The sequence below is a fragment of the Ornithodoros turicata genome, chromosome 4 (assembly GCF_037126465.1).
Source record: "Ornithodoros turicata isolate Travis chromosome 4, ASM3712646v1, whole genome shotgun sequence".
Taxonomy (NCBI): Eukaryota; Metazoa; Arthropoda; class Arachnida; order Ixodida; family Argasidae; genus Ornithodoros; species Ornithodoros turicata.
Window position 1 is genome coordinate 29238182 of NC_088204.1, and position 144179 is coordinate 29382360.

At 46.4% G+C, this 144179-nt stretch overlaps 2 protein-coding genes and 1 long non-coding RNA gene across 4 annotated transcripts in view; 1 reads left to right on the forward strand and 2 right to left on the reverse strand.

Moving 5' to 3' along the window:
- Positions 1-230: 230 nt before the first annotated feature.
- LOC135392896 (uncharacterized) lies at positions 231-84803 on the reverse strand. 2 transcript variants are annotated; one of them, XM_064623560.1, is made up of 10 exons: positions 84767-84803; positions 84435-84464; positions 78946-79029; positions 54536-54740; positions 34862-35009; positions 24663-24775; positions 23437-23545; positions 16539-16694; positions 3094-3207; positions 231-411 (listed from the first exon to the last, which is right to left on the reverse strand). In XM_064623560.1, the coding sequence occupies exons 4-8, from the start codon at positions 54622-54624 to the stop codon at positions 16635-16637; spliced, it is 519 nt and encodes a 172-aa protein (XP_064479630.1). In that variant the 5' UTR covers positions 54625-54740; positions 78946-79029; positions 84435-84464; positions 84767-84803; the 3' UTR covers positions 231-411; positions 3094-3207; positions 16539-16634. The 2 variants fall into 2 exon arrangements, with proteins under 2 accessions (XP_064479630.1, XP_064479631.1); XM_064623561.1 differs by lacking the exons at positions 78946-79029; positions 84435-84464; positions 84767-84803 and having other exon boundaries at positions 54536-54844.
- A 5365-nt stretch (positions 84804-90168) lies between these two features.
- LOC135392248 (uncharacterized) overlaps positions 90169-144179 on the reverse strand; it is a 76423-nt gene continuing 22412 nt past the window's right edge. Inside the window, exons 3-12 of the mRNA XM_064622967.1 lie at positions 131091-131124; positions 130517-130546; positions 118407-118442; positions 117056-117085; positions 116943-116979; positions 116660-116703; positions 113517-113555; positions 111153-111191; positions 102463-102480; positions 90169-90215 (exon numbers count right to left, since the gene is read on the reverse strand). Coding sequence (XP_064479037.1) covers positions 90169-90215; positions 102463-102480; positions 111153-111191; positions 113517-113555; positions 116660-116703; positions 116943-116979; positions 117056-117085; positions 118407-118442; positions 130517-130546; positions 131091-131124 — 354 coding nt within the window. The remainder of the gene's footprint in view (positions 90216-102462; positions 102481-111152; positions 111192-113516; positions 113556-116659; positions 116704-116942; positions 116980-117055; positions 117086-118406; positions 118443-130516; positions 130547-131090; positions 131125-144179) is intronic.
- On the forward strand, positions 94105-96514 carry LOC135392897 (uncharacterized). The gene is made up of 4 exons (XR_010422289.1): positions 94105-94235; positions 94317-94446; positions 94703-94787; positions 96422-96514. It is a non-coding gene; the product is annotated as an uncharacterized LOC135392897 (long non-coding RNA).

Here is a 144179-nt window from a genome sequence, read left to right on the forward strand (position 1 = left end):
ACGGGTTCGAACCCGGCAGTGTACGCCAGTAACTTGACAGGGTACAAACTGCTTAGGCACGCAGTCTTCCGCGAGGGACGTTAAATACGGGAGCCGAGTGATGAGCTTTCATCGCTCAGGTGGGCAAAAGTAATCCACCGACCGACTGCTGTGACGTCGCTGATGGTTCACAGCTCATGGTTGCGACGTAAACCCCCAATTATTGTAGTGAGACAGTAAGAGACACCGGAGCACAGCAAACACGTTTCTTTTCTGTTATTCACGTTTTCACTTTGTGACATTGTGACATTTCATCTGCCGGATGGCATGAACGAAGTCCATTCCCTTTGTTTTGCAGCGGAATTCTTCAGATTTCTCGGCGTATACTACAGCCAGGCCTCCCGTGTACCCTTTAGCCTTCAACAGGCAGATCTAGAAAAAGATAACGGTAATGCATTAAGTAAAGTGGAGTGGAGTGGAGTAGATTTATTTATTTATTTATTTATTTATTTATGATACCCTCAGGGCTTTTAGCATTAGAGAGGGGAGGGGCGTATGTAACAATAAGTTCAAATGGATGCGTACAGAAGACACAAAACAAAAAAAGAAAAAAATAATCACTATGTGGCGTTCAGATGATCACAAAGAGCATTCTTAAATAATGAAGGGGCAGTAATGGATGAAATAGAGCCGGGAAGGTGGTTCCACTCGAGAGAGGTTTTGGGCAGAAATGACTGAAAGTATACGTTAGTAGTGCAAAAGGGAATGCTAACCTTCTGTGCATGGTCCAGCCGTGAAGAGGTATGTGACAAGAAATTAAAGAGTGCCGGAGGATATCGTTATGATAAAAAATTTTGTGAAATAGACAAAGACGAGTAACACTGCGTCGAGTGAGAGATGAGATAGGTTAAAGGAGCATTAAAGTGGTATCTAACATGGCCCAAAACTGCTGTCATCTTGTAAAGCAGTATGTGAAAAGCATTCCCACAAAATATTTCTGTCCAAGCTTGTATCACCACGGTGGAATTAATTTGGAAAATCGCTGCCGCGGTGACAGGCCGGAGCGCTCCAACTGCAGACCACACCCACTCTAGTGTGACGTTCGTGGTAGAGGGCCCCTCATTTGTTCGTAGGAAAAACCGTCTGCTACGAACATTGCGAGCTGCTTCTTGTTGACTTCTATTATTTATATGATTTATATCACGTTTCCTTTAAAAAAAAAAGAAGCATATACGCAGCCTGAGAAAATAACATTACGATCAGAAGAGTAATATATCCGTGGCTTCTGTGCAATCTCAGAATTCACAGCAGCAGAAAGCTAGCGATGGCGGCGGTATTGTGGCGCCACGTGTTAGCCACTGAACCAACTGCGCGGTGAAAACTGTCGGACAGGCTGCACACTGTCGAGAAGCACTGCGTTTGTGCTGTGCAAACGCAGTTAATTTCGGGCTGCACCACTCGTTCTTCCCGTGGTGCCTGCGGTCCCAAAAAATCGTGGTTGCGTCGTGGACAGCCTTAAAACCCTCCGTTTCGGACATCACGAAGCCGGAGAACGCATGGCGTCTCCGAAGCGGTAGCAGACGCTGCGGCCTGGGCGATGTTGCTCACCTCGATCATGAGATCCCAAGTCTAATGAGGAGCGTCCTCACCACTTGCGTCACATAGTGACGTGTGTGGTGGCGCTCATCACATGCCTATCGTGAAGGCGAAGGAGGGTGTTTCGCGCGCGGGAGGTTCGGGGAGCTATTGCAGGCGTCCCAGCTACGGTTGCACTAATTGTGGGAAAACTGTTTTCGGCCGCCTAACATTCCATACTGACCAAAAACAGAAACAAAGTTGTGGGCCTCTAGACTGCTCCTTTAACACTAGCTTTCATGGAGGTAACACTGGCTGTCCTGGCATAATTACCAAGAATGAACCGTGCTGCGCGGTTTTGTACACTTTCCACTTGAGCAATGAGTGTCGCCTGTCCCGGGTCCCACACAGAAGCAGCATATTCCAGCTTCGGAAGCACGAGCGTTCGGTATAACATGAGTTTTAGATTTAGTGGACCAAGGCTGTAATTACGGCGGATGTACCCTAGAGTGCGTGTGGCGTTTTTGGTTATATACTCGATGTGTGGTTTCCAGGATATATTAGAAGATATGAAAATGCGAAGATATTTATATGTAGAAACACGTTCCAATGCAGTGTTATTGGGATGATGGAATAATCTTATCTGGTCTCGTGACGAAGAAAACAAGTACATCAAAACACGATCAGAACATAGGGAATGAGGGGGGCGACATTTGATGATCTCTGTAGAAAGTGATCCGACCGGGATTTGGAAGTAATTGATTAGCGCACTTGTCCGGCAATGAAAAGTAGCGGGGTTTGGGAAGCACTGCCTTAGGCGCTTTGGTGCCTGCTCTTCAGTTTGCCCCAGCCAGGACAGGGTTACTTTCACGCAACACAAGCCTCAGTTGAAAAGCCAAGCATCGTCCACTTGTCTTGTATTAATGTAGGCATCAAAGGAATCTTCGAGTGAATGCGTGTCCAGTTCCGCGTGGCGATCTACCGGTAATCGAGAGAAGCGTGATTCAAATCCCGCCGCTGTATGGATTTTTCGACGAAACCCGTATTGCAACTGTTCATCCCTATTATCTTTACCGTCGAGCAAAACCAATTTCATCATGTTATGTCGTTGTGCGACACGGAAAGATACGACTAAGGCTACCACACACCAAGTTTATTGGGGATTGATCGGAGAATTGCATAAGCAAACAGGAAGTTTCACTCTGGTTGAATGTGTGGTGGTGTAATTAGTGGGTTTGCTATTAAGAAATTTTCTGCGTCAGAAAATATGTAAGGGTAAATTAAAATAACCTATGTTATGATTATAAATGCTAACATTACTACTAGAATATCTTTAAATGTGAAGTATTGGTAGAATGGGATTTTATCAATATTGTTTGAAATGCCTAAGGGATTTGATGATGCTGTTTCATGGATGAGAGAAATGTGTACAATGATTATTGCTAGTAAAATAAATGGAAATAGAAAATGAAGTGTAAAGAATCGGGTTACTGTTGGGTTATATACTCGACTGCAAGAAAATTAGCTCGTGCGGCTCACCTTTTTCGCAAGGGTACGAAGGTTATCCGCAGAAAATATGGATGCGCTGGCCCATCTTCGGCTGAAGGCATCTTTGTCGACGTAGACTTTGTCATGCTTCTTGAAATGACACCACTGAAATCAACAGACCGATAAGTATGCAGGATAACATGACACGAGAACATGAGATGTCGGGTTATACATTCCGGGTTATACTTGGTGCCTGACAACCAGTGGCGTAGCCACGGGGGGGCTAGGGGGGGCCTGCCTACCTGCCACGGACCGACCCACACAAATCGTGCAAATCCGAGAACATAATATATGGGGGGGGGGGGACCACACTGTAAACTTTTTCACACCTTTAAAGGTGTGCGCTATGCACATTCAATCTGGTTGCGTATCATTGCATCTCCAGAATGATATTTTACAAAATTCGGAAAGCATTATTAAAGATCAATTGTCAGTGCAAATCTTTCTTTCATTATGTCTTGGATGTCGTAGGTGCGAGCTAATGCATATATGCATCGCTATCGATAATCGAGCACGCGCAAGTGTCTACAATACTGTTGAACAATGTTCAGATGTTGCAATTTTTGGAGGACAGACAACACTCGAGTAAAGAAAATTTGCGCGAAACCGTGCTCCATTATAATGTTACCAAAATTACACCTAAAAAGGCGTGCGCCATGCACGCTATTACACCTTTAAAGATGTGAAAAGATTTAGAGTGCAGTGTGACTATCGCGAAAGTTCTTGCAGTTCATGGCGTCTATCTAAGAAGCGCTCTTGAATGGTTTTCAAAGTATGAGCTTTTCAAAATACTTCCAATAGCGTGACACCACTTCATTGGTCATGACAGCCATCCATGTAATCGTACTGTGAACGTCTAAATCAACTATTCTCGTTCCCTTTTTTAATCCTCAGTTTGCAGTGTGCACAAGTATGTGTGTGTTGTCGACACAGGATCAGCGGGAGGGGGGGGGGGGCGAGTTTTCGTATCGAGCCCCCCCTACCTTTGAGGTCTGGCTACGCCACTGCTGACAACGTTGGCTCTTTAAGATGTTAGAACACAGTCTTGGCCTTTGCTGTGGCGATCACGCCACTACCTCAGTGTAAGACCCAGTGCCGGATTTAAGGGGGTGGCAGACAGGGCGTATGCCCCGGAGCCCTCACCAAAAGGGGGCCCTCGCCACTGCAAGTGTTACTGTGTATCCTGTAAACGGTACGGTTTTAGGAAGAACCTCCGTGCACTTGGAGAATACTACACCAGTTGAAGGATTTGTACGGGTCATGCCTGACCAGACGCACATGGCATAGAAATGAGTGTAATACGTGGTCTTCAAGCGCTAGTACCGGCACAGAAATGCTCTGGCCCAGGCTCACGAGCTACACGAGTTCTTTGCAGCATCCAGGCATGCGCACAAGTCGCTGAACGATGTCACCACAACAGTTTCCGGCTAGAGCACTGCACGGGCCTAATTTTCAGGCCAGTGCCCGGCCCTGTCCCGACTGCTACGGCCCACCACCGGGGCCGGCCCGACGTCTTCTATAGATTTCCAGCCCGGGCCCGGCCCGTACGCGACTGTTTCCATGCTCACGGCCGGTCCCAGCCCTCCTCTGCTCTATGTGTTCTCGAGGCCGGAGGCGTATTTAGATAGTGGTGGTGGTGAAAGGGCACGCCGTTGTCGGCCTCACAGAAGTGGGCAACGTCACGACTGACACCCTGGGGGAATGTGCGTTCTGGGCCGACTTCTAAGGGAACTGTGCTGACATATGTCTGAAAACGTCTGAGGAAAACCCAGGAAAAACCTCAGACAGCACAGCCGGCACCGGGATTCGAACCCGGGTACCTCCCAGTCCCGACGTGACATGGCCAGCACGCGTATTTAGAGAGCAGCAGCGAGGAAAAAAACGCGGCTAACTGATGGAGAGTGAGGAGGTACACTCGAACGGAGCGGCTGTGTTTCTCTGCCGGCAAGCCGCTCTGTGCTTGGTGCTCACTTGCTTGGGAAGGCAGCGCGCAGCGGTGCGTGGGCGTATGCATGTACCTTGCGGTTCAAGAAAGACTTATCTCCGCTCGATTGCGCATGCACCGGTGTTAGTTCCCCTTTCTCGAACTCTCACGCGAACGAGGTATACCAGAACACCTAACCTAACTGACCCTCGTGCCGGACTCTCGGCGAGCCCGCCACACCAATCGTCCCCAAATGTGTGTGAGTGCACGCGTGAAATCCAGACCCGTTACACGAAATAAGCTGATCACATAAAAAAAAGTGATAGTTCTCAGATGAGAATACCATGATATCCCATGCCAAGTGGGAAAAAAAGTGACATGAAAATTCAGCTGTCCAGTCTAGTGAAATATGTTCGTGTAAATGCCCGACCATGGCCGCCGTTGTCAAGCCCGTACCCGACCCGGCGGTGAAAGCCAAGCCCGGGCCCGTGCAGTGCTCCGTTTCCGGCGACTGCTCAGAAAAGCAGCCCGTTGCAGTAGCTAAAAAAGGTGATATGGACGATATGGTCATGCAGAGCGGATGCCGTGATATCCTTAGTCGGGGGCTACGGGTGCAAACTGTGTAGGAAACGCAATGGTCAAAATGCTCGCATCTGAATAATAATTCATTAAAAAATTATTTTCAACTACTTTCAGCGCCAATATGCCTCCTAGGCACAAGGCTTTAATATATGTTTGAAAGAAAAATTGAAGAGGTCGACGGGACCACCCTGCCTGATCCGGCGTTAAATCACCCTGCTAACGATAGAGATGAAATGGCTGCGGTCTCATTGACACAATGTCTAGGCTTAAACGGAAATGTATGCCGCGTTTTGAGAGGACAGACAGAGTCGACAAGACCAGCAAAACGTCGACAGAAAACGTCGAGCAAAAGATCGACAAGAAATCAAAAGCAGAAGAGCAAGTTTCCTGACTGAGATTGCTGTAAGACTTTATTGCCGCAAGGCGCAAAGCATTCTATGACTACCGCATGGTTCAAGAAGATACCGAAACGAGGGAATTTACTGCAGCATGAAAGCGGAATTGACGATCCAGTGTACGGTTGACGCCGCTAGGCTAGTGGCGTCAGCCGTACACTGGATCGTCGATTCCGCTGCCACAAATGCGTTGACCGCATGATTTTATTAGAATTCAATGACACGTTTTCTTGAACATCCTGTATATACGACAGCAGAGGTACATTAGGGAAAGCTCCCTTCACTCCCTTCTCTATAGGGACCGCACGGCAACCTGATGGTGGCACGATGCGGCCTCCGGAGAAAGTACCTTTTTTTACACTGGAATTGTTGCATCGCTAACTGTGCAAGCACCTAAAAGAACTCTTCACATCGTCTTGCAAAAATGCCTTGGCAAAGTGACCACCAGACCACCTCTGTAGATTTCTTCCCTCTCCCGATGTGTTTGGTTCTGAAGGTGCTGATTTCTCGAAAGAGGCCAAACGACGGTTCTTCATGCGAGGCCAACTGTTGATCAAGAGAAGCTAGAAACTGATATATTTCACTACTGATCTACTAAAGTGCGCTTCAGGAGAAGCCTAGCCGTCGGTAATTTTTCGTAAGCAGCGTCAAAGGAACAGATCCATCCAACCGTTCCTGAATGCGTTTATTCGAAAACTGAGAATCGTGGAACTTGTATAGTCTGTAGGAGCGGTAAGCTCTCGCACCACTCGTGACATTTCTGCTTTATGTCGTTCGGTAGAGCATCATCCCAGTTTAGCTTTAGCTCCCACGTCCGTTGAAACCAAATCTTCGCCTTCACAAGGAAAGGTGAAGATTTGGTTTCCTGGCTAGGCTTTTCCTGAAGCGCAGTTTAGTAGATCAGTAGTGAAATAGATCAGTTTCTAGCTTCTCTTGATCAACAGTTGGCCTCGCAGGAAGAACCGTTATTTGGCCTCTTTCGAGAAATCAGCATCTTCAGAACCAAACACATCGGGAGAGGGAAGAAATCTACAGAGGTGGCCCGGTTTGATATTTTCCTGATACTTGAGTGACTTTGCCAAGACGATGTGAAGAGTTCTTTTAGGTGCTTGCACAGTTAGCGATGCATCAGTTCCAGTGTGGAAAAAAAAAGACTTAACCTTTACTACTTTTTAGACTTTTACTACACTTTACCTGCAAACAAAGCTGGCTACCCTAGAGCTATCACGCAAGGTACTTTCTCCGGAGGCCGCATTATGCCACCATCAGGTTGCCGCGCGGTCCCTATAGAGAAGTGAGTGAAGGGAGCTTTTCCTAATGTACCTCTGCTGTCGTATACAGGATGTTCAAGAAAACGTGTCATTGAATTCTAAATAAAAAACTAGGCCACCTAGAATCATGCGGTCAACGGCATTTGTTCTTCCCCTTCCTATGTTTTTGCCACCTCCTGAAGTTTAATTATGTTAATTATGCGAAGTGAACTATGAAATTTTCCAAGTAAATGTCACTTTTTTACCCCACCAACATGAAGAGCGTGCCGAATTTACTCAAATTCATGATAATTGACAGTGATATTCAGGATCTATGCTATCGGGAAAACTAGCCGAATATCATGCTTGAGTATAACGCGAGAGGACTTTATGAGCGCAATCGCTGTCAGTCCGACAAAAGGAGGTTGGAAACTCAGCCCACAAAGTGATAGCAGAAAATATGACAGTTCCTGGAAATGGGAGAGGGAAGGTATGGTCCCAGCGGAAGCCGGACACGATAAGCTATGTCTGTGTTATCTCTTTCTAGCATGCCGGCGTGGGGCTGGCTTTCCAACCTCCTTTCGTCGGAATAATTCCATTTACAACATCCATTTACTCGAACAGAAAGCTCAGCAGTTAAGGGAGGAGCTGCACTCTGTTGTCCAGAACAGCGTCGAGGACGATGCATTTGAAGACGATTTCACCACCGCTGCTTGCTATCGGGACGAGATATGCACCGCCTTGTGGAGAGCTCGTCGTACCACGCGGAGTTCAGCTGTTAGTCAACCTGCTCCGCAATGAACCTCGGCCACGTCGGAAAGCGGTCAGCCCCCATCCAGTATTCGAAAGGTAGATCTTCAAGGAGGCAAATTAGAGGATTGGCAGAGATTCTGGGACCCTTTTAGGACAACGATTCATGACTGCGCAAGTTTGCCCATGATACCTATCTTGTCCAGCCAAGCGCGCTATACAGTGGATCAGAATCTCAGAGGCATCTCTGACATCGCAATCACAACGTTACGGAACCGGTTCGGCCGACAGAGAGTTCGTGGACGCTCATATCGACAAGCTTCTAATCTTGCATCCGGTTACAACTGCCAGAGATGTTGAGAAGCTGCGGGAACTCGGGACTGGAGCTTGACGCGGCCGATGCATTGCCTACCGACATTTACTGGTCGATGGTGTCCGGTAGAGTCACTAAATAAGCTACGCTTCAGAGTAGCGACACTGAGCCGCCATGTTGTTTCGGATGACCTCCAGCGCCATCCATTTAGCGCTCTTCGAAGTGTCGTCTTCTTCCACTGCTAAACTTCACAATCATCTATTTCTACTGCCAAAATAGAGGTGGGGCTGGAGGTCATCCGAAACAACATGGCGGCTTAGTGTCGCTACTCTGAAGCGTAGCTTATTTAGTGACGTGTCCGGGAGAGTTCGGCGGCTGACGTCAAGGCTCACCGCAGTAGAGACAAGCTTCGGGTGGGTGATCCAGGGTTCATACGCCCACTCCTCTCCAGCGTGCTCGTCAGTGGTCGCAGCATTTTCAGTAGCATGTGCACCAGTCGGATCTCATGTCAATCCTCCGGACATGTGGAAACAACGTAGACACCATAGCCCAGGTCCGTCGGCTTCGCTGTCATCCAGACCTCATGAAGCAGTACAACGAAACAATCCCCGAATACTTCCTCGAGGGTCACGCAGAACGGGCAGCTGCTGATTCGCACGAAGAAAACGTTTACTACCTTCCGCATCACACAGTGATACGTAGGGAAGCAATGACGACTAAGGTCCGTGTAGTTTTCCATGCGTCAGCCCACGTGCACGGCGAATTATCACTGAACCAAGTACTCCACAAAGGTCCTAACCTGAATGCTGACCTTCTCCACCAACTGATATCATTTCGGTGCTACTCAGTGGCCCCGGGTGCTGACATTCGCAAGGCATACTTGCAGATCGCGATCCGTCCAGAAGACCGCGACGCCCTGAGCACAGGGGGGCCACTGCGAGAGTTTCGCGGCAGCGCCAAGTGTGTCGCCACGGTAGTATCGATTGGGGCGCCATCACTTCGCAAGACTTCATCATGAAAACAAAACCCGACTTAAATAGGTGTACTTCTACAACAACTGGACAAAGTGCGAGCCTAAGTTTCTTTGAGTAAACTCGTTCTCTTCGATTTAGAATGTGTGTGTCACGTGGTCACATTCCTTCAACCGCCAGCAAGCAATCCGAAACTTTGAGCGCGAGCTTTGAACCGTTGATCGTTGGAGTGGCGGCAACGGAAGGTGGAAACTGGTGCGTTAGTGTGCGCTTTGTATCAACCTGTATTTTTCAAAGTAAGTAACCGTAGAAATATTATGAGTTGTGGTGAATGTGCCTGGGTGGGTGCCTGAACTGTTGTGCGATTTTGTATTAAACAGATGTGATAGACACCAGTTCCGGATACACGGATATACGCCAAGCAAAAGCGCACTGGTAAGAATAAGAATACTCGTATCTCTGTGAAGGCAGTTAGTACGTGCAGAAATTGCAGGAATTGCATTTGATCGATTATTTCAGGTCCTTCGAGGTGCAGAACACCGAAACTGCTTTCCCACATTGACATATCAAAGAACCTGGCAAACGTATAAAGACCGCCTGAAAGCGAAGCTTCATGATACTGGAAAGCAAGTCACAAAGCATGCCTCCTCCAGAAGAGGCTTGTACCAGGCCAGGGTTTCTTCGTAACTATGTAATTATACGTTTTTGCAACGCCTGCGCAGCGATTTCTTGAAAACTAGTGACATCATATTTGCATATTTATGAATAAGCTTGATGAATGCAGTGTTTCCGTTCCAATATCTGTGTTTGTCACTTTCTGACGACCGCCTCGTAAACCAGTAGAATACTTAATGAAAGGCACAGAACCGCAGCACCGGAGAGGCCGCAGAGCTCTCCGCCATGTTGGATAAGCATGAAAAACAGTGTCCTCGGGCGAATGCGGTACCCGCCGCCTTATCCAAAATCATAGCGAACGCGCATGCGCAGAATTGGTCTTGCAACCGCTTGGGTCGTATTTGGCGCTGCTGCTGCCCGAAAAACGTCCCCATTGCGATCAATGGGAGTGTCCCATCCCTGCCCTGAGTTTTATTTGGGTCACCGCACTCCCTTCACAAGAGCAACACGTGCCAGAAATACAGGAATGGCGCTTCTTCCAGTCCGCTTTTGCTCGCCGCAACACTACGTTTCGCCAGCATCACTGATACCCAGCAGTAGCAGAAAGAAGTGCGTTTTACGTTGACGACCTAGTAGTCGGCGCCACATCAGAAGTTGAAGCATTCCAGATCTATAAAGATGCAGTATCCATTCTAAGAGAAGCAGGCATGGAACTGCGCAAATGGTCGCAAAACTCTTCGAACCTGATCAAACAATTTACCTAAGACAGGATCGCATACGATTGCGTATCAGCTGAGCCAACAGTAAAGGTTCTGGCACCGGCCCACAGACAACATCGCCTTCAATGTAGACTCGTCATCGAGATCCACACTTCTCGATCACATACCTCTCGATACACATGTCACGAACTGTCCTTCGAGCGCTACCTCGCACGTTCGATCCACTGGGGTACTTGACGTCCTTCACAGTACGTGCTCGCTCTCTGTGGCGTTTAGGGCAGAGCAAGGGGATGTCTTGTTTGAACCTCAGGAGGAAGCTGACTAGGCAGCATGGTGTTCTGAGTTGCCTGTTCTTAACAGTATACGGCAGCCTCGTCATATGGCATCACCGTTCGACATCACGAGTGCCGTCTGCTGAGCTTTACGCCTTTGCTGACGAAAGGCCGCGAGTCTATGGAGCCTCGCTATACGTCCGCACCCTAGGGCAGTACGGCAGTAGGGCAGTGGACCTCCGGTTTACTCGTTAACAAGGGTCGGGTTGCTTTGCTTAAAGTCATCTCCTTCCCACGCCTCGAACTTATCACAGGCTTGGTCGCTCACTTGTTGCTCACATGAAGCACATCCCCTTGTTCACGAGCTTGCCCACCGATTGGTGGACAGACTCCACTATCGCGCTGCAGTGGGTTACAGGTACACTTTCACAAAGACCTACATTTGTCCAGAACCGCGTAGTCGAGATTCGACGTCTAACCGCCGACCAAACATGGCATCATTGCCGTGGACAGGACAACCCAGATGATCTGGTCACTCCCGGCACCGCCGCTCATCGTCTGGAGAACGGCAATGAGAAGCCACATTGGCTTGTCATGCCTGCCGAAGAGTGGCCAACCTATGTCCCACCAATTGTCTTTTTCGAAAATACAGTGCGCAGCGAACCTTCAGGCACATCACTTCTGTTTTCGATGTGGACCGCTACGCGACGCTCAGTCGCGTCCTACGGGTCTCCGCATGGGTATACCGATTCGTAGCAAATTCTCGGCATCCGAGGTCGCTCACTGAAGGACCCCTGAGTGCGTATGAACTCAACAAGGCCGAGTCATATTGGATTCGTCAATCGCAAGCCGAAGCCTTCGTCGCGGAGCTCGCCGCGCTCCAGCGCAATGAGGAGCTCCCACGATGTTCCACGATCAAGCTCATACAGGCAGCGTTCGACGCCGAACGCATCATGAGGGTCGGAGGGCGTCTCAGGGAACTTCTTGACACTCATGATATCAAGTACCCGATCCTCCTTCCCAGCCGTCACCGCATTACCGAGCTTATTATAATGCACTCCCATGCCAGGCTTTGTCACGTGGCTATGGTAGCTAGAAAGGGTGGTACTTCAACCGCGCCGCTTCTCCCGTACATCGGAGCACGCCGCCGCTGGAAGACGGCGCCAGCGGGCTCTGGGAGTCTGAGGTATGCTATGTTCGCCGCGTTCGCGCTTACGTTTGCCTTTTTAGCGTTTCGTGTCTCTCAGCAAGTGACCACTTGGTTCTCTCAGCGCACAGGGATGACACCTGTATGCCTGGACAACGTACGCAGCGTGTCAAACACTGCTTTGTGCCCGGCTGCAACAGTGGATACCGTTCCGCAACTGGAAAGTTCGCGCTCTTCGCCGTACCGCAGGACCCACAAAAGGTTTCAAGAATGGAATTAGCATACACCAAGTGCAGACATGCCTCTCCAAACGCATTCGGCCGTTTGTGAAATACACTTCGACGATTGCGCTTTTACACCAACGGTCCTGTTGTGAACGTCAAGATCGAGCCGATGAAGCGTGACCGGCCTACCCTGAAAGATGATGTGGTACGCACAATACTACCGGACTCAAAAATTCCCGGACAAATTCCAAGAAACTGCCCGCTCAGCGCAACAGGAGGAACCGCAACGTGGAGTTGCCAGTGCCTTGCAAAAGAAGGAATACATCTGATCCTGACATGGGTGATGAAGCTGTAGATGCCGGGAATACGTCGGCACAGAAGGACCCTTCCCTTCTTCCCTGCTTCCTTTGAAGCAGCTTTCACTAGGTTTTGCAGCATGTACAAATTACATACTGACAGCCTCCATGAGTTGACCACCAGTGCTCGAGCCTGAACATGACGCACGTACCCTGGAAATCGCTGAAGAGGCGTGTTAGCTTAGCTCAATTGGTAGAGCCCTGGACCGGTAATGCTGAAGATGTGGGTTTGAGTGCTACAGCTGGCTAACCTTTTCAGTGACTTTCAACACCAAGTTGGTTGTGATCCCCACAGAAGGTGCTGTGTGCGAGTTTTATTTGATCACAAGGCTTTATTTTTACGTAAAGGGCGCAAACCTGGATAGACAGCAGAGACGAGTACGAAGGAATATGTCCAAACAGTCTAAACTAATATAGCAGGCAGGAAGACCAGGCCAAGCGCTTTATTTATTTATTATTTATTTAAAAAACCTTTGTTTATTATTTATTTAATATTATTTATTTAATATTATTTATTTCCGTTGCGGTAGCTGCTATGCTATAGTGGCCAAGACTTCTGGGCAGGGCTGTAAGATTGTTCTAGTCATAAATAGTCATGAATGTACCCTGTTTGTGTAGTAAAGTGTGTAGTAACTAAAAGTAGTAACTATAATATGTAATTGGAGCAGCCGCGGCAGCCTTTTGCGCTCGCTAGAATCTGCCGGCTGTTATCGTACGAATTGAGTTTTGTTATTGTTTTTCATGTGAATGCTTCCAAACGCGATTATTGGCGAAATGCGAACCGCCGACTAGGGAAAGAACGCATACCTCCGTCTCGGAGCGCCCTCTGCACCTTTCTTCCGGCGGGAGCGTGCGTTTCTCTCGCCGGTCGGGGTACCACCCTTTCTCGCTACCATAACGCGGCCATCCAAACCACCCTGCTCGACCTCCGCGAACGCTATTGGGTCGTTAAGGGACTGAACACTTAGGCGGGTCATTCGCAAACGCCTACAGTGCTGCCGCGGGAAACTCCGACACCAGCAACTTCCAGTTGGCCCCTTCCACGCGAACAAATAACCGAAGCCAGCCGTTCGATGTCATCTGCGTTGACTTCTATGACCCGCTGTCTCTGCGCGGTAGCTCAACAGCATCGTCCAAAGGCTACGTCACCCTCTTCGCCTGCACAGTGACCTGGGCCATTCATCTCGAGCTTCTCACCGATATGACCACCACCGCCTTCCTTCTTGCCTTCCGTTGGTTCGTCGCCAGGCGCAGAGTTCCATCCACAGTGTACTCCGATAGCGCACGTACCTTGCACCGATGTGCCCATCTCCTCTCACTCATGCCAACCAAACTCGTGCAAGACTTCGCAAGCAGTCTCCCCATCAGTTGGACGTTCAACGCTCCCTACGCGCCGTGATGGGGAGGATGATGGGAGGGAATGAAGAGCCGTCGGACATTCTAGTTGATCGCCATATCCTTCATGAAGTTCAAGCCGCGGTAAATAGCACACCCCTCACCAACATAGCGACTGACCCCCAGGAGGCGCAGTGACGTACGCCTTAGGAAGTATGACCATTAGGAGGAGTCTAAAAAAGAGGCTCGACCTGTCAATCAAACTTAGGCGCATTTCATGGGTTACTGTTTTCCATGAGAGCTGCCATGACACCAAATTTTCTCCAAGATGGAGGATGCTGCTTCAAACGGCGAAGCGGAGGTTTCGTGAGAAAAAAGTTTCAGACTACTTCTCAGACTTCACAGACTTCTCATAGTGTGAGTATATATCCTCATGTACGCACCTGAAAACTCAGCTTCAACTTTCGCTCCTCCACCATTATTTACGTGAAAATGGGATGTTTCGTCGCTAACGTTCGGCCTAGTTAAGACCGTGATACTAAAAAAATAGCAAGAAGGACGGCCCCTATACGTACCCCTATACGTAGGATTTTGCATTATATAATTTTATTTATACAATCATCTTTACTCATTTTTCATTCGATCTACTTACATTACGTGATTTGAAACATCATAGCGGCACTCGTCTGCTACGAAGAAGCGGTTGTACCGCCATCCTGGCCAATCACTTCTGCAAGCAACCATTTCTGCAATTCTGAGCCTTCCAAACATGCCTCTCTCCATGCAGATGGCATTGATAAAAGTAATAATAGACATCTGTATTTCGACCTGTGATTGGCTAGATACCTTAAAAAGTGTGTGGAGCCTCAGGTATAGGCAGGTCCCATTGATGGCCAGACTCCCTTTGGCATACACGGACCTGAGGAGGCGTTACCGCTCACGCCGCCGGAAGATGGAAAACCGTTTAGTCAGGCTGCCATCCGCACAACCTCCCCAACAAGGAGCTGAGATCTTGGCATTGCGCGACCGAAGCGAAAGACGACAGCAAGCTTTGGAGCAAGCTTTGTGAGGCGCTGGAAGCGAGAGTACCTGCTACAGTTCCGCTCGGCACACGAAGCTTCTCGCGGATCTCCTCCGCAAATGAAACCAGGTGATGTCGTCATCGTGGAGGAGGAGGGCGTCCCACCATTGTTATGGAAGACTGCGATCGTGACCCTCAGCAACCCTGGACGTGATGGTATTGCAAGGACTTTCACACTCCGGCTTCCTAACCGGAGAGAGATTGTACGTCCCGCGCAGCGACAATACTTCGTATACAAAGGTATCGCAAGCCCGCCCGGGAGCTTTATAGCGGAATTACGTATCTGCTTTTTCTTCACTTTGCAAAGTACTGTGTAACGTTTATAAAAGGTATACGACTCAAAAGTTACCGTGTTTTCGTTCTGGCCGCACATTCAACCTAAAGTTTCGGATCAGTATGCGTTCCGTTATTGTGTCTCCGATTCTGTATGTGTTGCAGAAAAAAAGGTAGAATTTCGTACTCAAGCTTGTAGAACGACAGCATTTCTACCATTTCGGGCGAATCCACGCGCGCTTTCTCCACTGGGGGTATAAGCGACAGCGTCCCTTTCCCTTCCTCCTACCCACGCTGGTAGGACGAGGGTTTCAACTCTAATTTCTTTCTACTCTGCAGTTACACCCAAAAGGTAAAACGCTGTGCAAGTGCGTCTCTACGCATGAGAGGAGGCAGTGAGAGGGAAGAGGAGGGTGCCACCGTAGCCAATGGAGCTTTCCGAGTGGAGTAACCGGAGAGGAGAATGCGCAGAACGCTCGCAACTCTAACGGGATGAGTAGAAAATTCTACCTTTTTTCTTAGAGTGTGGGGCAGATGGGGATGGCTCCGCGGGGCCTGCGGGACCCAAGGTCGAAGAAATACTTGGACTGTGTTATCGAGGCGTGAGGATGGGGTCCGGTCATCTCTCATCCCCGGCGAATTCGTTTCGCCGGACCTGGCTACGTCGCTTCTTTGACGCCTTGTGTTTTGATACTTCATGTACCACTGATCTACCATTGTCGCGTCGCTGACGTGTCATTCTCAGATATCGGAAATGATTTTGGAACGTATTCAGTGTGCTCTGAGGGATCTGCAACAACGTGAAGACTGGTGAAGGCCGTAAATAGTCCCTCGTTGAAAATGATGCTCATGCTTCTGTCTCTACTGGAGCGTCATCTAAATAATCAATATTTTCAAGTTGCATTTTTTTTTTCATTTGTTGTGCATGTCAAATTTTGCAGTAGTTTTTCACCCCTACATGTCTCTAGATAAATTACGTACGCTGATTTTCAGCATGTTTTTCTGTAGCGTCTATGAGGAGGCCATGCCTGGCCAAATTACCCCATACGTCTGTGTGGTGGGCAGGAGACAATAACCTCTATGTTTAGGTATACCTTTACTAAAGGTTACCAGATTAGCAGTGTACAGACCGTAGAGCGATACACGCGGATCGCATCAGTACGGACTTCAGAGTTGACTAACAGTCGCGTTTGCTCTGGCTATCTGGTGTATGCTGCCACGGTACTTACGTTGGTGTAGGGTTTCATAAGCATGCCCTTTACATGTTGACCCGATGGCGTCATTTCTTTTCCACAAGGTGTAATGCGCCACAGCTGGAGATAGGGTCAAAAACCGTCTTCGGTTAAGTCAGGTGGAGTGAGACGCAGTAACTCCAGGGCAGACTCCTGCAATATAAAACATGATGCATTAGGAACTCTGATGAGGCACGATGGTAGGGCATTTCCTGCGTCCTTCGCGTCTATTTATGACGTCGACCTTCTACCCATGTGAATTTTCAGGAGGCTGAAATGCTACAGAGCGGCAAACGCACAGCTGCCTGTGCTCGGCGAAGGGCGGCCACGGACGGCTGTGCTATACACGTATTTCGATCGGCAGTTCCTTTGAACAGCCCAACGCGCCACTCTGCAGCATCACGGAGGAAACGAGTGTGTATTCTGCAGCTAGTTTTCAGTTGGGGAACGTATACTGGAGCAAGTCATTCTCACTTATGATATCGATATCAGAGGTGTCAGCATAGTTTAGCTACACAACCTCCAATACCAGCGCCAATACGTTGGACATGGCCATCCTTGGGCACTGGACTGTGCTGTCTTACTGCTGCATGCTCGCCTGCGCACATTCACGAGTACTAACCGAAGGGCATATCAATGCAGTGCAAGCAGTGCACACAGACGGCGCAGACAGCATTATGATGGCTGCAGTGTCTGTAGACGAACCTTCAGGGAGAGGTCGTTTGCATTCACAGTACCAACAGGTTGATTGAGTGCGGTAGATGCGGTCACGTTACCAGTGGTTTAACAACCTTCTAATTGGGGATGTTGGTACACTGGGGCAGCATAATCGGTAACCAGCCAAGAATAGCGGCCACGTGGGTAAGACGTGCTCGCTACTGCATTAGCGTTTATTACAGTCAGCAGTTGCGTCCGCCGTCGCTTGCATGACTGAAAGGTACTGGCACATGGACACGGCCAGCCGGATATGCAGGGTTGTTTCATGCAAGTCAGAAACTGCTGACTTTACCAAGAAACTTTCCGGTTGGCGTCCACAAAATGGCCACATACTTACCCCTATGCATACGCTGACGTAATCACGCGTGCGTTTTACATTGCAAAATAAAAGTATCCCGCAGAGACAGTGCGCATTATGCAAGTTTTTTTAGTTTTTTTTCCCTATAGAAGAGCGATTCCTGAAAGTTGTTGTGCTTTACTTCTATTCTCGAGCCTCCTCCTAGAAGCTTGACGAAGGCGCGAAAAGTGACTGACACCGCGAGCGCGAGTACCCGAGACAGACGACGGGCATGCCGAGGAAGAAGCAAGGGCCAGTTCGAGGTGCCAGTGATTTCCGGAGGCTAGAACGGACATGAGAGCGGAGAGAAGAACGAAGCCTACTTCACGCGATCGACAGAAACTGTTTCCGCGAGACCGTCGACGGCGAGGACCAGTGTCTTCTCAGTGCGAGAGAGGACTCCATAGGGTCCCGAGTACGGGGCGTCCAGGCAACTGCGAGGGGAAGGAATCGAGAGGAAGACATGGGATGCTATCGACAAAGTGTCTCGGTGTAAGGAAACATAGTCGGAGCGGTCCGATGGGTTGTTGGTGGAGGTGACGAGGTCAGTCGGGAAGCGAAGTGGGGTTCCAAAGACGAGTTCAGCAGAAGAGCAGCCCAGATCGGACCTGGCTTCGGACAAGGCCGTAAGTGGAGCAAGATGAGGGGAGGGCATGAGGGAGGATTGCAGAGTGCGCGAAAACTGCTCTTCAGGCTCCGGTGAAAGCACTGGACAAGGCCATTAGCGCAAGGGCGGTATACGCAGTGGTTCGGGTGCGTCTGGATCCGAGAAGACGGCAGAGCTCATGCAGAGCGATACCGCTACACTCTGTGCCTCATTTCGTGTGTATGTGTGTGTATGTTTTATGCGCGTCGCGAATTGGACTTTGCTGATGACGGCACGTTCCCTTTTGCACGTCAGGTTTGAAGCTTGAAATGGCACGGGCGAGTAAGACCTCCCAAGGTTTGACGTTTGTCTGATCTCGCTTGTCCGCGCGTCGTATCGCATGTGTACCTTATGCACGAAACGGTGCGTAGAGTGTACAATGAGATTTTGCTTTTGGTGTGCTTTATGCAGCACCGTCTAGACTGAGCAATACCTCAAGTAAATTGAAATGCAATTAAAAAGGCGCTGATCAAATTGTAAGGTAACATTTACAAGGATCCTGAAGAGTCAATAGGATGAGTTCCCAAACTCAATCGCTAAAAGTAAATTAGGAAGCCACTGGCCAAAGCACCACTATTGCAGGCCCATTGACCTTAAAATGCACTTGTTGAGTCAATTCACTGTCAATTGCAAGCAAATATATATTTGTGTAAGGTGTACCTTCAACTTCCTCCTGTTTTGTCCCTATTTTTCGCTGTTTTTCGCCATAAATACTGTGCCGGGATAGGTTTGCCTACACTGGACACCGAGGTGGTGTAATTTAGCACTATGCAATAATTTATGCACTATTTACGGCCAGTATTTCCTCTCCCTGGTGCGCGTTCTACATCGACGCGCGCCACTCGACAACGGTACACTGGTCCGGCGCACACAGGCGGACATCGGTACACTGCTCCAAGCAAGAAACATGTAACAATAATTACTAAAAATAATCGCAAGTCTATTGTAAAGTCGTAAAGGATATTTTTCGGTGAAGGTCTTGGGAGGCCTCGCGGTATATGCAAAGGGCAGTGCTGTACCCGCTACCAAAACGAAGTAACTGAATACCCGCTGCTCCACAAAAAGTAGCGTAATACTAACCTCGCCACGAATAATTGTATATATATATATATATACATGTATATATATATAAAGAGAGGAAAAAAGCCATTAAAATATAAGAAAAATGAATGAAAAAAAAAAGAAAAATGTCCTCTGGTGCTGTCGCATCGTTCCATGAGTATATATACCGGGTGTTTCAGTTAAATCCCCGGGCTAAATAATTCGCGAACCGGTGCACCAATCGAATAACTTTCTTTTTTACAAGTATCTGTCCAATACCGCCTACAAGATGCGCACCGCGTGAATGAGCGGGAGGCGCTCATTATTTAAATAAAAATTCAAATGAGTTTCGTGAAAAAAGCTAACTTCTAAAGCAGGGCGCCGTCGGCATTAAAATGGGTACTACCCCTTTTGGGACCTTCAGTGGACACCTTTTAGAGAAAAATCTGCCACCGAAGCGGGTCATTTGTTGCAGTAATTAATTGGTTTTGGTGTACGTATTTTGTCGCGGCTGGTCGCGGCATTATTTATTTAAATAATGAGCGCCTCCCGCTCATTCACGCGGTGCGCATCTTGTAGGCGGTATTGGACAGATACTTGTAAAAAAGAAAGTTATTCGATTGGTGCACCGGTTCGCGAATTATTTAGCCCGGGGATTTAACTGAAACACCCGGTATATATATATAGATACTCATGGAACGATGCGGCAGCACCAGAGGACACGTGTTTCGCCGTGTTTGCGGCTCGTCGGCCCTGGGTAGCTGCGCATCGTTCCGAATTGGCAAACCAGGTGTCACTCAGCGAGCGATATAACACCTGGAGGGTGACTGAGCACTCCTCAATGCCACAGTGCAAGCCAGTGAATTGTAATGCAGGAAAAAAAGCCATTAAAGAAACAAATAAATGATACTAGACGTGTTTGAAATTCAAACTTACAGTTTAACATGGCTTCTATGGCTGCACGCATACATATATATATATATATACATATACATGTTTACAATTCAAGCATGCTACAATTCCAGCTGTGGACGGGCGTTTCGAGCTTCTTAGCTCTCATCGGCAAAGCCGTAGGGATGTGACACGCTCTTGGGTCGGCACAAACACTGTCTCTGCAAGACATCAATGTTCCATGTTGAATTGAATTGTAAACATATTGCCTCTCGGCAGCCATGGAGCATTTGTCCATTGCAGAATACACGTAAATGACACTAGACGCACTTGAAATTAAAAAGTTGAATTAAGATGGCTTCTATGGCTGCACGCATACATAATATATATATATCATATACATGTTTACAATTCAAGCAGCTACAATTCCAGCTGTGGACGGGCGTTTCGAGCTTCTTAGCACTCATCGGCACAGCGTAGGGATGTGACTACGCTCTTGGGTCGGCACAAACACTGTCTCTGCAAGACATCAATGTTCCATGTTGAATTGAATTGTAAACATATGCCTCACGTGCAGCCATGGAGCATTGCATTTGCAGAAACAAGTAAATGACTCTAGACGCACTTGAAATTAAAAGTTGAATTAAGATGGCTTCTATGGCTCAACGCAGAGAAACAGATACTCATGGAACGGTGCGACAGCACCAGTTCCATGAGTTCGCATTGTTCAATGAGTATGTTTCTCTGCGTGCAGCCATAGAAGTCATCTTAATGCCACTCTCACTCCTCCCCCCCTCATGGGAACGGCCTCCGGTAGTAGCAGTATGGTGTTATATATATATATATATATAAATATATATATATATGGTTTGCCAATCCCGAACGATGCGCAGCTACCCAGGGCCGACGAGCCGCAAACACGGCGAAACACGTGTCCTCTGGTGCTGTCGCATCGTTCAATGAGTATCTGTTTCTCTACGTGCAGCCATAGAAGCCATTTTACTCTATAAGTTTGAATTTCAAACACATCTAGCATCATTTACTTATTTTTTTAATGGCTTTTTCCCCCTCTTTATATATATACATACATACATACATATAGGGCGTATAGGGAAGTACAAAAGTCAAACGGCCACGAAGTTTTACAGTTGTGGGAAAAAAAAGACGCGGACAACAGATTTTAGGGAAGTTAGAAACACTAGTTGACTATTTAATGGGCAGAAATTAAAAGTTGAATGAGAAACGGGGTCGACGTTTCGACAGTGGCACTGTCTTCGTCAGGACAAAAAGGGTTTTTTTGTCCTGACGAAGACAGTGCCATACAGGGTGTCCCAGCTAAGTGTATACACATTTTTTAAAAACACTTTTTCCAAGATGAAATCAATTGCAATATAGGGGGGATATAGGGGGGGGGCACGACGTTCGACATGCCGCCTCCATGGGCGACGCGAATATGGAAATGGCCCATTACATATTTTGGATCTCCCTCTCAAACTTTTTGTGTCGTCTTTCCATTACCTTGCTTGCTCAGTGGAAATTTCCTGAGCCCCTGGGACTTGATCCGGACATTGAGTCTCCATTGAGATCTTGCCCCGTGTGTACTAATCCTTGGCGAGTGAGGGTTCTATTATGTGTGCCCTAACGCGGTGACACCGAATTCTGACCTCGCCGAGCAGGGACCTGCTAGAAGTTTGCTTTGTTCTGGGTCACATATACAGTGGAGCTATGTGGTATCTTTTTGGGACTTGTGTTTAGATGACGCACACAGCGGCGGCTTGCATGGTGCGCGGGTTAGGTGATTCATGTCACATAGCGGCGACTTGCCGAATTGAACCGTGACCGGTGACTTTTCGCGTTCTAGGATAAATAGTATCTTACTTTAGTACTTTAATAGTACTTTAATTTTCATGATTTTACACACATTCTAATTTAATTACACACATTTAATTACATTCTAACATCGGTATTTATTACATACATCTTAAATACATCTTTGAGTATCTTGTACATGTCTGGGTACACTAAAATACTTCACTTACTGTGTCGGTGACCTTCTGTATTCCTAGCTACTGCTAGCTAGATTATCTGGTGATGATATAAACGCGATATCGATGGCATCTAATTATGCAACTGTATATCCATATCCGTATAGCTGTGAGTCTTGGGCCCATGCCTCTTTACTTGCTGCAGCCTGCGAAGTACCGTTTGGCCAAATCGTTTTTAAGCAATCGAAGAACACACAGGATATTAGACCAGACAACTCGCTGTGTTGTTGTTTCGTGTATGTTGCTTGGTCGCTTGAAAATTTACACCAACTAGCCCGAGCCATATTTCAGACGTTCACTGGACATTCAGATCAATCACTGGAAGTGGCACTCACTAGCGCCAAATTTTCAATTTCCTCTATTTTAGCTCGTAATAGCTCGCAGCTTGATATTGACGATATCCTCATGCAATTACGTAACCTGTATATCGCCCGCGGACCGTAGCTGTTTCCCTTGCTGCACCCTTAGAACTGGCATTTAGCCTATTTGTCATCCAGAAGGTAATCAGAGGCGCCACTGCCAATTTCATCCGGCCATCTCCTGATATCTGGAAAGTCCCATGTTTTTTTTCCACAGTTATGCATCAAGTCTTATTCCTTCATCCACGAGCAAGCTCCCGTGCGTGTTATCGGTGTTGTTACCAAGTCGTGCGCGCGTCGCTTCACTCCGCTAGTCCGCTCCATACCCAAATATTTTCCTCGTCACGTGATTCCCGTACCACCCTGTAAACTTCCTTCTGTAGTTCTCTACCCAAGCGGCACAATGTACTGAAAGTGCAATAGGTGTGGATGAGTAGGTGGAAGGCCCTGAACAGACGCGTGAAACCGCACACTAATATTGCACTCACTTTCAGTACGTGTGCTGCTTGGGCTGATACAGGTCCCGACAAAAGTTTATGGAACACCGGAGTGGTGTATATAGTGATGTGATCGATACTGTTGCTGCAAACAGGAGCAGCAAACAGCGTAAACAGGGTTTGTACCCTCCCGTTCGCTGCTAGGGTGTCGCTCTGATCAAGAACTACGTCGCTCTGGTGTTCCGTAAACTTTTGCCGAGATCTGTAAAAGGCCAAACCAGTTCTTGCAAAATGCACAGAACGGAAATACAGTTTCCTGATTTGTTCACAACCCAGGCGGAGGCGGAACGGCTTGAGCATGAGTTTAGTGATCGGTTGAGTGTACTGGAGGTATGGATCGTACAATGAGAGCAGACACTTACAAAGGAAGGAGCCGACCCTGCCCATGGAGACGGACTCCGGATAACACAGGCCCTGTTGTCGGATAGAATTGATGAACTGCGGTAGATCACGTAACTGGGTTGTATCTCCCTGTAGACAGAGTACGAAGGCTTAGCACCAGAAACTGCACAATTCTGACTAGAATTCCATCAGCCACAATCTCTCGGCGCGCGATGTACTTGACAGCACAAGCATAGGCTGAATGGTGAAGGCGAACTGACCCGAACCGAACGTCATCAGGCCCGACATTTCGACGTTGAGCGTTTTCTCACTTCAATGCCTACTTCCTACTGCCTACAATGCCTACTGCCGCGCCCCCGGTCACTGCAACCCCAGGTGTTCCACAACCGTCACTGCCACACGGCCCTGCGTCAGCACCTCATCACGCCCCTTCTCCGACGGACCCTCCTTTGGCTATTCCTCACGTCCCTGCCGTCAAGCGGAAGCACAGTTTGCCCTGGCATGTGGTCGCGGCGCTAGATGAGGTCACGGAGGTCAGGAACCTGGCCGCCATCCCGCCGATGCCATAAGACTCCCTTCAGGCAAAAGGCAATAGGGATGTGGAGATCGCACGCCGTCAGTTATTCCGTCGTTTTGTACCAGCAGCACGGTGATCGACCTGATGCTTCAGAAGCTGCCAACAAATGTTTTCATACTGTCGCTGGTAATATGAACCTCGCTAATCTCCCCTACCGAATTTTGGAAATGGGATCCTCTTAGCATAGCCCCTACGTCCCTTCCTGCCCTCACCATACCGCTCGTGACATTTCTCGACTCAATTAGATAGAGACTGCTGGAGAGAGACAAAGCTGGAAGTTATGGCACGCAGTCCTTCCGTTTCTCCGCAGTGGCGAAAGTTCTTAAGGTTCTTAATGACCGACTAGGTTGAGTGGCGAACGTGAACACAGGCTGGGCAGTGCTGTCAAACGTCGCGCGCTGGAGGATTCTGGCTGACAATGACTCATCACACCTGTACAGCTCGAATCAGAGTTAACTTGAACGTCATTGCGGTCTGCGGAAATAGCCAAGTCGGGTGTTATGTTAGTCATCTACAGCTACCAGGCGCGACTAGGCGCTGCCAGGGTGCCTCTCTTTTCGCTTCGCAGCCTGGAGCAGTGTTCAACTTTGACGCTGGCTGTACTTCGTATCATAGGTATATGGTATCGCTGCACCAGAGCGACGCCTTTGCCCTGGAATAATCACTCACCTTAAAAGACGAACCAGATTCGCAAGAACTCTTCTGTCCTTAATGTCTGATCCTTCCGTTGTGATTATGCCAACAGCTGGCCCGTATGTTGATTGAATCAGGCTCTGCGTGGTCTGAAATAGTTACCCTGGTTAGTCCTAATCATGTGTATGATCCTATGATGCCGTAGAGACAGGATACTGACCCCAGACTCATAGCCATCGCGTCTGTGCTGCATTTAGTGGGTTGCTTAATGGGTGCGAAAGCGCATTCGCACTGCGTGAAAACGCATTGCGGGTATACCAGCATTTTACGCGCTGCAATCGCGCTGTAATCGCTGGTAATAACGCACGGGAACAGTGCGGAATACACGAGCGGTGTATTTTCTCCTTTGCGTGACACCCTGCGGCAGGCGGAAGCAGACTCATTCTGTCGTTCAGAGGGGGGAGAGGAGTGCGCCGCAAGGGATCCTAACCACTTCGTTAGCACATTCAAGTGGAGTAAACATGCACAAGCAGTTGACGCATTCACGCATTCACACGCAGTATCGGATGTATCGGATAACGTTAATACATTTCTGATACATGTCGTATGTGTTTTACGGCGACATCACGAATGTGAATTTTTCTCCTCCCTCTTTGAACAGGTTCTTATTCTATAGCCATTTCGAACTTCCCATTTACTTTCTCTCAAAATATTTCAGGAATCGATAGACACCAAATTTATATGTGTACCACTTTTCGTTTTTAAAAAAAGCATGAAATGTGAGTACGCATAAACACCGACTGAAAGCCCAGTAGAGCACGTCATTCTGTGATGCCATCTGGGGATGAGACAGGAAAACCGCGCGGACCGTATCCTTCCGCCGAGCAAGCGGTGCGGATGCGCACCGTACTGCTGGCTCCTCTCTACTTTCATGGACCGCTGACTTAGGGCATGGCGACCATGGCCTTGGAGACCAGAACAAAAGCTTACTTTGCTGCTCATAAAGGGATGTCTGACCCAGCATTATCGCGGTCCGTAAAATGTAAAGAAAAAGCACAGAGCGCCCAACAACCCTCTTTTTTCGTGTGCGCATATAGAGAGGTGAGACGAGTTATCAGCTTCACATGAACTTCAATTTGCCCGATTTTTCCATTTCAGGTTTTGCGCTTACTCAGTCAACTGTCTGATAAGGTTAACGAGAATCTCATATTTACGGTTAGTGGAAGGCGAACTTACAAACATTCCAGTAACGTTCAACAGGACTGCCCTGTAATGTTCGTCATGTTGAAACAGCGAGCAAGCGGATTACACATAGATAAATGTGTGTAATCCCCCCAGGATAACGGCATCCAGAACTGCAGCTCTTCCTTGTTTTCCTCTTTCTTACTTTATTGATCGATTTATTTTTATTTTGCTCTTTATTGTTTTCTTTTATATTCAACACTCCACGTGAACCAATAAGGAAAAATCGATGAAGCGACCGCGCACGCAGAGTGAGCAACCGGAACCCAAATTCACGTTCGCGAAAGAAGGAAACCAACGACAATGCTCGATTGCTTCGTTCGATGATATGCAGTGTTTAAAAATCCTATTTACCACACAAATTTCGATGTCTGTCCAAGGTTATTTTAGCAAACTAAATCCACATTTTTGTAGGCTTAGGCTTAGCGGAGCGGACGCGACGGAACAGCACGTTAGTTAGTTGTTTATTATGTTAGTAAAATAACGATGCTTTTTCATGTTCATGTTTATTTTTCAACCGGTACTTCAATCACATTTGAGATTACCGCACCAATCTTTCGATACCGATACCGGTTCCCTGGATTTTCCATCTTTCGACACTCTTTGCTGGTTGCGCGTTGAATGACCCAAAACCTGTACCCGTCTGTCTTTGCACCGCGAACAAAGGGAGGCCTTCTGAGAAAGATGAGGAAAACTCCTGGTCACTGGGGAGTCACTTAGAGAGTCACTTAGTCACAGAGAGTTAGGGAGTCAGTTGGAGTCAGATTCCCCCCTGAACTAGTGTCTCTACGCTGAACGAAAGGTCTGGTGTAATGTGAAGTACCTGTGAAAACCAAGTAAAAATATGGTACTGAAGTTCCAGGCAATAATTAGCGCATATGAGACGGAATTTATGCTCCGGTTATTTGATTTTTAATACAATAGCCACAAACTTTTTCAAAACCTACACTATCCATTGAGTGGTCAATTCACTGGGGTGTTCACCCTTCAGCCTTCTGACAGTTCGGCGTTATGACTTTCCGCCCCGTCTTTTGGCTTTCGGACTTTTGACAGATCGCCGTTATAATTTTTCGCCCTTTTGGCTTTCTGCCTTCGGATATTTCGGCGTTACGATTTTCGGTCTTTGATAGGCTTAATACTGACACTCAATCAGCCCTAAATAAATGCATTGCATTTAGCCAAACAGCTATTCAACAAAAAGAAAGAAATAGAGAAGGAAGGAACTCCTTGAATTCCCGTCTTTATATATATTGAACAAGATTAAAATGAAAGGAACTTGACCGCGAGAAGGTATCGGAGCACAAATTCCGTCTCATAATGCGCTGATTATTACCCGGAAGCTTCAGGTACTTAATTTTTATAGACACTCCTTTGGTTTTCACAGTGTACTTCACATTACACCAAACCTTCGTTGAGCCACGGTCACTCAATACTCAATACGAGCCAGGTAAACAGGGGCGCCATTATGTGGTCGGGTGTGAATGTGCCAGGTCGGGCACTCAACCTGGCACATTCTCATAAATGATCTAAAGCACCCGCCATTAGAGAGGTTGTAATGTGAAACCTAGTGCGGACCACACGAAAACGCATCCCCAAGGACATCATGTTAACCATGTTGCCATGGGCGCAGGTAGCTTTAGATTACGCCACTGGTGCACACTCTTGCATTCTTTGTGCTTGCGTTTTAAGTGCGTAAGCACATGTCTTTTTTAATATCTTGGAAGTTTATTGCAATCTTTGCACTCTTTCGTATGTAAGAATGATCTACACCATATAAAGGAGACTTCGTCTGATTCCAGCCTGCAGCATTTCGTGATGGCCATATGTTCTTTATGGAAGGGGAGCCTAACTTTACGAAGACTCAATGAAAGTATTTTTCTTTGTCTAGACGAGAGAGGTGACTTGGTCTAGGGGAATAAACAGAAAACATTCGCTAATAGTCTTAGTGGAGATGTACTGCGATGAGCGTGGTTTGTTGAGCTCCTAGTTGATCACTGTGTGACATATGTAGCATCAAACACTAAAGAACCGTAACATATTCAAAGCTATATCAATCAACATGATATCAGTACAATAACATGTCTTAAGGAGCAACTTGGGGGGAAAGATGTAATGCCAGGTCGGCTCAGTAAACGAAGCCCGCACATACATATTAGTTTTTGCTGCACCGGAAGCAGGCAGAGGGAGGGGTGATGTTTTCTGTTTTGATCTCTTCGTTTTTCTTTGTTTCCTTCTGAAATGCTTCTGCAGTGTGTCAAAAGCTTCTGCGAACCATAAACTACAGACTGTATAGCCCATTCCGGGCCGTGTATAGTGCTAAAAAAATAGTTTCCTTGTCTTCACCTTAATACAAGAGATTTTCTCTCCTTCCCCCTGCTTATCTCTCTCTCTCTTTCTTGTTTTTTTTTTTTGTTACCAGATATTACAGTGTTCTCGTAAATGTAGTTTTTGTGCAATCCCAAAATTTCCTTCTCACCTCACAAATAAAACTCCATTCCACCATTCTAAATAGTATGCTCAGTAAAATGTCCTGGAACTGATCTGATTCATATGCCGAGGCTATCTACAATGCGATGATAGTGTAGCCGTTGAATATGGCCACATTTCAGTAAGAGGAAATTCTATAGTGTTAATTTAATAACCCGGCTTGAATCCTGTCGGAACCGGCAAAGGAACATACCGTTTGCTCCGTAATTACAGAGCATTCGTCCAAATTACATTAAGGAGGCACCAATCATTGTGCCTGCTGGTTTTGTTATAATCTCTCACAACGACTTTTCCCGTCATCTCTTCCCGAAGTGTGTAAAAATTGCTCTCTACGTACGATACGTTAAACCTTGTGCATGGCACTGCATCACATCAAAAAAAAAAAAAAGAGACGTATTCCTATTTCCTTGCCGAAAACGATCGAGCCATACAATTTATAGCATGCGTATCCCCAGGCTATGCGTATCCCTACGTACAACGCTATGTACATCCCAGGCATGTGTACCGCCAGAGATCATTTTAGATTATTCAAATACAGGATTTCTAAAGGTACTACTTCTGAAGTCGTATCTGTCTGCGCTGAAATAGAATCACCTCATCATTTTATCCCTGCTCAAGTTACAACAAACTGCTACGAGGAAAACAAGATAATCACGCGATTGGAAAGTCTCGCCCTCACGCAGTAACTACGGAAAGCGTCAGCTTACAATCTACCACTGGATTTTGCAACAAAATGCAATAATATGTCTCTCAACCATCACTGAGAGCCCCGAGTGAGAGCAAATTTCCGTGTCAAAGGAAGACAACAACGAAAGTTGCAATATACGCGCAAATCTGCAAACTTCACTGGACTGAAATGTGCCGATCAAAACATGAATCGCTTCGAGAATTAATTCTTTCTACTATGAACACGAAATGAGTACCTAAAATTAGCCTATCAAATATTCCCTGATAACACAACACGTCGTCTGCTCCACGAGAGTATCCCCGAACGACGCGACCGCCCAAAGGCGGGAGCAATTGTCCCTAATTGACCTAGTCTATTGTATTCGAGCGGAGTTCCTGACCAGAAAGCGTATTGAAGGACCGTGGTTCAGGCGTTGTGTCACTAAAATTCAGCGGAGTATCCCCAGTAACCTAACCCGAGCTTTTCCTTTAACTTCGTCAGTAGGCCTCCCTTGGTACGCGTTGTAAAGGATTTGGGTCATTCCACGTGCAACCAGCATCCAGCAAGCGGTGTCGAAAGAAGGAAAACCCAGGGAACCGGTATCGAAAATTGGGCGTACCTCAAAATAAGTGATCGAAATGCTGTTGAAAAATAAACTGTTATCTGGCTAAGAAATGCACAGTTGTGCGCGGGAAAAGGGGCTGACAAAGCGCACTTAAGACCATAGGTTGAGAAGTTACCCGTCAAAAAGAAGTTAAGTTACTGTGTGCAAAATGTAACTAAGTAAGTTAATAACGAAGTTCTTCAGTCTGAGTTACTGAGTTACTTAAAAAAAAAGAACGAGTCAGAAGTTACTTCGGACACAAATAGCATTACGAGGTACAGCGCGCGTGAGCAGTGAGTTAGACCTTGAGTTGCCTGCGGAGGAGTGCAACACGCTTAGATCGTTTTCATTTGTGTTCAAGAACAGACCTCTCCCTCTTTGTAAACAAATGACGTCATAGTGTTCGACAGCGCCAAAATTTGGTAGAATACGCCTTATTCATAAGTGCTGCTAGCTCGTGGCGGAGGCTGGCGGCGGCGCCATGTTTGTGTATTCGGGCGGTCGCGCTATGTGCGATTTCCTGTAACGGGACCAGCTGGAAAGTCGGGAAACTTGCGGTTCAAGCTTTCTAGCATGGCAGGCGAGCAGGAAGAATGCACAGTTGAGCTCACGAAGCTAACGTTATACGAACGTTTCTTTCGGACAACTTCGTTAGTGTCTTCTACAACGAGCAAACAGCATCGGATAAGCACGCTCGGCGTAGCTGCAACTTCGAACTTGTACTAACCTAATAATAAACTAACCAACGCGCTGTTCCGTCGTGTCCGCCCTACTAAGCATAAGTCGCTAAAATGTGGCTTTTGTTCGCTAAAATGACTTGGACAGACATCGAAATTTCGTGAGTTCGGAAAGCCGTGAAAGTTTCGCGAAAGTTTTTAAACGCGCATATCATCGTTCGAAGGCAATCGAGCATTGTTGTTGATTTTCCTTGTTTCGAGAACGTTGAATTTGGGTTCCGGAAAAGATGGTTCCTCGTTGCGCCGGCGGAAACAATAATGCAGCGGTCGCTTGATCGTTTTTCCTTACAGAACAAAGAGAAGAATAAAGAAAAACTGCAGTGTAAATGCAGTTATTCTAAGTTCCCCTAACCCTTTTTCAAGTAATAATTGATGTCAAATAATAAACATTTTTCACAATAAAGCAGTCAAATAAATCAATGACATCTTTGGATGATGCTCACTGGGTGGTGCTCTTATATCGTATTTCCTGTATCGTATTTTCCTATTGTAGGTCAGCAGACTTTGCAGTTGTTCTCTCATACTTTGGATGTCGATAAACCGTATCTTAGCAGAAGCGAAGTTGTACGGGCCATGAAACAATGAATAAATAGGTGTACAACTTTCATTGTACATAAACATCGACACAGAAAAGATGCAAGGGGACAACTGTTAAACCAGTGTTCTGGCCAACTGTAAAAAAATGCTAGCATCCAGAGGACGATATCACTAGCGAAGTAGTGTCAGCGAATTATATCAATTTATGTTGTCCATTGAATGTGAATTTCAAATTCAGGAGAGCGAATGGTTAACACTTGGTCGGCTGTGATATGCACCATCGGCTATCTGCAACTACGCCCCTGTAATTTTGGCAGCGCAGGTGCTTGCGGGACCATTTTTTTTTTTTTTTGTCCACACAACCAGGGATCGACCTCTTTCTTTTTCTTTTTTTTTCTTATTACCCCGCGAATTTCGAAATCGTGGATTTCGCAACCGGCAATATCGAGGTCCTGATTGAGGCGTGAACACTTAACGAAAAGAGGTTGATTTTTTTTCTGCATTACGAACATTACAACGCAGACCTGTTGAACGCACTAACCGGAAATACGAGAGATTCTCGTTAGCCTCATGAGACAGTTAACTGAGTCCGCACAAACTCGAACCGGCAAAATCGTGAATTGGCGTTTCACGTGAAGCTAACAAACTCGCCTCACTCTTCTAGACGCGCACCGTGTGCAGAGAGAGGAGAGAGAAAAGAAGAGGGTTGTTGGTCTCCGTGTGCTTTCTCTTTACATTACACGGGTACGACTATGCAAGCTCAGGGGATAATCCCTTTATGAGCAGAAGCAACCTTTTGTACTGCTCTCCAAGACCATGCTCTCAGTCAGCGTGGCATCAAAGTAATAGAGAGAGAGAGAGAGAGAAAGAGGATGCAGGAACCACCACAACCCGCAATAAAATCTGCGCGGTGGTTACCGACAAAAAGCATAAAATACGTTCCATAGGAAATACATTGGGACGGAGAGCTGGTATGCCCTCTTAAGGGGGAATCACTTCTGCGCAGGACAATAGAGAACGTTTGTTCGCACAGCGCTCAGAAACGGCGTAAACACATTTTCTAGAATTCGAGGACTATCGGTTGATTTGTATTGCGCCCGAATTCGCAAATATTTTAGTGTGCGACACTCTATCGAGATGGCAGCATATGTTCGAGACGCACCAAACTTAAAATCACCGGCTCAACCTTGTCCTCCAAAAAATACCTCATTGACTAGAGCAAAGCTAAGAGAACACGCCAGTACCTACCTTATGGTGATAGCTTAGAGCGTTCACGTGTCCTGTGCGAACGAAAATCATCATCATCATTTCTGAAGAAGTGATTCCCCTTTAAGCAATGTATAACCACTTGCGTATCTTTTGTCCTGACGAAGACAGTGCCACTGTCACAACGTCGACCCACTGCTATGCTAATTGTCATCCATGAGTTTTCTTTTTGCGTGGCATCCCTGTAGTCGCTTCTTTTTCTATTGTATAGCCAGGGAAACTTCTCAACTTGGAGAATAAGAGCGTCTAAGACATCCAATGTTTGCGCCATCTTTGCAAGGAGACGCGCGAGACAAAACATATGCGCGGCATCCGAACTTTTCTGCCATCCTATTGGCCAGTGCGCTTACGGTTACGGAGCTTGCGGGAGAAAAGTTGCCTCAACTCCTTGGGTAAACGATCTTGCGTTTCCGCAAGGAGTTGAGGCAACTTTTCTCCCGCAAGCTCCGTAACCGTAAGCGCACTGGCCAATAGGATGGCAGAAAAGTTCGGATGCCGCGCATATGTTTTGTCTCGCGCGTCTCCTTGCAAAGATGGCGCAAACATTGGATGTCTTAGACGCTCTTATTCTCCAAGTTGAGAAGTTTCCCTGGCTATACAATAGCAAAAGAAGCGACTACAGGGATGCCACTAAAAAAGAAAACTCATGGATGACAATTAGCATAGCAGTGGGTCTGTCAGGTGATATCTTCACTCAATGAATTTGTCCGAAGTAGTGAGTTGTACGAGCCTTCTTCGGGACTGTCCCGAAGAAGGCGGAGCTTCCGCCGAAACGTAACTTCCCCAGACCCTTAGTTTAAATGCCAGCTTAACAAATAACTTTCCCCTACTCCCTACTTCAGTCTCTGGTGTCTTTTCTCCCCTATCTGTATTTGACATCCTGGTCGTTCCAACCTCAATTTTGTAGCGTATATATATATATATATGGAGGAACATGTTTCCAGTCTTCAGTCACTCGGAGTCCAGCAACTCAAGACGGGCGCACTTTTATCCAAAGCGGACGCTCTGAATAGTAAATAATACTGCCATGGCCACAGTGAAAAGTACAAGATAAGTAACTAAAAATCATAAGCTGGCATCCTCGTGCTATTGTGGAGTATAGTCATGTGTTGATGTCATGGAGTTATGAGGACTGGGGCGTGGTAAGTGAGGGATGCACCCTCGAGATCCAATTTTCGTTTTCTTCCCATGCTCTCGTGTAGTATTTAGAGCATTACAGGGAATGGAGTCACCAAAATACAAAACCAGAAAATGAAAAGTCACTCAAATGTAATCGCACAGCAGGAATAGCCATTACCCGAATTCAATACCGGATGATAAATTCGTTTCAGTTTCCGGTAATGGACGACCGTGGTATGCGTTTCCGTTTCCGTTACCATCTCCAGTTTTGGTAATATACTCCATAGTATACCGTTTCTGTTTCCGTTAAAATCACAGTTACCCTTCCCTGCTGCCAAGTACGTATAGTTGCTTCCATTTGTGTACAGCACTCCATTTTTTCTTTGGCCCCCGGCCCTTTTTCGGTGTGACACTCTGTATATGATCCCCCGGTTGAATAATTCGAAAACGGTACCACTTTTTTGTTAGCATCTGTGGCACGCCGACCACAAACTGGTGGATCACTTTCCCATTTTCATGTGCTCGTGAATTAAATAAACACTTTTTCGTTTTACTTCGTCGGGCTTTGGTACCGGTGCAACCGGCACTCTGCGACAGTGCCAAACGAGTAAAAAGATAGCTTTACAAATTTCTTGCACATAGTAGTGCAGGAATGCGCTCTTTCGTGTTCACCCGCTCACTGGCAGACTGCATTTTTCTGGATTTGATAAGGTCTGTTCTGTCATCGGCTCCTACTACTAAAACTAAGCGTGATTGAATAGCAAATGGCTTGAAGTCTTCCTGATACACCGCAAACAAATTGTTGTCGCAAACATTGCACCCCTTTTCTCTCTGGCGTGTCCCTAAGGTACTGTCGGTACATAACTATATGCATGACTCCGTAACATCCACTCAGTCGCGGATTCAGGGTTATTCTTCACATTCGTGGGGAAAGTTTAACAGCTAGTGCGCTACGCAAATAATATAGCAAAGTACAGCAGTACTGTACAGTGTTGTAAGTACAGTTACTGTACACTACTGCACAGTTAATTTACCGGGGGCTAACAACAGATTGCCATGAGCGTTTCTCGTGAGCAATTCCACAAACTGAAGCACATTAAATTTAAATTAATACCGAAATTAATATTTCGCGATTGAGAATCCGCGGGCACACCATGTCACTGCATGGCATGGAGAGGTGGCCATTTCTCGGTTTCGTGCATCGACCATAGAAGAAAAATTCGGTAGACGTACTTGATGACTGGTGATCGATGATAAACGCGAACATAAAACGATGATGACTAGTTTTATGCTGTTGACTGCACATTTCGGTTATTCTTGATCACCGCGTGTCTGTCCCACCCAAAACGTCCGCCACGCTTGTCTCCACGTAGCACTAGTACAAAAATTTGCACTCGTACGTTTGCAATTTGCGTGTGTCTGTGTTTCAGGTTCAGAATAATTACTTCCCAACACGGCACTGTTTTCATGGCAGCGTGAGTGAGAAAACCGTGGACACAAGCGCCTGCACTGGCAAGGAATGTAAATAGCTCGTGAGATTTCACGGGGCACAGTGAATGTGGTCACCACAACTCACCTTAAGGATGCTGACTGTTGCGTCGTTTACCATATCCCATGCAGGACCAACCTCTGCGGCTAAGACCCCAGTGACTGAGATTCCCATCCTGGTCAGTGAGTCAGATACACTCTTCTTTTTCAAGTTTTCAACAGACTGGATCAGGCTCCTGCAGGAGGATCACAGCTGTTACACAAAAGGCTTGCTCCCCTCTAGGTGTGTCATTGTCCCCTGATGTCATTTATTCTACGGTTCACTTGCAAACTGGCATGAGCAAACTCGTATTAGAATTACTAGAATAGAATTACTTTCAATAATTGACGTTTTAATTATAAAAGCTACCATGTTGTCCCATGAGAACATCTGGTCCCTTCGGTCACCTAATAAAGGAGCAGTTTTCAAAAATCCGTTTGATAGATCGTCCGCAAAATTCCTGAAGGAACACCATTTCTTTCTTTATTTTGTTCATTGCGCATCTTCGGATGCGCATCTTTCCTTTACCCCCTAAAGTGAGAGGATGAAGGAGCACAGTGCCACCTCATGCGTCGAAGATGAGCGTCCGGAATAAAAACAATGTGGGTGACTATCGGAACTACCCTTATCTTGGGTTGCATTTTCTATTGAATTCTTTCAATCTTTTTCCAGGACGCAAGAGCGAATAGTGTGCTCGTTCATCCTCTCCATTGGGACTGGGAAAGAGTCTCCACGTAGCGTCTCGCCGAGCGAACGAGTCTCCGAAGATGTGCAATGAACACGAATTCTTTGCGGACGACCAATCGAACGGATTTTTGTTCGAAAAACGGCTCTGGTATCAAGTGACCGAAAGGACCCGATGTTCTCATTAGGACTTCGTAGCTTTTATAGTTAACACATTACCCTACGAGTTTCGCATAAGCTATAAGCTATAGAATACGTTATATTGCAATTGATTCCATCTTCCGAAAAGTGATATATATCTGAGGTAGGGGAAGCAAAAGCGGAACTATTAGAGCTACGGGATTACCTTTCTAAATAAATCACCCCTATTGCTTCCCCTACCTTCCTAATAGCCAGAGCTCTTTGGCTGCACGTATAGCATATGTTCAGTTTTGTTATGTTATCTTATATGTATTATGTTATGTTACTCAAACTCAGTTACAAACATATGCTATACGTGCAGCCAAAGAGCTCTGGCTATTTTTTTTCCTTTTATACTTCACTGGCTTTGCACTGGGCTTTCAGTGAGTGTGTTATCTCACCCTGACGGGAGGAATCACGTGACGCCATCCACTCAACGTTGCCTGCCTGCGTACTGTTGATGAGGCCCGACAAGGCCGAAACAGCTGTCCAGTACTGGCATGGCGACGTTTGAGTTACAAACATATATATATATATATATATATATATTATATGCAGGAAAAAAAAGCCATTAAAGAAACAATTAAATGATACTAGACGTGTTTGAAATTCAAACTTACAATTAAAATGGCTTCTATGGCTGCACGCAGAGAAACAGATACTCATTGAACGAATGCGGCAGCACCAGAGGACACTGTTTCGCCGTGTCTGCGGCTCGTCGGCCCTGGGTAGCTGCGCATCGTTCCGAATTGCAAGCCAGGGGTCCTCAGCGAGCGATATACACCTGGGAGGGTGACTGAGCACTCCTCAATGCCACAGTGCAAGCCAGTGAATTGTAATGCAGACAAAAAAGCCATTAAAGAAACAAATAAATGATACTAGACGTGTTTGAAATTCAAACTTACAGATTAAGATGGCTTCTATGGCTGCACGCAGAGAAACAGATACTCATGGAACGATGCGACAGCACCAGAGGACACGTGTTTTCGCCGTGTTTGCGGCTCGTCGGCCCTCGGTAGCTGCGCATCGTTCCGAATTGGCAAACCAGGGGTCCTCAGCGAGCGATATACACCTGGGAGGGTGACTGAGCACTCCTCAATGCCACAGTGCAAGCCAGTGAATTATAATGCAGAAAAAAAGCCATTAAAGAAACAAATAAATGATACTAGACGTGTTGAAATTCAAACTTACAGATTAAGATGGCTTCTATGGCTGCACGCAGAGAAACAGATACTCATGGAACGATGCGGCAGCACCAGAGGACACGTGTTTCGCCGTGTTTTGCGGCTCGTCAGCTCTGGGTAGCTGCGCATCGTTCCGAATTGGCAAACCAAGGGTCGCTCAGCGAGCGATATAACATGGGAGGGTGACTGAGCACTCCTCAATGCCACAGTGCAAGCCAGTGAATTATAATTGAGAAAAATAAAAATATATATATATATAATACAGGAAAAAAGCCATTAAGGACACAAGTACATGACACTAGACGTGTTCGAAATTCAAAATTACAGATTAAGATGCCTGCTATGGCTGCACGCAGAGAAACAGATACTCATGGAACGATTTATAAGTCCCAAACGTCGCCACACCAGCATTGGACAGCTGTTTCGGCCTCATTGGGCCTTCATCAGCAATGCGTAGGTGTTCAACAACATATGTTCAACGTGCAGCCAACGAGCCTCTGCTAATTTTCTTTCTAATATATATATATATAGCTACAAAATTGAGGTTTCGAACGACCAGGATGTTGAATATAGATAGGGGAGAAAGACACAAGAGATGAAGTAGGACTGAAGTTTATTAAGCTGGCATTTAAACTAAGGGTCTGGAAGTCTACGTTTCGGCGGAAGCTCCGCCTTCTTCGGGACTCGAAGAAGGCGGAGCTTCCGCCAGGCTCATATCAGCCTCGTGGCCACATTTAGCTCTTTTGTCCCGAAGATGTCGTGAGCTTCCGCCGTAACGCCCTCCCTAACTTTTATGATTTTTAAGTTTTATAAACCCCTTTTTTGTTACTTCCCCCACTTTCGTCTTCTGTCTCCCATCTATAAATTATATATATATATATATAAAGTAAAATGAGCGTGGACGACATTTACAGCTGTACTGAGGCCATAGATGAAAGAAAAAATAGAGAAAAAAAAGAAGAAAAGCATATCCCATCTAGGCGAATAGATTTCCTTACTGTTGAAAGTACACCGGGATCTTAGTTGATGATTGATTGGAATTTGTAAATGAGGTAAGACTCGTGTTGTTCCCTGCCTCTACCGGAGCTAAAGTGAGAATATAAATTTTTAATATAATTATTAAAGAATAAAAAGGGCGACATCATTTATTCAATGACCAGGCTGTTTGAAATGACGAGCAACAGGAAGATTTGGCTTTTTATTAACGTCCGACCGGTGGTTGTTGAACCTTATCCGAAAACATGTTTTGGTTTGACCTACGTATTGTGCTTGACACGCGTTGCACTGAATGGCATAAATGACGTTGGATGAATTACAATCGAAGTCACCATGAATTCTGACGAAGAAACTAGAATTTGTGCTGTTAAGCACGTGGGCACTTTGCATTATTTTGCATATTTGACATCTGCGGCCATTGCACGGGTGGCAGCCTGCTGTCGGACTTGTTGGTCGGTGACTTTGGAGCTGACTAGATTATCGTTGAGTGTTTGCGTGCGCTGTAGGTCACACGTGGGGGCTCCGGGAAGATTTGTCCCATGCGCTCTGACTGACGAATAATACCGTGGTGGCGATTTACTGTTGATGTTGGAAACATTGTTATTGAATGTTAAAACGAGGTTAACGGAACCACTGTCTGATTTGCGGTTGCGGGTTTGGAACAGAGCTTTGCGATCCGCCCTGCGGGCCTTCCTTATTGCGTCCTCTACTAAACTGTGTGGGAAAATTGTCGACTGATGAATGTTTGCTTAAGTTAGTTCAAATTTTTATCCAGATAACTGTCGCTGGAACAGATGCGTCTATAACGAAGTCGCTGGCTGTAGGGGTTAGCAAGTTTAGTGTGCCGCGGGTGGAAGCTGTTGAAAGCTAGGTACTGCTGGGAGTCCGTAGGTTTACGGAACAGGTCCGTAGTCAGGACTCCGTCCGATAACTTTTCCTGGACATCCAGGAACAGATAGAGATGAGTAAGAATGGGTGAATTTGATAGCCGGATGCGCTTGGTTAAAATCGTCCTCCGAATGTGGCCAAACCATAAAGTTCCAGAAAACGCTTCTACAACGTCGGCTCCTCCAGATCACCCATAAAGGTGTTTGCATAATTTGGTGCCATCTTAGTGCCCATAGCCGTTCCACTGACTTGCAAGTAATGTTTACCATCAAATTCAAAGTTATTTTTCAGAATAAGGTTAAGAAATGTGAATAGAACATGAGGATCGTGTGAGTTGTCCGAATATTTTAAAAACGCCCTTTGAGCTGCAGCAATGCCACCTTCGTGGGGGATGTTGGTATAGAGGGAAGAAACATCTAGCGTGACCAGCAAACTTGAGGGACGAGGTTGGCACTGACATAATATTTCCAGGAAGTGATTTGTTTCTTTAATGTAGGATGGAAGATTGGGGTATACCTTTAAGAAGGTAATATACAAAGCTGGAAATATTTTCGGTAGCTGTACCCGTTACAAGAAACTATGGGCGCACTTTTTTCTCAGGTTTATGGATCTTGGGGAGCATGTAAAATCTGCCTGGCACGGAATCTCTAGGGAGTAAGTACTCGTACAGGGTGGTGTGTATCTTTTTGCTGGTTTTCAGATCTTTTCAAGTACGGATCCATTCGCAGTTGATCTGTTTCCGTAGGTCAGCTTCAAGGACTTTGTAAAATGATATGCAAGATGACTGTCAAATGCCGTCGTTAATATAATCAGTTTTGTTCATTACCACAATTGCACCACCTTTATCAGTTTTTTTTTTTTTTTGTATAACCAGATCATCACGTTTTGAAGGTCGGGAAAGGCTACGGTGTTCAGCTCGCGATAAAATTGGACTTTGATTTACGATTCGATGAATGGCTGTACGTGTTCGTAATATCCCTTTGGACTGCGCGGATATAAATATCGAGGGCTTTGTCACGGTTGCCGTCTGGTGCAAACTGGACGGGACGGCTGTTTGAAAGGGTGGGGACTTTGGAGTCATGGAAGTTAATTCCTTGAGGCGTAAGCGGCGGACGAAGTATCTAAATCTATGTGAAGTTGATATTCATTTAATTATTGTTGCTGGGACATTTTGAGTGGTCATGGCTGAGTAAAGATATTTCGGATCAGTGAGAATATGCGATGACAATTCAACGACACTATGAGACTTGGGGCATTCGAGATTACCGGGGTCAGCGGAGGCGGGGTCTTGATTTTGATTAATAATAATGTGCTGGTCCTGTGATGACGTACTAGTAATTTGGGCAATACTTATCAGGTGACTATCCTGAAATGCTGTTAAGCCCAGTAGGGGCAACCTGGCTAACTCCGTCCCTTGCGAGGGACAGAAAAAAGCTCAATAACATTGGCACCATATTATGCAAACATCTTTACGGGTGATCTGAAGGAGCCGACGTTGTACAAGCGTTTCTGGACGGTATCTTTATGGTTTTGCCATATTCGGAGGACGACCTAAATATATTCATTAGCGATTTGAACCAAGCACATCCGGCTATCAAATTCACCTATTCTTACTCAGATCTAACTGTTAACTTCCTGGATGTCCAGGTAAAGTTAACGGACGGAATCCTGACTACGGACCCGTTCCGTAAACCTGCGGACTCCCAGTTTTCCAGGACCTAGCTTTCTTCCACCCGCGGCACACTAAACCTGCTATCCGCTACAGCCGCCGTTATAGACGCATCTGTTCCAGTGACAGTGATCTGGATAGAAATTTAAGCAAACATTCATCAGTCGCCAATTCCCACCCAGTTTAGTTGAGGACGCAATAAGGAAGGCCCGCAGGGCAGATCTCCAAAGCTCTGTTTTCAAACCGCAAGCCGTGAAATCAGACAATGGTTCCGTTAACCTTGTTGTAACATTCAACAATGATGTTTCCAACTCAGCAGTATACTTAATCGCCAACCCAGTATTCTTCGTCAGTCAGAGCGCATGCGACAAATCTTCCCGGAACCCCACGTGTGACCTACAGGCGGACGCAAAACCTCCACGATATCTAGCCAGCTCAAAGTCAACCGACCAACAGTCCGACGCAGGCTGCCACCCGTGCTTTGGCCGCAGATGTACATATATGCAAACTAATGTCGAAGGTGTCAAGTGCTTAACAGCACCGCACAGTTTCTTCGTCAAAATTCATGGTAACTGACTGTAAATTCACCCAACGTCATTTATGCATTCAGTGCAACGCGTGTCAAGCACAATACGTAGGTCAAAGCAAAACATCTTTTCGGATCAGGTTCAACAACTACCGGTCGGACGTAATAAAAAGCCAAATCTTCCTGTTTCTCATCATTTCAACCAGCCTGGGTCATTCAATAAAATGACGTCGCCCTTTTTATTCTTCAATCAAACTTGAGCTCCGATAGAGGAAGGGAACAACGCGAGTCTTACCTCATTTACAAATTCCAATCAATCATAACGAAGATCCCGGTGTACTTTCACAGTAAGGAATCTGGTCGCCTAGATGAGGATATACTTCCTTTTTCTTTTTTTCCCTGTTTTTTTCTTTTCAGCTATGGCCTCAGTACAGCTCACCCTGAGCTGGCTCCCAAGAAAGATGATATCACCACCCGGACTTGACCTTGCGCAATGTGCCAGAATATGACTCACGGACAACTGCCACGTGGCATACTTGCACCGATTGTGACGTCACTTACCGAACCCATTTAAGCAATATGCAACCCTCCTGACGAAGACAGTCCCACTGTCGAAACGTCGACCGTTCTTTTATATTCAACTTCGTAGCGTCTGATATATTAACCTCTTTGACCTATATATATATACATATATATACCTGTATACATATACTCATGGAACGATGCGACACCACCAGAGGACACGTATATTGCCGTGTTTGCGGCTCGTCAGCTCTGGGTGGCTGCGCATCGTTCGGAATTGGCAAACCAGGGGTCGCTCAGCGAGCGATATACACCTGAGAGGGTGACTGAGCACTCCTCAGTGCCACAGTGCAAGCCAGTGAACTATAATGAGGAAAAAAAGCCCTTAAAGATATTAAAAATGCCATTCACAGGTTAGAGCGCAGGGTCGGGCTCGTGCGCAGTGCAAGAATTATCGAATCTAGTCAGCGTTTGAGATGCCTATTCTTTCGCATTTTATTAGGCTGGTAAGTGGCCGGGATAAGTAGGGAAGCGGACCAAGTGTGCGGATAAACAGTTTTCAACGGTTTAATCTGGGTTCAGATTGTGGCCGCCCGTGTGTGATGACGAAGACGTGCCTCTGCTGCCACGCGCTACGGCTCTGGCACGGCAGTTCTACCGGCACCGTCCTAGCGTGAGGCCACGCACATCTGCCCGCTGGGACATTCCATCATCGTCGGTCAGGACTCATGTAGAGGAACACCACCTCCTCTACATGATAAACCCTCGTCGCTTCGAGCACTGACCAGCTGACAAACGTAGGACCGCGCAGTGCTTTACACACGATTGCCGCATCAAAAACCGCGATCATATGTACTACACCGCAATGTATTTGATACGTAAATTACGTCAAAGCACGCGACATTATCTCCACTTGTTATTCCTTAACGATAAGTCACCCGACGTTTTGTTGCTTTTCTATTCATCCTGTTCTGAAACCTTTAGTTGGTGTACGTACAACTGGAAAGAACTTCGACGATAATGTGCCTGTTGTTCACAGTCACATCATAACTACTGTTTGTTGATCGCTATTTTCAAGAACCGAATTAACTGTGTTTCGGGAACCCACTGACTGTTTAGCCCGTACAGCCTGTATGTATACATATCGAGCTTTTTTCATTGTCAGTTTTAAATTGCAAGCAATGGAAGGCATCGCTAAAGTTGGAAGTAAGGACGACAAGATAAAATCAGCGTCCTTTTCCCCCTAATATTCACTAGCTGAACGCATGAAAGTGCGGGTAGTCAGATAGGAACACTGGTGTTCGAATTTCTGAAGAAATAGACAAATTTATGGAACAGCTTCGTTTGCAGCGGACACAATGCTTTTCCTTAAAGGGACTATGAAATTTCCCGAACCCCCATACTTTTTTTCGGTGGAAACTGTTTCTTCCCGCAGAGAAACTAATATGCCACAAATTTTTCCGGACGAAATCGCTCCACTCTGCGAGGAGCGCGCGCTGGAAATGTCTCTTCCGTGTTCCTCCTCTCCCGCCATATTTCCCTCCGATGGTGTAACTGTACGGACCGATCTTCGGTTCCCCGTTACGTCACCGGTGTTGCACAATGGCAAGTAATGCCGCGAGCTCGCGCTGTGGCTGCCGCCACTGCCGAAATCTGCCGATCGCGCGAAAGCTGCTGTCAAGGAGATTTCCACTCCCGATGAACGCATACGCGGGATCCTACGGCGCATGCTCCTGGCGGGATTCCTCGGCTCGGCAACACTTCACGGTGACGTGTTGCTGAGCCGGCCGTGGTCGCGTCAAGTTACCCGTTGTGTCTCCGCTCGGCAGCTCGTCACGGCGCGGCGCCAGCTGTCCACCCTTCGCCGCTCCGTTTAAATTCGCTCCCGAGAAATCCGCTCGCGCGACCGAAAGTAAAATTTCGGTTCTAGACTCAGAAAAATGTCTTCTTTCGAACGAAACGAAGAAAAAAATCGTTTCATAGTCCCTTTAAGAACGAAGATGAAGAAATAGCAGCGGCGCTCGGCATGCATCATGATATCTGATAACAGCGAGACGGCGTCTTTCTGGAAGTGATAAAGATTAGTGATCTTGAGATTACGGGGGTAACCCTGAATGCTGTATCAAAACAGGATGGTATATACTGTCTGTGTAGCATAAAAGGTGGTGGATACTTCCGAGCGATCTGCCTGCCTGTATGGCGGCACATGCTGCTCGGGCGGAATGAGGAAAGCCCAGCCTCAGACAGCACAGCTTCTGCCGAGATTCGAACGCAGGCCACCTCCCAGACCCAGCATGCCATGCCAGCAAAAAGGGCACCTCACATTCTAACACATAGTGACCCCCAGCACCAGGAGGGCCGCCGCAGGTTTAGCAGCGTTCGCGGAGTGACCCAGACTTGATCCCGGCTATCTCCAAATTTGGACGGCTTTGTTAGGAGGACATCTGCTCCAGAGCACTAAAGTTTGAAAGTTATCTCTCTGTCTCTTATATCCGTCATGATGTACTTTGCGAACTGCTGTGTGGTGGCGTCGATGAAAAAAAGATACAGGTCACTGCTCAGCATGGAGCGAGCACTAAGAGCTGTTGCGCTGAGAGTGCGTGCTCGTTTTGAGAGACGCTCACTTCAGCGAGTAGGAAGAGTCCCCTCTGCTGGAACTGCTTTTGTTTTCCCCTTTGATACGGGTACCAAAGGGGAAACCAAAAATAGGGTATATACACTTTGTCACTGCTCTCCCCCTTTCCCAGCTTTTCGCGATGCAACAGGCTTTCTATTGAAGAATATGAAGACCACTACACAAATGATGCTGAAATTCTATTTCACAGTTGATATATAATCAGAGTGAATTAGCTGGACCAGAAAGCATACCATGCTTTCTAGTCCCTTCACACGACTCACCCTTCACACGACTCACAGGCGAACAGGGCTCTCGAATGTGTGGAAGCTCGCGAGAACACCAATGTACAGTGTCTGTTCCCTGTTTGGAAGTGAATGCAACTTCATTTCCAAAGCATTTCGGCTGAGTGGCCCAATCTCTTGTTGCTGTTTCTTCTTTCTTTTCTTTCGTTTTTTGAACGCCGCGCTGATTTTTCCTCATTGGGAAGCAAAGCGGAGCAACAGAAAGTGAAACGAGCGGCGACCGGTGGCAGATGTTAAAAAAATGGCGGAAACACGCTTTATATTTACTACAAAGCGTATACTGACTTCTGAAAATAAAAAAGTAACACGCGCATCGAGATACACGCTACATCCCAGAGCGCTCCTGTTTCTGTCCGTATCTCCTGGTTATGTCCGCAAAGTGCACGTTCGTAGGAAGTTCGAAGCCCGGCCCAAGTGGATCTCCGAAGTATCTCCGCTGGAGGAATTTCATTATTCTGCGGATATCCGTATCTCGTCAAAGTATATCCGATGGACATCCGTAGGACAGAATTTTCTGACTGGGTACGTGGTGGGTGGGTGGGTGGTGGGTAAGGTTGTGCAAAACAAAAGACACGTGCTGGACACGATAGCCGACTACGAGGAGAGCGCTCACATCGAACAGCGAATTCTCAAGAATTTCTCGTGAATGAAGGCGTAAAGTCATCAGAAATTCAGGCTCAGTATGGCCACGATACACTTAGCCGCAGCGTTTGAGTGGTGCAAACGGTTCCGAGACGGCCGTACATCAGTGCAGGATGATCCCAGCCGCTCAGAGCCCAGTGTTCCTGAGAACATCCAACTTGTGGAGCGCCTGACCCTCAAGGACTGACGGATAACATGTCTTGAACTGGCTCGAAAGACGACGTTTCGACACTGAACGACGGCCGTTCCTGATCGGGTCAACACGTGCGATGAAACGTAGGTGCACCATTTCACTTCTGAGTCTAAACGCGCATCAAAACAGTGGAAGCATCAGAGCTCGCCAGCTCCCAAGAAGTTCCGAAGCACCCTGTCTGCGGGTAAGGTCATGGCCACGGTTTTCCGGGACATGGCTGGCGTTGTTCATGTTGATTTTTCTGCCCAGTGGTACCACCGTCAATAGTGCATATTACTGCCAGGTTGTCAGCGATGTGTACTACGCTGAAGCAAAAGTGGCCGGGCCTCATCACCAAATGAGTCCGCCTCTTACAGGACAATGCACGCCCCGATACGCACCTTACAGTAACTTGGCTGGAGTTGCTGCCACATCCCCCTTACAGTTCAGACCTCCCCCCCCCCCCGGCGATTTCCATCTCTTCGTGCTACTGAATGTGTTCCTTGAGGACCGCCACTTCAGCTGCGACGACGAGGTCAAGAATGCGGTCCGATCATGGCTGCTGCGCGCCGAGATTTCTAGCGCTCGTGAAAACCCTCGTGAAACGCTGGGACAAGTGCATTAGTGCAGCTAGTGATTGCGTTGAGTTAGTTTTGCTTTTGCGAAAAATGAAAAGTCCCGGCTTGACTTGAACACTCCTCGTATATGTGTGCAGCATTGCAAACGTGAAAGCTTATAGCTGTTCTCGCCGATGACAAACAATGCCACCATAGTGGTATTGTGCGAAGAGCTGTTGTGAAATCGCCGTTTGTGGTATTCCGCCGGGTTGACGATCCTGAATCTTTTCCGTTGAGAAAAGATGCGGGTCCCGCTTGACGGCCCGGGGCACGGTTGCGTCCTCCCGTCATAACAGTTATCAGATCAGGAGTGGGGGGGGGGAGAGGTTTGATGCCGTTGTCCACGAGAAATAATATGGCACTAGTTTCTAAATGTAGTGGAGCTGATGTGACTGTCCCCTGCGTTCTGCTCACTGCTACTTTGCTCCGCCTGATTATTTCACTCGGAAGCATTGCTTGAGTAAGCTTTTTCGCCAGGAGCGGCACGCATTGGAATAAAGTTATTGGCCATCATTTCACAAGTCATGGATGTCACTGATCGTTATTCGTGAAAACGCTTCTTTCACAATTAACAGCGTTACACTTACGCAAAAAACGTTGGGCGCATGGGAAGTACTATTTGTTTCGGAGAACCTCCAGGTAGTTACACAATCAAGATGTGTCACAATGTTAATATTAATTTGGACAGCGTCCTACCTTCATGTTCTGTTGTCCTCCTGGTTGTGCAGTTAACTGGAGTTTCTCTGACACAAGTAGTACTACCTACGCGTATATGTCAGTTTTTCGCGTGCTATTAACGCTGTTAAAAGCGCTGCAAGAAGCGTTGTCCTAATGGCGCCAGCTGGCGTCAGTGGCGTCAGCTATATACTAGATTTATTATACGTCTTGTTTTCTGAGACTCGCTACACTGCCGACGAGTGAAGCCCATTTCGACTCCTATGGGACATCATTCTCGGAGTGGCACTGCCGGCGACTCCAGAAATTTCTCCGCAGTTGGACTCTGCTCCGACAACAGCGTCAAGGTTCATCGGCCCGGGACCATTTTATCATGATAATGAAAACTGGGGATTGTGTCAGATCAGTATTCAAGCTTGCCGTCGAAAAAGGAACACTCTGATTGCGCTTTTGAGAGTGGGGAAGATGCTGCACTCGTTAGTCCAACCCAATAAGATCACCGATGTGGCTTTCGGGAAGAAGTTACACTAGCATTTCTCCCCGCCTCAACGAGTTCGAAGGAAATGCACGAGACACCGACGACATTCCTTACAAGGCTTTGGTCAATTATATCATTTTGTGAGGATGAAAAGGAGACTGACCCCTGTTCCTTACTCACTGCATTCGTCGGCAGACAGCGGGATCAGGAAACTGAACTCGATGATTGATGGTTGAAGATGAAGATGAAGATGAAGATGGTTGAAGATGGTTCTCTTACAGCTATATAGGGGCCGAACAGGAATCTCGTCAGGTGGAGGGCAACTCTAATCACGCAGAAGGGGCATGTCGAACACAGAGACGTCAGAGAACAGTTTCTTCCCGCCGTTCTGCGACCACAGTTACGAGTGTCTTGGTTGTTGGACACGAGCAGGAGGACTTGACATGTATCATCGACGGAATGCCGTTTCAGGCACAAGTTGAGACTGGTCCTGTTACACAATCTCGAGCGAAGGTGTTTGGCTCAAGCTGGGAAAGCCCAAATTGGCTCTAGCTCTTCAGAAGCTCAAGGTCCTCGTTTACACAGTATACAACTGAAAGGCCAACGTTCAGTAAAGGTAACCGTTGCTGAAAAACAGCTTCAAGCGTTGTTTGCTTGACAGAGAATGGATTCGAAAACTAGGGCCGGATCTCAATTCAAAACTGATGTTCTGAGGCTGTTTCTCAATGCAGTGTTTGTCGCAAGCGCCCTTCCGAGACTTGTCCGACACTCGTCACGACTACGAGAACTGGGTAGTTTCATTTTAAATCGAACAACGTGTGAAAGTCGTATTTTTTAATTCGACCAGAAAAAATATATGTTAGAGGACAGTTCAAACGACGCAAATCGCGCCACGTGCGACGCTCGTGTGTGAAGTAGTTTCCGCGTAGGAGAGGGGGAAAGTCGGAGGCTGCTTGGGCGCGCTTTCTTCTGGACCGACTTTGACGGGATCTAGCACCGCTGACTTTATGTCTGGAACTGGAGGATTTTTGTGATTATAGGCTGCACCATAGACACTGTCCACAGCCACCCACAGAACTCTGAGAGCCACAGATTTTCTGTTAAAAAATGCCAAACTTGGCGTAAACGTTCAAAAAGGCCAAACTTTGTTACCAATTTTCGTCATGACGGAACGTCTGAGAACATCGAGCTTAGTGCCATTCGATAGGACGTTGAAAGAGCTTTCGTGCTGTATAGAATTCATTTTTCTCAGCCCAGTTGTTTCTGTGTTATTAACTTGAGAATCACACATGGTAGGCTAAAATTGCCAATGTTGCATCTCAATTTTCTCAAAAATGCCATCTTCGATTTCTTGATATTTTTCAAAAGGTGGCGTCATGTCTGTACTTTAGACGTCAAGTGAGACAATCTTTTATTTTTGCTGAGAGACGCGCAGCGATTTTTTTTGTCAGGCAGGGTGCACGAGGCTGCGGCCTTGCGCGCCCCACCCACGAGCACGCGACCTTCAACCTCTTCTTTGCTATATGTGTCTCGTTGACGGAGAAATCAATGACCACACTGCGTGAGCTTGTTGTAGTGTCCCCGGAGCATCACTTTACGTTTACCCAATGGTCTCTCAGTTCCGTCAGGCTCATTCAAACCGTGGGAGAGTACATGAGTTGCCTGTCGCCCTTGACGAGAAGCCCCAGTTCGACGAACATACCGACAAAGCAGTGAGAAGAAACGAAGCACTTCGTAGAGATCTTTATCCACTGGTAACATCTTAGCTTTTGTTTCAGGTTGCCGCCACTCCCTCAGGCAGTGTGAAAGGCACATCCTTTTCATTGGTAAAAGAACGAAAACCGAAAGTTTCGAAAAACGTAAAATGTGCCCATTGCGAGACCCCTGCAGGTGGTGGCTGCCACCATTGGATTAGCATCATCCGACAGCTTTAGACATGACCTTTCACATGATATAAAGTGACTGGGTTCAAGCGCATTCTTTGTCCGCCTAGTATCGCAAAACCACGAGTGGTACGCGAAAATTTTGCATGTTCGATCTTAATTATTTCTAAAAAGCCGGAATATTTTTCACGATTTATTCCACAGGGGCAGAATTATGCCGGTACTTTGCGCTGCTGGTAAAGTACCTTTTCTCTTTTGATTGAGACGTAGGCTACCTTTCCGCGGAGCGATTTTTCCACACAAGGCGCTCTTCGAATGTTTACGAGCGCGTTTTGCTTCGTAGTTGCTTTGTAATTTAATGCCCAGTGTTGCATTATGTACTTATTTTGCACTTATGGTACGTATGTTTATTTTTTCCTTTGGAGACGCAGGGCAATACTTTCGTGGGCGACTTGAACTTGCTATTACGCACTTTCATGGGAGTCACACGCACGTGCGCATATTCACTATTCTCCCGCACATGTGCTTGAGGCAATGCACATACGCACGCTATGAGGCTGTCGTGCGAGTTAATATTAAGAAGGCAGAACTACGGCCACAGGGGACAGAAAGTTACAACACCTGAGAATACAAATTTGTGGTCGCGCGGTTGCAGTCGCCTCTTAACTTGGGCGCAATAAGTGATAGTTCCGAAGGTGTGCATGCTCGCTTTAATTAGTTTTATGCTCCGTAGCGTTATTTCGGAACCACGAAAACACCCGTAAGACCGCTGTGATGACAGTTGCTGCTCTCAAGTATAACACGTTCGCCCTCACCGAGATGTGTCAGTGTCACCGTGGGAATCAAAATTTCCGACAGAACAACGCACAACTAAAATCCCTCGTTTCCGGTAGCCGTAGGTACCTTAAACCCTCGGTGTGGTCTTCAGTAGTCCTTCTGGCATCCATGCGCTTGAACCCATTCACTTATATCATGTGAAAGGACATGTGTAAAGCTATCGGATGATGCTAATCCAATGGTGGCAGCCACCACCTGCAGGATCTCGCAATGGGCACATTTTACGTTGTTCGAAACTTCCGTTCTTCGTTCTTTTACCAATGAAAAGGATGTGACTTTCACACTTCCTGGGGGACTGGTGGCAACCTGAAACAAAAGCTAAGATGTTACCAGTGGATAAAGATCTCTACGAAGCGCTTCGTTTCTTCTCACTGCTTTGTCGGTATGTTCGTCGAACTGGGGCTTCTCGTCAAGGGCGCACAGGCAACTCATGTACTCTCCCACGGTTTGAATGAGCCTGACGGAACTGAGAGCCATTGGGTAAACGTAAAGTGATGCTCGGGGACACTACAACAAGCTCACGCAGTGTGGTCATTGATTTCTCCGTCACGGGACACATATAGCAAAGAAGAGTTGAAGGTCGCGTGCTCGTGGGTGGGGCGCGCAAGGCCGCAGCCTCGTGCACCCTGCCTGACAAAAAAAATCGCTGCGCGTCTCTCAGGCAAAAATAAAAGATTGTCTCACTTGCGTCTAAAGTACAGACGTGACGCCACCTTTCGAAAAATAATCAAGGAAATCGAAGATGGCATTTTTGAGAAAATTGAGATGCAACATTGGCAATTTTCGCCTACCATGTGTGATTCTCAAGTTAATAACACAGAAACAACTGGGCTGAGAAAAATGATTCTATACAGCACGAAAGCTCTTTCAATGTCCTATCGAATGGCACTAAGCTCGATGTTCTCAGACGTTCCGTCATGAAGAAAATTGGTAACAAAGTTTGGCCTTTTTGAACGTTTACGCCAAGTTTGGCATTTTTTAACAGAAAATCTGTGGCTCTCAGAGTTCTGTGGGTAACTGTCGACAGTGTCTATGGTGCAGCCTATAATCAAAAAAACCTCCAGTTCCTAGACATAAAATTAGCGGTGCTAGATCCCGTCAAAGTCGGTCCAGAAGAAAGCGTGCTCAAGCAGCCCAGACTTTCCCCCTCTCCTACGCGGAAACTACTACACGCACGAGCGTCGCACGTGGCGCGATTTGCGTCGTTTGAACTGTCCTCTAACATATTTTTTCTGGGCGAATTAAAAAATACGACTTTCACACGTTGTTCGATTTAAAATGAAACTACCCAACTGCAGTTCTAGGCTGAAGACAGACTCAAATTTTGTAAGGCATGACCGATCCTGTTTGCTCTTCGTGAAGAGAGAGAAAAGTCAATAATGGAGTCTTGACACCAATCGAGGTTTCTCACTGGGCAACACCCATTGCTGTAGTTCCAAAACAAAACACGGCAGTTCGTGTTTGTGGAGACTTCAGATGCACTGTAAACCTTCAGCTGGACCTCGTGCAGTACCCAGACTAGCCCGCAAGGGTTATTTGCGAAGCTGAACTGAGGAAAGCATTTCTCGAAACTGGACCCGTAAGAAGCACATTTGTAGTTGGAACTTGAATTCCATGAAAAAGCCAAGGAAGTACAGATTGTAATTATCCATACGTTCAGTTTCAACAGTATGCCTTTTGGAATTTCAGGAGCTCATATGGAGGCAGTAGTGCAATCACTTCCGCGAATATAGAATCCGACTCAAGAAACAAAAAAAGTAGAACACCTCAGTGAAGTGGTATCAGCAGAGGGCATCAAGCAATTGCCCAAGAAAGTGTCAGCTCTGCTGAAAATATGCCAGAACATCGAATGTCGGAGAGCTTCGAGCCTTCCTTCGAGCCTACCTGGCGCCGGATTCATCTCCAATTGGCGTCGGAGCTGTGATATGAAGTACGCTCAGATTGTGAAGGAGGCTTTGGCAATAGTATAAAACTTCCACCAACATCACTGAGGATGACGGTTTGTGTTATTCACCGACCATAATCTGGTAACAGCCATTTCGGACCAAAGAAAGGAATATCGATCACAGCTTCAAACAGAATGCAGCGTGGGCGAGGACTCTTCTTGGTCACTCCTTCGATTTCTATACATGTCAACGGCTCAATTTAGGAATGCAGACAGTCCTTCGAGACTCCCAGTTGGATCAGATCCAGACCCTGGTGTGGCCATATCGGACGACAACCTTTGTCGGAGGAATTGGGTCTTGGGAGATCCCCTCCGTCCTCTCTACTTCTACAAAGAAACCCCCTCCCAAGGCGTCTGAAATGGCAAGGCCGCTGAGAAATTAACAGAGAAAGAATGCGCCGTATGGGGGATGCAGGTTGTACGTCCCTTCCCAACAGCGCGACAGCAAGTGGCACAAAGTGAAGCTACCATGCCCATGGACTTCAGGTTCAACTCGTCACCGACAACGGTCCCCAGTTTACCTCATCCGTTTTCACGGGATACTTGAATTGCTTTGGCATCAAGCATATCCTAACGCTCACCCGAAAAATATAACGCTCAAGCAGAGAACCTTGTCCGCTCATTATAGTTCCTTCGTCGGTAACGCGAAGGGAGGGGACCAGGCAAAGGATAAGAAGGAGTACAGGGTGGCAGACAAGCCTGCCGGATTTCGTGGTACGTTAAAGGCCCTTGGGCACTACACAACGGACGACGGACACAGCACATATAAATAACGTATAAGAATATGTAACACACTACGTACATACTATATGGGTAACATGGGTTATACAATTATACATTTACAAAGACACAAAAAAGTACCGATTCAGCTACACACAGTTTTTCATTGTCCCCTATGATGAGTGCGGTGACTGCTTTTTTGAATTCCAAAGGATCATGAAGTAATGCGATGCTACGGGGTAAATCATTCCAACATTTCGCTATGTAACAACCAAATGAGTTAAGGAAGTAATCATGGGTGCCAATGTGTTAGTTCAACCTTGTAGTCATGATCCAGTCCGTGCAGAGATAAACACCGCATTCCTTAAAAAGTCTGTGCTTATGGATTGTGTTGTGGAAGACCTTATGTGGAGACAGAGACTGGATACCTTCCTACGTAAATCTAACGTTGGATATCAATAGACGACTTCGTTTGTTGTTATACTACTATATTGAGAAAAATTATTAAAATGAATCGAACTGCGCGGTTCTGCACCGCCTCAACTGCACAAGGAAGGTTGGAGTGGTAAGGAGGGAGGCATACTCAAGTATGGGCCTGATGAAGCTCGTGTAGGGCAGCTTTTTTTTGTTATGGGTGGACAAGAACGAAGTTTACGGCGAAGATACCCAAGGGAGCGGTTAGCTTTCGCTGTGATGTATGTAACATGCTGAGTCCAAGTCATGTCACAAGTGAGGTGGACGCCAAGATATTTGTAGGCCTTTACATGTTGTAGTTCGCAGGGTCCGAGGGTTATAGGGGTGATTTAAGCTTGGACGGCGAGAGAATGACAAAAACCTTACACTTCTCGGAATTAACAGGGAGTTGCCAGGCCGTGCACCATAGAAAAATTTTCTGAAGGTCGGACTGTAGTAATTGGATGTCAGAGAAATTAGTAATTGTGTGGTATATAACGCAGTCGTCTGCAAACAGTCTCACTCTACAGGATAGATCATAAGGCAGGTCATTGATATAAATCAAGAAAAAGGAGTGGACCTATTACCGCGCCCTGCGGAATACCAGAAGCTACATGAGCGAGACTGGAGGCGGTACCATTTGCAGCGACATACTGTTTCCTGTTTGTAAGGAAGTTCCTAATCCACTAAGGACCATTGGATCAATGTTAAGACTTGATAACTTGGTTAGAAGACGAGAATATGGAACCCTATCGAAGGCTTTGGCAAAGTCTAGAACACTGCATCAACTTGTTATGGAGAATGTCGTGTGTTAGACCTGCCAGCTGCGTCTCACAGGGGTATCCCTATGAAAGCCATGTTGATATTTGTAGAGTTTCTAGGTAGGTGACCATATGTTTAACAATGACGTGCTCCAGCAGCTTACATGGGACACTGGTGAGAGATATGGGCCTAAAGTGGCTTGGAGTTTGTTTGTCACCGGACTTATGAACTGGGATGATCTTACCGATCAGCCAATCGTCTGGGACACTACCCGTTGCAAGGGACTGTGGGAATATTAGAGTTAAGTACGCAGACGATATCATCTTTGTGTTTTTAAGGGATTTTGGTATTAATGCCATCAATGCCACAGGAAGAAGATAGTTTGCTAGTTATTTATCAGGCTTCAGCACACCAGAGTAATCTACATCAAAGGATAACATGTGCGGAAAAGAGTGTAATGTGGCCTTCGGAACATACCGGTATCTTCTACGGTAATGTTCCGGATCTACTTTGGATGTTCGGACGGAATGTTCCGGATTACGTTAATGGATATACTAGACTTCAGCACATCACCTGACGATGTGCTTCCTGGGCAATTCCGCCGTTAATGGTGATGTTAATTCCGAAAGATTTGCCTAGACCGAAAGGTACCCTGTCAGTGATCGTCGTCCTCCCCGCGGGGGAGAGCTTGTGGCGTCAGCTGATGACGCGTAGCTATATGCGAGGCGCACGTGACAGGCCCGATTAAGCCCGAACGCCGTCATCGGCAACTGGAGCCCTTTCTGCCAAGACTAAGGGAAATAAACATCAGTAAGCGCCATGACTGGCGTGACATGACGACCAATATATTCCTTTCCAATGCATGTCGTTCCAGGTGTATTCTGCTGATTTTGTCTGCCGCTTTGTGACAGCCGGGTGGGACAGTGTGACGAGACAAAGAAACCTTGCAGGATAAAAACATAGAACTCACCTATATTCAAAGTCAAGGCCGATCTTTTTTCTGGAGGACAGAATGTGATGCATGAGTTTGTCAAACGCACCGGACATTGGTCCCAGCATACGATATGGTACTGGTCGTTGCACGCACGAGGACAAAGACTATGTCGCATTGGTCGTTGTGTGGAATCCAACATCCAGTGCTGTAGACACACTGCATATAAGTTGATCGGTGATAGCTGAAAAAGAGCATGGCGCAAATTAACATTCACTCGTAACGATCCTAAAACCAAAGCTAACATTCAAACAACTCAAGGAAAATAGGTGCTGATGGCAGGAATCGAACCTGGATCTTGATCTGAGAGTGAGTGAGAAGGATGTGAATGGGAAAGCGTGGTTAGTCCGTCCCCGCTGTACTTGAGGCAGTCTAGCTCTAGAGAAAGGGAGTGTTGCTGTGGTATAGCGGTTTAGCATATCTGAAGACCCGTGGTTCGGTTCCTGGCGTCAGAACCTCTTTTTCCTGAGTTGTTTGAGTTCGTTAATCTCGGGCGTGTGAGGCTTAAGTGTCTGTGTCCTCCCTAATTGTGGTCTGCCGATACAACTAGAAGGATATAAGAAATATGCTAAATTAGGGAGAGCAGTCACGCTTCCTATTGAAATGAAGCCAATTTGAGCAGCTTGTCCCGCCACTTTCGCTCTCGTGGAAAAAGTGGACGCAAGTACACAGCAAAAAAAAATGCTGCAGTGGCGAGCGTCTGAAACTTTCCGTTCGTGCAAATTGCATAAAAAGCACTAAAACGAACTTTAGGCGCCTTTCATGGTTGTTCAGCAATATAAGTTTCCCACACTGCACGTTTTGTGGGCGTAGGTTGTCATATGTTTGGACAGTGGACGGGTGACGGCGCCACGAACTCAGCAGCAAACTACTCAGTTCCTTTTTGACGTGACGTGTGGGGTTTGCTAGCCAGGTCATAATTCACGATGCAATGAAATTGTGCCGGACTTCATGACGCGATAACTCAGTAATGAACCGATAGCAGCCAACCGGCTAACAATGTCATCGGTGCATCTGACGCAATCTATGGGTGTAGCGGGCGGGGTACCCTTGTAGGCACTGTCATACAAAACTCGCGAAGCTAGGACGCCGGTCGACGAGACGTTGGAAGTGCTGAGAGGTGCATACCGGCTTCAACAAGAACCAAAATTTGATGAAACTACAAATTCGATATTAAAATTTTGCTGGAATGACTGTATGATTTGTCTGCACGCAACACAATTGGGCTTTATTTGACACAACTTGCTGCTACAAACTGCTAGAATCAAGCACTTCCAGATATCGAAGAAAGAGCAACTAACAGCGAGATACATCGTAAATATCCTTCTCTTAGGACCCCTGGTACGGGATGCCGATGTGGGGAGAGAATAGAAAAGGCGTGACGAGGAAATCGCCACATTGCAAAGCCAGAGGTGCGACGGCGTCCCTATGGGTTTTTCGATCTCGGATGTAAAGATATCCAAAATTTTTACTTTTGTACGGCTGAGACTCATCATAGAACATTAGAGCGCGAAATAATAACAATATATAAATAATAGTAATACTACGCTGTGAACCGTGACTGGAACGTCTTTTCTTTGATTCTTCGGCGAGGTATAACCCTACCTGTCTACTTGCGTGGAATTTTGTCCCTAATGAGTCACTACAGCATGGCGAATACAAACGCAACCAGTGCTGTTCTGACTCATTGATGCACAACCTCTCCCTGCTTGGAGAAATTGGTTTGGCCTGTATTATATGAAAATAATCAAACTGAAAATGGACTAGACTGATTTTGTTTTACTCAAACAGGCATTTGTTTTTGTTGATATTTGGGTCTTGTTGATACATTGCCAGATCGTTTTCTACTGCATCGGTGGTTTTGTTGAGTCGGGCAGGCAATGTGAAGCCTCAGTGGATGAGGGTAGTGACATATATGCGACACTGCGAACAGGTCACTATCCAGGAAGTTTCTAGCTTTCCGACTTCTTGTAACTTTGTGTATAGGTTTGCATATAGAATTAGAGAGCTATAAAAAAGATGAGCAGCATTGATGTAGTTTTTGATTGATGTAGAGCTGAGTTCTAAGACCAGGCGGAACTTCCTCTGGACAGTATATAACACAAAATCACACATTTGATCTAATTAGGGAATTTCAGGCAAAGGCGATAAAACAGACCGGGTATCATCCTCGTTGAAATTCACTCTATGTTTTAAAAATCCAGGAAAAAAACGCGTGCCTGAATCTATCCTGCCTGAAACTATCCTGAATTGTGGTAAGCAAATGAGCACGCAAAAAGGGTGCCTGAGGAGCACATCACCTTCAACGGCTGCTGCTTCTCTGGGGTCGGAAAGCGTTTATTGGCACCTGAGCGGCACCTACTCCAATTATCTCCACCGCTCCAAATCACGTGGCCCTCTGTCGTGAACGAGCGCTGTACTCCCCCGGCGTTCCCGGACGCGTATTCCAAAACATATCGCGCACAGCCAGCGCGGCCTTCCTTCTCGCACATCGCTCCTGTTGCCGCTGTGCGCATGCTCTGGGTAACCATGGAGACGCCGCCGCCAAGTGGTCTCGTCAGCGCATCAAAAACACCGCCGTCCACGCTTGACCCGCGCGCATGCGCAGTGTAAACGGCAGCGCACACAGAAATTCCGCGGCGCTTTTAACGCCCTCGCGTAGACCTTGCGTATCTGATATCGGACTCTCTGCCTCAGATAAACAAGCCGAAGTGCTAGTCCATGGCGCTGGCAATCATTGGCTCTTTCGTGAATTTACTTGTAGACTTCGCCTGCCTCTGCGCACCGAATCTTTGCTTTTTCCGCGTGAAAACACCATCAATCATCGAACAATACTGGTCATGTCATGTAGGAAAGAGACAAATCCTCGATGGACGAGTTGAAGGTGATTCGTGCCGACTTGTGCTTATGTTTTTGTTGGACACGGGTTTTGTATGTGCTGAAGCTAGGAAAAAATGGGGATGTACGGTCTTGTGCCTAAACAATGAACAAACACGTGTGTTCTTTGTTTGTCGCCAACTACAAATCGTTTTATAGTATTTATAATAATGAATTCCTCTGTTGTGGAATATTACGCATGAAAATCCTCAATAGTGCACGCTTCTTCGATAGAGTCAGCTCGCTTACGTTCAGAAAATGTCGTCGCTCATATTGCCATCTTTTTTGCTCAATGTAATAGCACCACTTCTTAATCTGGCACTTACGCACCACTTAGCTCAGTGTGTGTGTTGGTGTTGTCTAGTGCTTTATTTTTTTTCTAGCCACACTTGACAGAGCTTTTCCGTACAAACTAAGCAATGCCTACATTCTGACACCGAAGCCGAACCCTCTTCGCACAGGTCAGATGACCAAACACGAACGTGGCAAAGGACAGCGGACATCAAAGTGTTCACCCGTCAATACTTTGTCATGTGATACTGCAGAAGCCCTTTGTATCTTGTGCTATTGTACCTAACGTTCTGGTTTTTTGCTGTGTAACTCTTCATAAAACACGCTTTTTTTTTCTTTTCCAACTATGCATTTTATGAATTGTTGTCACAACGAGCTGCTGCCCATTTTGAATATGTCTACCGCGTAGTTGCATGCACATTGCAAGTCTTTCATGATTATGCTGCCTACCCTCTGCTTATGGAACCAACAAATTACGAATCCGTTGGATATATAAACAGTTCACTCTCGCGGCAAACACCTTGTATTCCCTGTCCGTTTATGAAGCAGTATCGCGGCAAGAAAAATGTTGCGGGAGGGCTCTGTGGGGACATTGCTCGGAGGGGGGGGGGGGTGATTTCACCCTGTTTGTCACTCGAAATGCGCTACCAAAGTATGATTTGGGGAGGTTCAGACCCCTCCCCCCCCACACCACACACACACACATACTGGCCAGGTCATTCTTATACTGAATCCCAGTTTCCAAACAATGAATAAGGAACAAGTTTAGAATATCCTACCTGGGACTAACAGATCCTTTTTTTTTCTTTTACAAATCAATCATATCCTACCTTTTTCGTACTTTGATTTATAAAGGTGGTAAATGCCATCAGTCACATCACTAACAGTTATATGTCACTTTGGAGGAGCACTTTGAAATAGGGCTTACGCCTTTGCACCTTTGCGCGTAAGGACACCTTTGCCCTAACGCGAAAAGGGCAAAGAGAAAAAGATGCGTCTGTCACGGGTTCGAGTCTGAATGAGTGGAATAAACCTACACCCGTGATCAATGTATAGATTCGGACCCGGCTAGTGCAGGGACTGTGGCCAGTGCGGTAATGAATGAACCCAGACTCATTTTCAACAAACAATGAAACTTGCACTTTTACTGAATACTTCACGACAAACACAGGAATGAAGGTATATCACACGCTAAAACATTCCACCTCTGCGATCCTACAACTTTCCCGACGATACTCTCTGCTCAATTAACCTAAAATCACACTCGTCACCCAGGCATCAACCCAAAATGCACAAAATGTATCCCGGCTTCTTACATTCACAATCAAAACGACTACTCAGACTACTTGACAAAATGCACTACGCCGGTCTCATAGAAATCACTTAGCTGTATAGGGGTGGGGAAGTCCGAAGAAACTTCGAAGAGCCTGAGGACGTCTTGTTGTGGCGGCGTGTCTTCTGCGTTTCCCTCGACGTCACACCGTGGCACACACTCTTGCACACTTCACATCAATCAACCACTTTCTATGCAGCAACCTGCATTCGATACTACAAACCGATCGTCGACACCGTTACTTGAAACAGAACTTAGTGTCGTCGCCACTCTTTCCCAAACTTCCCCGGCGGGAAAACCGCTGCTACCCCGTTCGCGTTGTCTTTCTTCTCCTTCCCAAATCGACTACCGGACTCCCCTAATTTCTTCCAACTATCTCCTTATATAACCTCGTTAAACGGGGCTTCCAAAACTTATTTCACGGGGTATCCCTCTTTTCTTGGGCGGGAAAAGGGGTCACCACGCCCCTGCCACCCAACACGACTGGCCACTTAACATAAAAAACGATAATGTATTTTTCACTTCCCAAAAGGCAGAGTCTGGAGACAATTCCCAGAATTTGGGGGCCAAAAGATTCTGGACGAAAAACATGTGGCATCGGGTTACCGTAAACGGTGCGACCGACCCAAAAATGCCATGCCTGGCCTCGCCGCAGGGGGTTGAGAACAACCCGGAGTACGCACACATAGTTGCGTCGAAGTGTCCGGTTTCTTGGCTAGGACTGTCCCTCCAACGCATCTTACAAAACATCTGAAGGCAGTAAATTCTGGAATCCCCGAGCTGTCATGGCCAGCCGAACAAGTGCCCGTTCGAACTCTTGCCTAAATTAACTCGCAAAAAAAGGAGAACCGAAATATGTTTAAAAGCAAACATGCACAACAACTGGTTGCCCTGTGACAGCGTCTTCCCTAAAAGAAAACAGTTCTGATGATAGCCCTCAATGTGATTCATGAATAGCATGTTAAAGCTGAATCTGTGTGGAATCGTGTCCAGAGTACAGTTAATAGCCCTCGGACAATTTAATTGAGCTTTGGACAGGAACGAAGAGGTAGAGCTGCACTACTAACATGGAGCAAGACTGGCAAGAACGAATCAATTTTAGAACATCATTAGAAACTATTTATATATATATATATATATATACATATGTTTGTAAGTCAAACGTCGCCATGCCAGTACTGGACAGCTGTTTCGGCCTTGTTGGGCCATCATCAGCAGTACGCAGGCAGGCAACGTTTGAGCGGATGGCGTCAGAAGGTCACGTGGCACGTGATGCCTCCCGTCAGGGTGTCCTAAGACACCTCTGAAAGCCCAGTGCAAAGCCAGTAAAGTGTATAAGGGAAAAGAAAATTAGCAAGAGCTCTTTGGCTGCACGTATAGCATATGTTTGTAAGTCAAACGTCGCCATGCCAGTACTGGACAGCTGTTTCGGCCTTGTTGGGCCATCATCAGCAGTACGCAGGCAGGCAACGTTTGAGCGGATGGCGTCAGAAGGTCACGTGGCACGTGATGCCTCCCGTCAGGGTGTCCTAAGACACCTCTGAAAGCCCAGTGCAAAGCCAGTAAAGTGTATAAGGGAAAAGAAAATTAGCAAGAGCTCTTTGGCTGCACGTATAGCATATGTTTGTAAGTCAAACGTCGCCATGCCAGTACTGGACAGCTGTTTCGGCCTTGTTGGGCCATCATCAGCAGTACGCAGGCAGGCAACGTTTGAGCGGATGGCGTCAGAAGGTCACGTGGCACGTGATGCCTCCCGTCAGGGTGTCCTAAGACACCTCTGAAAGCCCAGTGCAAAGCCAGTAAAGTGTATAAGGGAAAAGAAAATTAGCAAGAGCTCTTTGGCTGCACGTATAGCATATGTTTGTAAGTCAAACGTCGCCATGCCAGTACTGGACAGCTGTTTCGGCCTTGTTGGGCCATCATCAGCAGTACGCAGGCAGGCAACGTTTGAGCGGATGGCGTCAGAAGGTCACGTGGCACGTGATGCCTCCCGTCAGGGTGTCCTAAGACACCTCTGAAAGCCCAGTGCAAAGCCAGTAAAGTGTATAAGGGAAAAGAAAATTAGCAAGAGCTCTTTGGCTGCACGTATAGCATATGTTTGTAAGTCAAACGTCGCCATGCCAGTACTGGACAGCTGTTTCGGCCTTGTTGGGCCATCATCAGCAGTACGCAGGCAGGCAACGTTTGAGCGGATGGCGTCAGAAGGTCACGTGGCACGTGATGCCTCCCGTCAGGGTGTCCTAAGACACCTCTGAAAGCCCAGTGCAAAGCCAGTAAAGTGTATAAGGGAAAAGAAAATTAGCAAGAGCTCTTTGGCTGCACGTATAGCATATGTTTGTAAGTCAAACGTCGCCATGCCAGTACTGGACAGCTGTTTCGGCCTTGTTGGGCCATCATCAGCAGTACGCAGGCAGGCAACGTTTGAGCGGATGGCGTCAGAAGGTCACGTGGCACGTGATGCCTCCCGTCAGGGTGTCCTAAGACACCTCTGAAAGCCCAGTGCAAAGCCAGTAAAGTGTATAAGGGAAAAGAAAATTAGCAAGAGCTCTTTGGCTGCACGTATAGCATATGTTTGTAAGTCAAACGTCGCCATGCCAGTACTGGACAGCTGTTTCGGCCTTGTTGGGCCATCATCAGCAGTACGCAGGCAGGCAACGTTTGAGCGGATGGCGTCAGAAGGTCACGTGGCACGTGATGCCTCCCGTCAGGGTGTCCTAAGACACCTCTGAAAGCCCAGTGCAAAGCCAGTAAAGTGTATAAGGGAAAAGAAAATTAGCAAGAGCTCTTTGGCTGCACGTATAGCATATGTTTGTAAGTCAAACGTCGCCATGCCAGTACTGGACAGCTGTTTCGGCCTTGTTGGGCCATCATCAGCAGTACGCAGGCAGGCAACGTTTGAGCGGATGGCGTCAGAAGGTCACGTGGCACGTGATGCCTCCCGTCAGGGTGTCCTAAGACACCTCTGAAAGCCCAGTGCAAAGCCAGTAAAGTGTATAAGGGAAAAGAAAATTAGCAAGAGCTCTTTGGCTGCACGTATAGCATATGTTTGTAAGTCAAACGTCGCCATGCCAGTACTGGACAGCTGTTTCGGCCTTGTTGGGCCATCATCAGCAGTACGCAGGCAGGCAACGTTTGAGCGGATGGCGTCAGAAGGTCACGTGGCACGTGATGCCTCCCGTCAGGGTGTCCTAAGACACCTCTGAAAGCCCAGTGCAAAGCCAGTAAAGTGTATAAGGGAAAAGAAAATTAGCAAGAGCTCTTTGGCTGCACGTATAGCATATGTTTGTAAGTCAAACGTCGCCATGCCAGTACTGGACAGCTGTTTCGGCCTTGTTGGGCCATCATCAGCAGTACGCAGGCAGGCAACGTTTGAGCGGATGGCGTCAGAAGGTCACGTGGCACGTGATGCCTCCCGTCAGGGTGTCCTAAGACACCTCTGAAAGCCCAGTGCAAAGCCAGTAAAGTGTATAAGGGAAAAGAAAATTAGCAAGAGCTCTTTGGCTGCACGTATAGCATATGTTTGTAAGTCAAACGTCGCCATGCCAGTACTGGACAGCTGTTTCGGCCTTGTTGGGCCATCATCAGCAGTACGCAGGCAGGCAACGTTTGAGCGGATGGCGTCAGAAGGTCACGTGGCACGTGATGCCTCCCGTCAGGGTGTCCTAAGACACCTCTGAAAGCCCAGTGCAAAGCCAGTAAAGTGTATAAGGGAAAAGAAAATTAGCAAGAGCTCTTTGGCTGCACGTATAGCATATGTTTGTAAGTCAAACGTCGCCATGCCAGTACTGGACAGCTGTTTCGGCCTTGTTGGGCCATCATCAGCAGTACGCAGGCAGGCAACGTTTGAGCGGATGGCGTCAGAAGGTCACGTGGCACGTGATGCCTCCCGTCAGGGTGTCCTAAGACACCTCTGAAAGCCCAGTGCAAAGCCAGTAAAGTGTATAAGGGAAAAGAAAATTAGCAAGAGCTCTTTGGCTGCACGTATAGCATATGTTTGTAAGTCAAACGTCGCCATGCCAGTACTGACAGCTGTTTCGGCCTTGTTGGGCCATCATCAGCAGTACGCAGGCAGGCAACGTTTGAGCGGATGGCGTCAGAAGGTCACGTGGCACGTGATGCCTCCCGTCAGGGTGTCCTAAGACACCTCTGAAAGCCCAGTGCAAAGCCAGTAAAGTGTATATGGGAAAAGAAAATTAGCAAGAGCTCTTTGGCTGCACGTATAGCATATGTTTGTAAGTCAAACGTCGCCATGCCAGTATTGTTCAGCTGTTTCGGCCTTGTTGGGCCATCATCAGCAGTACGCAGGCAGGCAACGTTTGAGCGGATGGCGTCAGAAGGTCACGTGGCACGTGATGCCTCCCGTCAGGGTGTCCTAAGACACCTCTGAAAGCCCAGTGCAAAGCCAGTAAAGTGTATAAGGGAAAAGAAAATTAGCAAGAGCTCTTTGGCTGCACGTATAGCATATGTTTGTAAGTCAAACGTCGCCATGCCAGTACTGGACAGCTGTTTCGGCCTTGTTGGGCCATCATCAGCAGTACGCAGGCAGGCAACGTTTGAGCGGATGGCGTCAGAAGGCCACGTGGCACGTGATGCCTCCCGTCAGGGTGTCCTAAGACACCTCTGAAAGCCCAGTGCAAAGCACAAACGTTGCCTGCCTGCGTACTGCTGATGATGGCCCAACAAGGCCGAAACAGCTGTCCAGTACTGGCATGGCGACGTTTGACTTACAAACATATGCTATACGTGCAGCCAAAGAGCTCTTGCTAATTTTCTTTTCCCTTATACACTTTACTGGCTTTGCACTGGGCTTTCAGAGGTGTCTTAGGACACTCTGACGGGAGGCATCACGTGCCACGTGACCTTCTGACGCCATCCGCTCAAACGTTGCCTGCCTGCGTACTGCTGATGATGGCCCAACAAGGCCGAAACAGCTGTCCAGTACTGGCATGGCGACGTTTGACTTACAAACATATGCTATACGTGCAGCCAAAGAGCTCTTGCTAATTTTCTTTTCCCTTATACACTTTACTGGCTTTGCACTGGGCTTTCAGAGGTGTCTTAGGACACCCTGACGGGAGGCATCACGTGCCACGTGACCTTCTGACGCCATCCGCTCAAACGTTGCCTGCCTGCGTACTGCTGATGATGGCCCAACAAGGCCGAAACAGCTGTCCAGTACTGGCATGGCGACGTTTGACTTACAAACATATGCTATACGTGCAGCCAAAGAGCTCTTGCTAATTTTCTTTTCCCTTATACACTTTACTGGCTTTGCACTGGGCTTTCAGAGGTGTCTTAGGACACCCTGACGGGAGGCATCACGTGCCACGTGACCTTCTGACGCCATCCGCTCAAACGTTGCCTGCCTGCGTACTGCTGATGATGGCCCAACAAGGCCGAAACAGCTGTCCAGTACTGGCATGGCGACGTTTGACTTACAAACATATGCTATACGTGCAGCCAAAGAGCTCTTGCTAATTTTCTTTTCCCTTATACACTTTACTGGCTTTGCACTGGGCTTTCAGAGGTGTCTTAGGACACCCTGACGGGAGGCATCACGTGCCACGTGACCTTCTGACGCCATCCGCTCAAACGTTGCCTGCCTGCGTACTGCTGATGATGGCCCAACAAGGCCGAAACAGCTGTCCAGTACTGGCATGGCGACGTTTGACTTACAAACATATGCTATACGTGCAGCCAAAGAGCTCTTGCTAATTTTCTTTTCCCTTATACACTTTACTGGCTTTGCACTGGGCTTTCAGAGGTGTCTTAGGACACCCTGACGGGAGGCATCACGTGCCACGTGACCTTCTGACGCCATCCGCTCAAACGTTGCCTGCCTGCGTACTGCTGATGATGGCCCAACAAGGCCGAAACAGCTGTCCAGTACTGGCATGGCGACGTTTGACTTACAAACATATGCTATACGTGCAGCCAAAGAGCTCTTGCTAATTTTCTTTTCCCTTATACACTTTACTGGCTTTGCACTGGGCTTTCAGAGGTGTCTTAGGACACCCTGACGGGAGGCATCACGTGCCACGTGACCTTCTGACGCCATCCGCTCAAACGTTGCCTGCCTGCGTACTGCTGATGATGGCCCAACAAGGCCGAAACAGCTGTCCAGTACTGGCATGGCGACGTTTGACTTACAAACATATGCTATACGTGCAGCCAAAGAGCTCTTGCTAATTTTCTTTTCCCTTATACACTTTACTGGCTTTGCACTGGGCTTTCAGAGGTGTCTTAGGACACCCTGACGGGAGGCATCACGTGCCACGTGACCTTCTGACGCCATCCGCTCAAACGTTGCCTGCCTGCGTACTGCTGATGATGGCCCAACAAGGCCGAAACAGCTGTCCAGTACTGGCATGGCGACGTTTGACTTACAAACATATGCTATACGTGCAGCCAAAGAGCTCTTGCTAATTTTCTTTTCCCTTATACACTTTACTGGCTTTGCACTGGGCTTTCAGAGGTGTCTTAGGACACCCTGACGGGAGGCATCACGTGCCACGTGACCTTCTGACGCCATCCGCTCAAACGTTGCCTGCCTGCGTACTGCTGATGATGGCCCAACAAGGCCGAAACAGCTGTCCAGTACTGGCATGGCGACGTTTGACTTACAAACATATGCTATACGTGCAGCCAAAGAGCTCTTGCTAATTTTCTTTTCCCTTATACACTTTACTGGCTTTGCACTGGGCTTTCAGAGGTGTCTTAGGACACCCTGACGGGAGGCATCACGTGCCACGTGACCTTCTGACGCCATCCGCTCAAACGTTGCCTGCCTGCGTACTGCTGATGATGGCCCAACAAGGCCGAAACAGCTGTCCAGTACTGGCATGGCGACGTTTGACTTACAAACATATGCTATACGTGCAGCCAAAGAGCTCTTGCTAATTTTCTTTTCCCTTATACACTTTACTGGCTTTGCACTGGGCTTTCAGAGGTGTCTTAGGACACCCTGACGGGAGGCATCACGTGCCACGTGACCTTCTGACGCCATCCGCTCAAACGTTGCCTGCCTGCGTACTGCTGATGATGGCCCAACAAGGCCGAAACAGCTGTCCAGTACTGGCATGGCGACGTTTGACTTACAAACATATGCTATACGTGCAGCCAAAGAGCTCTTGCTAATTTTCTTTTCCCTTATACACTTTACTGGCTTTGCACTGGGCTTTCAGAGGTGTCTTAGGACACCCTGACGGGAGGCATCACGTGCCACGTGACCTTCTGACGCCATCCGCTCAAACGTTGCCTGCCTGCGTACTGCTGATGATGGCCCAACAAGGCCGAAACAGCTGTCCAGTACTGGCATGGCGACGTTTGACTTACAAACATATGCTATACGTGCAGCCAAAGAGCTCTTGCTAATTTTCTTTTCCCTTATACACTTTACTGGCTTTGCACTGGGCTTTCAGAGGTGTCTTAGGACACCCTGACGGGAGGCATCACGTGCCACGTGACCTTCTGACGCCATCCGCTCAAACGTTGCCTGCCTGCGTACTGCTGATGATGGCCCAACAAGGCCGAAACAGCTGTCCAGTACTGGCATGGCGACGTTTGACTTACAAACATATGCTATACGTGCAGCCAAAGAGCTCTTGCTAATTTTCTTTTCCCTTATACACTTTACTGGCTTTGCACTGGGCTTTCAGAGGTGTCTTAGGACACCCTGACGGGAGGCATCACGTGCCACGTGACCTTCTGACGCCATCCGCTCAAACGTTGCCTGCCTGCGTACTGCTGATGATGGCCCAACAAGGCCGAAACAGCTGTCCAGTACTGGCATGGCGACGTTTGACTTACAAACATATGCTATACGTGCAGCCAAAGAGCTCTTGCTAATTTTCTTTTCTCTTATACACTTTACTGGCTTTGCACTGGGCTTTCAGAGGTGTCTTAGGACACCCTGACGGGAGGCATCACGTGCCACGTGACCTTCTGACGCCATCCGCTCAAACGTTGCCTGCCTGCGTACTGCTGATGATGGCCCAACAAGGCCGAAACAGCTGTCCAGTACTGGCATGGCGACGTTTGACTTACAAACATATGCTATACGTGCAGCCAAAGAGCTCTTGCTAATTTTCTTTTCCCTTATACACTTTACTGGCTTTGCACTGGGCTTTCAGAGGTGTCTTAGGACACCCTGACGGGAGGCATCACGTGCCACGTGACCTTCTGACGCCATCCGCTCAAACGTTGCCTGCCTGCGTACTGCTGATGATGGCCCAACAAGGCCGAAACAGCTGTCCAGTACTGGCATGGCGACGTTTGACTTACAAACATATGCTATACGTGCAGCCAAAGAGCTCTTGCTAATTTTCTTTTCCCTTATACACTTTACTGGCTTTGCACTGGGCTTTCAGAGGTGTCTTAGGACACCCTGACGGGAGGCATCACGTGCCACGTGACCTTCTGACGCCATCCGCTCAAACGTTGCCTGCCTGCGTACTGCTGATGATGGCCCAACAAGGCCGAAACAGCTGTCCAGTACTGGCATGGCGACGTTTGACTTACAAACATATGCTATACGTGCAGCCAAAGAGCTCTTGCTAATTTTCTTTTCCCTTATACACTTTACTGGCTTTGCACTGGGCTTTCAGAGGTGTCTTAGGACACCCTGACGGGAGGCATCACGTGCCACGTGACCTTCTGACGCCATCCGCTCAAACGTTGCCTGCCTGCGTACTGCTGATGATGGCCCAACAAGGCCGAAACAGCTGTCCAGTACTGGCATGGCGACGTTTGACTTACAAACATATGCTATACGTGCAGCCAAAGAGCTCTTGCTAATTTTCTTTTCCCTTATACACTTTACTGGCTTTGCACTGGGCTTTCAGAGGTGTCTTAGGACACCCTGACGGGAGGCATCACGTGCCACGTGACCTTCTGACGCCATCCGCTCAAACGTTGCCTGCCTGCGTACTGCTGATGATGGCCCAACAAGGCCGAAACAGCTGTCCAGTACTGGCATGGCGACGTTTGACTTACAAACATATGCTATACGTGCAGCCAAAGAGCTCTTGCTAATTTTCTTTTCCCTTATACACTTTACTGGCTTTGCACTGGGCTTTCAGAGGTGTCTTAGGACACCCTGACGGGAGGCATCACGTGCCACGTGACCTTCTGACGCCATCCGCTCAAACGTTGCCTGCCTGCGTACTGCTGATGATGGCCCAACAAGGCCGAAACAGCTGTCCAGTACTGGCATGGCGACGTTTGACTTACAAACATATGCTATACGTGCAGCCAAAGAGCTCTTGCTAATTTTCTTTTCCCTTATACACTTTACTGGCTTTGCACTGGGCTTTCAGAGGTGTCTTAGGACACCCTGACGGGAGGCATCACGTGCCACGTGACCTTCTGACGCCATCCGCTCAAACGTTGCCTGCCTGCGTACTGCTGATGATGGCCCAACAAGGCCGAAACAGCTGTCCAGTACTGGCATGGCGACGTTTGACTTACAAACATATGCTATACGTGCAGCCAAAGAGCTCTTGCTAATTTTCTTTTCCCTTATACACTTTACTGGCTTTGCACTGGGCTTTCAGAGGTGTCTTAGGACACCCTGACGGGAGGCATCACGTGCCACGTGACCTTCTGACGCCATCCGCTCAAACGTTGCCTGCCTGCGTACTGCTGATGATGGCCCAACAAGGCCGAAACAGCTGTCCAGTACTGGCATGGCGACGTTTGACTTACAAACATATGCTATACGTGCAGCCAAAGAGCTCTTGCTAATTTTCTTTTCCCTTATACACTTTACTGGCTTTGCACTGGGCTTTCAGAGGTGTCTTAGGACACCCTGACGGGAGGCATCACGTGCCACGTGACCTTCTGACGCCATCCGCTCAAACGTTGCCTGCCTGCGTACTGCTGATGATGGCCCAACAAGGCCGAAACAGCTGTCCAGTACTGGCATGGCGACGTTTGACTTACAAACATATGCTATACGTGCAGCCAAAGAGCTCTTGCTAATTTTCTTTTCCCTTATACACTTTACTGGCTTTGCACTGGGCTTTCAGAGGTGTCTTAGGACACCCTGACGGGAGGCATCACGTGCCACGTGACCTTCTGACGCCATCCGCTCAAACGTTGCCTGCCTGCGTACTGCTGATGATGGCCCAACAAGGCCGAAACAGCTGTCCAGTACTGGCATGGCGACGTTTGACTTACAAACATATGCTATACGTGCAGCCAAAGAGCTCTTGCTAATTTTCTTTTCCCTTATATATATATACATATATATAAGGACGGCAACTGACTAAATTAAATGCATGTCATCACATCTTAAGGGGCATCTCGTGTTATTTTACTGCATGTCTACTCTTGCAATTATTCCAAACGTGAATTCCTCGATAACAATAATATAATGCTCACGGTTCGCAAATGGGTTGACTGCACTGCCTGTACATATGGACAACCATTATAACGTGTTTTGCCGCTGGCGTTTATTACATATCACGCAATTAGCTGTGTCATATATGACAGCAAGAGTGGTTTTGTTGAGTCCACTCTTGATTTGTTTTGTAACTTGTACTACGACTACAAAGAAGTGCATTGCAGGAACGTTCGAATAGACCCTTTATTATGTGTTCAAAATAGCAAACCATGAGACAGCATATATGCAGCTCGAATGGTGCAAAGTGTGCCAAAGAGTTAAGTCACCTGCAACGTTGCAGAAATGATTTGGTCTGTGTTACACCACATGTGCACCATTCACGTGTTGCTACAGCATCAGCGTGTAACTTGATTATTCATTCGCGAGCTATTCGATAGCTTCGATGCCACAAAGGAAGAGGTGTTCTCATCTTTCGGATGCACTCGGCCGTGCCACTGCTGCTGTCTTGTGCGGCAATGATTGAAGCGGCCTCAAACACATGAATCGCTGTGCGAACAGGCGCATGCGCCTTGTGATCCCGGCGCAGCAGAGGGTGAGGAGGAGCCTCGCCGGCTGTGCGCGATATGTTTTGAAAATACGCTTCCCGGACGCCGTTGTTTCGGCAACATTTTAACGCGTGCGCGTTTTTCGGTGTGCGTGTGTTCAACATGAAATGGTTTGTGGCTAGTTCCTCAATCTGCTATATCGCTTTTGCCCGAAATCCCTTATCCCCTAATCTCCTTGAGAGGATGTCCACCTGGCCGTGGAACTAGAAAAACGATATCTAGCCGGTTTCACGTCAGTTGGGGCAGGGACGCCCCATCGACCACTTGGATTTTCATTAGATTGGATTTAGGAGTTCATCGTACATGATGACCAACAGCGGTAAAATGAATCATTGCTACGGAATAGTTTCCGCGCAAAAAAAATCCAGAAAATCCGGTCCTGAATTAGAGTGTTTCAGTGTTGCCGTGTGTGCACGCTATACCTCCCGAGTATTAAAAGATACTGCAGTGAAATTTATTTACGCTTTAGTATGCCTACTGGCCAGCAGTCGGAGCACAAATTTTGGCGCGCAGGAGCAACGCTCTGTGATATAAAAAATGGCGACCATGCTCTCTCGTGCGGTTTTGTTCCAACTTCGACGCGTGATTTCTGATATTCCTGACTACCCTATTTGGTATCACTTCACTCAGCTTTGAATGCTCTTTCATCTGGTACATATATCGTGCGTATACTCCCTACAGGTATCTGCTGAAACAGGCAAATGTGTATTTCGTCCGTTTCTCAAAAACGCCCCTTCTTTTATATTTTGCCAGGGCATGGCCCGATGTTAGACCTTTCATCTTACGTAAAAAAATTGCGCTTCAAAAGGTGTACACTGGCCATTAGCGCGTTCAAACGCGGCCCTAGTCTGCGTGCGTACGTGTCGGAGCACGGCTGCCTGTACCGCGGGATGGCGGCGCTCGTGTCGATGCTCCCTTTGTTTGAGCGAGGTTGTCTGGCCTTAAGCGTGAACCGCATAGCCCGAAAAGCGTCCGAATTCTTTCCGAACCGAATTCGGGACCGAACTTTTTTCGGAGAACAGAATTCCGTGCCGAATTCGGCCCGATCTGGCCAAGCCAGATTTCTCCTCCGAAATGGGAAGTGACGCCAACCGAAAAAGTAGAAGCAATCAATGGCTATCCAGCCGGAAGGAGAACCATAGCAACGATGACGTAGCAATGGGGTTGACTGTTGCCGTGTGTGTGCGACTTCTACTCCTATGAATACAGGGATTATCCCGGATGGTTGAAAGGCGATGTTCCCCAGGGCCAGAAGTCTTCGGCCGAAATTCGGAGTGCATTTCGGTAGCATGTGGTGATGCACAGAAAAAAGTTCCGTCCCGATTTCGGTTCGGCCAGTTTTCGGCCAGTTTTTCGTGCCATGCGGGTCACCCTTTGGCCTTACCTGAGCTATTCGTCGGCAAACTTTTGACGCCCTGCTGAAGAAATAATTCACTTCTGGGAGTTAGTGATTTCCAACAAAGCATCAGAATGAAATCCTACGTTGCCGTAAAGCCGTATTTCAAAGGCTAGGTCAAACTTAAAGGGACTATGAAATTTCCCGAACCCCCATACTTTTTTTTTCGCTGGAAACTGTTCTTCCCGCCGAGAAACTAATATGCTACAAATTTTTCCGGACGAAATCGCTCCATTCTCCAGTCTTTGGTGCAACTGTACGGACCGCACTGTTCCCCGTTACGTCACCGGTGTTGCGCAATGGCAAGTAATGCTGCGAGCGCGCTGTGGCTGGCGCCGTCCAGTCGCACACAGGTGGTCACGAGGTCTCTGGTCGCGTCTGAGGGTAGAAGGGTAGTAGTTGGAGCAGTTGGAGCATTACCAGTCCTCCTCAGGTAACCGAGGATGCGGCTGTAGAGTATGTACCACCGTACCACTGCGCCAATCTACAACGTTGCAAGCTCATTGGCCCTGACTGTGTGCGCGCTCCGATTGGTCGACAACGTTTTGAAATCGCATATTGTACGCCCGCATGTGTGTGCAGCGTCCCGGCGGCCGTTTCAGCAGTTTCAGAATAGTTTCGAAATAGCTCGCATCAGTCGGCACGGCGTCTGTCCTCTTGTGTTCCGGTAATGTCAATCGGCAGAACAGTTTGTGATTCTACGCGTGTTGTGCTGTTCCTGGACACGTCTATTATCCCACGTATAGTCTATCAACTACGGAACTGTAATGCTTCGTAGGCTGGTGCGGTTGGAGCGTGAAGAACGCGTTCGGGCGCCGTCGGATTTTGAGGCCTGACAACAAAGACAGGACTACGATTACGTGCCACACAAACGTCTTTTCTGCTCTGGAAACAATGAAAGAAGATGCTTATCATAAAACCGGCCGGCAAGGCGTCCTCTTGTGTTCCGTGTTTCGGTGATGTCAATCGGCAGAACAGTTTGTAGAAGTGTTCGCTGGTTTATTCATGCGTCGATGTGATTCAACGTGTGTTGTGCTGTTCCTGGACACGACTATTATCCCACGAACAGTCTATCAACTCCGGAACTCGAATGCTTCGTGAGTTGGAGCGGTTGGAGAGTGAACAACAAGCGTGAGCCCTGTCTGATTTCGAGAGCTGTGTTCGTTTTGCTTCAAGTTCGAACTTAGTTACAGTGCGTCAGCAACGCAGTGGACTTTGTATTCACAGTGCACCCATGTACCAGATCTTTGAATGAGTGCTTTGTGTTTCTTTTTTTCCAAATTTCTTTTAGCCAAAAGAAGCTTCAGTTATTTTGAATATCGGGTAACGGCGGTAGGCGTGAAACCCGGTAGAAGTCGATGGTAGCCAGAACCGGTCGAAAGGTCAGCCAAAGTTAAGGCTCCTGATTGGCCGGCGGGCATTGCATAATTTCTACAACGTTGCACTGTCATTGGTCGTGTGCCCAGTGTTGTGTGAATTATCTCTATGGGGCCTATGGGGAGCTGTTGGAGCCTGGCACTACGTTTTCTTGGTTGGAGGCGTTCGGATAGCACGCTATAATGAACAGCATTTTGCGTGTGCATCGTTTGCTACAGTTGAGTTGGCAAGTATGACATGTGAGCTGAACTTTTTCATCGAATGTATTCGTCCTCTGCTCTGCGGCCGCTCACAACAAGGAACTCAAGTACCTCCGTGGCTTTGAGAGTTTTGCTGACGATTTACGTGGACCTCTAGCGATTCACCGCAAGCTGTATTGGTTGTATCGCCGTCACCAATGGAAAGTGTCTGGTGGTTGCTTGGCGTTGCAGTTTACGTCAGTTGCAGTCATGTTTACGTGTTGGCAATCTGACAACAAGGGAAGTGCGTTGTGAAGTGCGACTGTGATATTTGGAAGATGCCCCATTTGTCGCTAGATTTGTTTGCACAAATTATCGTAAAAGAGTGGGTGGTCTAATGTTTTGTTTTACTTTGTTTCAACTCGTGTTCTTCGTCACCATAACTGTTATTATTCAAAGCAGCTTCGCGCCTTCAGGCGATTTTGATTTACTCTGCATTTATTGTTCTACAGATGGCCGTATTTCCTTCCATCGAAGGACTTGTTGTTTGCCTAAGAATGTTTCACGCAAGAATTTATGAGCACGTCACGTATTCTGTATTCAATGTTGAGCACGTCGTAAATCTGAACATTTAGCATTGCCAACCACAATGTCTGCAGAAACTCAGCTGCAGGGTATTGTGCGTGAGTACTCTGCACATCGTATTTAACGAATTTATTGTTCAAGTTTCCAATGCTGTGTAATACATTCATAACCCTAAGACTGGGGGACACAATGACACGACACCAGTTCGCCTGCTTCATTGCCATCTTATATTATTGTGTTAGTTGAGGTAACTGGAAAGAAGCCAAAAACCCTGTAGTCACGTAGAATGCCCTATGTTTTGCAATTAAAAATCCGACAAGTAATTGGTACTATTTCAAATAAACTGCTTGTTGGTCTTCTGGCAGAAATCTGCTTTCTTTGTGAAAGATCTGTTTCATTTGCCTCAGGTGTGCAGGCTCCTCTGAGGGTGTGGGCACACTTGTATGTGCGTGAAGGACCAGGCCATCAGGCTCAAACAGCTGAAATGTTGGCGTCTAGCTCGAATAACATCTACATCCTAACATCTACATCTTTTTAATAGAACAGGATATGTTCTATTTTACACTGTCACACTGCTCATCTAACAACTGAAATTGGCACCAGTGTTACCAGCAAATAAGGGCTGAACTAGCTGCACGGCCTTGCAGAATCCCCAGAGCAAGTTGAACTGGGTGAACACAGCAGTACACCACTGGTATGGTAATGGTTGGTAGGGTTATTTTTTGATAATGTGAAACAAAGCGCAGAGTTGTCGTAGGAACAAAATCTCACGAGGACATAGTGCATCAAAGGTAGCTTCCTTTTATTTAGAGGTGACCTGCAGAGCACTTGCTGGAGTTGTCCTGGCATGTTACCCTGGTGAAAGACTTCAGCTGCCATACACATGGGCTGCCCTGATTTGAGAGAAGAAAATAACACAGTATACAACTCCAGTTCCTGTGAATGTGTGTAAACAAGAAAATGTCCCCCTCAATATCATATTTGTGGACATGATAAAACAAACTGTAAATCACATAACAAAAACGATAAAGAAAACTTGAACAATATACAGAGCCCGAATGGTAGGCAAGACACTGCATGAAAGAGGAATCAGGTGCACAGCATTTGTCTGCTATGAATAGTGGTTTACAATGATCATGCTGTCTCACCTAAGGCGTTTCAGGCTCCGCTGAGGAACTCACCTGTAGAGAAAAGAATGGATACGTATGTTCAACATATTACATAAATATTCCGTTGAAGTAGGGTTTCTAAGATCATGCTAAACGAAGTGTACATATCAACAGTGCACCACCTGAGTTTAGGGACTAGATTCGGTAACTTCTATTTTCTTTCTTTTTTTTTACTCTCTGTGCCGCGGCGGCAAGTGTCAGAATCACGCAGCTGAGAATTAACCCATTTACGCAATCCTGAAATCTATATGATAGCATTTGAACCACACGGACTGAGCGACCTTTGTTAGCCCCAATAACGAAAAATACTCACACCTTTGCGCCGTTTAGGTGGATATTCTTTCCCCGGTGTGGACAGGTATTGTGATGGTGCTACACCTTCATTCAGACGACACTGAGTTCGTTATCCAGTACGTTGAAGAGATTCAGCGTACACTTCGTAAATTCGATCACGCAAATGTCCGCTACAAACACGAGCAGTCGATGGCACCCCATAGTCTTTCCACTCCAGCGGTCAGATTGCTTCGTGGCATCAAAAGCTGTCCGTCTCGCCACTGGGAAGCATGAGACATTGGATACCAGGCGAGTATCGACGTAAATTAGGGCAACCAACTATCAAACATCGTCTTGACATGTCGACAAAAACCACAGGATAATACGACTATCGCGCGTCATGGAGATTTCCACTCCGGATGAACGCATACGCGGGATCCTATGGCGCATGCTCCTGGCGGGACGCGGGATCCATCGGCTCAGCAACACGTCACGATGACGTGTTGCCGAGCCGGCCGTGGTCCCGTCAAGTTGCTCGCTGTGTCTCCGCTCGGCAGCCCGCCACGGCGCGGCGCCAGCTGTCCTCCCTTCGCCGCTCCGTTTAAATTCGCTCCCGACTCCCGAGAATGCTCCTCGCATGATGAAGGTAAAATTTTCGTTCTAGACTCGGAAAAAGGTTTTCTTTCTGATGAAAACGAGAAAAAAAATTCATAGTCCCTTTAACGTGTGTACCACGAAGCAACTGTGGCAATGAGCGGTGAGAGGGCCCCTTGCCCTCAGGATGCGCATTCTGCCCCATTTATTTCTGGTGCCGTTAATTCAGGAGTGTGAAAGGGAAGGATTGGATCATAAGGATTGGATTTAGAATGATTGGGCATTTCGTGTAACTGAAGACGACATAACGAGCAAGTACCGATATGTACTTGTTCCGCCGATATATATATCTGCGGAACAAAGATCATATAGATAATACTCGAATATTATGTTCTGGGAAGGTAGAAGGCCCTTTGTGTGCAGTGCCACACACACACACACACAACCATAAGGAACCAAGTCGAAACCACAGGCCCTGTGCTCCACCGCATCCTCAGAGCATTTGGATGGAATTGGAAGCATTTGGAAGAATTTATGTGGAAGCGGACAGAAGCGGAAATCGCGGGATCGGAGAGAACAGTGTTCATGACACAGCCGGCAGTCACTCTTTCTGCACAGATTTTCTGTGCTAAACTGTTCTAAACACACTCTTAAAAATGAACTTCACCGGATAGCACGCTCCTAGCCAACCATCATCTCGAATGATATCGTTATCTGCCCTGATTTGTTGAAAACGGGAGGCGTACGCCTTTTTTGTGACACTTATGCTGTTTATAATTGTCACAGAAAAGGCGTACGCCTCCCGTTTTCAACAAATCAGGGCAGATAACGATATCATTCGTGGCAATGGCTGGCGCAGAGCGTGCTATGCGGGGAAGTTCATTTTTAAGAGTGCACTGTTCTAAAACAGTCATTCTGTGCCCTCCTTTGCTGAAACTGGAAGGAGGTGACTGTTTGGGACACTGTATGATTGTCTCCATAGATTTAGAAGTTACCAGTCAAAAAGAATTCTATACGAGCCTGAAATGTAACTCGCAGTTACTCAGTAGAACGAGTTACTGCCATGTTACTTCGGGCACAAAATAGCATTACACAGGTACAGCAAGCGTGAGCAAATGAGCTAGATATTGAGTTGCCTGCGGCGGAGTGCAACATGCTTAGATCCAATGATAAACCTATCCCTGTTGATGGGGCCACAAATTTGAGAAAGGGTTAAAATTGGACGGGGCGGTTTTCTGGAAAACCCCAGTGCCGGGGAGCTAAAAAGACAGACACAGACACATTGCAGTGACTGGCAAACCAAGAACATTATTATCTTTCAAACCCGCTTAAACCTGATCTTCTCGGGTTCAGCTCCGCCTTCTCAAGGTTGTCCCTCCTCAAACTGGACTGCCTGATACCGTGTTCTAACAAGGCCTTGCTGTTCCTTCCTATCAATAGCTGAAAGGTCTTTGTCACCATCAAGAAACCCCTGAACCCGGCCTGACTGACGGCGAGACATTTCAAACCATATTTCCTTATCTCCATAGCTTCACGGAACAATAACGCGCCCATCTTCCTTCCTTTATAGATCATCTTTGTTTCTTCAAATTTTGCAAAACAACCCTGACAAACCCTCAGATGGTCCACCAGCGTACCCTATCCCCTGTATTCACAGAATAATGATGCTCTTTCAATCTGGTGTTGATACATTGTGAGGTCTGCCTTATATATTCGCGCCCACATTTCTGAGGTACGCAATAAACCGCACCCACTCTACAATTTATAAACCTTTTTTAATGTTGGTACATCCCATCACCCTCTCCTGATTTACTCGCTTAATTAAAGATCTCAACCCCGTTTTTTTTTTTTTTTTCGAAAACAACGTCCTTTTTTATTTCCAACTTTTTTCAACCTACGTGAACACCCCAAAATTATTCCTCTTTTCCTCCACTACTCTTTATTTCACCTCAACTTTACACCTCTCTATGCTGATTGCAGGTACTTTAGGTTAATAAAATATTTTCACTTCACAGGAGAGGGTATAAGATGGGCGGGCAATAACATTTAGGCTGGTGGCTATATGCTTTGCATATTGATGTATGCTCGAATGTGTGAAGGAAAGCCCTTTTGTGCGCTACACGCGGCGGCAAAACACGTGGGCGGTCTTGGCGCACGCTCCTCCTTAGCACTGAGTATCTTGCTCCAAATATTTCTGTCTGGAGCGGAGGGGGATACCGATGGGTACCAGTATCTCTGGTTCTGCTGATCTCAGACCTACTACTAACATTGCAGAGCAATAGCAGAGAGCACCTGTAACCGCTACCTTTACAGCAGCAAGGCGCGTGGATTTTTGTTTCTCTATATAATCCCTTACCCCTATTCCCAATCCCTTTACTCATCTTGGGTTACTGATTTGGGCTTCATCGGATCAGTGAGGGCGATCTGCACACAACCCCGTTGCTAGAAGTGTATCACTGAGTTTGCTCTTAAAATACGAGAGCACAGCATAAATAGCAAACACAAGTAAGGAAGAAAAAAAAAGCTGGTATTGCAATGCAAACCCACCCCCATGACATCCCACGACAGCAGCACACACAACATACAGCGCCCCCCGGACGCTTTCTGCCAAATTCTCAGTCGACCTCTCTTGAGTAGGGTCGCCCGGAATCCAAGGTTTGCGTTTCAAGTCCGTAGTAAAACCTTTAGTCACCACCAAAGATCGATGAACATAGTGTAGAGAACCTATTACTGGAACCTTGTGTGCCCAATGATCTGCTTTCAAAAGTTTGATACGGTTGTTCACGATTCACTACGTCTAAGACCTGATATCTAATACAGGGAAAATATACATAGACCCCATAACAGTTCTCCATAGAATGCGTAGTTCACACAGCACAGGGCACAATGCGACTGTATTTGATAGGGCCACTAACAATGCAACGTTATGCATTCCAGCCGGCCAATTAGGGGCCTCTCTGCTTATCTCGCCTTTCAGTTGACATGGCTACCATCAACTTCTAGGGGAGAACATCCCCGATGGGAACCTAGGCTAGTTTTCAGAGGTTAGGTTAGGCTTGTTTTTGACAGTTCAGCATGCGGGTGAGGAGGGCTACCCACAGATGGGCAAGCCCGCTATGCTATAGCAAAACCTACTACAAGAGCTACTTTTCTTGATACTTTTCTTCTGGAGACGCTTCTTCCGGGGACGATTATTCCGGGGGCACCCTACACCCGACCCGACTTATCAGACTTCTACTGGTCTTCCGCCTGACGCTCGGCGGAAGACCAGTCTCGGGTGCTTAGTGTGCCGAACGACCCAGTACCCTCATTTTAGTCCACTTAACGTGCTTGGGGGAGGGGTGTGCGACGTTCAGCATACTCACCGGTCCTTGCAGTGGTGGCGGCCGTGGAGGACGGCGGCGTGGTTGTGGATGCTGAAGTCACACTCAGGGTTGTTGGCTCGGTCTCTGGAAGGGGTAAATATCTCTTCACAAAACTGGGTCTATTTACTAACTTAAGAATAGCAGAGCTAAAGATGCACTGCTTCCTGTTGCCACAATAGCATAAGCGTTATCTAGTCTTTCCGCGATTGGAACACGTTCATTCACGTTACGTCCATTACGGCCGATAAAGAGTCTCAACACGGCCGAAGGGCAAAAGTCAAAATGCGTATTGTAACCTGCATTGATATGCAATGTTGCAGCTAGGTATAGATTCTGCAGGGTATAAGCCACGCACAGTGTATCATGCCACAGCACAGTGGCACAGCAACTTTACCGCCACATCCCACCCACTGCGTGCCATCCCACTCCAAACCACAAAAAAAGGGGAAAAAAAGAAGAAATACATAAAATAAACAAAAGCAAGAGGGAAACACTTGCACACGCACAACGTACCGTGTTTGCAGAGGAACAAATACTGGTAGAACACGCAATGGAATGTGGGGGGGGGGGGTGATGTAGGGGGAAGGTGCGGTCAGCCTGCTCTAAAGTGGCGGCTCGGTGCACCCATGGGAGGTAGGAGTGTGCTAACCCTCTTGCTCTGGGATTAGGGTAGTCCAAGAAGACTATCCACCACAGAAAACATGCGAGCGAACCTGAGAAGTCTTCATCGGGAAGCTCCCTGTACCACGGTAACCGCCAGGATTATTGGCGAAGTTACCCCATCCAATGGAATGGGGGAGTGATGTAGGGGGAAGGTGCGGTCAGCCTGCTCTGAAGTGGCGGCTCGGTGCACCCAGGGGAGGGAGAAAGATGGAGGGAGGGTACTCCAAGAAGACTATCCACCACAGAAAACATGCGAGCGAACCTCAGAAGTCTTCATCGGGAAGCTCCCTGTACCACGGTAACCGCCAGGATTATTGGCGAGGTTACCCCATGCAATGGAATGGGGGAGTGATGTAGGGGGAAGGTGCGGTCAGCCTGCTCTGAAGTGGCGGCTCGGTGCACCCAGGGGAGGGAGAGGGAGGGAGGGTACTCCAAGAAGACTATCCAGGCTCCAACAGCTCCCCATAGAGCCCATAGTTTGAGATAATTCACACAACACTGGGCACACGACCAATGAGAGTGCAACGTTGTAGAAATTATGCAATGCCAGTCGGCCAATCAGGAGCCTTAACTTTGGCTGACCTTTCGACCGGTTCTGGCTACCATCGACTTCTACCGGATTTCACGCCTACCGCCGTTACCCGACATTCAAAATAACTGAAGCTTCTTTTGGCGAAAAGAAATATTTATTTGACACAAAGCACTGATTCAAAGATCTGATACATGGATGCATTGTGAATACAAAGTTCGCTGCGTTGCTGACGCACTGTAACTAAGTTCGAACTTGTAGCAAAACGAACACAGCTCTCGAAATCCGACGGGGCCCGCGCTTGTTCTTCACACTCCAACTCACGAAGCATTCCAGTTCCGGAGTTGATAGACTGTTCGTGGGATAATAGTCGTGTCCAGGAAGAGCACAACACACGTTGAATCACATCGACGCATGAATAAACCAGCGAACACTTCTACAAACTGTTCTGCCCATTGACATCACCGAAACACGAAACACAAGAGGAGCCTTGCCGGCCGATTTTATGATGAGCATCTTCTTTCGTTGTTTGCAGAGCGGAAAAGGCGCTTGTGTGGCACGTAATCGTAATCCTGTCTTTGTTGTCAGGCCTCAAAATCTGACGGCGCCCGAACGCGTTCTTCACGCCCCAACCGCACCAGCCCACGAAGCATTCCAGTTCCGTAGTTCATAGACTGTACGTGGGATAATAGTCGTGTCAGGAACAGCACAACACGCGTAGAATCACAAACTGTTCCGCCGATTGACATCACCGACACACGGAACACAAGAGGACGGACGCCGTGCCGACCGATGGGAGCTATTTCGAAACTATGCTGAAACTGCTGAAACTGCTGAAACGGCCGCCGGGACGCTGCACACACATGCGCGCGTACAAAATGCGATTTCAAAACGTTGTCGACCAATCGGAGCGCGCACGCAGTCTGGGCCAATGAGCTTGCAACGTTGTAGATTGGCGCAGTGGTACATACAGGCTCCAACAGCTCCCCATAGAGCCCATAGTTTGAGATAATTCACACAACACTGGGCACACGACCAATGAGAGTGCAACGTTGTAGAAATTATGCAATGCCAGTCGGCCAATCAGGAGCCTTAACTTTGGCTGGGCTTTCGGCCGGTTCTGGCTACCATCGACTTCTACCGGATTTCATGCCTACGCCGTTACCCGATATTCAAAATAACTGAAGCTTCTCTTGGCTAAAAGAAATATTTATTTGACACAAACCACTGATTCAAAGATCTGATACATGGATGCACTGTGAATACAAAGTCCACTGTGTTGTTGACGCACTGTAACTAAGTTCGAACTTGAAGCAAAACGAACAGCCCTCGAAATCCCACACGGCCCGAGCGTGTTCCTCACTCTCCAACCGCTCCAACTCATGAAGCATTCCAGTTTCGGAGTTGATAGAATGTTCGTGGGATAATAGTCGTGTCCAGGAACAGCACAACACACGTTAAACACATCGACGCATGAATAAACCAGCGAACACTTCTACAAACTGTTCTGCCGATTGACATCACTGAAACACGGAACACAAGAGGACGCCGTTCCGGCCAATTTTATGATGAGCATCTTCTTTCGTTGCTTTCAGAGCGGAAGGCACTTGTGTGGCACGTAATCGTCATCCTGTCTTTGTTATCAGCCCTCAAAATCCAACGGCGCCCGAACGCGTTCTTCACTCTCCAACCCACGAAGCATTCCAGTTCCGGAGTTGATAGACCGTACGTGGGATAATAGTCGTGTCCAGGAACAGCACAACACGCGTAGAATCAAGAACTGTTCTGCCGATTGACAAAACATGGAACACGAGACGACAAACGCCGTGCCGGCCGATGCGAGCTATTTCGAAACTATGCTGAAACCGCTGAAACGCCCGCCGGGACGCTGCACGCACATGCGCGCGTAGAAAATGCGATTTCAAAACATTGTCGACCAATCGGAGCGCGCGCACAGTCTAGGCCAATGAGCTTGCAACGTTGTAGATTGGCGTAGTGGTACATACTCTACAGCCGCATCCTCGGTTACCTGAGGAGGACTGGACTATCCACCACAGAAAACATGCGAGCGAAGTTTTCATCGGGAAGCTCCCTGTACCACGGTAACCGCCAGGATTATTGGCGAAGTTACCCCATCCAATGGAATGGCTAGGCCACATGTGGAGCCGTCTTAGCTCGAGATGCAACCACACGGGTGAGGAGAGCACGCATAGATTGTTATTTCGGTAGCGAATAACAGTCACAAAAAATATTTCCTCTAACTGGTTAATATATTAATGCATTAAGGACTGTGTTTATTACTCAAATTACTAACCCACTAACCCAGCACAATCTCCACACCAAATTAATGTGGTGCTGCACTTTGCGCATGCATATGGAGCCAGCCCCGTACGATTAGCTACGTACGATACGATTAGCTACTGCTATCAGTGAGTTGCACTTGGTTTAAACGATGGTATAGACAGTTGAAATAGGTACAAAAATGGTAATTCCTCCCTGGTTTACCTTTTTGATACATACGCTTTTTATACCTTTTCCTCTGACAGTGTAGAAGCAGCAGTTCGTCAAGTGCAACATTAAAAAGTACTAAACGGTAAATGTTCACGTTGCCTGAAGTGATAAGTCACAATATTGCTATTAGCATTTGTATCCATGATCATACATGGACATATCACATGTATTAGTGTGTTCTTCAAATGTACAGCAAAAAAAAAAAAAAGTAACACATGTCCGTAAATAAGATATTTCGGGGCAGCTAGTATTAGCTCTATAGAGACTGTACAGAGTTTACCAGTTAAAAACCCTATACAGCTTCTATCTGTTTCCTATGCACAAGATTGACACGTACTAGACACGATAGATGATTCTCTCTACTAGGTCCTGTATAGAAACTAGAAAATCATTTTCATAAGGGATTCGTCGGACTGACAAAGATTGTGCTGAAAAATTTATCGTGCGCTATCCTGTGGGAGCTCCGTAGAGCATAATGTTCAGTATTTTTTCCGACGGCATAGCTCCTGAATTATCACTTATCGTTAATTTGGGTACATTAGACACGCGCTTCACATTTGGGGTGAAAAAGTGACCTTTACAAATTTCTGACTTAAGCTCGCAAAAATTTATATAATTAAACTTACACGACATTTACATCAGGAGGTGGCAAAAACCCAGTAAGAACAAATGCCGTTTACTGCATGAGGCTATAGGTGGTGTAGTTTTTTTTTTATATATAATTCGATGGCACGTTTTCTGGGACACCCTGTATATGGTTGTATTGACTTTATCATGGTCATGCACCACATTCTGTGCACCACAGGAAATTTCAAACTAAAGGAGAGTTAACGTAGCATTTAAGAAAGTAATCAGCCATCATTTATTCCGTGAGGTAATTTACTTTCTTGAAAAAGATTTATATGTCCTGCATGTCTTGCAAACTTAACAATTGCAAACTGCCGTGCACGGCAGTTTTCCTCTTGTGCTGAATTGTACAGTTTAAGTGAAGTACAGTTAGTGAAATCGCACAGTTTAGGAGACAGAAATGACCATGGTCATTTCAAGCTCTTCACTCTTGTGCACGATACGTTGTATCAGATGTTTAGAGCTTTCTCTTTAGAACGTGAAGAAAAGTTGTTCTGCTCGAGGCAGGAGAACACTTATCGGGGCAAGCTGGAAGAATAGAATATTTTTGCTTGTCGTTGTGGACAGATAGCCGCGAAATTGTCCCAATTCTTTGTCCTCGCGTACGTGTATTTTACAAATGCTGAGCCCAGCAACGGAACACAAGATGCAATTTTGGGATTACAGTACGACCAACTGTACGACCAACAACACACGAGACTCTGGTGCGTAGATACACAACCTCAACCCGTGGCACATCAACAGTGATAAAAACGATTTTGAAGTCTCTGTCAATGTAAGGCGCTTGTGAAAGAATGGTCAATGGCATGGCCCATTAAAAAAGAAATTGAGTAAGATTCCTTGTAGTAAATTCTTTTTTTAGTACTGCATGTGCGTACATTGTGATGGGGTTCACAAAATACTGCGGCTGAATAAATACTGAATAGGAATAGGAATAGGATTTCTGTATAAAATCTGTATAGAGTGTTCTTGTACAGAAACAGTGCTGGTTACAAAGTGGTTAGGAATTCCTGCATAGAAAATGTATACAGTGCGCTCAATAAATCCTGTATCTAGTTTTAATCCACTTTCTATCTGCTAGATTGGGACTGAATAGGCTGGATGCATCCTGGTTAATACCTGTATACAAACTAGAAAATCATTTTTATAAGGGACTCACCAGAAGAGGAGACCTCGACAAAAGGGCTTCCTGGAAAGGTGTAGAAAATAATGTTCAATTATGAAACGTACTTGTTGCGGCGTTTATACAGAAATTTATTCGAGCGAAAGACGCACTGCTTTCTGTTGCAACATGAGCAGAAGTGTCTTTCCATGAAACCATGAAATTCACCGACATTCACCTAGGTACGCTGGTCGACCTATGCCAAGCCGAACGACCCACCACCCTTATTCTACCGATATGTGAGGGTGGGGTGGGGATACGGCGTTCGACATGCCGCCGTCAGGGGCGATGTGAATATCGAAATTATATATTGCAAGTCTGTTACTCACCAGTCGAGTGGGTCCCCAATGTAGAGGATGGACCATCTGGAAAGGTGTAGAAAATAATGTTCATTTACGAAACGTACTTGTTGCGGCGTTTATACAGAAATTTATTCGAGCGAAAGACGCACTGCTTTCTGTTGCAACATGAGCAGAAGTGTCTTTCCATGAAACCATGAAATTCACCGACATTCACCTACGTACGCTGGTCGACCTATGCCAAGCCGAACGACCCACCACCCTTATTCTACCGATATGTGAGGGTGGGGTGGGGATACGGCGTTCGACATGCCGCCGTCAGGGGCGATGTGAATATCGAAATTATATATTGCAAGTCTGTTACTCACCAGTCGAGTGGGTCCCCAATGTAGAGGATGGACCATCTGGAAAGGTGTAGAAAATAATGTTCATTTACGAAACGTACTTGTTGCGGCGTTTATACAGAAATTTATTCGAGCGAAAGACGCACTGCTTTCTGTTGCAACATGAGCAGAAGTGTCTTTCCATGAAACCATGAAATTCACCGACATTCACCTACGTACGCTGGTCGACCTATGCCAAGCCGAACGACCCACCACCCTTATTCTACCGATATGTGAGGGTGGGGGATACGGCGTTCGACATGCCGCCGTCAGGGGCGATGTGAATATCGAAATTATATATTGCAAGTCTGTTACTCACCAGTCGAGTGGGTCGGTCCCCAATGTAGAGGATGGACCTTCTGGAAAGGTGTAGAAAATAATGTTCATTTACGAAACGTACTTGTTGCGGCGTTTATACAGAAATTTATTCGAGCGAAAGACGCACTGCTTTCTGTTGCAACATGAGCAGAAGTGTCTTTCCATGAAACCATGAAATTCACCGACATTCACCTACGTACGCTGGTCGACCTATGCCAAGCCGAACGACCCACCACCCTTATTCTACCGATATGTGAGGGTGGGGGATACGGCGTTCGACATGCCGCCGTCAGGGGCGATGTGAATATCGAAATTATATATTGCAAGTCTGTTACTCACCAGTCGAGTGGGTCGGTCCCCAATGTAGAGGATGGACCTTCTGGAAAGGTGTAGAAAATAATGTTCATTTACGAAACGTACTTGTTGCGGCGTTTATACAGAAATTTATTCGAGCGAAAGACGCACTGCTTTCTGTTGCAACATGAGCAGAAGTGTCTTTCCATGAAACCATGAAATTCACCGACATTCACCTACGTACGCTGGTCGACCTATGCCAAGCCGAACGACCCACCACCCTTATTCTACCGATATGTGAGGGTGGGGGATACGGCGTTCGACATGCCGCCGTCAGGGGCGATGTGAATATCGAAATTATATATTGCAAGTCTGTTACTCACCAGTCGAGTGGGTCGGTCCCCAATGTAGAGGATGGACCTTCTGGAAAGGTGTAGAAAATAATGTTCATTTACGAAACGTACTTGTTGCGGCGTTTATACAGAAATTTATTCGAGCGAAAGACGCACTGCTTTCTGTTGCAACATGAGCAGAAGTGTCTTTCCATGAAACCATGAAATTCACCGACATTCACCTACGTACGCTGGTCGACCTATGCCAAGCCGAACGACCCACCACCCTTATTCTACCGATATGTGAGGGTGGGGGATACGGCGTTCGACATGCCGCCGTCAGGGGCGATGTGAATATCGAAATTATATATTGCAAGTCTGTTACTCACCAGTCGAGTGGGTCGGTCCCCAATGTAGAGGATGGACCTTCTGGAAAGGTGTAGAAAATAATGTTCATTTACGAAACGTACTTGTTGCGGCGTTTATACAGAAATTTATTCGAGCGAAAGACGCACTGCTTTCTGTTGCAACATGAGCAGAAGTGTCTATCCATGAAACCATGAAATTCACCGACATTCACCTACGTACGCTGGTCGACCTATGCCAAGCCGAACGACCCACCACCCTTATTCTACCGATATGTGAGGGTGGGGGATACGGCGTTCGACATGCCGCCGTCAGGGGCGATGTGAATATCGAAATTATATATTGCAAGTCTGTTACTCACCAGTCGAGTGGGTCGGTCCCCAATGTAGAGGATGGACCTTCTGGAAAGGTGTAGAAAATAATGTTCATTTACGAAACGTACTTGTTGCGGCGTTTATACAGAAATTTATTCGAGCGAAAGACGCACTGCTTTCTGTTGCAACATGAGCAGAAGTGTCTTTCCATGAAACCATGAAATTCACCGACATTCACCTAGGTACGCTGGTCGACCTATGCCAAGCCGAACGACCCACCACCCTTATTCTACCGATATGTGAGGGTGGGGTGGGGATACGGCGTTCGACATGCCGCCGTCAGGGGCGATGTGAATATCGAAATTATATATTGCAAGTCTGTTACTCACCAGTCGAGTGGGTCCCCAATGTAGAGGATGGACCTTCTGGAAAGGTGTAGAAAATAATGTTCATTTACGAAACGTACTTGTTGCGGCGTTTATACAGAAATTGATTCGAGCGAAAGACGCACTGCTTTCTGTTGCAACATGAGCAGAAGTGTCTTTCCATGAAACCATGAAATTCACCGACATTCACCTAGGTACGCTGGTCGACCTATGCCAAGCCGAACGACCCACCACCCTTATTCTACCGATATGTGAGGGTGGGGTGGGGATACGGCGTTCGACATGCCGCCGTCAGGGGCGATGTGAATATCGAAATTATATATTGCAAGTCTGTTACTCACCAGTCGAGTGGGTCCCCAATGTAGAGGATGGACCATCTGGAAAGGTGTAGAAAATAATGTTCAATTACGAAACGTACTTGTTGCGGCGTTTATACAGAAATTTATTCGAGCGAAAGACGCACTGCTTTCTGTTGCAACATGAGCAGAAGTGTCTTTCCATGAAACCATGAAATTCACCGACATTCACCTACGTACGCTGGTCGACCTATGCCAAGCCGAACGACCCACCACCCTTATTCTACCGATATGTGAGGGTGGGGGGATACGGCGTTCGACATGCCGCCGTCAGGGGCGATGTGAATATCGAAATTATATATTGCAAGTCTGTTACTCACCAGTCGAGTGGGTCGGTCCCCAATGTAGAGGATGGACCTTCTGGAAAGGTGTAGAAAATAATGTTCATTTACGAAACGTACTTGTTGCGGCGTTTATACAGAAATTTATTCGAGCGAAAGACGCACTGCTTTCTGTTGCAACATGAGCAGAAGTGTCTTTCCATGAAACCATGAAATTCACCGACATTCACCTAGGTACGCTGGTCGACCTATGCCAAGCCGAACGACCCACCACCCTTATTCTACCGATATGTGAGGGTGGGGTGGGGATACGGCGTTCGACATGCCGCCGTCAGGGGCGATGTGAATATCGAAATTATATATTGCAAGTCTGTTACTCACCAGTCGAGTGGGTCCCCAATGTAGAGGATGGACCTTCTGGAAAGGTGTAGAAAATAATGTTCATTTACGAAACGTACTTGTTGCGGCGTTTATACAGAAATTTATTCGAGCGAAAGACGCACTGCTTTCTGTTGCAACATGAGCAGAAGTGTCTTTCCATGAAACCATGAAATTCACCGACATTCACCTAGGTACGCTGGTCGACCTATGCCAAGCCGAACGACCCACCACCCTTATTCTACCGATATGTGAGGGTGGGGGGATACGGCGTTCGACATGCCGCCGTCAGGGGCGATGTGAATATCGAAATTATATATTGCAAGTCTGTTACTCACCAGTCGAGTGGGTCGGTCCCCAATGTAGAGGATGGACCTTCTGGAAAGGTGTAGAAAATAATGTTCATTTACGAAACGTACTTGTTGCGGCGTTTATACAGAAATTTATTCGAGCGAAAGACGCACTGCTTTCTGTTGCAACATGAGCAGAAGTGTCTTTCCATGAAACCATGAAATTCACCGACATTCACCTAGGTACGCTGGTCGACCTATGCCAAGCCGAACGACCCACCACCCTTATTCTACCGATATGTGAGGGTGGGGTGGGGATACGGCGTTCGACATGCCGCCGTCAGGGGCGATGTGAATATCGAAATTATATATTGCAAGTCTGTTACTCACCAGTCGAGTGGGTCCCCAATGTAGAGGATGGACCATCTGGAAAGGTGTAGAAAATAATGTTCAATTACGAAACGTACTTGTTGCGGCGTTTATACAGAAATTTATTCGAGCGAAAGACGCACTGCTTTCTGTTGCAACATGAGCAGAAGTGTCTTTCCATGAAACCATGAAATTCACCGACATTCACCTAGGTACGCTGGTCGACCTATGCCAAGCCGAACGACCCACCACCCTTATTCTACCGATATGTGAGGGTGGGGTGGGGATACGGCGTTCGACATGCCGCCGTCAGGGGCGATGTGAATATCGAAATTATATATTGCAAGTCTGTTACTCACCAGTCGAGTGGGTCCCCAATGTAGAGGATGGACCTTCTGGAAAGGCGTAGAAAATAATGTTCATTTACGAAACGTACTTGTTGCGGCGTTTATACAGAAATTTATTCGAGCGAAAGACGCACTGCTTTCTGTTGCAACATGAGCAGAAGTGTCTTTCCATGAAACCATGAAATTCACCGACATTCACCTAGGTACGCTGGTCGACCTATGCCAAGCCGAACGACCCACCACCCTTATTCTACCGATATGTGAGGGTGGGGTGGGGATACGGCGTTCGACATGCCGCCGTCAGGGGCGATGTGAATATCGAAATTATATATTGCAAGTCTGTTACTCACCAGTCGAGTGGGTCCCCAATGTAGAGGATGGACCATCTGGAAAGGTGTAGAAAATAATGTTCAATTACGAAACGTACTTGTTGCGGCGTTTATACAGAAATTTATTCGAGCGAAAGACGCACTGCTTTCTGTTGCAACATGAGCAGAAGTGTCTTTCCATGAAACCATGAAATTCACCGACATTCACCTAGGTACGCTGGTCGACCTATGCCAAGCCGAACGACCCACCACCCTTATTCTACCGATATGTGAGGGTGGGGTGGGGATACGGCGTTCGACATGCCGCCGTCAGGGGCGATGTGAATATCGAAATTATATATTGCAAGTCTGTTACTCACCAGTCGAGTGGGTCCCCAATGTAGAGGATGGACCATCTGGAAAGGTGTAGAAAATAATGTTCAATTACGAAACGTACTTGTTGCGGCGTTTATACAGAAATTTATTCGAGCGAAAGACGCACTGCTTTCTGTTGCAACATGAGCAGAAGTGTCTTTCCATGAAACCATGAAATTCACCGACATTCACCTAGGTACGCTGGTCGACCTATGCCAAGCCGAACGACCCACCACCCTTATTCTACCGATATGTGAGGGTGGGGTGGGGATACGGCGTTCGACATGCCGCCGTCAGGGGCGATGTGAATATCGAAATTATATATTGCGGGTCTGTTACTCACCAGCGTTGTTAGAGCTGCCCGTTGGTGATGGTCGTGGACCTGGTGTAGAAATTAATGTCCATTTACGAAACGCACTCGTTGCGGCGGTTATGCATTACGAGAGACAAAATTCATTCGAGCGAAAGACGCACTACTTTCTGTTGCAACATGAGCATAAGTGTTTTTCTGTGAAACCATGAAATTCACCGACATTCACCCTGGTACGCTGGTCGACCTCCCCGTTGCCGAACGACCCACCAACCTTATTCTACCGATATGTCCATCAACTATATCAACTATACCCAACAACTCCCAACAATACCGAATTGGTGGCGGGGGAGCAACCGACGCATCACTTACACCATTTCCCCTCGTGACAATCTCTTTGTACTCCTTTAACAGTCTGGCCACAGGGTCCCGAACAGAATCTTATCTCGATGGGCGACCAGACAACGGCTCTGCATTTCTTTTGTTCGCTGAGTGTTTAGACACCGTCCAGTCTGACCTACATAGCAAAACCCTTTTCTTACCTGTGCAAAAAATGCGTATACGAAGAGGGGAGTCAAGTCCTGTAGATCACATAAACAAAATACAGAAGCCGACACTGAAGATTTTTGTTTAAGTTTAATTTGTACAAGCTTTCGCGTGGAGGTCCACGCTTCCTCAGGTACAAAGTGTAGTGGTGACACACATAAGTATATATAGTATAGACACTGCTGTACAAAGAAAGGGAAGAGGAAAGGAGATATGGTGCCACATGTCTGTGTACAATGAATAGCTGGGCAGACGGATAAGTGACCTCTAACCATTTAAGAACAGTAACTGTTCTTAAATGGTTAGAGGTCACTTATCCGTCTGCCCAGCTATTCATTGTACACAGACATGTGGCACCATATCTCCTTTCCTCTTCCCTTTCTTTGTACAGCAGTGTCTATACTATATATACTTATGTGTGTCACCACTACACTTTGTACCTGAGGAAGCGTGGACCTCCACGCGAAAGCTTGTACAAATTAAACTTAAACAAAAATCTTCAGTGTCGGCTTCTGTATTTTGTTTCTGTGCAAAAAATGTGAGGTATTGTATACCCCTAGGTTGAGGGTTTTGCTATGTAGGTCAGACTGGACGGTCAGCGACTGTGTTGTACATTCTGTCCCAGCAATATTTTCTCGACTTAAAAAAGCACCCTCGAGATTTTTTTATATATTTTAGGAGAGGGATTGTGCTATCATCTGATATCCATTTCACGCTCCTGGTCCGACCTCTTCATACTGTATTCTGGGGCGATTGCTACTTTGCCAATTTTTATCACAAAAACAAATACCGCTACACAACAAAAAATTATCAGCGAAGTTGAACTGAATTGTTACTAAAAAATCTTAAATATGCAAGAAGATTTCACTTTTCGTCGCCTCCGTAGAGGCACACACATTGCAGTAAAACGTACGTGACTTTGCACAAACAGAGAGCTCTTATTTTTCAATGGGGATGTCCTAGGACATATTCCTCTATTCAGTTAAAAAGTCGGCAACATTCCACTCGCTTTCAGTATGCGCCAGTTGTCTTCCTACCTTAGTGGTTTTGGTGGAGCGAGCGCTTTTCATTCGTGCCCAGCGCCGGGACGCATGGAATCAGCGCAGAAATACTTCGTAGTCATACATTACATGTGAGCAGAAACACCTCAGAATTTGTCCTGAAAAAATGCTGGGAGTCGATGGGTCTCTGGATGTTTTAGTGTGGTATCGCCCTGTTCTTTCACGTGATCTATATATAGAAGTATATAACGTCCGTATACCTCCTACGGGTATCTGCTGAAACAGGCAAATAGCAGGCATAAAAAACAACACAAAAATAACAGACAAAAACAATAAAAAGAACAAGGATTTTGTGCGTGCGTTTCTCGAAAAGCTCCCTTTTGATTTCGTTTATATTTGACCAGGACATGGCCCGATGTTATACCTTTCATCTTACGTAAAAACACTGCTTCAGAAGGGGTACACGGGTGATTAGCGCGTTAAAACGCGGCCGTAGTCTCTGCGTGTGCGTGTCGGAGCCAGGCTGCCGGTATCGCGGGATGGGAATCGTAACGTAGTGCTTGCTTTTGACTCATGGCAATCTGCTCGAAATTCACTTCCCGCTACCTGTTCGAATAGATGTTGTGCTGCTGCGGAGCTGAACCCGAATAATATATGCCTGAATATGAACCGGTAGGAGTGCAGTACATAACCCACCCACCCTCCCCCACACCCACCGCGGTACAATACATTTCACATATTCTGTCCGCTGATTCTGTGACTGATCGAATATGCTCATTAAATATTTACTAACAAACAGATGCTGCTCCCTCGCTCACTTGCTCGCGCTGCAAGCTCGTTGGCGTAACTGCAAGCTAACGTGACTTCAGGCAACCCTTACAAAAATCGATGTTGAGTTTCTTGTATGATCTTGATGAGTTTGTAATGAGTCAACAGAAACGCATCAGAAACTCAACGTGTAATGTGATTCCACATTACGTTCCTATCAGGAACTCCATTGAGTTTTGACATTAATTTTTCTCATGAAAAATTTCCATATTTTCTCTGCAGAGTTTTTAATGTATGAAATCATCAGGACATACCACTCGTGCTGTTCAAGACAAATATGCTTGAACTGACAGTTGATATGTTTTTATACTAATAACGGTGCCGTGCGGTGACATTTACCATGTCTCGAACCAGCCGCAGATACCAGGAGGGGGACGGGCGATAACGTACGTAGTTTTATACATGGGATTTTCCTGTCCCCTCTCCCACTACGCGCTCCGACAAAGAAACCGCCCCACATCCCCCTTCAAAAATAAAAATAAAAGTAAAAATAAAAAAGTAAAATAAAAATAAATAAATAACATAAAATAAATAATAATAGTAATAAATAAATAAGAGAGAGGGAGATAAAGCCAGTCTCTGGGTCCGACCTTGGCTAGTGCTACTGTGCTACTAAAACAGAAAGAAGCTGTCCGGGGTATAGCTGCAAGACTTCTTTGTCTTCTGTCCTTAGCTGAGTACACGAGTTGCGCGCGCCATACGCATTTGGATCTAGCAGATAGCAACCCTTGTTTGATGCAGAATTCACCTCGTGCTGTCAAAAAAAGAAAAAAGAAAGAAAGTAAAAAAGGCCTCCACAGTGCTCCGGCTGGCACTGACCCCTCAGGTAATCCGACAATATACTACAGCTGACTAAGTCACAAGTCTCGTGAGGAGTAGAAAAATCGCGGGAAAGTAAGTCTTCGCTCCTCGGTCGAACATGGAAGTTCGAAAATATCGAAAATATCCTCATCTTTGTCGGATTCGCAACACTTCTGTCACGGTTCTGTCACGGTCACTCGCACGGCTTGTGTGTCGGTGTTCACGACGAATCTTCAGTTGTTGCTCGAGCTTGTAGTCTGTGTTTTGTTCGAATCGGTACAGTACAAACACCATTATAATGACACTGCTTGTATCTTCTCATTTTTGGCATTTTACCAGCAACATGCAGAACACATTAGAAGAAACAACACACAATAGCGACTTTGCTATTAATTAGCGGGCTTCAGTTGTCCAAGCATACAGTTTTTATTTTAAAGCTTTGAAGGATATTTCGGCGTATGAAAAATTGGTAAAAATGCTGAGAGGGAAAGTAGTCGTGTAAAAGATCACGAAATTCGCACAGCACGGATAGTTAGTTCTCTTCGTCTTACGCACATTTCGACATCCAACGTATTTACTGATAATTAAAGTGCATAATCATTTTTAAATTAATTTTTTAGGCTACGACATGTTTAATTATAATAATAATAATTATTATTATAATAATGGCAACAGTAAGATGCTGATATTATATGAATTATAAAAGGGGTTGTCTTGTAGCGCCCCCTCGCTATGTCGGAAAATGCTACTGTATCCTAGGCCTGTGTTCCCGTCTGGAATGTCTACCGGCGTTGCACGTGTGTTTCTACGCTTCGTTTTTTTTGCTATCATTTATTGATTTTACACGTCCTGCGCGGGTTAGTTGTGTCATTTGGAAGGAAGGAACCGCTGCCTATAATCGAACTGCTCGACTATGGTAAGTGTTCATACTGCTGGAAGCAAGTTTGTGTACCTGAATTGAGCCATAACTTCCCGTTTTGTGTGTAACGTACCACAGGTGAGGAAAAAGTTACGGAACGAAGTCATGCGAGATACGCTAAACGGGGTGCACGAGGCGACACGGAGGAAGCGTTAGAAGAAACGAAAGCCACGAAAAGCCCGCTGAGCAGCTTTGGAAAAGACGAAAGGTACGTTTTGCACCACTGTGTCGTAATTGCACGAAAACATACATTGTTGAGCTTTCTCCGTGTGTCGCTACGGTGTGTTCCTGTTTCGTTTTTACAGCATGCTCGCATAATTCCTGTTGTAGCATAATTTCTGCGCTAGAGATAATTTGACATGGAATGTTGGTTAATGCCCCAGGCCTCCGGATAAGCGAGACATGACTACATTCTTATGCTTCACGTTCGATGTGTATTAGATATTTATCTCCTGATTTTTCAGACTGCATTGTTACGTTGCGGAAGCCACGAAAATTACGAAGAGCCTCAAGTCGTCCAAGGGGGTGGCAACAGCCGAGGATTAAAAGGTAATGTGTCTCATTTTGGAAATAGCAGTAATGATATATAATTGGGTTTGGTTAGACTCTGCTTTACTGACACTGTTCATCAACATGGTATGCTTTGAGAAAGTAAGGCTGTACTACCGTCACATGGGGGTCTCAACGTCATCAAACACATTGTCTTTATCGCTGGCCAATTTCATGCTGCCATACTGCGCTTTACAAATGGCTTCAGTTCAAGGAAGCAGCTGAAAGAAACTGCAGCAGCTCTGTGGGTACTGTGATCATATTTAGTCTAGAAATTATTAGGTATACACTAACGTAATGTTGCTTGAGCTTTTATTTTGTGCTAAGGAGCATTTCCATGTTTCGACTCTGCGAGACAGTTGAGAAATTTCGGGTAATGGCCTTATCGTCAATAAAGCACACACTTCAAGATGTGTTGTCAACGGTTTCCACACGAAATATAGCTCCACTGGTGTCTACACGTCTTACCCCTTTATAGATATTGCAATTTTACTGCTGTAGCTTTTTTTTATACGTAAATCAGAGTATAGGGGAGCTAATATATGGAGCCATTTTTCACTTCATGTTTGACTAAAGTTGAAGTAACCATAAACAGTCTTTGTGCAGCACCACATAACTCCCTTAGTTCGATGATGTTCGATGGCTATCAACTTGGTGTCTGCTCATCCTTGCCAGTGTGGAATGAGTATTTGAACAGATTTTATGTTGAAGTGCCTAAGTTATTTCAGTAACATAGATCGCTTTTATGGTTGAGAATTTCCAATCTTTACTGGCAAAAGTTAGTGTCACGTCTAAATGGGAATATCCTGAACCTGTAATGCAAATGTGTATACTAATTTTTTTTAACTTATTTATTCGCTGTAGTGGTGAATATCAGTGCAGGTGCTCTTGTCGAAAAAGCAATTTTAGGCAGATTCTACTGCAAAGGTTACAAAACCTGTTCTTCGTTTAAGAATATAGGTAAATGGTCAAATGCGAATAAATTGCTCTGAAAGTTATGAATGTTATGTGAAAGAAGCTATGAATCCAACAGGGGTCAGTGCACTAACCGGTAGGTGTTATGGTGGATTGGGGTATTGCACACAACACATTTGTCTGAAATCATAACTCGTCGTGAACAACAGTGTGTAAAATTTCCATCTGCTGCAAGATTGCAAGGGCAGCTGGCCATTTCCAATATTGTTGTTCACACGTGCTGTGTATGTTGAAATCGTGATTTTACTGATGGTTCCGCATGCTACCTTTTCAGATCAGGTGATGAAAATATGAAAAATGATTTGAGAAAAATATGTAGTGCTTTACAAGCAATTATGACATTATTCAAGAGCACTGATATTATCACCAACTTACACACTGTATTGTTGCCTTTGCTCACAGTTTCAACTTCGAAATAGGAATATCAGGGAAACAGCAAGCTGACATTATTGATTATCGGTTTCTTTGAGTCTGAGCTTAATTTCTTTTGAGGTGGCTTCCTTATATTTGGTGGCCAAAATAGGCCACCGTGGGCCACATGCGCACCCTGTTTTCGTGATACACTTGTTCTACTGTATTGGAGTCCTTGCTTGTGATATGTTGCATTAAGTTTGTGTACAACTGTACTTATCAATTTGCAACTTTTTGTCGTTTTACAGACTGTGTGTGTAGCAAGTTCGACAACACCGTTATTCAGCTGAAGAACAGTTTGTCCTCAATGGTGTCAAGAGAGCTCAAATAAATGTTCTGTGGTGGCATATTTTTGTGGTTTTGTAGTGCAACCACTCTTGTATAATACTGCAGGAGCACGTCAAAAACTCTACACGCACATCAGGTACCTATCAGAAATTCAGTGCCCAATTTTCAACTGAAACACATCATAAATTCAACAGAAACTGTCAAGAAACACATTATAAACTCTACAGTAACTGTCAAGAAACACGTCAGAAACTCAACAGAAATGTACTCATCAGATACTAATCAGAAACGCGGTGGCCAATTTTAAACAGAAATACATCAGAAACTCATTAAAAAAGTCATCAGAAATTCTGATGAGTGTGATGTCAAAAGTCATTGACTTTTCTTTAGAAACTCATTAAGATTTTTTGTAAGGGAATTACGATGTTGTCTCCAACGGCCGTGTTCAATCGCAGACGTAGCCACAGAAACGGGCCAGCCTCGTGAGAGAAAATTGTGCTGGAAAATTTGGTTGCGTGTGCGGAAATAATGGACCTGCGGAGTTATCAGCGCCCAAAAATACGAGAGCGTCGCTGTGGACAGCCGATGAAACGGATCCTTGCTACCAAGTGCTATGATTCGCTCCCCTTATTTGTCACAGACGACAGTAGTGAGACAGATGTTAACAATAAAAGCTGTACGAACAAGAAAGCGACTACGAATACGTAACACAAGCGATGGAGTACAGAAAACGCGATTTCGCGAAGCCGGGAAATTGGTACCCGTGCTCTTTTAGAAAAGAATAGGCAGCAAAATGGCACGTTACCTTCTGTACGCAGTGAAATAAAACGCACAGAAACGCTTTAAACTGAGCTCACTATAACGAGGCTCCTTCCTCACGCACGTCGGAAATCTGGGCATCGTAACACAGGTTGTTCCTTTTTCAGTGCGTGATTCCTTCCTCTGCCTCACATAGTTTCTATTGTTGTGGGATTCGGACTCTCATTTTACGGACACGGTATGAATGAAATGATTACTTCCGTCCGCAAGAACTCTTTGGCTTCATTTCGGTTCCGTTCGGAGCCCCGCGGCGTCCAAGCAAAGTCTCAGCGGCTCCTCAAAATCATTGCTGTAAATTGTCCAGATAGACGGAGCCCTGTATTCCAAGCATTGTCAGTATCGCCGGACTGTTCGCGAGGTATGTCTCTCCACTTCCTTCCCCGGTTCATTTCAAATCGATCGCAATCCGGCCTGAGTTGTAGGAGTTGTGTCTCACCATTTGGTCAATCTGTATAACATAATTCAGGTTTTGGTTATCCATTATAAATGCTTCCCGTCATGCTTCTGTACACGAGTGATCCCGATGGCGATTTCGACTGTTTGATTATGCGCTCTTTGTCAAGTAGTTCCTTTCCATTCCCGAAGTGTACGTCACCTGTACGCACGCAGATGCACTACGACAGCGCTCCCTGCTTGAACGAACCGAATCCATATTCTAGCACTTGCTCCCTCAGACGCTCAATGATTCGTGCCGCTACATGACGCTTAGGCTTCTTTTTTCGATGCGACACTAAATCAAATGCATTGCCACAGCGGTGCTATTCCAACTTCTGCAACGAGTTTCACAGCCACGCAGGACTAAGACGCAGGTGTTGACTCTGTGGTCCAGCCGAGACTGGAAGTTTAGGATCGGCATAGGCGCATTCCCAGTCAGTAACTGGTCGATGCTCTGTGCCCCCGAGAAATCGTATTCCTGGATTCAAGACAGTTCTTGTGGAGGTGCAATTGGTCCGGAACTGATATCGCATTGGTGGCGGAAACGAATGTCGCAAAGTGAATATACGGCTCCTGTAATGTCTGTATCGTGTCTCCCGTCACACTCACACAAAGCTTAATGCATCCAATCCATTTATGTATAGTGCTTTTCGTGCTCTTCTTGCAACTGCCTTTACACGCAAGACCCTTGCACCGGTATATCATCGCGAAACTTTGCAACAGGGCAAGACTCCTCCACTTTTCGGGAGAGGCGCACTGGTTGCTGAGATATGATCGCGCGGAATATTACTAACCGTTTCCCGAACTTCCTCCCTTAATGCCCGCGATAGCAACGCGATAGCACAATGGAACGTCGTCCTTAGGATTGGCGGCCTTTCGCTCACTAGCACTTCCAGTGGTGTTCTCTCCGTGTCGGTGAGAATCGTTTAGTCCTTGCTTTCCTCCACATAATTACAAATCTGTGCCTGTATCAAATTCACTGACAGAGGCATGTTGAGTTCCTCGTAGGTCTTGGCGCTCTTACGCGTACATCCTCCCATGCTAAACCATGAGCGGTACCTGTCATTCGACAGTTCACTTTTGCGTGTCGGACCATGCGGAAGCAGTCTCTTCGATAACATCAACATATTCTCAAATTCACGGTCCTCGCCCATCAGCCGGAAATGACTGCTGTGGAGTCGCTCCTGCGAACACGCTATTAAGCTGCCAACTTGTACCCCTCGTGTGATTGCCGGTTGCCAGCCACTCTCTCAGCGATTTCCCCGACATTCGTCAGAGAGTCTCACTTCTAACAGCAATGTGACGGCTCGCTACGGACGCTGAGAGGAAGCAGGCGACATAACGGGTTCTGTGGCACCCATTTAATATGGGCACGGACTGAAAATATGGTCACAGATTGTCATTGTTTGTGGTTGCCCTGTCTTGGAAGTCCTGTAGTGACCCATGTTCTTCCTTTGGAGGCTGTAAGTAGCTCTTCCCTCGGATGATTATCGAGACAGAGCAGAAGGAAGAACAAGGAATGGAACGAAACACCATCTGCCCACTTCCCACTTTCCCAGAAGCGACAGAGAAGCGATCGACGGTGTCACGTTAGACTGTACTGACTGTACGGCGTTTATGTAACGCCTGGGCTCTTCACGTTCATTTGGGACGCGGTTAAGCAGTCACATCTGGTCCTTCACAGCTGGTATGACGAGTATTTAAAAGCAAAGTAGACATATTCCTATTACCGGTAGTGCACGACGCGCTGGGGAATGCATACAGAAAGACAGATGCTGGAAAGATAGATGCTATGAAGCCCTGAATTACGGAGAAAACTGCGCACCTAATTCCGGTCAGGCTATTTTGCTACTGTGTCATTACAACGACAACACCGCGACTTGGAGCTTTAACTCTGAGTAACTGTTCTGATCAATTATATGCCCTGCAAACACCCAAGCAACCCACTTTCCAGGAGAGTAAGCGGGATCCCACAGCGTCCGCAGAGCCTGTTAAAGCTGTCAGAGCCTGTTACTCATGCACCGTGGTTGTTACAGCTGTTGGATCGGTGTGGTTAACAGCAACAGCATTGTTTCAAGATGTGTAAATTGCGGGTCGTGCTCAAATGATGCGGGATGGCCATGAACCTGTCCTTTCCGAAGCTTCTACTGATGACGGCAGAATGATTGCAAGGCAAAGAGAGCTAAGAAATAAGGCAGGGTCGAGTAGCCCCTTATAGCTGTGCCACATCTTGCATTAAATTGACGAAGAAAGCGACCCACTCGCCGCGATAAATTCCTCTTCCCGGTAGCGGGCCGCCCGTTTTGAATACTAGACGAGATACAGGGTGACTCGCAGCATAACCTATCGCATCCGAAAACGTACCGCGCATTGCAACAAATTGCAGGGACATTACACAGCCGAATTTTCGGTGTTATCGTTGAACGGCGACAGGACAGCCAAAACATTTCTTCTTTGATTTCTCCAGATTTCTTCAAGTCGCTGCAGAATAGCTTCCGCAAACGTCAGTTTCAAGAATTTTATATATGATGAATTACGTAACACCGAAGAAAATGGAGACTGGAAAAAAAAAAGATGAACGGGAAGGATTTACGAGGGGAAGTGCCAGATGAACGAGAGACGCCAATAATCTTGTAGTCGTAATGAAAGAAAATGGAAGAAAGGGGAGCTTTGCTATCGATTTCATGTTTTTCATTTTGTATTTTTCAAATACTGGGAATGTGCATCTACTTTCAAGCTTAATCTCAAGCCTATAGTAGCAAGCTCAGCAAGCAACAAGCAAGCGCTACTGGACGAGCTGTTCCGAGTGACTAAACGTTCGGGTCTGGGCATACCTTCCTCCTATCGTGCTAGGTTGTCTGTAGTTCTTTGCGTACGGAAGGGATTTGTGTATGAAATCATTTTCCGCTTGATGGTCCCACAGGTGATCAATCTTGTGGCTCGATGCAGAGGCGTCGGAGGTCCTTCACGGCAAAAGGGGGGGGGGGGGCGAGCCGTAACCGCACGCGGCCCATGGCACGTGCGGCCCATGGCACGGCCAGTACGCGGCCCATGGCATGCGGACCTGCGGCACTCGCGAAAACTGAGGGGGTGTCGCCTCGTTGTCTTTGATCAGGGGGTGCAGCTGCCCCCCTGAGCCCACCTTCCGACGCCTATCGCTCGATGAGTGGTTCAACTACATCAGCGCTCTTCAGCCTCAGCACCAGGTTTGCCTTGATGTCAGAATCTCCTCGAGGTATGTTGTATTCCCCTGTGAGCACCCTATTGACTACTGATGGATACCAATACTGATGGTCCCGAGTTGTTCAGCATTGCTCGATAAGTGGCTGGTGACCGTGGCCAGTTTCTGTACATCTACATGAACAATTATGTTCATGCTCTCCATGAACAGGTATGTTTGATCGACATTACCCACAGCTGCTGATGAAGCTGCAGCCTCAGTCACCTAACCATGTATGGCCGTATAACACTCGGACGGAGGCATTCACACCCACTCAATCTTGTTGCAGTTTGCCAGCTTGACAGCATACTTCTGGATCCAGTCTTCGTCCCATTGGACTGCACATAGGCTCCAAAAGGAACCAAATAAATAATCTCTCGATTATATCGGAGGGTACATCGTACACAAAGTTGCTTGGTTTCTGTTTGGTCACGCTGCGCTCATCGCTGGAAAATGCTGAGCCGGCCTTCCCAATGGGGCATGAGGGTTCAAGGACTCGCTGAGTATTATGTGGTACGCTGCACAGCAGAGGAAACCAGCACGCTTTACACAGGCATTTTGGATGCTTGTAGAAGCAGCACTTCCTAATGACCGACTGTCAGGAACCATTGCTTGCTGCCCGACTCACTACGTGCAGAAACTTGGTGAAACAAGAAAGCTTCAACTTGCTACTCCATGATCACGCCCTGCAGGTGGCGGCAGAAAGGACTCGACATAATATAGGATAACCGGATACTGATTCGCGCATCACACTTAACTATGATGGCAAGTAGTGACAAGCGCGAACACCAGCCGCTGAGCTCTTCCTGGCTAAGTACAACTACAGAGTTGCAAAAACATTGCTTTGATGAAGGCATTCCGTGGATGAAGGATACTGATTCATGCTGTTTAAAATTTATTTTGTTGACAAAGACGGTATCCGCATTCCTTTCTTCCTTGAGAGCACGATGCATCGCATCACACCTGACTTAGTTACAGCAACCTAGTTAGGCAGCTTCTTTCGCAACTACCAACCTGTTGTCACTTGTGCGTGCCGGAGGCAGGTGCGATAGCACGTAGTGATCTTATAACATGCTAGTGCTTAACCGCGCACTCGACTCCGTTGCAACGTAATTTACTAAATGCGCAAAGAAAGCATCCCAATAAGCATAATCGACTTTAGACGATGTTTGTCCCTGTCCGCAACGGCAATTTATGTGGTATCCGCAGAGTGTAGGCTGGGCTGACTCGATTCCCCATTCGGACGTCAACACATAACGCACGTATCTTGGTGAAGCCCTGGGTGCATCCCGCAGTGTTTTTGTGTTAACCCGGGCACAGTACATGCGTGCGCTTCCACCCGCAGATGCCCACTTCCATGAGCGCGCCGTGTTTTCCCTTCCTACTAACCCGCGCGGCTCCATGCGGCAGCGGCCGTCCTGACGCCAACTAATAGTAGGAGATCAGAGACACTATAGAGAGACCATGGTTATACCTAGCGAACACACAAGCAACACTCTCCAGGACAACTGAGAGGTTGGTACTCACTTTCTTCAGTGACTTGAGCTGTGTAAAAAAAAATCATGATTAGTTAATCGAAACATACTTGATGCGTCTTCTCGTAGTTGTTGGCACTGGCGAAACATTGTGCCGTTTTGACCACTTGGCACAGGTTGGGACAAAAGTTTACAGAGCACGGGGGCGACGTACTTTTTCTTCGGTGCGATACCCTAGCGGCTGGTGGAAGCGGGTGAGTTCACTGTTTCGGAGGGATGGAAGGTTCCGGTGTCGGTTTGGTGTGCCTGGGAAGTCTAAGCTACCGCTCAGTGTCACTAACAGCGCAGCCTTCCACCCCCCCCCCCCCTACCCGAAACAGTGAACTCACCCGCCTCCGCCAGCCGCTAGGGTTTCGCCCCGAAGAAAAAGTACGTCGTTCGAGTATTCCGTAAACGTTTGTTCCAACGTGCACTCATTCATGGTGGCATCCGGAATCACCGTTGCATGTTGCATTAAACTGACGGCGAATTAACCCGCCGCGCCCGCCAAATTTCCGCCCGATAGTGGACCGCAAGTTGTAAGTACTAGACAAGATTCTGAGTGAATCGCAGCTGAACCTTGCAGGGACTATCGCGTCCGATAACGTGCGTACATTGCATCAAATTGCACAAAAACTACACTAATTTGCGGCGTTATTATTGGAAAACGGGTAAGACTGCAAAACATACCCAAATAAATACTAAAATACTGTAAAAATCCCCAATGCATAAAATGGATCGACTTCACCACAACGAGACACAGGGGGATAGTTCAATCTCAAATCGAACAATCCGGTTCACATGATGTCTCGAATGAACGGGAAAAAAATATATGTTGAAGCCATCGGTGAGTTAGAAGAAAAAAACGCTTTCGGAATTCTCTGCGCTGCGCGGTTCGGGAAGTAGGAAAGGAGGAAAAAACTGCTTCTCATAAGACGATGTCGTCGCGCGCGGGTTTGAGCGTTCGCTACAAAGCTATTTCTTGTCGCATTATAGAAATTTCTTGATCTGGCTTTAGACCACTTAGGGCAAATAGGATCCTGCGTTGGCAGTGCTGTGTCCGTTTTTGTTTCTGTAAAAAAAAATATCAAAGTTGACTCAAACTGCCGGAAAGCATCATATTCACTGCAACTTTGCGGACGATGTACAAAACGGATAAGATTGAGCTTTATGTCGTTTAATTTGTCATTCATGTGGCTATCGAATGATGTATAATTTAATAATTTATAATAAATAATAAATAAAAATAATAAATATAATAATAACTAATAATAATAAAATAAACTTTTTAGTTGCAGTGCGAAAACTTTTTGAGTTGATTAAGTAACGAGAGTGTATGTTAGAAATCATACTTATCATGTTTGTATTATCAAGCATTATCAGTGTCACGTATTGCGCTTTCTGCTGTATATATGCATTGTCATTGCTGATGGCGGGTAACTGAGGCCTCTGTCAAGTCCCTTAGAAACTTTTTTGCCTCAGCCTCCACTTCACTTGTTTTCTGTGAAGAAATAAATAAAATAAAATGAAATTAAATAATAATAATTATTTATAAATAATAATAATAATAATAATACCTTTAATAATACCTTTATTAATGTGCCCAAGAACAGCCGAAGCCTTGGTGTTGGCGCACGCAGACAATGCAGTATTTACAAATATATACACACACATATATATATATACATACATATACAGTTTAGGCGAAACATAACATAACATATTCAGAAAGAGGAGCGTAACGGGAAGACATTCACAGTGATACACACAATACAGACATGGAGATATACAGTACATAGTACTAAAAGAGGAAAAAACTGTACAACTTCATGTGTTAGTGAGTGAACGCAAGAGGAGAGTTTTAAAAACGTTTGAATGAGAGGTAAAGATATCAACAGAGGGGTGAATTACGTTTGTCATTTGTTGAATACGTACGATCGGATTTGCAGGCATATGGTGGGTTAAGTACAATATATTCGTGTGTCGGGTTACATTGACAGGTACGGCGATATGAAGCTGATGTAATAGAGATGGTGTATCGAGAAAACTGTGTAAGATCTTATAACAGAGCATAATATCATGAAAACGGCGTCGCGTTGAGAGTGGTTGGAGGTTAAGAAATGACATTATCTCAGTATACACATACATTCTAAAGTGAGGGCTTTTTCTTAAGAATACGCTATGTACAATGTGTAGAAATTTCTTCTGGACAGATTCAATCCGTGACGAGTCAGTGCAGGAAAGAGAGTTCCACACTGGAGACGCGTATTCCAGTCGCGGTAAAATTAAGGAACGATACAGGTGAAGAAATACAGAGTGTGTGGAAAAGATTTTGCATGTATATGTGAGCAAGCCAAGAATTTTGAGAGCTGAAGACCGAACGTAAGAGACATGATCATGAAAACGCAGCTGGGAGTCGAAAACGACCCCCAAATCCTTCAGTACATCGACACGCTTGATGGCATCGGAACACATGTATGTATTGCATATTATGTTAGTTTTTCTTGAGTAAGTCACATGTTTCGTCTTCAATGCATTGATAGTCATCCCATTTTTAGAGCACCAATCAATTACAGAAGAAACGTCAGTTTGTAGCTTATGAACGTCATTTGGGTCGTGAATAACTTCACGAATATTTTCACGTCATCGGCGTATTGAAGAACATGAGAATGACGAATATGCCCAGCTAAGTCATTAATAAAGACATTGAAAAGGAGCGGCCCCAAAATTGAGCCTTGAGGAACACCTGAAGGAGGAAAGTAAGGAGAAGAAAAGGCACCGTGCACTTTTACGATACAGCATCTGCTACTCAGAAACGAAAGGAAGAAAGCAATGAGGGCGTTTCCGAGACCAGTCATATGAAGTTTGTGAAGTAAAATACTATGGTCCATCATGTCAAATGCTTTTGAAATGTCGAAATAAATTGAATCTACTTGTCCTCGTGCTGAGACACAAGGAGCCACAACGGACATAAACGATACAAGATTGGTGACAGTGGATCTGCCTGGCATGAAACCATGCTGTTGCTCACATATCTGCGACTTGAGAAAAGAAAACGTGCGATCATAGATTACCTGCTCAAACACCTTTGAAAACGCGCACAGTAGACTGACAGGACGATAGTTTGACACATTTAAAGGATCGCCGGACTTGTGGACTGGTACGACAACCGAAGTTTTCCAACAGGTGGGGAACACAGAGTCACGTAGAGACAGGTTGAATACATGAAGGAGGACGGGTGCAAAGAGGTCAGCGTAGGCTTTAACAAATACTGCAGGAATTTTGTCGACCCCTGGGGTCAAAGTAGGTTTTAGCTTCCGAATAGCTGCGATGACCTCCTCGTGGGACACTGCTATACAAGGAAGGTGATAAGATGCGTTCGACACGGAGCTCGACTTCGCAATTGGCTGTGCATTACCGCGTTTATATATTGAAGAAAAATGTGTAGCGAAGAGCTGAGACATCGAGGTTGGGTTTGAAGATACCCCACCGTTAGTGTTCAAAGCGCATAGACTGTTTTCGTTTTTGGAAAGACGCATGTGTTTCCAAAATTGTTTAGGATTACTCTTGAGATCCATTTCAATGGATTTGATGCGATTGGCATAGTCACGTGATTGTGCCTGCTTAAAGAGTGTCCGGTAGTGAGCAAATAGTATGTAGTGTGTTGTGGAGTTATGCTTTTTGAATTGCCGGTGGTGGAATTTTTTCTTCTTTAGGTAAGATCTGGTCTCCTTCGAGAACCAAGTAGGGTATCTATGAACATTATGTATGGTCCGAGTGGGGACAAAGGAACTTATGCCTGAATGAACAATATCTGTAAATAAAACAGCAGCACTGTTGGCATCAGTGGCATTGAATACGGGTTCAAAATTAGCTGCTGCGAGATGATGATATAGACCAACGTAATCACCTCGACGAAGATCGAAAATATCGGATGCAACATGATGAGTACGGAAAGAAGTAGGCACGGACACTGCAAAAGGGGGGTGATATTTGTCTGGCGGAATCAACGGGGAAGCAGGCCTAACAGACGTAAAATTGGCCGAGCGGACGAAACAAAGATCAAGGAATTGTCCCCTATGGTTGGGGACAGTGTTAACTTGGGAGAGTGACAAGAAATCGGCAAAGTCACGAAGACAGTTTACACCGTTTAAACCGTAAGACGGTTGAGGAACGGCAGGGGAAAGTTGTTGAGCTTCGAAATGAGGTAGATTGAAATCACCTAACATGAAGATGTCACAGTGTCTATCAAGTAATGGCTCCAGGGACAGAAGGTACTGTGAGAGTTCTGACGGATTAAACAATGGTGGGAAGTAGTGGACACCCACAAGTAAGTTGGGGTCATTGAGGCGATGAATTTCTATCCATACCGACTCAGGGTATTGCTCCAAGTCGCGGCGACGTATAACTTTTATGGCATTAGACACTGCAATTAGGCACCCACCGCCACGTGCAGTAGCTTTCCCAGGAACAACGCGATCTGAACGGTACACACTATAGCAATCGGGAAAATAGGCGCTGTTCGGGATAGAGTCATTTAGCCAGGTTTCAGAAAGACAGATGATGTCGTATTCGCACTCACACACAGCTGAGAAAAAGCTCGAACTCTTCGTACGCAAACCACGCACGTTTTGGTAGTAGAGACTTGCCCACTCATTCTTGACTGCCATCCGTGGGAGCATGTTGGTCGGGACTGTAGATCATGCTGCTGTGGAGCCGACCCCTGAACTGCTTGACTAAGCAGCCAGAGGGCCACACCGCAGGATCGTGAAGGAGGTCAAAGGCAGCGTCGTCAGTTGAAATGTGGAACGAGGCATAGGTTTCGTAACGTGATTTTAACTTTGTGCATTTGATAGACGAGGAGTCAGTTTTCTTTGCGACGAATGCAGTGATGTCGTCCACGGTTGTCGCGGGAAGGAGCTTGGTGACGAATAGTGCCTTGTTGGCGCGGCGCGGTTCCACGGCACTTAGGCCTTCGGAAATCGACGTGCCGAAGAAAGCTCTGGGCTGAGGTGCACGTACGTTGGGTATTTCAATCGGCGACATCTCACCGTTAGAAAGATTTGGTGAAGATGTGTTGCCTACAGGTATTTTAGCGACCTGTGCCGCGAACGTGACTCCCGGCATTCGAGTCAAATCCTTAGATGGGGCCGAAGTAGGTAGGGAGGGAGGTTGCGACGCCGCCACATTTGCACGAACATTCGGAGTGACGGCTGCATCCCTACGAAGAGAAGCTTTACGCAGTTCAGCTCGCAGGGAGTTGATCTGAATCACCATAGCTGAAGAAGATTCGTGAAACTCCTTTTTGAGTTGGGCGTTATCACGGCGGAGCGCGGCCACCTCGTCGGTCAGGAAGGAAATCCCCTGAAGGGCAGCTTGAAGTAGGGAAGCGAGGTCAAGGCCATCCGGTTGGGGCAGGGAGAATCCCGGTGGGGAAGCCGGAGACGATGGCAGGTTGGTCTCGTTAGGCTTAGTGGTCACCGAAGGCGATGGCACAGAGTCACAGAGCGGGCATAAAAAACGACTTACGACGTCCGGAATTTTGGCATCCTCGGAGGTAAGGCTCATGCATTTAGCATGCACCCGTTTGTCGCACTTTGTACACTTCAGAGTAGATTGTTTACCGTAAAACGGCAGAGCGCAGATGACACACGTGTCGGCACTGGGCGCAATAATAATAATAATAATAATAATAATATAATTTAATAAGCCATGGCACCGTGTCCCGCGTGTTTCGAATTTTCCAAAGGGACTTTAAACTCCTGTCTTCACATAACTGCTATCATTTGAAACCGTTCTGAGCGCTTGCGTTCATAATAGTGTTGTAATCGCTGAATGTAGATTGTCGAGCAACCATATGTGCTCACATTTTTTTGCGGGATGACACACATGCATTGCAAGTGCTGGGAGCCCGTGAGGAACAGAATGCTTTAGAATACTTTTGCGTCTTTATAAGAGGTATATTTGTCCACGGTGACGGTACATATCGAAGCATATTTACAGTACACGGAATAACAAGAACTTGACAGCGAAGAAGACGAAGGTAAGAAGGTAACGTAAGTTATGCAGAGCATTCCGGGTGGATGAGAGTGCTCGTGTCATGAACTGCTTTAGGCCGTTGTGGAAGCCACTTTCCTTAATGTTACTTTTGATGTCAGGTTCTTATCAGATTTTCTTTCAAATGTGGGCAACATTGCTGCGTGTTGTGATTAAGCCACCTTTGCTGTGAAGTACTTGAGGCAGATTCTGCATAGCTGGCCCATTTCTGTTACGCCTTCGGCTTGATCGGCTGCAAACACAGTCTTTATGGCAGCTACGCCGATCTCCGAAGCAAAGCAAAATTCTTTGTCTATAGCACTTTTTTCTTGTGTATGAGGCGGCAGTCAGCGAGATCCACACGATCAGCACTGTACAACGAAGAGGCCACTGAGGTAGGTGTGATACCAGGACGACACACTACAGCAATGCAGATGTCGTCGCACATTCTGTATAAGGGCACTCCGTGCACTTCTCTGGTCGAGAAGTGAGTGAAGCGTCTTCTGTGTGTAGCGAAACTTTGCGCAAGGTGTCTTCAGGCAGCAAATGCGATGCGGACCTTCCCATGGTCGCAGCATGTCGAACCGAGTAACATATTGGACAGCGGCGCCAGTCGGGCTGTTTCGGCAAGGTTCACAAAAAGCATCGTGAATTAGCCTTGAGTGTGTGCGTATGACACTACACAACAACATTTTCCTCAGTGCAATTTCCCCCGTCCGAGGTCATGGGGCCGTAGGAAAGGAAATATTTCAAAGAATACTGGAAGTCACTGCGTCCCTCCTGCCATAATACGTACAGTAAATATGCTTGTTGAGTATAACCCTGAACATATATACCTCTTACAAAGATGTAAAATCATTCTGTTCTTCCCAGGGTCCCAGCACTTGCAATGCATGTGTGACATCCCGGAAAAAATGCGAGCACATCTGGTTGCTCCACAATCTAGATCCAGCGATTACACCATTGTATGAACGCAAACGCTCGGAACCTTGAAAAGGAAATCTTGAAACCTCGGAATGGTTTCAAATGATAGCAATTACTTGTGAAGACAGAAGTTGAAAGTCCCTTTGGAAAATTCGATTTTGCAACACGCGGGACACTGTTCCTCCACTTGAATGCGCTCCGCGTATAGGGCTGGCAAAAAATTCACAGTGCGCCTACCTATCAAGTCCGAATTTTGATTTTGCTTCTGTGCATAGTCTAAGGAACCACCTACAACATATAAAATTTTCGAGGCAAATTTTTGGTGTTTTTTTTTAAATAAAGGCTTCCGAAATTCGTCATTTTTCGGTGGTATGGTGCTACTAAAAGGGGTATCACTTACGTTCCTTACAGAGTAGAGCAACAAATTAAACATCATTAGATAGCCCTATGAATGAAAAATCAAACGGCATAAGGCTCAGTCTTATCCGTTTTGTACATCGTCCGCAAAGCTGCAGTGAATATCGTGTTTTTCGGCACTTTGAGTCAACTTTGATATTTTTTCGCAGACAAACAAAAACTGGTACAGCACTGCCAACGAAGGATCCTATTGTGCCCTAAGTGGTCTAAAGCCAGATCAAGAAATTACTATAATGCGAGAAGAAATAGCCTTGTAGGGAGCGCTCAAACCTGCGCTCGACGACATCGTCTTCTGAGAGGCAGTTTTTTCCTCCTCTCCTATTTCCCGTACCGCGCAGCGCAGAGAATTCGGAAAGCGTTTGGAAACTCGCCGATGGCTTCAACATATATTTTTTCCCGTTCATTCTAGATATCAAGTGTACCGGATTGTTTGATTTGAGATGGATCTAGCCAGGGGGCTGGGTGCATTCTTTTCGATAAAATGAAAGAGTGACCCCTAACTATTAAAAAATGCGAGGGAAATGTAGAAATGTGCACGGCACTTGTTGAGGCCACCCAAACAGATGTTAATTAAAGTCAGGAATTTGCCAAGGAAAGTACCTTTTGCGCAACTAGAAAGCCCATGGCCACAACACACATTATCAGTCACAAAAAATTGAGTCTTCGAAAATACGTACAGCCGTCAGAAAAACCGGTGTTCCAGTATGGAGAGGAGGAAAGGAAAACACAGAACATCTGGTGTCGGCGGTTATGAGTAACTGATGGCTGCGAAGAGATAAGCCAGTTTTCCTTTCCTTTTTCTTTTTTTCTCTACAGTGTGTACACATTGCGCCAACCATTGCCGCGAATGATATGGTTATCGCATCTGATTAGAGAAGAGGTGGGCGTACGCCATTTTGTGACAATTTGGATATATGAAAACTGCCGCGAAAAGCGCACGCCCCCGCTCTCTTCGAATCAGAAGCCATAACCCTATTATTCTTGGCTATGGTTGGACCACAGTGTGCTATGCGGTGAAGTTCTGTTTTTAGAGTGTAGCAGGCCTTGTTGATAGTACCGGTATACTCATGAAATGCGAAATGTGTCGAATACTTGGGGAATTACGATTGTAGTAATATGTTGTGGCCATCAACCTTCTAATTAATGTGAAATTATTATTATTATTAGCTTAATTAATGGTACACTCGTAACTTCTACAATAGTAACTGCTTGTCTGTGTTGCAAAAACCATTTTTATCTGACGTAGATTTTCTAGCAACCAGGGGCCACTACCTCTTGCAACCCCCTGTATACTTGTATACGATAGACGGTAGACGATATCCTTACTTGTTAGGCACGGGGGTGAAGTGTTGTTATGTGCCGGTGCTAAATAAAGAGAGGATTTTAAGAAGTAGCACAGACGTGAAGAAACATGCACAAATGTATTCACACAGCAATAGTCAAGAAGCATCTACGGTTCATGCATAAGCCATCGCGATGTCGCCTACACGTCTTTCCCTGTTCTCTTAGCCAAAGCTACATCTATCAGAATGTAAATTGCCAGACTGTACCTGTGGATGAGAGGGATATGAGAGGGATAGCAATGAAGAGATGGCAATATGAGAGGGACGGCGATGTGACGTCACACGCGTACGCATAATATAACACAGCACGTGCATAGGTGAGGATGGCAGTTGAAATCGTGTGTGACGCACAAGGTAACATAGCAGCGTTTGCAGTGGCAGCGTACAATCTTATGCGTAGTATATAGTGTGGATATAGGTAGTGACTGAGCCACCGAGGTCGGTTGTCCAGATTCATCTTAGCCAACAAAGTGACAAAGTTCAGTCAAAAATTCAGACAAAAATTCAGTGACAAAGTACAGCTCCCGTCAACCTTAATAAGATCCATCCTGGGGTTACTGGGGGAACGGAATAATTTTGCTCAATGAAGATTTCATCATGACCACAAGGGTTGCTGTAATCACTCTCGGGAACGAGACCAGCCTTATTGTTAAGGTTGACGAGAGCTGTACTAGGGTCCCCTGCGCTGTCCCTGTTATTGCGTATTCAATACAAGAAGGCATACTTCTCTCCGGAGCACGCTGCTTTTATGATAACATTTGCAAATAAAGGTAACACAAATTCCGATAAACAACGCGCGACGCTAAAAACGAGGAATTTTCGGGCAGACACTGGACACGCTTTCAATTTGTAGGGGAGTGAAGGGGAGATTTTCGGTGCGCAGTAACTTCCGAACGCGCATGGGTAGTACAGCACGGGGGACCCTGCTCCCTGGATTCAGCAGGCCAATTGCGGCATGATCATAATCGTCATCCTCCTCTGTCTCTTATCCTGGTCCATCTCATTGCTCATACCTGTAGATAGCATTTAACTACCACACACACTCTCTCTCACATCATCTCTCCCATAATAATCTCTCACACACTCACCGTAGTTTTTGCGCTCTATGGCCTTTGTTGCCTTTGTGCCATTAAACCCATAATCTCTCTCTCTCAAAATAGGATCGTCTCGGAGTCTGAGGGGTGGTTGCAGTTATCGAGTCTGGGCCTTTGTTATGGAAGGTCCTTCGGGCAGTATACAACTGGAAGGCTTTATGGATTTACATATTCTCGTTCGCACTAAATGGCGGATGGATCTTTATAAGCAGTCGTTATATGGACGTTATTATCATTATGAGCCCTTATGACAGGCTTCTGCTATGGCTACATGGCTGGCAGTTGCACAGAATATAATACAGTCAGCAAGCATATCACGTGATGTGTCACAAAGAAAATAATGCGTCTGCTCCCTATTGTTCTGATATCATGATTGTGCTATTGCTATTCCATTCCATTCTATTACTATCCCATGCTGCAATATGGTGAACGGCGTGCTGATAGACTATCATTCGTAACCAATTGTTGCTGGCCAAGATGAATCTGGACAAACGACCTCGGTGGCTCAGTCACTAAATAAGCTTCACTTCAGATTATCGACACTGAGTTCCAAAAGCGAGCATGCGCCATCTTGTTTCCGCGCCACGGTATCCATGCGCATTTTAGCGGGCGATGCTATCTATCATGCGCGGGTGACAGCCTTGTGCACGCTACCCACAAAATGTAATTGATTACCGTTACTTCTGTGGAAAAAAGTAATTGAATACTGTTCAATTACTCGACTTGAAATGTGATTGAGTAACGAGTAGAAAAGAAACGCGTTAGTCCAGTCGTTACTCTGCATTCACGCAAATTATAACCGTCTTTGCGTGCCTCAGGAAAAACAGAAACAAAAAGGTGAACTAAAATGAACAAAAAACATGAATCTGCTGTATTAAGTTTGTGAGCATGACTTATTCATAACGCGAAACCTACAGGGTGTTCATTTTAAGGGGCTACAGGTTTATGAAAATATCCACAGCGGACTACAGGACGACCACCAGCTAAAAATAAACTCTGGAGGGCAATCCTCGCCCCAAATTTTTTAACTGAAGAGTTAGTGAGTCATGTTTCATTGAATCATGATGTTGCATATATACGCTCTTCTGAAGTTTTGGCGCTCTATGGCCTTTGTTGCCTTTGTGCCATTAAACCCAAAATCTCTCTCTCTCGCTCTATAAAGGATATCGATGTGCCTGGCCATAGAAGTTCAAAAATGGCATCTGTGTATCGTTCGTAGCTTTCAATGTAAACACCCCTTGTTGCATACTTACGGAAGGCCGGCACAATGCCATATAAAATTAAGAAGCTTCCTGGAATCGTAAAGGCAATAATATTAATTCGTGGAATAAAAAAAAATATTCTAGATACCATACACAGCGGCTCGGGATCGCAGCGTCCGCGTTGAACTTGTTCTGAACGGTGCAACGGACCATGAAGAAGACAGAGAGGCATGGGCACAGAAGCCGACAGGTCCGTTAGGTCCTCAGACTCAGCAAGAAATTGATTGCCCCATCTCAATTTAAAAGCTAAACATATGTCCGTAGGCGTGCGTGAGGGATAAAAGACTCATTGCTAACTACACTTTCCCATGTAAAAATAAAACGTTGAAATATAAATCTCTTCAAGATCAGCTTTCAAAATAAACTCTTCCATATAAATCATGAGAATATCCAGGCTGTCGAATAAACGCTTCAAAATAAATCCCGTCCCTGATTGGTGGACGTCCGATGGCTTTACGTCCGCCGCGGAAACTAGTGCGCTTATCGCGCTTGGGGCTAGCCAGGTAGATGGCTAGCCAGTATGGCAGCTAGATGAATATTGTCTGGTGTGAGGGGCGGCGCAGCCGAGGCGGCCCGTTCGCGGAAGACGCCGTCAGGTGGCGCGCCAACACGGATGTATGCGAAGATTCTCCCGAACGCTCCCGAAGCGCGTCTGCTGAACGGGCCGTTTTCGCCCATGTTGAGTTTTGCGGAGGAGGTTAACGGTGGGGGATAAATACCAATGGAAAACAAAACAGTATTGGTAGTAGCTTAAAACACACGAAGACCGCGTATTCAAGCACGCAAAGGAACAGGTATCCAGCTTTGTATGTCTCATGCGTAGCTTGGACGTCACAAAGCTGATGGCAACCCTCCTTTCCAAGTTTCTTTTATCAGGTTACTTTTCTTTGTTCATTCTTACTTTTTTTTATTTTGAATGTCACAGCAACGAGGCTGGTTAATCTTTCTTTTTGTTCCTCGATGTATAAAGTTTCCCATCAGTCAATGAAGACACGATCATCTCCCAATTTCAACCCCACAATGTCAAAACAATATTTATTATACACAGCAATAGCAACAACCTGTTTCGTCCCCTCATCGTGATATACAGGGTGTTTCAAAAAACGTGTCATTCGGACTTTATAAAAAAACGGGGCGATGGAAAAATACGGGGTAAACGGCATTTGTGTGGCAACTGAATTTGCCATCTTGCAAAAATATTTTCATTTGATTTTAATTAAAATAAATTTAATTTCTTTAATTGAACTTCAAAATTTCCCCAGTCAACCTAACGTTTTTTTTACAAAATTAGAGAGCCTGTAGCGAACTTAGTCAGATCCACCAAGAAATCCGCTCGATATTGCAAATGGAACTGCCCAAAAAAAGTCCCGAAATTGAAGCTTCAAAGTTTCGGGTATACGTCCCTGCTGATTTTAAGGCTGCCCTCCTCCAATCCAGGGTTTCAGGTTCATCATGCTCTTTCCATGGTACACATGGTCTTCTTCCCTTATCAACTTGATATTTCATTTTTCACTTTTTTAATACTTTTGTTACACGTTTCTATAGTACTTTTCTTATGTGCTTCTCTTCACTCCGTTATGTAATACCCCCTGGGGGTCTTTAACTTACTTAAATAAATAAATAAAAAATAAATAATCCTCTGCTATAACAGGCTAGGAAATTTCAAGGGGGAAAAAGTACAGGCCAACGGAGGTTATATATTTCTGGGCATTCCATGGTGCTTTTTGAAATACAACATGTTTAAAAAAGAATACGAAGAAAATAAAAAAGGACGAAGCACAATGCAAGCCATGATTTTTATGTGATATATTTATTTCACTGTGATCTGCAGCAATCTAATCCATCTGACCAATTAAAAACGTAAAATGTAAAAAGTAAAGCATGGGTGTCTTTCAGAGTGTTCATCATGTAATGCAATCACACACTGTGATAAAAAATGATTATTAATCGCCAATGAACAAAACAATATAAAAAAGCATAGAACCCTGCATTGGAAGAACTGAAATGACAATTGACCAAGTCATTGTGCTGCCGGTTGCAGTGTTATAATGTGGAATGTCTGTGCATTCCATTCGTTTTACATAATCATAGAAGTGTTGATACCTTTTCAAGCCTCAAGTTCCAAGCCTCTCAACAATAAAATTGCTTCAACAAATATGCTCTTTAACAGCACAAAAATCCTTTTTGGTAAAATGTCAGACGCACTCTTGGTACAGCATCCCACTAAAAGCAGTGATGGGCATTTGATGAGCATTTTTGATACTCTTTTGTGACTTTTTGTCTGGAGCCCAAGTTTGTGTACTTGAGTACTTGATGGGAAAATATTTGGAAAAAAGTACTTTAAGTACGGTACAAAGTACGCGGTTTCAAATGTACTTGAAGTAAAATACAAGAACACAGAAATGTACTTAAAGTTCTACTTGAGTACTTGGTACATCAAGTACTGCCCATCACTGCCCCTAGTACATGCCAATACTTCTAGTAGGCTGTCTGCATGCCCTTTATGATATGAAAACAGCATTGTGAACGTATCTTCAAGTTTGGAGACAAGCTTGAAGAGTGTTTCTGAACAGTAGCGTTGGCTAGGAGCGTGCTATGAGGTGAAGTTCATTTTTAAGAGTGTGAGGTGTGCAGGGTAGAGTGCCGCAAATCACATTTCGAAATTCAGAGCCCGAACCAATTAGTCACGAAAATGTAAGGTAGTCTTTTCTCATTCAGCAGTTTTTAAAATACATTAAATAATCATGCCTCTCTGCACAGTCTCCGGCTTGTTGCCAAAATGACATCCGATTTCGCAGCAAACACGCTCTGCGCCAACCACTATGCCGATTGGATACAATTATCGCTTCTGATTTGAGGAGATAGAGGGTCGCATACGGCTTTCTATGGCTACTGAAATTGCCGCATTGAGGCGTACGCCTCCCATTTTCAACAAATCAGAAAGTGAAAGATATCATTCTGCATAGCGGCTGGTTCCGAGCGGCCTTCGGCGCGGAAGTAACAACGTAACAACGGAAGTTGTGACCGGGCTTGTTTATGTCATGAGTGATCATTTGTCAGAGTGCCCTGCTCAACTGACGTTATGTGTGAACCTGACCGGTGACAACATGTTCTCTGACTAAGTCAATACTCACCAAGAGCTAGTGCCGCGGCGAGCGCGACGAGGCACCACATTGTGCTGAAATGAACTGTGAGTCAGTGCGTATAATGACGAAGAACGAACTGACAACTTCATTGCATCAGACGGCGAAGGACAACGGTTGCACTGAATAATAGGGCTATCGCTTCTGATTTCTAGAAAACGCAACTTGTGCTGCGAAGCGAAAGTCATAAAAAGGCGCACATTTTTACACTACACTTTTCAGCAAATAAGAACGATCTGGTTTGGGACACCAATCGCAATAGAATCGTTCTTACCGACGCTTTTTGCGGTTGGTAACCACGCTCTTCGGGGCTGCATGGTTCGAACGGAGTTAATGCCTCTCACGCATAAGCCTGCTGGGAGACAAGAAGCAATCCTGTATACTTACGGTCTGTCTCAGTCCCGCTATCTTGGGTAACTGAAACACAAAGGGTCGGTCAAGGGTCAATGTGCCATTGAACATGGCGAATTTGTTGCTTAACTGCAGCTCACTTAGCCAAACGTGCAAACTCATTGGAAACTGGGCATGCATGGCACCACTATCCGGAATGAATCTACCTGGTTCTACCCTCTACCTGGTTCGGTTCAACCTTAAGGCTAACCTCCATGAAGCGAATTCACACGGCAGACTGCCACGCGCGTTCTGCCTCTCGTTGCTAGTCTGCACCAGCTCCATGGGGCGAAACGCTGGCAGACTGCGTCGGAAGGTCTGTCTCTGATGTCACTGAAGCCAGGGGACATCATGAGGAAAACTTACACACACTGTCTTGACGTAACAGTGAAACAAAAGGTAACATGACGTTTCGATTCCTGTTCGGGCATCATCATCAGAATGAAACAAGAAACAGAACGCCATCAGAGCTCTACTTATAGCTTATTCATGACCTTGTAGCAATCAGGTAGTGGCCCTTTGTGACTGTTACATGCGTTATCATCACGGTCAATGTGCCAAGATTCCAAAAATTTGCCACGGGAGTGAAAGAACATCAGCAACAGATATCAAAACCACCGACAGTGAATCACCGCACAGAACTTGTCGAGCACGTGCTAAAAACAGGTCATTCTTTTGACTTTCACAATGCAAAGACCGTGGCACACGAGCACAGATGGGGGTAAGAAAATTTTTGGAATCTTGGCACATTCACCGTGATGATAACGCATGTAACAATCACAAAGGGCCACTACCTGATTGCTACAAGGTCATGACTAAGCTATAAGTAGAACTCGGATGGCGTGCTGTTTCTTGTTTCATTTTGATGATACCCGAACAGGCATCGAAACGTCATATTACATTTTGTTTCATTGTTACATCGAGCCAGCGTGCGTAAGTTTCGCTCTGATGTCACTGTTTATTGAACACTAAAACATGTTTCTTGGCAGATAATGCATGGCGTTCTAGCGTTGCAGTAGGCGAGACAGCGAGCAGACGACAACACAACATAGCAACAAGCAGGAAAAGATCCACGAGAGCAGACAAGGCAGCGTAGCCGGAGCAGATTCGTAGCGGCGTCGTGTTGAGCCTGAATCGCGGCCACTGGGCGAAAATATCTGGCATGGCCTCGAGCAGGGCATCCGACGCTGAGCGAAGTTTGCAGCTTTCTCGATCCATGGAGGTTGACCTTTACACGTAGTACGCCGTACTTCCGTTTTCGCACGATATTCGTCTGGATGCATCGTACGTCGCAATGTGAATACGATTTCCCCCTGCTCTGAGATGAAGCAACTCAGTATATACTTACAGTTGACCGTTTCTGTCGACCTCGACCGGGACTGTACTGAAAGACAAGAACCAAAGGATCGGTAAGGGCACGTTCAACCACTTGGGGCTTCATTTCTCCTCAAACCTCTCTTGGTCAGATCATATTCATACCATTGTTCGCGATGCAAATCGCAAACTTGGTTTCATCCGTCGCCACCTTAAACTTGCCCTACCTGAGGTGAAACGTCTTGCATACCAAACGCGAGTCAGGCCGAAGTTGGAATATGCATCTAGCATCTGAGATCCTTACCAGTCAACACTTGTGGACCTCCTTGAATCCCTTACAGAATCGGGCAGCTCGCTTTATCAGACTATTCTTTTCCGTCCAGTATTACATCTTTAAAGGCCTCTATCAATCTTCCTCCTCTTGCACACCGTAGAAAATACTATTGTCTGTGTTTATTCCATAAATTCTACTACACCACAACCATCCGACCAGGGGACATCACTATGGCCCGCTACACCACCTCTAGGATCCATCATGCCCATAAAATCGACCCCATTCCCTGTCGTACATCTCATTTCCAATTTTCTTTCTTCCCCAAAACCATCAGTGCTTGGAACGACCTTCCACAGTCTATCGTAGCTAACTCAGACTTTTCAGCTTTTCGCAGCCAGCTAGCTGCCAGTTTTGGTGTCTAATTTCCCCATCTTCGCATATGTTTTCTTATCGTTTTCACATAAGTGTTTTTTTTTGTCAATTGTTCAATTGCTTCTGTTCTGTATTATATACTGGCTGATGTAACCTCCCCCTCACACAACGCCCCTCGAGGGCACGTGAGGTATTGTCATAAAAAAAATAAATGAACCAGAATTTGGCGTCTCATTTGACGTAGATGTTATCAATATAGCCCTGTCACACGGCAAATTGAATGCCATTCGTTTGTATCACATCAAGCTACACGGAGAAATAGAATGACATTCGCAAATGGCGTCACTATCGATTAGGTACCAGGGATTGTGAAGCTCGATAGAAGTGCGTTTCTAACGAAGCGGTAGATTATACAGAGTGCCCAGCTAAGTGCGAACATATTTTTTTACGAATGCATGTATCACTTTTTCGGAGATGAAATCAATTGCAATATAGCATATGCTGAAGGGCACTCCCTAGGAGGGCATTAGCAGACTGCTAAGGAAGTTGTTTCAATGAGAACACCTCGGTCACCTGATCCCGGAGCCGTTTTCAGAACAAAAATCTGATGGATAGATCGCCCGCAAAAAAATTCGTGAAGATACAATCTTCCTGATGATTGTATCTCATTACGGCCGGAAGTCTCAGTACGGCTGATAATCCTTTAATTCCCAAGTGTCCCGTTACGCACAAAATCTCATTACGGCCGAAAGTTTTGCCGAAGACAGTCTCATCATGGAAAAAAAAAACATCTGCCGTGCTGGCAATCCCTGTGTTGTATGTTTAACAAAGTAGTATGTGACATTGCTTCATGTATTTGTTTCAAAAAGGTTTTTAATTCTCTTTGGATATTTGTATCTGGTACGTGCATTTGCTCCCAGTCTTCGAGCAACATGCAACACAACGATTCTATGAGCAAATTGTTGGCGAGCATTTGGAAAGGGTGCTGCACAGAATGTGTACAAGGTGTGACCCTCTACTAGTCCCCTCTTCAGTTCAGCATTGGCAACAATGTTGGCTACGTAGTTGGCCGAGGTTCTGGTACAGAGTGTCCATGCTGCTGCTGAATCCTCCGTCGTTCGATGTCATTTGTACCTAGGGCCCTGTGTTTTCGGGTTTTATGGTTTTTGATAGTCGGGGGAGGGGGTAAAAATCGGGTTTCAATTCAGGAGCCGTAAAACAGGGTAAAATCAGGTGATATCTGTTAGAAAAGTAGATTTTCCAGTGGGAAATAAAAGAGAGAGCTTCACATATTTTAGATTGACATAAGATGCAGAATTGCTGTGCTGAAACTGCAATGCTTAGTGTTCTTAAGTGCCTGTATCGGTGGTTCAATTTCCACATTGCAAAGTTGATTTTTAGCTTTTACCCAAAGTGATGATGATGCAAATTGGGGATGGGCCAGGGGAAAAAAGGTTTTACCCTAAAACACAGTGCTAAATTTGTGCCGGATTCACGTGTTTACACCCAGTCGTCGTGCCACACTGCTTAGGTACTCGTTGATTCTGTGAGCAAACTGTTCGTTGGCATTCTGGAAAGGTGGCTCCACAGGAATGTGCACCAATGTTCTCCAGTATTCTTCCAGTCCCCTCTTCAGCTCACTAATGGCCACATTGTTCGCTTCATAGGTGACCTGGGTTTTGGTTGCAGGGTGTCCTTGCAGGAGCTGCCGGATGCCCACATGCAACACGTGGATATGCTGATACCATAATTGTTCCGTTGCTGCTAAAGGACAACAAAGCACTTAAATTTTAGTCACAAAATAAGCTTCCTTTGCAAGTGAACACTGGTGCAGGAATTGAGAAGGAAGGCAAACACAGCCCTTGACAAGCTTTCCATGCAAAGCATGTGATGCTCCTTGGAAACAAGCACGAAGCTGCGTTCGCTTTCACACATGATACCAAGAGTATAGACTATGTGAGTTTTCTAAAAGGATATTTTCATGTCCATTTTCATCTGTTCACACACGTACATTTGTTGCGAAAGCAAAGAGCAAAAAGTATATTTGTACGAACAAACTGCAGAAATACGTGCCTTCAAGCGTATTAATTTAATCACTCCCACTAATTAATCACTTCCGAAGTATGTTTTGAGAGCAGTGTCATTCACACGTTCCCATATCTTGATTTCGCTTGATATTGATGTACTCAGTGTTAGGTCTGCATTTCCTCTGGTTGAAATTCAGGTTACTATCTTTCAGAGACTGTATTCCTATATGACATTGCACTTTGTTCCACTCAACCGGCTCACTGCTATACCCAAAATAAGTTTCCACTGTAATGTCTCCAGTGTAGGACACACTATGAACCTTATTCTTGTTGGTGTATCAATTCCAAAGTATAGCAACTTCTTGCTACAATAAAAATAATGAAGTGAGTTTAGTTACAACCTTTCTCTGTAGCTTTTAATACTTTTTTAACGTGCTGTACTATCACAACCACAGGACTAATCATGGTCAAAGTAATATTCGTGACCCCCGGGTCCTGAAGAGATGAGTGCAAAAAGTTTTTGCATCAAATCTCGCTCACCTGGATGCTCTGCTTTTGGTAGTCGGCCATGAACTTCCCTAGTGCCATCCCTGGTTGACGCCGTAGTTTAGCCCTGCGAGAGTTGTGCCAGCCCTCTGCATGGTTGGTCGCCCTCAGGTTATCCGTGTCCGCATAGTAGTTCCCCAGCAACATTTGGCCTCTGATGGAGTGCCACTGGTTCTCAAAGTAGCCTTTGAGCTGGCCAATGCCACCATTCAAGCTCGGGACGTTTGTCACTGGACTCTCATGCTTGAGGCAGTCGTTCCAGTGCACCAGTAACAGATCCAGTGGCAATAGGGCGAGGCCAACTACCTTACGCATTGCTTGAGCGCTGGGTTCTCTTCACCCCTGTATGAAGTCTGAAGAAATTAAAAAAAATGTGTAGAAATGTTGAGGATACAAGACGTAATGCTCTAGAAGAGGCAATAGCTTAAGCATTTCAGACCTGCTGAACACTTGCACCTTCTGCATGGAAAACGCTCTAGCTCAGGGAAAACACTCCGGCATAAGAGCCTCAAGCATTCAAAATAATGACCTATATTTTGAGACCTGTTTCCTGTTTCTGTCGTTGCTCCTGGTCTGTTGCCGTCAAGATCTGCGGCAACGTATGCTGAACTTTTCAACGTGATCAAGGATGCCCTTACCTCGAGGTTTGGGACAGTTGGGGCCCTCGACTGTGGCCACTTTGACTTCGAAACTCGAGCAATTGGACGCTTCGAAGCCGTCTTCGGTGTTCAGGCTAAGATATGCCTGTTCCATTTCATCCAATGCATCACCAGAACGTTTTGAGAACTGGGACTGGAGGTATGGCTTCATGAATTTTTCTCCTAAGTGCAAGTGACAGTGATGTACTAAATGTTGCGTTTGAAGCTGCAAATCAGTACAAATACACAGATTTTCCCAATGTAGCCCTGTGATGGTACACAATAATAGTTTAGTGATATGCATAATTTCGAAAGTTAATGTTCAGGTCCGGTTAGTAGTCGAGTAGTTCCGTCGCATAATTTAGAAACATTCTTGCTGATTTGTGTTCCTGCACTTGATACCACAAGTAGCAATAAGTCTTGCCGCCGAAGAAATATATGACTACATGCGAAATGCTGCAATGGCACGCACAGAGGAATGCATTAAGCCTAAATGCAGGCAGCTGTGGCAGAATGAATGCCATTTCTAGTGGCACGTTTCAAACAGAATAGAAAAACAATGATACTGTAATAACAGCGTGCTGCAAAACTGTCAGTAATACAAAAGAGCAACAGAAACAGGTCCCAAAATATGGATCATTTGAGCGAAAGCTTTGGGCTCCTGCCGGAGTGCTTCCCTTGAGCCAAAGCCGTTTCCATGCAGGAGGTGCAAGTGTTCAGCGGGTCTGAAATGCTTAAGCTGTTACCTATTCTTGATCACTGCATTTTGTAACCTCAACATTTCCTACATCTTTCTTTCTTTAGACTTTATACAGGGGTGAAGAGAACCCAGCACTCAAGCAATGGGTGCGTGAGGTAGTTGGCCTCGCCCTACTGCCACTGGAGCTGGTGCTGGTGCACTGGGACGACTGCCTCAAACACCAGAGTCCAGTGACAAATGTCCCGAGCTTGCATGATGGCATTGGCCAGCTCAAAGGCTGCTTTGAGAACCAGTAGCTCTCCAGCAGAGGTCAAATCTTTTTGTGGAACTACTATGCGAACACGGATAGCCTGAGGACGACCATCCATGCAGAGGGCTGGCACTACTCTCTCAGTACTAAACTACGGTGTCAAACAGGGATGGCACTAGGGAGTTTCATGGCAGACTACCATTGGGTCATACATCACAGCGTCCAGGTGAGCGACACTTTATGCAAAAGTTTTTTTCTCTACAGGACCCGGGAGTCAAAATTTACGAGTTAAGCTAGACCTCGAACATTACTTTGACCATGATTAGTCCTGTGTCTAAGACAGTACAGCACGTTAAAAAAGTATTAAAAGCTACAGCTAAAGGTTGCAACTATAACTTCATAATTTTTATTTTAGCAGGAAGTTGTTATACCTTGAAATTGATACAGCAACAACAATAAGGTTCATAGTGCGTCCTGCACTCGAGACATTACAGTGGAAACTCAGTTTGGGTATAGCAGTGAGAGCCGGTATAGAGTGGAACAAAGTGCAATGTCATATAGGAATACAGTCTCTGAAAGAGAATAGCAACCTGAATTTCAACCAGAGGAAATGCAGACCTAACACTGAGTACATCAATATCAAGCGAAATCAAGATATGGGAACGTGTGAATGACACTGCTCTCAAAACATACTTCGGAAGTGATTAATTAGTGGGAGTGATTAAATTAATACGCTTGAAGGCACGTATTTCTGCAGTTTGTACATGCAAATATACCTATTGCTCTTTGCTTTCGCAACATATGTACGTGTGTTAACTGATGAAAATGGACATAAAAATATCGTTTTGAAAAATTCACATAGTCCACTCTTGGTATCATGTGATTATAAAAGCGAATGTATCCTAATGAAGCTTCGTGTTTGTTTCCAAGGAACAGAACATGCTTTGGTTAGATTAAAAAGTAGGCTACCGACAGATAATCACATGCAAAGCTTATCTAGGGTTGTGTTTGCCTTTCTTGTCAATTCCAGCACCAGTGCTCACTTGCAAAGGAAGCCTGCTCTGTTGTCCTTTACCAGCAACTGAACAATTATACTATCAGCATTTCCATGTGCTGCAGGTGCGCATCCGGCAGCTCCAGCAAGGGCACCTTGCGACCGGACCCGGGCCAACAATGAAGCGAACAATGTGGCCATTGCTGAGCTGAAAGAATACTAGAGGACATTTGTGCACATTACTCTGGAGCCACCTTTCCAGAATGCCAACAAACAGTTTGCTCACAGAATCAACGAGTACCTGAACGGGTACAACGAGACTCAGTATCGCGATATACCGATACTTGTTGCTTTAGTAACAATTCTCGAAATACCGGTATCGACACTTAAAGTAACTGAGTACTGCTATAGTTGCTAAGAAAGTAACGTGATGTTTTGCGCGTTAATTTTGTTTAAAATACGAATATTTTGCAACATAGAAATATTGCTAAAGTGAACAGCTATTTCAAAGGTAAAGTAGGTAAAGACAGGTAAGGTAGGTAAAGACAGTATATTTCATATGTATGTAGCTCGGACACGTTATGCTTGACTCGAAGTCGTCTTCGGCCGTCCTCTTAGGCAATGGCCTCTCCGGCGGCTGACAGAGTCTAGTGTGACAATTACGTTGGTGTCAGGATCACACATACCGTGGAGTCCAATGACCAAGAAATCTGATCCGCGTTTCGCTCAATAGATGGAGCATAGGACGATCTAATTGATTACCTATCACTGTAGAGGCTCCTGGTACTACGGCGGCAGACGGTTACATGTTACATTACGCGACTGATCCACCATATCAGCGGAAAGGAATACCAGGTACTCTTTTCCTCTTTCTTTATTCTTTTACCTTGGACCTCTAGCTTGCCTTTATCACCTTGAGAACAGCGTCCGCGTGTTAACTGTCATTTGTCCGTGTGATAGCAGACGGATCGACAATTTCATTCAACCGAACCTCGCGAACACACCAAATGTTTCCAACACTCGTTGTGGAACCGCGGAGAAACACGAAAAAGAGAAGAAGAAAAAGAAAGAACAGTAGCTGATTGCGCAGACCATTTACGTATATTAATTTGAAAAACAGTTGCTGGCCTATTGAGAAAGCAATGAAGTGGTATGGCTTGCGGGTGCTCCAATGACTTCATGAAATTTATGGCAAGCTTACATGTGCTTCTGTGTATTCGGAATCGTCGGGATCATTTCGTGAACAGCAAAATTACTGCACCATCGTCAGCCCCAGATTATCAGGGCACTGTCCTATAAAATTATTGTGGACTGTTCTGCGATATCACGGTGCTTTGACACTGGCACATATAATGCTGTATTTTTGGTTCAGTGCGATAGGTAAAGACGGCGCAAGTTGTGTAGTCGGCAGTGCGGTCTTACATGGCGTTCAGTCTCAGTTTTGACGGCATCTGATCACCTGAACAGTGATGGGTGCCTCAGTATAGTTGACAGTGCTGTTGTCGACTCATTTACGCCGACGCCACAAGTTCGACACTCATATTTGTACACAGAGTCTAAAAAGAAGGGAATGAAGCTGCATATGACAGCGGCGGCAGTTATCTTCACGAGCACAGTGCCAGCGGTACAGTGCTTGTGGTGGATAGTACAGCGTGCGGGGGCTTCGGGCAGGTTGTTGCTGGTCGCCATTGGTGGGCATCAAGGGTAAGCTTGTAACAACCGGATAACTTGATAGCCAGATGCTTGCAGATTGTAACGAGGTAGCATGCATTAACAGTTGTGCCCCGGAATTTCTAAGGTGAGCTCAGTGCACAAATTGTGACCAATGAGACGCGGACGCTGACGATCGGCCATCGTGCTTGCAACAAGTCCCTCCGTTCCCTCACCTGGAGAAGGGCAATCTGGCGTACGCGAAGTTCAGGCTATGTTCTACACCAATGTTTCAACTGTCAGTCAAACTGTTCGCTGCCAGATGTTTTAGTACACAGAATGCAGAACATCGAAATTGTAGAACTGTCACCTGTGGCACATTAGTGTAACCGTTCCCTGTAGTATTTTACCCCAACAAGTTGAAACGCTGTGTGTTGAAAAGAAAACTAGTTTTCTTTTCAACACACAGCGTTTCAACAGACGTTTCAACACACGCGTTTAACACAGCGTTCACATGCTTGCTAAGCAGGCATGTGAACGCTGTGTTATTTCATTGAAACTCACGCATCCCTAATCAGCACGTCCTAATCCACAAGGACAGTTCAAGACAACGTAACGTTTGAGTGTTGTCTACAGCGTTGTGCAGGATGCGCATATTTCAGTTAAGCGGCATACCGACTAAGAAGAGCTCAAATATGTGTAGATAAAAAACGAACGAAGATTGATTATGGGAATCGGATATACCTGTGGCTGAACTGAGTTTGTTCGCACAAGGGTTCTGGGGGCAGTCTAAAGATGAATAGAAGAGATAAGCTTCCACAATAAACAGTACACAATGGACACCAGGAGCACCACGGACACACAAACATACATAAATTAAGCTTCCTGTGATAACGATAAGTCAGCTAGGGTACAGTCTCCCTCAGTGTGACGCTGTCCACGCTCCACGGGAATGTGCTCATGTTCGTCATGACACCGCAGGCGGAGCAGAGGCTTCGGCCACTGGGTCCGATAACTTGGATTACATGATGAAGGCCACATTGGGGTCAACTGCAAGCACAGCAATGCAGAGCGCTGTGACGGAAAGGGAATTGTAGTGCATATATCATGCACAACAGTATGAATATGCACAATCTGTCGAAATGGTTGCACTACGAAGACCTTTCCTGCGTGTTGTATTTCTTCTTGTGGTCAGGGTCCCTGATCGGCATACTGCGTGGTATGCGTGGGTCAACAAGCTCTGGATGGAGCTAAGCATTATAAAACCGCTCAAAGTATACCCAGCCCCAGAGGATAGCACATTGGATACAGCTATACTCTGTTCACGTCCATACGATCTAACATGCTATCTGGTTGGCCCTCAGTAGCTGTAACGGCCTTCAGCAAGCACATTTTGCATTGCAGCCTAATTTGGCAATCCAAATTAATGCAAATTCCGCAATCCATTTCTGTTCTCTGACGTTATCTTCATGACAGCAAGTGTGCAGTTGAATGGGCTGTGGATTCTCAGAAATCTTATTCTTGTTTCTCAGAATCTCAGAATTCTCTTGAAATTAGTTGAACAAATGCATATTGTCCACATGCTTCGTCCTTGAACAACACAAGGTCCGATTCCGGACGTTCCTGCAGACACGTCTTGCGTTCTGTCGCTTCTGTTCGCTCTCGATGACAGATTGCTTGATTCGTGAGAGTCTGGTACTACTTAAAGATTATCCAGATGCCTTCTCTTGTAGAATTTCAGAGCTTGTTCTTTGCGTCTCTTCGGTTTTCCGCAGGCAGGTTTCCTGCTATGCGTAAAACCATGACACGCAGGCACAGCACAACCACGGAACGATCGAAGGATTCCGAGATAACAAGCGACAGCTGCGCGTCCACACTCCATTTATTATCACATGCGAAAAGACAGATTGTGACAATTCATCCGGTTTTTTCCACTTGTGCCACATATGGCATGCAGATAGATGGCACCACCGCGCACACCCAAAATCTCAGCGAGTCTGCATTCGCTAACCACTGCTCACAAGAATCCGTGTAGCAACTCTATGCTTCGACATAAACAAATTCTTTCGGGACTTTTAGCGATATTTTTCTAGTACTTAATGGGATTAAAATTCTCACCTTAGGTCTATTTATTTTGTGACCAGCCAGCAAGTCTGAAGGAAGCGCGAAACGCAATTTCCGACGTCAGCAAGAAAATTTCCAACACAAAAGACGAATTTCTGGCACCATTAAGTACTAGAACCCATTGAGATCTCAAATTCAAGACCTATTTTATGCAAATTGAGCAATTCCTTGCGGAGTTATGGGGTTTGAAAAATGCATGAGGAATGCCATTGAGCAAGGAGGGTGCTGCACCCACTTAGCAATACCACAGTATATGTGAGCGTGACTCAGTGCGACACTGCAAATTAGGAGTGGGATGTAGAGCGCCCTGTCAAAAACTTGACCTCAACACTCTTGTTGAACACGCCGTGGTTATTTCCTTCAGTTACAAAGGAAAAAAGTGAACATATGTTTGGTACAATTCCATAATTCCGGATGCGGCGCACGTAGGCGTATCCACAGGTTTCTTGTCGAGGGCTAGACGGACTATTGACAATGATTACGAGTGAGAAATGTGGTCGGCACTATGGAGCGGGGCATGAGAAAGTACCGGTATTCGTAACGATACAGAAATCGCTTTACCATAATAATAATTGTAATAATAATAATAATAATAATTTGTAACGGATTTACGATACCGGTTTAAAAAGGTATCGCTATACGCACTCCGATATAGAAAAAGTATCGATTACTGTAACGGTGTTACTTGCAACGACGATACATATAACACTGCTTAGGAAACTTCTTGGACAACAGGATGCTTAATTGGGAGTCGCTGATGAGGTAATTTTAAAACTCGCGGAAAGAAAACACGTGACTTAGCTTCCACGTGTTGGATTATGCCCCACATTTTCGTCAATGCAGCTACATTCTCCGCCTGCGGAAATGTCTGAGTGGGCCTATTTCGAAGAGCACGGTCCTTTTGCCATGCCCGCAGGCCGAAGTCGTGCCTGACATTGGATGAGATTCAAAGCGCAGGTTTCGCCGTCCGCCATTACGGCACGTTTCGACAAATTCCTACACAAAGACTTATTCATGAGTAAAAACTTGCAGCCAAAGAGAGGGTGGAGACACAACAACACAACAGCGGGAACTGCAGCCCGCGTGATTATTCAGAATAAAGCTCGTACGGTTGTATACGTGTACAGTACTCGTGAAGATAGTTTTGGCTAAATTTTGGAATCGCTCCGGCTGTACGAAACCAACCCGAAGCACCATGTGGTTCGCTCTCAGGGTTCCCAGATTGGGCTATAAACCGCCAAGTTGTGTTACTTTTTGTGACAGCTGGCGGGGTGTTTTTCATGTTGGCTATTTGGCTATTTTTGGGGCTATACCAGCGTTTCACGCCATGCGCTCGGATGACAGCACGCGACCACACGACGACTGTAACCCCTCGTTTCTGCATTTGTGTCCCGGCACACATTAATGCACTGCCGTCTGTCAAGACTGAATAAAGTAATGATCCTTTGCGCTTCCAGGTCGGACGCGTTAATGGGCAGCAGAATAGATATGAGCCGATACGAAGACACACAAGTCGGAATCCCTTTTTCGGAATTCGGTAATTCTGTGACGGACACAGGTGGTGATACTGCAACGCAGCTTTTGTTCTTGTACAATTAGAATTTCCAAGTTCAAAGGAACCAATTCCTGTGCGACTTTACTTTTCTTCTGAACTTGCTGACTTTAAATAAGTTGTGCGAACTGGAGAGAGTACGTAGTGCCTTGGGCTCGCTGATGTTCCATTATTAAACGCCCCAAAACTAATGCTGCTGGAATATTAGAGACTGACCTTGTACAGGACATGTACGGCGCGCATATAAACGGTTGCTCCAACTCAAAATTTGTCCGCGGCAACGCGAGTTGCTAACTTCAAGGACAGGTTCCCAGCTTCAAGTTGCAACCCGCAATGTGGCGAGCATGGGAGCACCTTTACGCAAAGCTGCCGCTTGTATATGGGACCTGTACTTGATATCATGGTGCCTCGGGCTTGGAGACTTTGAAAGTGACCTTTATTTACATAAGCAATAAAGTTATAAGCTATACGTGATGCATCATATCTGATTCAATACATATATTGCGGTTCTTATAGACTCTCTTTGTTCCACTTTAGAACATCGGAAGAAAACATTTACCAGCGACTTAACACAACATAGAATAACATTTAATACGAGACGTTTTGTCTCGTATTAGTCCGCGGCGTGGGACGTTGCTGAAAAGATTTTATGCCATCCGAATCGTACCTGAACATGTTTAAAAGCGAACTTATGTATCCATAATCCAGGAGAAGTTGCATGCTTCCCCCTATCTTATGGTGTATTTTGGCTTTTCTTTCTTTTTTTTTCTTTTATGCGTTGGCGTGAGTTGGCTATATTTGGGCTATTTTCGGAATCAGTTTTGTCGGGATACCAGCTTGGTATCTGGCAACCCTGTTCGCCCTGCGTATTGAAGCCTCGCATATCCTGCGCGCCGTTCTCACGGAGCGTTTCATATGATTCTGCCTTGATGGATGTTTTTTCATGCAAGATTCCCGGTTAAAGATGCAAAGTTATGAAATAAGTCATGGTTTTTGTGTGGAAGCTCAGCCACTTACGCAGAGCTGACGTCGACGTCGAACGGGTACCTAGAATGAAAAACAGAAGTAAACTAACTGATTCTAGCGCTATGTTCTATAGTGATGCGAGAGCCGTGGCGCATAATGCAAATCCAACGTCTGTTATTGCGCGAATATATATATATATATATATATATATATATATATATATATATATATATATATATATATGTATAAAGAGGGGGGAAAAGCCATTAAAAAAATAAGTAAATGATGCTAGACGTGTTTGAAACTCAAACTTACAGATTAAAATGGCTTCTATGGCTGCACGTAGAGAAACAGATACTTATTGAACGATGCGACAGCACCAGAGGACACGTGTTTCGCCGTGTTTGCGGCTCATCGGCCCTGGGTAGCTGCGCATCGTTCGGGATTGGCAAACCAGGGGTCACTCTTGTGTTGTACAATTCGCGCAGTAATAATGACTGCCTGGCACTTCCAATGCGTCTTGAGGCACGAAGCAAGTTCAGTCGCAGGACATTGGGGAACGGGATAGCATTTCCCACGCAAGAACGCCTTTCGCATCTGGATGAGATATTGTATAAGCACTAACCAAGCCTTATATCCGAGATTATGAGGCGGATCACCTGAAACGGAAGCACAATGATTAGAGAGAACCGTGGGCATGTCCCCTGGAAGAGGTTGCCCAGGTCATCCAGCATCCTCATCTAGTGTCAAGCACATGTGACCGTCATTCGCAGTCGCAGCACAAGTGTCTTTGTTCAGGCTTGCCTGCACAAACAATAAGGCTTACAGCCTAGAGACGTTGTTAGACACATCAGGCGAAGCAGACACACCCGATTTTTCACGGAGCTTCCCCGGTTGCGTTCATTTCTTTAAGGTGCAAGGTTACATGGAGAATTCTCTTACAAAACTACTTTCTGAACCCTTACCGTGAACTTGCCCTTACCCTTACCATCAACGGAGAATGTTGTCTGATGTTGAACAACGTCGTATACAGCATTCTAGCTCTTAATCAATGTGGAAACTGTACCTGGTCAATGGTCGATTGTCAACGTAAAAGAGACGTTGACTTTACCATGTAGATATAGGTAGCACGTATTTACGTTGGCTATACGCCAGGGGTGCCAATCTCATTCGTGCTCGCGGGCAGTGTTGAGGAACTATACGCGGTCGGCATTCAAGTTTAAGTTGAGCCTCCTTCCGATATGTGTAGAGCTTAAAATACGTAACGAATATATTTCAGTTGCAGGGTAAGACATGCATTTTATTCGCTGCGTCATGAAGAAAATTGCGGCATCATCGTGTCGTCGCGTCACTTGACATACGAAGGTTCTTCCAGAAAAAACAACAACAACAACAACTTTATTTTGGCTTTGGAGATATTGGACGCCTGCTAGCTCAACAAGTTATGCACCACCCGGTTTTCACCGAGATAGTCATCTCTTCGTCCCCGTCTAGTTGGAAGCGGCAGCCAGCAACCTTGGTCAGCTAAGTGTTTAGGTGGAATCCCTATCTCACCATCAATACATCAATCGTGCACCAGAAATCTGGGCAAGATTTCTGCTGTAAGAATACTCGATTGACAATCTCTTGCTCTACCTGAAAGACGTCCGGGTTATATTTGCGGGGCGAGAGGTTAGGCACTCCGTGGCAGAAGATGGCGGTGATGTGTTCTCCCCCTTGCGCAGCCTCACCTTAACCGTTCAACGCACAATCCGTCTTCTACACCGAATCCCTAGGTTGGCGTGCGGTCCAGAGCATGGAGCAGAACGTCGAGCTCTGACACCAGCTCAACGTCAACCGCCGAACCAGAAGAGGGGAGCTCTCTCTCTCTCTCTCTCTTTTTCTTTAGAAATTGGCGATAGCTTTTTGCAGTGAAGTTCAATTGTATCCTCTACGCCACTTCCCAGCACTTTTCGGTTCAGTAAAGGATGATTTCCTATAATGAACTGCATCATTCTTTGTACCTATGAAGTGTAGAGGCTAGCGTGTAAGAGAACGAGGGACAACCTTGTGTTACCTTTCACACGGTACACTGATTTGCATAGCACACGTAATCCGGTTGGATCCGATTAATACGAGTTCAAACCGTTATTTTGGTTGCGCTGAATACGAACATGAACCTAACCAGCAACCTCGAACCAGAACTTTAACCGAACCAACCATAAAAGCGTGTGCACCGCCTCTTTAATCGGAAATATTCCGGTGATGCCACTGCCACGAAATCAGTAAACAGTAATCCATATTACATTGCTCTATTGTGCTTCTGGGAGAGATTTAATTGCATTCCTGAAATCGTGTGAATCGTCCGGAATTCGTGAAATCCTGTCGTATCTGCAATATGCTGGTCGTTCCAGTGGCACCAAAGCAGGAAAGAGTAATTCGGATTACATTGCTCCATTGTGCTTCTGGCACGAGTTCGATTCCTAGAAGCGTGTACTACGTTTTAGTAATCTGCGGTATGCGGATGATACCAGTGGCACCAAAGCAGGAAAGAGTAATCCGGATTACATTGCTCCATTGTGCTTCTGGCACGAGTTCGATTCCTAGAAGCGTGTACTACCCTTTAGTAATCTGCGGTATGCGGATGATACCAGTGGCACCAAAGCAGGAAAGAGTAGTCCGGATTACATTGCCCCATTGTGCTTCTGGCACGAGTTCGATTCCTAGAAGCGTTTACTACCCTTTAGTAATCTGCGGTATGCGGATGATACCAGTGGCACCAAAGCAGGAAAGAGTAGTCCGGATTACATTGCCCCATTGTGCTTCTGGCAGGAGTTCGATTCCTAGAAGCGTTTACTACCCTTTAGTAATCTGCGGTATGCGGATGATACCAGTGGCACCAAAGCAGGAAAGAGTAGTCCGGATTACATTGCCCCATTGTGCTTCTGGCACGAGTTCGATTCCTAGAAGCGTTTACTACCCTTTAGTAATCTGCGGTATGCGGATGATACCAGTGGCACCAAAGCAGGAAAGAGTAGTCCGGATTACATTGCCCCATTGTGCTTCTGGCACGAGTTCGATTCCTAGAAGCGTTTACTACCCTTTAGTAATCTGCGGTATGCGGATGATACCAGTGGCACCAAAGCAGGAAAGAGTAGTCCGGATTACATTGCCCCATTGTGCTTCTGGCACGAGTTCGATTCCTAGAAGCGTTTACTACCCTTTAGTAATCTGCGGTATGCGGATGATACCAGTGGCACCAAAGCAGGAAAGAGTAGTCCGGAATACATTGCCCCATTGTGCTTCCGGCACGAGTTCGATTCCTAGAAGCGTGTACTACCCTTTAGTAATCTGCGGTATGCGGATGATACCAGTGGCACCAAAGCAGGAAAGAGTAGTCCGGATTACATTGCCCCATTGTGCTTCTGGCACGAGTTCGATTCCTAGAAGCGTTTACTACCCTTTAGTAATCTGCGGTATGCGGATGATACCAGTGGCACCAAAGCAGGAAAGAGTAGTCCGGATTACATTGCCCCATTGTGCTTCTGGCACGAGTTCGATTCCTAGAAGCGTGTACTACCCTTTAGTAATCTGCGGTATGCGGATGATACCAGTGGCACCAAAGCAGGAAAGAGTAGTCCGGATTACATTGCCCCATTGTGCTTCTGGCACGAGTTCGATTCCTAGAAGCGTTTACTACCCTTTAGTAATCTGCGGTATGCGGATGATACCAGTGGCACCAAAGCAGGAAAGAGTAGTCCGGATTACATTGCCCCATTGTGCTTCTGGCAGGAGTTCGATTCCTAGAAGCGTTTACTACCCTTTAGTAATCTGCGGTATGCGGATGATACCACTGGCACCAAAGCAGGAAAGAGTAGTCCGGATTACATTGCCCCATTGTGCTTCTGGCACGAGTTCGATTCCTAGAAGCGTTTACTACCCTTTAGTAATCTGCGGTATGCGGATGATACCAGTGGCACCAAAGCAGGAAAGAGTAGTCCGGATTACATTGCCCCATTGTGCTTCTGGCACGAGTTCGATTCCTAGAAGCGTTTACTACCCTTTAGTAATCTGCGGTATGCGGATGATAACAGTGGCACCAAAGCAGGAAAGAGTAGTCCGGATTACATTGCCCCATTGTGCTTCTGGCACGAGTTCGATTCCTAGAAGCGTTTACTACCCTTTAGTAATCTGCGGTATGCGGATGATACCAGTGGCACCAAAGCAGGAAAGAGTAGTCCGGATTACATTGCCCCATTGTGCTTCTGGCACGAGTTCGATTCCTAGAAGCGTGTACTACCCTTTAGTAATCTGCGGTATGCGGATGATACCAGTGGCACCAAAGCAGGAAAGAGTAGTCCGGATTGCATTGCCCCATTGTGCTTCTGGCACGAGTTCGATTCCTAGAAGCGTTTACTACCCTTTAGTAATCTGCGGTATGCGGATGATAACAGTGGCACCAAAGCAGGAAAGAGTAGTCCGGATTACATTGCCCCATTGTGCTTCTGGCACGAGTTCGATTCCTAGAAGCGTTTACTACCCTTTAGTAATCTGCGGTATGCGGATGATAACAGTGGCACCAAAGCAGGAAAGAGTAGTCCTGATTACATTGCCCCATTGTGCTTCTGGCACGAGTTCGATTCCTAGAAGCGTTTACTACCCTTTAGTAATCTGCGGTATGCGGATGATACCAGTGGCACCAAAGCAGGAAAGAGTAGTCCGGATTACATTGCCCCATTGTGCTTCTGGCAGGAGTTCGATTCCTAGAAGCGTTTACTACCCTTTAGTAATCTGCGGTATGCGGATGATACCAGTGGCACCAAAGCAGGAAAGAGTAGTCCGGATTACATTGCCCCATTGTGCTTCTGGCACGAGTTCGATTCCTAGAAGCGTTTACTACCCTTTAGTAATCTGCGGTATGCGGATGATACCAGTGGCACCAAAGCAGGAAAGAGTAGTCCGGATTACATTGCCCCATTGTGCTTCTGGCACGAGTTCGATTCCTAGAAGCGTTTACTACCCTTTAGTAATCTGCGGTATGCGGATGATACCAGTGGCACCAAAGCAGGAAAGAGTAGTCCGGATTAGATTGCCCCATTGTGCTTCTGGCACGAGTTCGATTCCTAGAAGCGTGTACTACCCTTTAGTAATCTGCGGTATGCGGATGATACCAGTGGCACCAAAGCAGGAAAGAGTAGTCCGGATTGCATTGCCCCATTGTGCTTCTGGCACGAGTTCGATTCCTAGAAGCGTTTACTACCCTTTAGTAATCTGCGGTATGCGGATGATAACAGTGGCACCAAAGCAGGAAAGAGTAGTCCGGATTACATCGCCCCATTGTGCTTCTGGCACGAGTTCGATTCCTAGAAGCGTTTACTACCCTTTAGTAATCTGCGGTATGCGGATGATACCAGTGGCACCAAAGCAGGAAAGAGTAGTCCGGTTTACATTGCCCCATTGTGCTTCTGGCACGAGTTCGATTCTTAGAAGCGTTTACTACCCTTTAGTAATCTGCGGTATGCGGATGATACCAGTGGCACCAAAGCAGGAAAGAGTAGTCCGGATTACATTGCCCCATTGTGCTTCTGGCACGAGTTCGATTCCTAGAAGCGTGTACTACCCTTTAGTAATCTGCGGCATGCGGATGATAACAGTGGCACCAAAGCAGGAAAGAGTAGTCCGGATTACATTGCCCCATCGTGCTTCTGGCACGAGTTCGATTCCTAGAAGCGTTTACTACCCTTTAGTAATCTGCGGTATGCGGATGATACCAGTGGCACCAAAGCAGGAAAGAGTAGTCCGGATTACATTGCCCCATTGTGCTTCTGGCACGAGTTCGATTCCTAGAAGCGTGTACTACCCTTTAGTAATCTGCGGTATGCGGATGATACCAGTGGCACCAAAGCAGGAAAGAGTAGTCCGGATTACATTGCCCCATTGTGCTTCTGGCACGAGTTCGATTCCTAGAAGCGTTTACTACCCTTTAGTAATCTGCGGTATGCGGATGATACCAGTGGCACCAAAGCAGGAAAGAGTAATCCAGATTACATTGCTCCATTGTGCTTCTGGCACGAGTTCGATTCCTAGAAGCGTGTACTACCCTTTAGTAATCTGCGGTATGCGGATGATACCAGTGGCACCAAAGCAGGAAAGAGTAATCCAGATTACATTGCCCCATTGTGCTTCTGGCACGAGTTCGATTCCTAGAAGCGTGTACTACCCTTTAGTAATCTGCGGTATGCGGATGATACCAGTGGCACCAAAGCAGGAAAGAGTAATCCAGATTACATTGCCCCATTGTGCTTCTGGCACGAGTTCGATTCCTAGAAGCGTTTACTACCCTTTAGTGATCTGCAGTATGCGGATGATACCAGTGGCACGAGAGCAGGAAAGAGTAGTCCGGATTACATTGCTTCATTGTGCTTCTGGCACGAGTTCGATTCCGAGATGCGTGTACTACCCTTTAGTGATCTCCGAGTGTGGTCCGATTGATCCGAATCGTCGTGGTCGGAGTTTCGTAGGCGTCCACGAACTCTCAACAGGCCCTGATTGTGGACGAACGGGTCGAGTTTGCGCAAAGGGTTGCTGGACGAAATGCGACTTTGTTGAGCTGCGTCCGCACGGGGGCTTGTGACGGCTTCTGGAAATTATTCGTGTTGGACGCAGCGAAGGATGACTTTCTTCGCCTCGTTCAGCTCATCCGCGCTTCGAGGTTTCCTGCACTAATGCCACCCGTGACAATCAGCCAAAGGGTTATGAAAGGAACGAGCGGTATGCACCAGGTATGCCACGGCCCGCAGTAGAGATGCCCATGTCGAAAAGCGCTCGAAGCGATGTACCCCCAGTTGTTGATTTCCTACGCGAGTTGCCGAGAGAGCCATTTGAGGACGGATTTTCTTGTGCTGGTCTGGTTCAAAAAGCAGGAAGGCTGTGCCCTTCCTCTGCGCGTCCGTACTTTCCCGAAGAAATTTCGGTGCTGTCAGCCAAGTCGTGCTAGCCAAAGCATCTGCAGCGACAGCTCTAGTGGCGTGATCTGCAGGGTTCTGATCGGTAGGAACGTAATGCCATTGTTCGGGCTTCGTAGATCCTCGTATGCGGTTCACACGGTTGCCTGACATAGACGTAGAAACGCCTCGATTGATTGAAGATGTATCCGAGCACAACTTTGCTGTCCGTGTAGAATTTAATGTGAGCATCGATTTCGCTGACGACAAACTCAGCGATATCGACGGCGAGCAGTGCGGCACATAGCTCAAGTCTTGGAATGGTCTGTTAGGGGCGTGGTGCTAGCTTTGCTTTTCCGAACACAAAACCCACGTGTTGCATTCCATCAGCATTTTTCCTACTCTGCAGCATTCCATCCTACTCTGTGGCTCTGATACAAGCTACAGCGGCGATTGACCTGTTCTGAGGCATCGCAGAAGACGCAGATTTCCCGTCGAGGAGCGCCAGAGAGAGAGACTGCAGTGTACTGGAGTGGGTATCTTGAGCCGTTCAAGATGATGTAATGAGTCTCGCCACGTTCGCTAGTTGTCATTCAGGTCGAGAGTGGCATCCCAGTCTCAGGATCCTGAAGAAATATCTCTCAGCAACAGACTAACCTGGTACCGTCACTGGGGCTGTCAATCCTAGGGGTGTAGTATAGGCTTTTCACAGTGGATAGTACGCCACGTCGTGAATTCGGAGTGTCTTTTACGGGCACTTTGAAGGTGAACGTGCCTTCAGGTCCCAGTTTAGTCCAAGGCTCTGCTGCATCGATACGTGACCTCTGCCGAAGTCCATGTCTTTAATGCCCGTGGCATAGTCACCGGATGGAAAGGCGCCCACGACTTCCACAGAGTTAGAGGCTATCTTGTGAAGCCGCATGTTTGCTCCTTTCAGCATGTGCTGTGTCCTTTTGAGTAAGTCAATAGCCTCCTCTTCGTTCGGTAAGGACTTGAGGCCGTCGTCGACATAGAAGTCTCTTTCGATAAAGTGTCGAACGTCCGCACGAAAGTCCTGCTCTCCCTCCTGTGCGGTGCCGTAGGTCGCAATAGAGGGGGAGTATGTGTTGCCAAACGCATGTACACACATCCAGTATTCAATGATATCCTTGCTAGTGTCGTTGTCTCGGAACCACAAGAAGCGCAGGTAGTCTGTCTTCTTCACGTACGAAGAAGGAATAAAACATTCGCTGGATGTCAGCTGTTACCGCCACAGCCTCCTTTCCAAAACGGAGCAGCACACCGATCAGGCTATTTGTCATGTCCGGTCCCGAAAGGAGCAAGTCGTTGAGCGAAACACCTTGGTACTTGAATCGAAAACTACCCGGATTTGGCTCGGTTTCTGCGGGTGGCAAACACCGAAGCTGGGGAGGTATCGAGATTGCTTTGCTTCTTTTCTTTGTGGTGCTGGCTCAGCGTGGCCATTTTCGAGCAGATCCTGCATGAAGGCAACGAAGTGCTTCATTTCTGCGTTCCTTTCCGAAGTGCGACGTAAAGAAGTGAACCGAGAAAACGCTTGTTCTCGGTTGTCAGGAAGTTCACGTCGGGGCATACGAAAAGGCAAAGGGGCTGCTCAGTTGTGTAACGTGTCCCTGTGGAATTCTCTGTCCATCAAGCTCTGTAATTCCTTGTCTTTCATTGACGGAGTAAGCTTCTCGTCATCTCTTGTGATCTGGAATAGGGGGTATCTGGGATCCGTTTGGTCGTCGCTTAGCAGCGGAAGAGACGGGACGGCTTCTTTTGTAGAATGCTCAACACAGGGTTTTTCGTCCACAATCCTTTCGTTGGGGCAGGGCGTGAAGTAGGAAGGACGACCGTTTTGCAACACGCTTGTGGCGAAGGTACTGACCTGTGAATTGCGTAATCGTTCGATACAGACGTCCCCAACTATGACCCACCCGAAGTCCAGCTTCTGGGCGAAAGGAGCGTGGTTAGGGCTGTTGCGCTGCTGACGCACTTTGTGCTCTTGAACGAGATCCCTTCCTAGGAGCAGTATAGGATTTGTGCATTGGGTTCGAGTGGCGGAATGACATTTGCCACTGCCTTGGCACGTGGATGTCTGCGAGCAAAGTCCGGTGTTGGGATCTCATTCCTGTCATTAGGAATTTGGTCGCACTCCGTCAACGTTGGTAAAGGCAGACGTGTGCCACTGTCGATACCCTCAACAACATAACCGGTAGCTCGTCGTCCCAACGTCTCAACCACTCCAGCGCACGTCCTGAGCGTGTATGGATACTCACACCCGTGAATGTTGAAGCATTCGAATAATTCGGGCCTGGCCAATGACTTATTGCTCTCGTCGTCAATGACTGCATATATCCGAACTGCTTGTTCTGGCTGAGCTCTTCTGGATACACTTTGACGAGACATATTTTTGAGTATCCTGCTCATAAATATGTCTCGCCTAAAATATGTCGTCCTGCTAAAAATAGCAGGATACTCTCGAATTGGCATCTCCACACACTTCCGTGCAGCTTGATGTAACCTCTGCGGATGCACTGTTGAAACCCTATTCCTCAGCCGATGTGGTTCCGGCGCTGCGTCGAGCTTGCGAGGTAACGCTCTCAGGATGAAGTGCCGTAATGTGGTGGCCGCTGTTGCACTCTGTGCAATGTATCGTTGAGTTGCAGCTCTTCGCGTTGTGCGTCATCGCACAGCATTTAAAGCATGCACCGAACTCTGACAGCAAGCGCTTTCGCTCGGCGTGAGGTTTCTGACGGAGTGCCCTACACCGGCTAAGCTTATGTGGCTTCTTGTTCAAGGGGCACATTCCTTCCGGGTTCTTCAGAGTTCTTTCAACTTGACTTGTTGAGCTGTCTTCCTGAGCGGTAATCGTGGTCCTGTGCACCGTTACAGACGATTTCTTAGAGGATTGCGTTGTCGATGAGGACGTCTTCTTCTTGCCTGTGTTATCGCTTGAGGGCCCGATTATGAAACGCTGTGGTTCGGACGAAGTCTGAGAAGACAGAGAACGGTGGGAAAGACGCACGGTGTTCCCGCTTGTATTTCGATCCTAGAGCGATCCATTTTTCTTGCAAATGTAGAGGAGGTTTCGCTGCAATAGGGTTGACCCCACGTGACGTGTCTAGGTAGAGAACCCAGGCAAGCGTGGATCTGCCTTTGCTGACTCGAGTTTTTGGAGTAAATCTCCCAGCTCCCTCAGTTTCTCTCGGTCACTGCCTAGTATCCTCGGAAACCTTTCAAGCCTGTCCATTAGCGCGTTTTCGATTGCCTCTGGGTTGCCGTAGGCCCTTCTAACCGTTCCCAGATCGCCTGAAGTCCCATGACCGGGTTTCCGATGTGCACAGCTTCTAGCGTACACGGACGATTCGCTTCACAGCCACTTCACCAGGAGATCCATCTCTTCTGTGGCTGATATTCCAAGGTTTTAGTAGTGTTACGAAATGCCGATTTCCACGACCTATAGTCTTCCGGACGGTCGCTGAACTTCGAGAGGCCCGCAGTAACCAGCTCCCGGCGAAGTAAGTACCTGGCGACGTCACCCATAATGGGGAGGGGGTAGTTTCATTTTAAATCGAACGTATTTTTTAATTCGGCCAGAAAAAATAGCTCAAACGAAGCAAATCGCACAACGTGCGACGCTCGTGCGTGGAGTAGTTTCCGCGTGGGAGAGGAGGAAATTCTGAGGCTGCTTGAGCGCGCTTTCTTCTGAACCGATTTTGACGGGGTCTACCACCGCTGATTTTGTGCCTAGGAACTGGAGGAATTTTATGATTATAAGCTGCTCTACAGACACTGTCGACAGCCACCCACAGAACTCTGAGGGCCACAGATTTTCTGTTAAAAAATGCCAAACTTGGCGTAAACGTTCAAGAAGGCCAAACTTTGTTACCAATTTGCGTCATGACAGAACGTCTGAGAACATCGAGCTCAGTGCCATTCGATAGAACTTTCGTACTGTAGAGAGGTCATTTTTCTCAGCCCAGTGGTTTCTGTGTTATTAGCTTGAGAATCGCACATGGTAGGCGAAAATTGCCAATGTTGCATCTCAATTTTCTCAAAAATGCCATTTTCGATTTCCTTGATTATTTTTGAAAAGGTGGCGTGATGTCCCTACTTTAGACGCGAAGTGAGACAATCTTATTTTTACCTAAGAGACGCGCAGCGATTTTCTTTTTTTGTCAGGCAGGGTCCACGCGGCTGTGGCCTTGCGCGCCCCATCCACAAGCACGCGAACTTCAACCTCTTCTTTGCTACAGGTCTCCCGCTGACTGGGAAATCAATGACCACACTGCGTGAGCTTGTTGTAGTTAACGATGTATGATGAAAGTCACTGAAAAGGTTAGCCAGCTGTAGGACTCGAACCCACAGTGTCCCCAGAGCATCACTTTACGTTTATCCAATGGTCTCCCAGTTCCGCCAGGCTCATTCAAACCGTGGGAGACTACATGAGTTGCCTGTGCGCCCTTGACGAAGAGCCCAGTCCGACGAACATACCGACAAATCAGTGAGAAGAAACGAAGCGCTTCGTAAAGATCTATAGGCACTGGTAACATCGTCGCCTTTGTTTCAGGTTGCCACCAGTCCCCCAGGCAGTGTGAAAATCATCCTTTTCATTGGTAAAAGAACGTTGTGGAAGTTTCGAAAAACGTAAAATGTGCCCATTGCGAGACCCCTGCAGGTGATGGATGCCACCATTGGATTAGCATCATCCGATAGCTTTAGACATGACCTTTCACATGATATAAACTGACTGGGTTGAAGCGCATGGATGCCAAAAGGATTACTGAGGACCACTCCGAGGGTTTAAGGTACCTACGGCTACCGGAAACGAGGAATTTTAGTTGTGCGTTGTTCTGTCGGAAATTTTGATTCCCACGGTGGCACTGAAACAGCTCATGGAGGGCGAACGTCCCAGACAACACACAAAATCCTCCGGATATCCCCACGATCCCATAACATCCGGGAGAAGGAAATATCCCGGTGAAACTTTGTGAGGATGTCCCATGGATATCTCAGAGGAACGATATTCGGAACGTCCAGTGTATGTCCCGTTTAGGATTTAGATGGGAAATTTGTCACTGCCTGATTCCTAGCGGATCGGAAATACGTGTATCCACCCTGTGACGTCACAAAGTCGTTTTATAGATCATGTACAGTTGCTTCGTGAGGTAACATCGTGTCGAAAATTAAATATAACATCCAAGCTTTCCGCATCCAGTCCAGCACTAGAAGGGATCCACTGTGACCATATACCTCCTGTGAACAGAAACTGTCTGGCATGAAATATCCGAACAGGTTGGTGCCCAGCCAAACCAGCGGAGCCGTATTATGCATGTAGCTAGCTTGTGGTAGGGTAAATGTGTTGCAAAATTGGGGTTCTCTTTGGAAAACCCCATTTGAAACTTTTCTATACAAATGATAAAAGAAATGAAAAAGAAATAACAATTAAATAATGGTATACATATTTTGCCACCTAGATTACAGTGCTTCAGTATGGAATTTGGATTTCAAAATATTCAAAATAAGGTTTGAACGGCGCGGCCGATAACGACGTCGTCGGGGCAGTATCGCTTGCGGTACAGTTTCCGGGAAAGAAGTTTTCTTTCGCCTAAAGGTTTGATTGCACCAAGTTTGAAATCTCCGCAGATTACGATGTATTGTATACATATCGTACCGAAATAAAATTGAGCTGCAAGTACCCTTAAGGTCGGCGACCGTGCTCCAAGCCCGTTAACCAAATTTTTGTTTCTTTTTCAGGGTATATTAGCACACCCAGGGAGTAGTTTGGTGAGCTCAAGCGTCTCCAAAGTCGTGCCACCAGAGCGCGGGAGAAGGAAACGATTCAGAAACCCTCCTCAAACATGTGAACACCCACGGACCCCCCCCCCCCCTGCTGGATAACTGGATACCCCCAACTCCCCCATAATAATATTAAAAAAAAGACACATACACGAAAAATATAGCCTTGACTGCCATGGATGTATGTTTTTTCTTTTTCTTTTTTTGAAACACGGCGAACAGGCGAATTTGAGTTCACCATCGTGTGCGGTCTGTGTGGTTGTTGGATTTGGGGGCGCCGTACGAAAATGCCCCACCAGAACCCACTCGCTCTCGTCTACCACACATTTTAAGCTTAATTCTCGTTCCCAAGAAGCCCACCAGGGGTGCCCCTCCATCTGGTGGATTTTATCTCGAAGCCAAGGCAATCTAATCCGGCAATGTCCACGCTGTTCTCTTTGCTGCTGCTTTGTTTGTCGTGTCGCGTGATGTCCTTTAAACATTGGATTAACATACGCGCAGGCGAAGCTTGTGAGTAGTGCAACGAGTCTACGGACATTGGTGTCGTGATGGGTGAGTGAGAAAAAAACTTCAATGAAAACTGGGTGTAGCTAACACTAAGCCTAAATAGCGCGTCTACGTAGGTACTACGTACTGGTATGTATACAAGGATGGGTAGAAGTCCAGCGAACCGGTAGACAGTGGCGTAGCCACCTCAAAGGTAGGGGGGGCTCGATACGAAAACTCACCCCCTCCCCCGCTGATTCTGGGTGCGACAACACACACATACTCGTGCACGCTGCAAAATGCGGTTAAAAAAAACATAACGAAAATAATTGATTTGGACGTGCACAATACGATTACATGTATGGGCTGTCATGCCCAGTGATGTGGTGTCACGAGATTGGAAGGATTTTGAAAAGCTCATACTTTGAAAACCATTCAAGACTGCTGCTTAGACGCCATGAACTGTAAGAACTTTCGCGATCGTGACACTGTCACCCCCCCAG

Bases quoted from the DNA above. Each gene is read 5' to 3' on its own strand.
- LOC135392896 (XM_064623560.1), bottom strand. From the start codon at position 54,624: ATGCTGGGACCAATGTCCGGTGCGTTTGACAAACTCATGCATCACATT. The intron at 35,010-54,535 runs GTGAGTTCTATG...ATCCTCCTGCAG, and splicing joins GGCCTTGACTTTGAATATAG to GAGCCTGATCCAGTCTGTTG. The intron at 24,776-34,861 runs GTGAGTTGTGGT...TAACTATTTCAG, and splicing joins CAACAGTCAGCATCCTTAAG to ACCACGCAGAGCCTGATTCA.